This window comes from Rhynchophorus ferrugineus, unplaced genomic scaffold (genome assembly GCF_030347505.1).
Source record: "Rhynchophorus ferrugineus isolate W39M unplaced genomic scaffold, kcgeb_rfMv2 rfM10, whole genome shotgun sequence".
NCBI lineage: Eukaryota > Metazoa > Arthropoda > Insecta > Coleoptera > Curculionidae > Rhynchophorus > Rhynchophorus ferrugineus.
The window spans coordinates 8324032-8468210 of record NW_027472589.1 but is presented as its reverse complement, the minus strand read 5'-3'; the positions used below and the strand labels follow the sequence as shown (position 1 = coordinate 8468210).

Below are 144179 nucleotides of genomic sequence, written 5' to 3'. Positions count from 1 at the left end.
CCTCTTATCAATGTGTATTATAAGCTTTGATGATAAAATGTATCTGAACTTATCTGAACATATTTTTTACTCTTATTTTTACTATTATCCTATAATATTACTTATATTCAATTTCCTAGAAAAACTTGCTGTACAGAAGTCTGCAATTTTGCTGTAAACTATAATACAACGGAATATTATTTAGCATATCTTTCTGCTAATATAATACATCATAATTTAAATAAAGCCGATGTGCCAGTATGTTTCAAATATTCATTATTATTTGTTAATATTAATGTAAGTAATTTTAACAATATTAATTTTTAATCATAATTCTATAGGACACAATACACTATTTTTTTATATTTTTTCTACTTAAATTTTTTATCATAATTTCAGTTAGTACGATTGGCCAATGTTTGTTCAATATATATAAGTTGTTGATATATATTATATCAATTTTATATTATATTCTATATATATATATATATATATATATATATATATATATATATATATATATATATATATATATATATATATATATGTGTGTGTATATACTGGCTAATCTATGGCTAAATAATAAATACTATCAAATCGTCCTCACTGAAATTATGATGATTATGATTCATTTTTATCTATTTCTCTACATATTTCTTTTAATATCTTTATGATAATTTCAGTAAGGACGATTCGCCAGTATTTATTAAATATTCATTTTTTTACATACATTTACATACATTTACATACCATAAATCCTAGAGACAGTATAATTCACATATGCATTATACGTTATATTCCCATTCTTATCTATTTATACATAATATAAGTCAGCCTTTGTTCATAAATAAAGGACTATTTATACTAATAAGATTAAGTAAATTTAAAGTCCTTGATGAACGAATTTACGACATTTTCACGCATATTTTAGACAATCAAGTAATTTGTTAAATTTTTAACAAATTTCCAAAGCTTTGAATATTGCTCAACTTATCTAATAATATGTTTATCAATCGGCATTAGCAATCCAAAATTGTTTTTTTAAAGAAATGTGAAATATTCCCAAGATAGGGCGTTAATTTATCAGAAACAATTATAATATGTAGGCACAAAGTCTCATAAATACAATTATTCATGTGTAAGATCCCTACTTCTTCTATTCTAAGTTCCGTTTTGAATTAAATTAGATAGCATGAGGTCCATAGATATATTTTGCCAATAAAAGCGTTCAATTATTTTAGAAACTCATAATATATTACAGAACTCTCTGATCTCACAAAATATATATAGCCAGTACATGGCCTCAATGAATATTATGCCTTAGCAGCAAGGAATATGCTTCATTGATTTTTTTGCATTCATGTCCCTACATTAACTTTTATTTTTGATCGCTAATATTGTTCGATTTGTTCCGAGTTTATCTTTTACCTTTCGAACATTATTGAGAAACTAACTTTTCGAAGTTTAAATAAATTTAAAGATATTTTAAATGAAAGTAAAGAAAATATATCAATGATTTGTTTGTAACTATAGTAAATAACTTTTTATTTACCTATTACAAGGTAACTATTTACTATTTTGATATTTCCGAATAATTCGATCGTCAATTTGTATCCACCACTTGATCATTTAATTCGCTCCAAACGTATAGAGCCTACAAATTGTTAAGTTAAAATACATACTCAAGATAAATATATTATTAAGTGGATATCAGCAATGACATGAGTAATTCTTCACAGACCAGTCAACTATAAAGACAATTATAATATATATTTAAAATTAAAATACGTATATTCCATCAATTGAATGATAGCTAGAAATTGTATAATAATCCGAATTGAATTCAAATTGCATATCAGTAAAATATTAGATAATCTGCAAATAACAAGTGTAATAAATGAATTAAACAAAATAAATAATCATATAACACAATTATGAACAATTCATAAATTAAATTCATCACATAACAGAAAAATTACATGTAAAATTTCGTGTTTAGACAAAAAGCGAACAAGTAACCAATAATGAATTTACACCAAACATAAATCAAATAAAATGCTGTCGACGCTCTAGCTGTTACTAGAAATGAAGAAAAAATACGTCCGATATGTCAACGTAATTCCATTTTGGCAAGAATGATTGATGTCGTCCAATATTTTCTGATTAATCAATTTAGGTGGTCGCTGAGAGCAGATCTGGATTAGTTTCCTGACGATATTTATGAAAAATTGATGATCGTTTCGTCAAAGTGATTACTGATCATGTTTTTACCGCTTGTTCTTATATTTTTTATGAGATATAATATATAGTAATAAAGTATTGTTGCTTATAATCATATAATCACTTTTCATTTAAAAAAAGGCTAATTTAATATACTCAGTAATTGCACTACTGAATATATGCAGAATATTTACCCAAAATGTCGATTTATATTAACTTAAATACATATATTGAAAGTTATCTATTTTACTGTTTCGAATATTGAAACTTATATATACATATATCAATTTTACGGTTTCGAATATTGTCTACACATTATTTTTTGGTCGGCTTGATGATAGGATAGTGGCTAAGGCACAAAGGCATATTATTGATTCTTAGGGTGAATTTTTCTAGTCTATTAAAACGCTAATTAATAAAAAGAGAATTCTAAAAATAATAATACTTTTATAGTCGATCAATACGGTTCCTTATTCACAATTCTGAGAAAAATAACAATATTTTAACGCTGAATATCATGATCTAACAAAATAATAAAGTTAAACAAGAAACATTACGTAGAAAAAGAAAGAAAATTAATTTTACTAGTGTTTTGGTTTCAAATAAACTTATCATGGATTGATGAATATATACAGGAGTCAGACATGTGACAAAAACACTGTTGGAAATGGATATTCATGTCATTAAAGCTTATATTACGTTATTAGAACAATAATCATTTCTAATCATAATTCTATAGGACACAATACACTATTTTTTTTATATATTTTCTACTTAAATTTTTTATCATAATTTCAGTTAGTACGATTGGCCAGTATTTGTTCAATATTTTTTTTTTCATTTTTATACATTATAATAATTTTATATTATATTCTATATATATATATATATATATATATATATATATATATATATATATATATATATATATATATATATATACTGGCTAATCTATGGCTAAATAATAAATATTAGTAAATCATCACCACTGAATCTATGATGATGATTAGGATTCATTTCTTATCATAATTCCACAGGACGCGATTCTCCATTTCTCTACATATTTCTTTTAATATCTTTTATGAAAATTTCAGTGAGGACGATTCGCCAGTATCTATTAAATATTCATTTTTTCCAGGTACATACCATAAATCCTAGAGACAGTGTAATTCATATATTCGTTATATATTATATTCCCATTCCTATCTATTTATATATAATATAATTCAGCCCTTTCTTCAGAAATAAAGGACTATTTATACTAAGAAGGCAAAAACACTGTTGGAAATGGATATGCATGTCATTAGAACTTATATTGAGTTATTAGAACTCATATGTTGAAAAATTTATAGAAAATTGCTTATATGGAAAGTTCTACCCTCATATGCTTTATACGCCAAACTTTAATCCTTCTGAATGTTACTTCAATCAAGGACGAATATATTGTCTTATATATATACTTATATGTAAAACATAGAATTTGTATCTCAATAATTAAATTATTCTCCCAGTATTATAAATTATCAACGCCACTAACTATAAATGTAATAGCTAAAGCTAAGAATTATAATATGCATTAAAAAGGTGTGCGCTGAAGAATAGAATAAGGCCAGCAAAATAGGAAACACTATATTATAAGCACGCCCCTTAAATTCGATATTTTTTCCTTACAGAAATCCTGAGGGAACCATTATGAATAATACATAACAATGTTTCCTTTTACTCGAAATCTCCATCTCATAAAATATGGGACAATTTATTATACATTCCACTTTAATGAATTTATATTTTGCCTGCCTAACTTCTATATAAATCCTAGTTAAGCGAAATCAAAGCACAATTTAAATACTTTAGGTGGTTTATGGTTTTTAAATATGCAAGAGGTTCTTTTGCTAGTAGTGTTCTTAATATTCAGATTCGGGTTTCGTCTGGTTGTAGATTTGGTTTTTACATATTTATTTGTGTATGTCTAGTAATTAGTTATAAATGATTTATAATGATTAAGTGACTTATAATTTTAAAGTGCTTGAGTTTAAGTGATAATGAATCATTCTGAATTAGAATATAACCAAACAAACCTTTATTGGATAGTTACAGGAGATTACATTTACAGGTTTTTGTACATCAAGTTAATACTCTTCTTATATTTCATGAAGTGTACCTTCTTATTTTTGAATTATATTATATTTTTATTTATATATACATGATGTTATTCGATTCAAAACAACAAAATAACAATTCAATTACAACATGTAATTTTGACAATATTTTAGCATTTTTGCTTCAGACCTGGCACCTGGCAGTGACTGGTCATCAGTGAAAAACCGGATAAAATTCTAAGTAGAGTGACATATTGACTACATGGCTACGTAACTAAACATCGACCTTAGAATGGCATTAAACAAATAACAGGACAGGATACCAAAAGGAACTCCCAGAAAAAGGCTATCATTCAAAACAGCAGATATGTTACTGATTAGTCCATGAAATTTATATGAATAAATTCGCTTTGAACATATCCTACACATTATGTGCCAAAGCAATTGGTTCAGTGTACAGAAAAAATAATTGTAAAAAAAATATATAAAATACTTATTTTTTACCATATTCTAGATAGACATAATATATGATTGATATTTTTATTTGTTAATATTATTTATGGTTATGTGAGTAATAAAATGTTTAACATAGAAAACTCATTGTTTGATGGATATCATAAATTTGAAATAAAATTATATTTACAATAAAACATCTAACTCCACATCAGATTGAAAACAAATGAAAATCTTTTTTTTCTCTTCCCAATCCAACAGCGGCACAAAAAAATGTGATAAAATAAATATATTCTTCATAAAATAGGATTATTTTACCATAAAATCAAACAATATCAATAAAGAAAAGAGGGGCATAAAATTTGCAATAGTCTAATGAACATATTCACTCAAAGAATTTAGGACGTGACAAGGCAATAGCGGCAATACATACCTTCCCGTGGGAAACCGACCGGGAATGACGAAAATTCGATAAAATCTGGAAGTTGTTTATACACACCTGGGGAGATCCGCAACGAGATTCCGTACGCCAGAACGACTCGGGTCCGGATGACGCCCTTCCAGACGGGGTGTACGCAACCACTGTCGCGTATTATAAACCCGACTTGAACACGTGTAACACTGGCGAATTCGCGTTTCTGAAAACGAGCGATTTAGTCTGCAAGAGACGGGAATTCGAACGGGACTGGGACTCGAATGGGGTACTAATGATAAACAAGAGCTGCAAAAAATATAATTAATTTCATACCCCAACAATTTCATTCGAAAAAGAGTTAAATATAATTGAAATTGTATAACATATAATAATAAATATAAATATACATATCAATTGAAAAGTCCCCGTCCTGACACATAGATGGCGCTACAAGAATTAAATGCATATGTGTTTTAGTTAGCCCTAAGCCTCAAATGATGCGTGTATAAATTTGACAGCTGTCAGATCATTAATTTGTGAATTATAGCATTTTGAGTGAAGCAACTTTTGTTATTGTGAAAAAAATTGACAAAAAGAATTTCGCGTGTTGATAAAATATTGCTTTTTGAAGGGAAAAACTACAGTTGAAGTAAAAACTTGGCTTGATGCTGAGTTCCCGGACACTGCCCCAGCAAATCAACTGTCAAGGATTCGTATGTAAATATATAAAGGATTATATGCTGCTAATAAAAGAAAAAATAGATTAGACCATTATACATAAAACACATTATACGTAAAACACTACTAATTACAAAACCATCACATATTTAAACATAAAAAGTAAAATTAGAAATAAACAAATATGAAAATATTGTCATCTAGTTCAACCAAATCAGTAAATATTGTATGAATTTTGAAAAAATAATCACACACAAGCAAAATGTTATATGCAGTAACAATATATTTATACGCTAGTCAATATAGCATTTATTTCATACTAGAAAAACATTTCTTTATTGTTTAGTGTTGATATTCGATAATTAAAACGTGCACGTCAATTCTCGCAACAGTTTAAAATGCAGCTATTATTTATTCGCTTTAGCAAGGTCCACTCGAAATGTTTTATCGAAAAACAAAACCATTTGGCGTGTATTCATTCATTATGATGAAATGTTATTGTTGTATTTTCGAAAAATCATTAATACATTTTTGTCGTTTTCCTGGATCAAATGCATTATATATAAATATATATATAATATATATTTATATATATATATATATATATATATATATATATATATATATATATATATAGGATTTCGTATAATAATAAACCAAAATGTACATACATATATAATAATGGTTCAAGCCTTAGTCCATTAAATTTATTTAAGTTCTAATATTTGCTAATTAATAGTTTTAAAGGACTTTCTATGAAACACAAATGATGAGATATAATATATAGTAATAATGTATCGTTGCTTATAATCACATAATCACTTTTAATTTAAAAAAGGCTAATTTAATGCTCAGTAATTGCACTATTGAATATATGTAGAATATTTACCCAAAATGCCGATTTATATTAACTTAAATATATATATTGAAAGTTATCTATTTTACTGTTTCGAATATTGTCTACACATTATTTTTTGGTCGGCTTGATGATAGGAGAGTGGCTAAGGCACACAGGCATATTATTGAGTCTTAGGGTGAATTTTTCTAGTCCAGTAAAACTCTAATTAATAAAAAGAGAATTTTAAAACAAAAGTAATAAAATATTTTTAGAGTCGATCAATACGGTTCCTTATTCACAATTCTGACAAAAATAACAATCTTTTAACGCTTAATATCATGATCTAACAAAATAATAAAGTTAAATAAGAAACATTACGTAGAAAAAGAAAGAAAATTAATTTTACTAGTGTTTTCGTTTCAAATATACTTATCATGGATCGATGAATATATACAAGAGTCGCACATGTGACAAAAACACTGTTGGAAATGGATTTTCATGTCATTAGAACTTATATTACGTTATTAGAACTACATTAATTTTTAATCATAATTCTATAGGACACAATGCACTATTTTTTTATATTTTTTCTACCTAAATTTTTTATCATAATTTCAGTTAATACGATTAGCCAATATTTGTTCAATATTCTTTTTTTTTCAAGTATGCACACTAAAATCTTGGAACGATATAAGTCGTTTATATATATTATATGAATTTTTTATCATATTCTATATATATATATATATATGACGGTGAGGACGATTCGCCAGTATTTATTAAATATTCATTTTTTCCAGGTACATACAGACATACATACATACATACATACAGACATATATAACAATGGTTCAAGCCCTAGTCCATTAAATTTATTTAAGCTCTAATATTTGCCATTAATGGTTTTAAAATAGTTTCTAGTATATCACAATCAGCCAAACCTCTTATATATTATATATCTTTAATTATAGCAAATGAAATAACGTCATGAACAAATATCAAACAAGGGTCTTTAGGAATATGATATCAAGAAAATTCGGAGACAGGTTACATTTCTTTTCCGGGCAGAAATATCTTTTTAAGAACGCTAAAAGGCCTTTCGTATATCTTAACGGGAAACAGATGCCTTTACCGTGTATCAAGGAGCATACAATGGTGTATATCTTTTTACATCGAACAATGAGGAAGGACGCTTTTGAATACAATTCATTTCTCGAATTCGGTATCCTATCAAATTAAGACATATAGAAAATATGTTATATCATAATATTGTTAACTTAGCTTTTTCCCCGAATTATTTTTATATATTCTTAGATATATATCGACATTTCTTATACAAACGAAAAATAAAGTTCTTTAAAGACAGTTCGTGTATAAACAAAATATTTTTTAATGGAAATGGAAATTTGCTCAGACTATTCTCCAAATTCTATTATCACAATTAATAATATATTAGACGTTTTCACCAAGAATCTGTTACCACTCTTCTGGTAAAAGCATAATTCCATAAATCTATGACCAATTGATTTTCACACACCTTTTTGCAGGCAGCATTACATAATTGAGAGAGTTTTGCCGAGACTACAGCAAAAGATAGACAAGTAGAATACGGTGTATGCTACATGGTTTCTTTATCAAATCACTATCAATCTTAGGTTTGGCCTAGTCGCCAAATAAGTATGTCTAGTGTGGTCGTGATGGAAGATACCGCCTTTCCTATTAATCAATTCCGTCCTTTTGTTAAGTACAGAGTCAAATTAGTGATTCGAAACTATATTCGTGACTCGTATGATGAGCAAATCCTTTCCAATCTCAGAAAATACTTAAAACCAACCTCATTGACATCAGTGGGGGTTTTGCAACTATTTGTGAAGCTCCTCCAGGCTTTGGTCACGATCTCTTTCGCCTATTATTATCATACGTGATCCATTTTTCATTGTCCGTTTGATAATTCACCGCATTGGCTATTTTTGTTGAGACTAACACATATTCAAAATGTATTTCGACAAAAATATATACGATTCGTTCAATTTTTAATCAAATTCAAACGTGCACTCTTTCATAAATAAAATTCGGAAACATTTTTTTCAAAAAACATTGCTTTCCACGAAGAAACCCGATACATCGATGAGCATTCATTATTCATGAAGGACCCTAAGTAATTTGGTAAAAAACTAACCGATTCGAACGAATGGTTTACGTAACGGATTACGTCATATTTCCATTCATATTCCGAAGTGGCTTTTACAAAACTTTTCCATAATCCGCTAGCTGGAAAATGCCCATAATCTTCTCGGTGGTGTTCTTTAACCGGTGTTATGAATAAAGGGCCCAATCTGATTTTAACGAAAATCTCTACGGTTTCGTTTTTATTTGAAACACGAAAAAAAAAACGTATAATAAGATAGTCAAACTTTTAACATTTTAATAATATATACCATAAATTTCGTCTCGACGTTGTAGTTTGTAAGATGGATGAACAACGAGTTTCGAATCGATTTTTTTCGAATTCCAGCCCTACCGTTTAATCAATTTCTATCAGTTATATAATAAATCTTTCCAAAACTACAGATCCAAAGTATACCTTCTATAAAAAAAAGGTTAAAGAAATATTATTGGGCTCTTGGATGTAAAATAGTGAAAATACTGATAATGGTATACTCTAAGCATCAACATATAACATTTTAAATATTTACAAGCAGGAAACAAATTAATTGTAAATTAATATTTCAAACTTTTCAAATCTTTCTATACAGACAATATTGTCTAAATCAATGCTTTACAATAGAATAAATAACTTAAGATGTACCTTTAAAATATCTCATTATAAATTCCTATTTAAAGCTTAACATAAAAGACAAAACTTATAATAATAATATCTACATTAAAGAAACCAAATAGTCAGGATAACCAACAGGACGTTTTAATGAAATCTAACAAAAATTATAATAATAATACAAGAACAGTAATGTGAAATTTATAATAAAATTTGTTTGTTTATTACTAAATTAATTAATAATGATAAATGTTAATTACACTTTCTTTGCATAAATTTATAAATTTACTGTAATAAAAACCAAGAAAAATACTGAAATCTCAAGTGTATCGGTCAAAGTATAGATCAAAATATTTAACTATGTTTTGGCTCTTTCCCATATTCGAGTTAGTAGAATATAAAACATAAATCACCGAAATCCATATAACGAGTATTATGTATGACCAGCACTAAAATAATAGACAAGGATTAATAAAAGAAAACAAAGACAATAACAGCTGACTGGCAATACTGTGGCTACAGATCGAGCAACTTGTCTGGAAAAAGACATTTAAAATTACGTCAAATTCCTTAGGCAAAAGTATTAACTAATGCCAAGAAAATATATTCAATTTTGGTACAATGCTTTATTATATTGCCAATTTACTAAAATGCTATTGTATTATCTAACTATTATATGTTATATATACAAAGGATGCTATTTTATAAATTTAATTGTGCCTCTGAAAATACAAACTCGCAAATTCAATTAACTCCTATATTTATTCAGTGACTCGGGTCTTGACTGAACTATAACAGATGCAGTTAATATAATATTGAAATAATCGATTATTTTTATCATAACCATCCAACAATTACATATACCCAAAACGTATAAAATAAGTGATTTTAATACAGTTAATTGAATTAAATAATAAAATTACCTAACAGGGAAGAATATCAAATAACTTTTAATACAATGTGATTTCATTCATATAGACATTTCGAGAAATACATACTGATGTATTAATATTATTCTCACCTTTCTTGTAGATTGTACTAAGCATATCTAATATAAGATGTAATTAATACATTTTTTTTAATTTAAAAAATTAAATAGACAGGTATTATATGTGTTGTATACCCCAATTTTTAGTAATTCAATATGTTTTTTGTTTTTATATGTTATATATGTTTATATGTTCTTTTCTTATTTATAAATCCGAATTCTGAAACTACTTGTGTCATTTTTAGGATAATACAGAAGCGTGTGTCACTATACCCTTTATATAAACCTGTATATGGTTAACATATATTTCTATTTTCTTTTGGTATATTTCAGTCTCTTTTTACTAATTAGGATTCATTATTTGGACTAAAGCCACTGCTTAACGTGGGCTCCGAACCAAGGTATTCGTCATTAAGCTAGCTGAGCTGGCAAGTCAGCAACTTAGAAAACATGTGGCCAGGCAGGGTAACCTGGTTGCTGCCATGACTGTGATAATTTTCTTTGTTGAATTTATCACTTTTGCCTAATGGTCAATAATAATTATAAACAATGACAAACATAAATTTAAAACCACGCTACCACAGGATTCAAATCCGCGTAGGACACCACTGCGCCAACCTTGCCAGCTAACATATATTTCTGATTTAAACGTTTCTATGTAGCTGCCATACATTTTTCAATATGCCAATAAGTGTCCGAAAAGAGTTTTGTAGCCTTAACACTTGAAGAACAATAATTTATTTCAAAATGCCCGACAAAATGTTCCAGATATTTCGATTCTGAACGCTTCTAAAGAAATTAGCAGTATACCCGGAGGATCTGCACATTAATTTCTCTTAATACCCAATTTATAGGCGCTATTTACAATCAAAATACGTATAATCGTCGAAATTCCCCGATAAGTAACTGTTTCCCGTCTTTTTTTCGCCGTCGGTCTCGTCTCTTTAAGCGACAGCGGCGTTTACAGAGAAAACAACGCTCATCGATCGCGGGAAAATTACGAATACAGGCGACGGCTGAAACTTATTCACGGAATAAATTGAAACATTTGTCAACTGATCGGGGCATTCGTATTCGGTTCGGTAAATCGCGATACAATACGGCGGATTTTGTACGTGCAAACTTTACGAGCCCCAGTACAGATCCCCCAAACGCCTCCGGAATATCTGGCGGCTACCGAACTCGCGAAACCGAGTTCGGTTGATGGATAAAGTCGATATGAAATAAATAAATTCAATTTCATCTACCAACAGATTATTATATTAGCGATTCATGGGGGTGAGTTCTGAGAAATTCGGCACGACTACGTAACTAATGATCTCAATAATAGGTAAAGAAAAAGGTTAAAAATTAAAATAATATAGAAAGTAGTCCAGGACGTCAGGATATTAAGGCTTATGACTTAAGGGTGGATTGCTTTTAAGGAATTTATAAAGAAACTAGCGACCCGCCCCGGCTTCGCACGGGTGCAATGCTGATACTAAATTAAATACACTACAGAAAAAATATGAACGTTGTATATAAAAACATAGCGGCCCGCTCCGACTTTGCACGGGCATAAAATATATATGCCTATGTCACTCAATGAAAACATGATTAAAATCGATCCAGTATTTTTGGTTCATTCATTACTGCCCTTGGCCTGCACGCATTAAATTTGGAGTAAAACAATTCCTCTTCCCCTATACTTACTATGAAGATTTCCTGCTATCTTTGGAATATCTAAATTCATACAATTTTTATTACATTACACATTTTTAAACGCAAATTTGTAATATCTCCGAAAATATTTGTTTAATTTACATGCTGTAAGGAACCATATTGATCTATATTAATTGCACACTGTATTTAAGGTACTTAATTCGATAAGGATTAATGCCGTATTGCTTAAAATAGCTTCGTAAATAAGCCATTTTCTCACGTAAAATGTAAACAATAAAAATGGTTAATGTGGGTTATCCCTAAAATCCTAATCCCTAAAAGATAAACATATACCATCGCGGACTTTTTTGTAGACCTTTTTATGGTGTATAATACTGTAGTACATTAATTTGATCTAACTCGTAGGGTTAGACAGCGTTTTTGCTAATTGCAAAATAAGCCTAAAAAATAGGTCAATTTACGACATCACGTTAGAAACCTCTAAAATTAGCAATGTTGCCTTAGTATATTATGCATGTATTATACATATGAACCTTCCTCTTGAATCACTCTATCTATTGAAAAAAACCGCATCAAAATCCGTTGCGTAGTTTTAAAGATTTAAGCGCACATAGGGATATAGGGACAGAAAAGGCGACTTTGTTTTATACTATGTAGTGATTTATAGGCGATCATAAAGATTCGAACTATAAACAAATCATCAAAAGAATGTTAAAATTATGTCAACGTCTTATCGAGAAATAAATGTTGTGTATATATCACGGGTTCACATTATTTAGTCCATCCTGTATGTTAAGTGTTCATGATATATTGCTCCTGGTACTCCATGAAAAGCATCATAATCAAAATCGCAAACAATTAATAAAACAAAGATTTGAACAATACTCAGAGCAATCATTATCAAATATTATCACAATAGACATGACGATATCTCACCAAGACCTGTGTCGTTAACTATTTCCTCAGCGATATAAATAGAGCCACGGAATACGTGCCGTTCAAGCATCACTCTTAAGGCAGGAATGTGGGCAAAGAGTGGAATAAACTAACGGAATGCCGTTCGCTCTTCCAATTGGCGGATTAAGGAGCCGGTAAGCGAACCTGCACGGTCCTCCTGAGCCGAGAGCGGTCAAGGGTGAAGAAACTGTGATTTATTGGATGGGAAACGGGTCAGCCCTAGAAGGATTATTTTCCGACTATATATAGATAAGTTCATACGACTAAAAATAATGAGGGTGGTCGAGATGGCGCAGGAAAAAATATTTTTTCGGCTGTTAAAGGAGGACCAGCTTCTTTCCTGCGTACAACTGAGTTATAACCTTATCGAATTTCTATCATTAAGCGGTATTGGTTCACTACTACAACTTTTTGTTTCATTTCTCTTTCTCGCATTTACTACTGATATTCTTTCTAAATAGTTGTTTCAGTTTTTGTTTAAGGTTTTTATTTTTTATGTAACTTACTCCTACCAACGACCTCTTGCTTTTATCAACTCCACTGCCAATAATCGTATGTCCATTACTAATTTTATCTATTAATTTTATTTCAGTTATCGTTAGTACATATAACTTAATTTGTTCTAATTATTCGATCAATTCCTCTTCCTCAATCGTCAGTACTCATATGTTCCATACTGCCATATTCCGTACCCGCGTATATGTCCCATATCCACGTATTTATCAATTATCCGTTTACGATTTCCCAACTCTACAGTTTTGCCCTGCCCTTCTACCTCTCTTCATTCGCTTTATTTTCTATTATTGTTACATTATTTGCCACTGATCTTACCTCTCCTCCGTCATCTGCATGCTTTCTTTCATTTTAACTCATTTATTTTTATAGATAATAATCAGTTGTTTAGTTTTGGTATTATATGTATGCTATTATTTAATTCGTCCTCATTTTACGTTTTCACAGCCAATCTTTGAACAAACACTTTACATCTCATTTTCTCACCATCCAAATACTTCTCAATCAATTATGATCCTCTTTTGCATCATATCTATCTTATTTACCATATTTTCAGATCTCAGTCTCTCATTTTCCTTCCTGAGCTTGTCGTTACTCAAGTATGTTATCTATAATCCTCCCCTACTTCCACAAAGTATAATTGAATCTTCGCCTTCAAGGACTTCAATCATTAATAATAAATTTTATATAACCAGGATACAAGAGCCTTAAATTTCAATATCAAACTTTACTGCCACTATTGTGCAAACATGCGTTTCATGGTAAACAAATATTTAAAAATTATCTCATGACAATGTCTTATTGAATGAATTACACCCAAAAGTAGATTTTACTTATGCCCAAGTCCCAATCTTATATAGATCGGTGAAAATAAAAGAGCTGAACAAATGACAATATGAATGAGAGTATATCAATTGGACAAACCGACTACCGTAGATGTAGTAGCGAATATAATGTTTGATGTCACAGTTGGGATTGAAGTATAAGAGACCGATTTCTGTACAGTAATTTGACTTTATTTAAATAAAAATGTCTAATGAGTACGTCTGCTTTACAAAGTTAACTCTCACACATCTACTGCCGTTCTTACTTCTGTACATCTTCCTCTGAAACTACATAATATACGAGCAAAATTGCTTAATAGTAAGCCACTGATACAAAACTAATAGTTGTGCACGTCCATTTTGTCATCTGGCGTACTAGATTAAATTATGTGGTCCAAATGAAGTTGAATTTGATCGAGAACAGACCGTGGATCATCAATCGAAACTTATTTACCCCAATCTTAGGTGTTTATGTATATGTAGTGTAAACTCAACAGTTAAATTCGAAGATTCTGACATTTTTGTACTTAAAATATCAATTTTTAATTTAGTTTTGCTACGCGTATAAACTCTAATCAAAGAATCTTTAAAATTTTACTTCGACATTTATAACTTTTCTGCTCGTGAAGTCCATGAAACACTTTTAGAATCTTTTGGAAATGCTAATCCATCATTTTTCTATTGTTGACTTTGGTTTCAACGATTTAAAAGAGGACCAAAAATTAAATAAAGTTTATGAATTGCAAAACTTATTAGACGAATCTAATTCTTCAAGGATTTTCAGATCGTTTGGCCATTGATAAATCAAGTATTTCCAGAGGTTTACGGAGGATGAGAAAGATCCACAAGGAGAGAAAATGGATACCACATGACTTGAGTGAAAGTGTCATGATGCACGAATAATGGAAAGTATTATTTATATTAAAATAAATCGTACGAATTTTTCTAAATAATTTCTTTTTATAAATTATTTATCTCCAGTTTTAATATTTATTTATTTTATATATTCATTCCTTTTACTAGTATGTATTAACTTTTTTTTTCTATGCATTCCTTTTTTCATTTCTTTTGTCATTTGATCCACATTTATACACATATACACCGTTACCGTTATACACACTTTTAACTACCCTTTCTTTTGTTGAATTATTTCGTTTATACTCCGTTTTACTAATTAATAAAAAATTATGTTATTTAATGTTCAAGTTACTGAACAACACAACTGTGTTGTGACAACAAAGAAACTTTTAACGCAACTAATTATTATTTCAGAGAATTTCGTAAACATAACTTTGTTGTCTTTTTAAAATTATATCAACTAATGTAATATCACTACTAGGATTAAAGTTCTTTTTTAACTCAAAGTAGATTCAAATTGCGTAACCTCGTGTCATATTGAACTTTTTATCAGTTGATAAATCACAAAAGTTCTTTCAACGCTGGCGATACAGTGGCGCTCTCGTCAACAGAAAATCCACCGCGGAAAATCTCTCTCCCCTATTCGGTTCGCTTTCAATTTGTCAGTATCTCATCGAGTTGACGACCATAAAAAACTGGCGGCCCGGGAAAATATGAAGTAATAAAGTCGCAAAAAGCATCGCTCCACGTTGAAGTGGAGTAATAGGGACGATATGTAGATATATGCGTGTAGTCGGTAAATTTTTATTTTTCCCCGAAAACCGTTATTTGTATAAATTGATAGCAATTTGTTTCCCTTGCCTTTCATATGCTTATATGGCGGTTCTTTGTTATCCTAAAAAAATATTTTAAGATTTCAATTTGAACAAGGGCGTTAATATATTATATGAAGTAGTAGGTTTCTGCGAATGTTAATGTTCAGTGGATTGAGTAGCGTTTTGTGCCTAGATCTTTACTGTCCAGATTTAGATTCATTAGATATACTAATTGGTAGGTGTGGTAAGTATAGTGTTTGTTCTTTATTACTCCATGTACAAATTCCGTCCTAATTTTCTGTCTCTGCTCGTTCTTTTTACCTCCCTCCTGCAACATCTCCCTAATACATTTATCCCAGGTCGCTCTCTCCTTTCTTTCGTTGTTTATCAGACTCTCTTTACCTGTCTTGTGTCCTCCATGAACAGTTGTACCACTAAGTTAATTAATCCCAACTGATATACTCCTCCACTAATTCCATCCTGTCCATACACTTTTACATCTTCAATTTGAATATTTTAATATTTTTATTATAAAACTACATTATCTTAGGGTCGTACTCTATCTGTTTAACTCTTTTTTCACAGGTTTCTCTTGTGCTTTATATATTAATAGTTCAGCTTATCCAAGCCGGAATAAGCGGGGATTTTCTTACATCATCAAAGTCTACAAACTATGAACTATGCTATAAAGTTTTCACGTTTTGTGTGAATAAATAAAGGAAGGTTGTATCTCCATTAGAGCGTTTTTTCTTGTCCCAGATAAATTAAACCCCTAATTTGTCTACATCAACAAAAAATATATTTTCACAACTACATAAACACTATAGAACAAGTAGAATTAAAAGGTATAATTGAAATATTATAGTTTTGCCATATTACTAACTGGTAGTTCTTTGGTTTCAAATTTCCTCTATTTTTTCCAAAAATTCTGCTTATCTTGTCCGTGGTTTCTTTTCTTCACCATAAGCAGGTATTTCCTAATAGTTTCTCTCCTTTAGGTTGTTTTTGTCTACGTAATCATGGCGCTTTTTTAATGTTTAGTTTGGATAAACCACTCTGAGCTTATACAGATACAAGAAATAACAGTAGTAAGAAACACTTTATTTTAAAACTTTCTAGATTTGATAGTAACTCTATACACCGATACTATACTACATTGCAATTTATAGATCCCATAATTAAAATGCTTTTGATGGAGAGCCTGCTACAAAAGCTTCTATGGCCGCTATTAATTCTTCATGAGATAAAAATTGATTTTCACTTACTCATATTTTTAGTTGTTTTTAAATTACTGTAAATGATGGTTTTGATTTGTAAACTACATATTCTTGCATCCAATTGGTCTAAAACCTTAGAAGATTTAATTGTTTTACCAATACGGAGGTAATTCAAACCAAAATTCATTTTGCATTCCAAAAAAACTAAATTTTTCTACACCAATTTGTAAACACGAAAATTCTTTGGACCCAAAGAGCCACTCCAGCCTTTTGTTTTGATTAAAGAACACGATGGTATACGAACGTCTTTTTCACAGTGATGAGCCTAGACTAAACGACATTGTAAAATATTTTTGATGAAAGCTTTCATATAAAATTTGATTTTAACACGATATTTTATAGGTTTACAAATTAAACCAACATTACTTTTAGAGGCGCTAAATTGAAGTTTGTTGTTAAAAAGCGACCTTTCCATTCCGTGTTAATTAGTTCATACGACATCCGTATAATTTTATTTCTAAGCCTGATATCGTCCTAATTTTACGTTCGGGGATTGTCTAATGAAATCGCTTTGTGGTAGAAGTAAGCCGCGCTGTTTCGGGGTAGGAAAATAGAGCTTAAAACTTTAATTGCCTTCGACTTTCACTTGCTCGCTTGACAGTCAGGACTAATGTTATAAGTAATTATGTTATATAAATATTTTTGTAAATATATAGATACTCTATCAAGCTGGCAAATTGAGTTAAGGTAATTAAATTTATGTTTATATGCTCTTCATAATATACCTATATCATATATATATATATATATATATATATATATATATATATACATATATATATATATATATATATATATATATATACATATATATATATATATATATGTATATGTATATATATATGATATATGTCTTAGCTTTAAAAAAAAAGTTTTTTAGTGTATTGTTTAGTCAGATAAATGTGAAGAAGATGTTGATTACCATCGCGTTCTAGAGCCAAAACAAATGGCTCTTTGAGTCAAAGAATTTTTGTGTTTAGAATTTGGCCAAGGAGTACTTAATTTCTTTGGTATGTAAAATTAATTTGTCTATGGATTATTCCCGTACAAGTAAAACAGTCAAATCTTCCAAGATTTTAACACATTGGCTTTTTGTTTGAATGCAATTCTATAGTGCATTGGGAAGGTTCTAAATACTAATACGAAAATTATGTATATAAAGGTACTACTTCTTTTATTCCGTTCATCCGTTTGTCTGAGAAAAGCTATAGTTGGTCATATTTCACTTTTTATTTCAGAAAAAAGATAAACGCTGTATAGAATCGGTATGCGGTTTGAAAAACACCAAAATAACATTTTCGCCTTTTAATATATACAAATTCAGTAAATTGATTTGAAAATCGTCATCAAATGATGATATTTTTAACTATCCACTTTAACATTTATATTAATAATCTAGAAGTTGATATATTGATATAATGATATATTTTGATCTCACGTGAATGAGTAATCTACAACATAAATAAACCATTGTTAATAAAATTACGAATTGTAATCGAGAGAAATTCATACATAATAATTGCAGAGTTTGAGTAATAGTCCATTAATACAACGCCTACATACATCTCAAAAATTAAAGAAATATTACAAGTGACAGTCAAGTGAAAAGCGTGCATCAAAATATCAAACCGACTAGTAATCAAACACTGTCAAAACATAAAAATCTAAATGAACCTAATTTGTTTTGATAAAATTTAGTGTTCCATAAATAAAAAAACACCATTATTTCAACTAGAATTGCGACAAATTGAATTCAACGAATTTAACTTTGTCGATATTCAAATCCAAAAAAGAGTTGTTTTGAACCCTCCGAGGAAATACTCTTATATCCATAACAAGGAAAACGCTCGTCTTTTATTGTCGCTTTTCCCCATATTTCAGTCTCACCGCTACGCTTTTTTATTTTCGAGGTACTCGACGATGGAATATCGACAAATAGAAAACGCAAAAACAATGGACGAACGGAACGACGCCGCCTTCTCTATATTTTATACGACGCGTCGCACATACCGACGCCCGAGTATTCGAAACAGTCCTCGTGTCTCCACGTGGCAAAGGTGGAATGTCCGATTTGGACGGGAAGGTGGCGGGATTTTCTTCTTTGTCGGCAAAAGGGGGGACACGGGCGGCGAGGGGGTGGATTTTCGCGCTCCATCAACCGGGTCATTCGATAAATGACAGCTGGAGCGGCAGCGTCGATGACTGAACACTGAAATGTGTATTGGACATGCATGAATGGGTTTCTACTCGTGGCCATTCGAGGTAACTGGTCATATTATGACCCGGTAAAGTACCCTTTGCTTCTTCGACGACGGCGTTTATTGCGAAAGGGGTCGCTGGAAAAGATTGTAATTAATTTACGAGGCCGTTCGGAATGTCTTTTGGCGTGAAATTGGTTTTTGTTTCGTTATTTGCGAGACGGATGTTCCTATATTTTTATTTGGCCGTTAAGTCAATAGGAATTTTCCTTTAATATACGAGGTGGAAAATATTTGATGTAATTGATTGAAATGAAATTTTTATTGATCATAAATCTAGGAAATATATATATATATATATATATATATATATATATATATATATATATATATATATATATATATATATATATATATATATCCAATATGCAATCCTTGTGCAACAATCAGATATAGCCCAACTAGCTAAAATATGTTTCTGTCAATTTCACCAACAAAAGGTTGAAAAATCGGCCAATTTTAAATCTAAACGGTATTACTTTACCATACACAACACAGTGATAAATATTTAGAAAAGACATTTAATGTCAAAGTATCAATACGAATAAGTTAACTTCACTAGGAGAGCATGTTAACAAGAAGCGAGATTATAAATGAAATATAGAGAAATATATTGACTATATTGAAAATATAACTTAACAATACACAAAACTTTTAATCTGCAATCCAATTAACGTACCAAACACTAGAAACCCTACGACAATAATTTAAAATATATTCAAAACTATTAGGATGATGCAAGACGATTAGATAAGGCTATATGTTCCTAGTGTCAACTCGGAATTATCGAACGATAATGACCAGTTAGACGTTTATAAAAAAATTATCCTTTATCGACCATTTTAAGACAAAATAATTAGATGTTCATAAAATAGCCAGCTAGAATATGGAAATGCTGAAGAAGTGCATCCATGATTGGATCTCTGTCAAACAAACAACGTTCTTTTTTAAGTCAAATCAATAGGAATTTTCCTTTATTATACGGGGCGGAAAATATTTGATATATTTGATTGAAATGAAATATATATATATATATATATATATATATATATATATATATATATATATATATATCCAATATGCAATCCTTGTGCAACAATCAGATACTAAGTTAGCATAAATGAGCGATGTCAACACCACAGAATGGTTCCATAACAGTCTCCCTTGGATATATCGAAACAGCTGCATACGCATGAAGATGACAATATACAACAAAGGAGATATAGCCCAACTAGCTAAAATATGTTTCTGTCAATTTCGCTAACAAAAGGTTCAAAAATCGACCAATTTTAAATCTAAACGGTATTACTTTACCATACACAACACAGTGCTAAATATTTAGAAAAGACATTTAATGTCAAAGTATCAATACGAATAAGTTAACTTCACTAGGAGAACATGCTAACAAGAAGCTAGATTATAAATGAAATATAGAGAAATATATTGACTATATTGAAAATATAACTTAACAATACACAAAACTTTTAATCTACAATCCAATTAACGTATCAAACACTAGAAACCCTGCGACAATAATTTAAAATATATTCAAAACTATTAGGATGATGCAAGACGATTAGATAAGGCTATATGTTCCTAGTGTAAACTCGGAATTATAGAACGATAATGACCAGTCAGACGTTTATAAAAAAATTATCCTTTATCGAACTTTTTAAGACAAAATAATTAGATGTTCATAAAATAACCAGCTGGAATATCGAAATGCTGAAGAAGTGGATCCATGATTGGATCTTTGTCAAACAAACAACGTTCTTTTTACACAGTAATGCCACGTTATCAGAAATAAGCGAAAAAGTTGAAGAAAAATGATGAAACGTATATTAATTAATGTATATTGTACCATTTTCTCTCAATAAATGCCCTTTTAACATTGAAATAATGATCAGAACACATACAAGCACCTACTACATCACGAACTATCAATTATTAAGATATTGCGCTAACTAAAAGGGATGAAACACGTAAAATTTAAGAACTGGACAGAATAATTTTAAGTATAAACGAAACTTATCGGATATTTGTATGCGTTAAAACTATAGCCCAAAATTGCTGTTATTGTTATACATCATTATATATTCCAATATTAACCGAGTATTTTAATAAGCGTCAATATCATAAACGATCTCTTATAAAATGATTTACCTTTTGAGATAAAAAAGACGAAAAATTCCACGAAGAGTGGACTATACAAAAGAAAATTATTATTAAATCAGCGATATAGAAAGGAGCACAACCACGAAAAACCGAGTTTTTCGTATAGATAATAAAAACATCCGCAAAAATAAAATATATTCGCCATCCGTCATAATTCCTCGTAAAAAGTAGGAAGGAAACGTTACTTTTTTATTCCCACAATTGTTCGACGTTTTCCACCTCGCTAAATTTTATTGACGCCCCGCAAAGTGAAAACGAAGCACAAATGAGGAAAAAACGCTTTTTATTCTCTTCCTTGGTGGTGCGAACGTCTGGGCTATGAATACCGTATCGGTCGCTAACTTTAGTTCGGAAGAACAATGGCTCGAACCAAGTCACGTCTTTCACTATCTGGCGTTGTTTTACTTCTGTCTCTGTTCGACCTAAATTACTGGACCCTATAAATAATTATCGATAAATAATTGTTCGAAACAGGACTGCTGACGCGGCAAATTAAGACTGATAAATTATTGTTGGGGTTTATGAAGCGACGTATTCTGTTCATGACCTTTAGTCAAGTTTATACCAAAGTTCCGAAATAATCTTCAGTGGTACAATATTATACATAAGAAATTATTTTAATTCATTTTAAATGCAATGAAATATATCTAGCTGTTCTCTGAGTCTCCTATTTTTAAGATAATTGTAGATGATGTCAATCCATAACAGATCAATTGAAAAGTCCCCAGCCTACCATAGTAAAAGACATGTTTTTGGCAAAATTCGTTTTTTTTTTATTCAATATAATTCCCTTCAAGGGTGATACACTGATTATATCGACCCTCCAACTTTTCGATATCATTTTTGTAGTACGATTTGCCCTTTGCTTCAAAATAGGCCTCAGTTTCGGCGATCACCTCTTTATTCGACGGAAATGTCTTCCCAGCGAGCATTCTCTTGAGATCTGAGAACAAGAAATAGTCGCTGGCGGCAGATCTGAAGATTACGGTGGATGAGGAAACAATTCAAAGCCCAATTCATGGATTTTTGCTATCGTTTCCACTGACTTGTGAAGCGGTGCATTGTCTTGGTGAAGCACCACTTTCTTTTTCATCAAAGGCGGCTGTTTTTCAGCGATTTCGTCCTTCAAACAGTCCAATAACGCTATGTAATAGTCGCTGTTGATGGTCCTTCCTTTTTCAAGGTAGTCAATAAAAATTATTCCATACGCATCCCAAAATACAGACACCATAACCTTGCCAGCCGACTGTTACGTTTTTCCACGTTTTAGAGCGGGTTCATCGTGTGCAGTCCGCTCGGATGACTGTCGATTGGACTTCGGAGTGAAATATCGACGCATAAACTCGGATTTACTACGCTTGATCATCTTCAAACACTGCTCCGAATCATCAACTCGTCGTTATTTTTGGTCAAAAGTGAGCTTGCGCGGCACCCACTTTGCACAGAGCTTTCTAATACCCAAATATTCTGTACACGTTCAGTTGATATCTTTAGAGTGTCTGTTTTCGTCGGTAACAACCTCTTTTGGTCGTCCAATGCGTTCACCGTCGTCGGTGCTCATTTCACCACGCATAACTTAGCATACCAATCTTTGATAATACCAAACTAATGAAACTAATGATCCGACAGCTATAAAATTTATACACATCTTTTGAGGGTTAAGGCTAACGAAAAAACATAGGGATTTAATTCTAGTAGCGCCATCTATGTGTCAGGCCGGGACTTTTCAATTGAACTGTTATCTTTTTTTGGAACTGCGCACTGCGTCTTGCATCAAAAATGTTTATTTCACCACAAGAGTCCGAATTCCTTCACGTTTCATTCGAAAAACATATCTAAACCATTTTTATCTGCGTCTCTGAATTTGTTCCTCAACGATGCACTAATTGTAACATCTTAAACTTCAAAATAGAACTTTTTGTTAATCGCATTTGAAAGGCCTCAAGCTTGAACGTTCGAAAGAGGCGGATTTTAGTATATCTACTGTAGACTTGGTACTGCAGAAATTGGTCAGCTACAAATAATTATAATGGAATATGTGGTCCGGTAAAAATTCAAATTAAAATTAACAGTAGAAGTTTTATGATAGTTAACCAGATTTGTGAATCGGTTTAATTTCAACTGATTTTAGACTAGAAGCTCTTAGCGAATTACTCGAGGTACTTAATATACAGTAGTAGTACGAGTACGAGACTACATATGTTAGAAATTTAAAATAAAATGCAAACATGAATTATTTTTATGCAGTATGATGACAAGTTTTTCGAGATGGAGATATGTTTATGCGTTTTAATTGACAACCTATAGATTAAAGAAAAATAAGAAACTAATTGATTACCAGACAAAGGGACTTGCGATTGTTGAGTCTTTTATATTTAACGACGCTGTAATAATTTGTGTGTAGTTCAGATGCCCTCGATATAATTAGTCGTAACGTTTAACGGGTACAAAAAGAAGTTAGATTAAAATAGAGTACTAAGAAATATGTTAAAAGAATCTAGTGTGTGTACAGAATATAAGTCATAATATGTAAAATTAAAATTATTCAATAAGATCCATAAACAGTTAAGAATATTGTTTATTATTTGATGAATTGAAATCGCGGTTTTAAAGCCCCAACAACTATGAAGGCGCTAGTAATATATGGTAAGTATCTTTGAAATTATCTAAATATTTGTCAATAAACTTCGCAAAATATGTATAAACATATAACTACTCATTATTTATCGCATTATTAATTCTCCACTTCCAAAGAGAATGTTGAATCTACCGAGAATTTTGCCTCATTAACGGAAGTATAAACGGTCCAAAATAATACCATAAATCTTCCAGCAAGATACATAAAATAAAATGGTCTCACTATAGAATCGTAACAACTATAGAAGCTACAGCACCTTTCAATCATATTAAAGTACCATTAATCCATTATTTTAGCAAACAAAGTAGTTTATATGTCGACTTTGTATATTTTCTGGTATATATATATATATATATATATATATATATATATATATATATATATATATATATATATATATGCATATCTATTTTATCCACTGGGACTATATATATTTTATGATTGCTTGCTTCCTCAGAGATTTATTGCATTCTGATCAATACCATACTAAAATATTTCCTTTCCGTCCGATTTTAATTTCATTCACATTCACAATTCATTCACAGGACGGTCCTCCTGTTGTTGCGATAATGGGCATGGTCGTAAATTTATGTTTGTGATTGTTTAACATTTGTGATTGTCCTTAGGCAAGATGAGAAAATGCAATTGCAAAAAGATGCGAATGATCGAAGGAAAATGATCATTTATCAAAATATTGGTGTACGAACAAACCCTGAAACTTATCAGAAGGACTATACGAACTCCATTTACTAATAGTTGTCTAGCTGCTAGGTGCAATGAAAGAAGGTTCTAAAACCACTTAAATTTTGTCTTAATATTTAGACACATAAGTCTACAACATAAAACAAAAGTCAAAAGTTACGATACAGGACAGTAATAGTGATCATTGATCGAGTATGTAGTCGTTTGAAATATTAATGTGATTACCTTTCAATGAACCTATGGAAAAATTAAGAAATTGCTCTTATATAAACAAACATATATTATTCATAATAGGTATTCTGATTTAATAAGTAGCTGATGAATTTATATTCGTCACATGGTTTAATATTAATACCACTTCATTTTTACCAAGAAGCATTTGTTTATTTAAAAATATGGACTCATACACCCAAGTTTATGGCATAATTCCTTCAATGATAGTTTCTTTAATATATCAACAAAATAAAATATATATTTACCACATTGGACGATACGAGGGCAATATTCGACTTCAATTCTACATCTATAGCTACAAAAACTTAGTATAATACCTAAACTGATCAAATTGATTGTTTAAATTTTAAAAAAAGGCCGAAGGAAAAGTTTCTTCCACCCCTATAACAACAAAAGAACGAAAAAAAACTAACCTTTCCAAAGTCCCCGCCGTTCGAGAACCATTATTTATTAAAAAGTAAAACGATTACTTACCCCTATATCATCATATATTCTTGCCTCGCCTCGCTTTTTATGTACCGCAACCGGGAAAAAGACCAACACAAATTGGAAACCGAACGGGAAGAAGGGACTTCTCTATTATTTTCGTCGATGAAAATGCCGGAGGAGCTGATCGGTCCGGCGTTCGGGAATTCGGGATGTTCGTTAGTTTTCCTGGTCGCTCTCGGAATTCTCGATTAAGGAGATTTTTTGACCAGCACCGGTTGCATAGTCCGATGTGATGCTATAACAAAAACGAGTTTTAGGAGCGCCCGAAGCAGGCTTTGTAAACTAATACTATTTTTCGGTGTCGGAATTTGATCAGAAACTATCAGGTTCTTACTACAATGTATCATATATTTAGTATAGCATGGCTTAAGACACTTAGATGTAATTATTTGATAAAAATAGTATTTTAATATGCATGTGAACATCCATCTTGTATCAGAACAATTAGCGATAACAACAACCTGAAATGGTCTTTGTAAATAGTATGGTATTCCCCAAGAAACAAAAGGATTTTACAGAATTATGAGATTCCCAACACTAAAAGAGAAAACACCCAAGTCCCCCCCTCAATCAATGACCCAGTGATGGAGCTGGACCTATAAAAACCTCGACACAGATACTCTTCTTCTTCGGGCTCTCTCGAGTAGCTGTGTCGTCAACTGTAAATTGTCAATCATTCGAATAAACCATAAATAATCTCGTTAGTTTCTATCACATCACCATGTGCACATCCTTCAATTCTCACATACATATATGTGCAATATACTGCAACGTTATGGCACTGACTATCGCGGTCTTGCTTAAGTAAGATTGGATTGATCTGTTTTCTAATAGATAAAAATTCAATATGTCGCTCTTCTTTCCTTGAAAAAAAGAAAACAGGTTGAAGTTGATTGGCAGTTATTCAAAGCATTCCTTGATGTAGTTAGGTGCAGTTCGGGTAAAAGTACCGCAGCTGAAGCTGTAATGCCAGAAAAGGGGGATTGAAGGTGTCCAAAGACACCTAACCACAAACTATTCCAAGCAAAAATATTCAAGCTTTGAAAAACATAGTCAGTTGATTCCCGGCGCATGTATCACAGTTCAAAGTATAATGCCATCAAAGACGGACTGAAATAGCTGCAAATCAACATGGTCTACTGGACAGAAGCTTGCAAATCAGGATAAATAGCCACTTAAGGCTGATTACAGTGGCTCAGTTTCTTAGCCGTAGGCTATTGGAAACTGGAGTCACCAAAACTTGGCAAAACATTCTTGGAAAGTTGGGTAGAAATTGACAGTCGATATTCCAAACCACTTTTACAACTATAAGTTGTCGCGACATAATAACGACCACGTGTGGCCATTTCTTTAGAAGAGAACTGTTATATAATGCAGCGTTACGGCGTCCTGATTATCGAGACCATGTACAAGGGCTATCTGTTTTAAAACTACTTAATTGTGAACGATTGAGATGGGTTTAGATCTGCTTTCTAACTAGTTTTTTTACAAAACTTTTTCACATTTTCTAACATATGTACATATATACACAAAGAAATAGAGAGAGAAAAAGAAAAAGAAAGAGAGAGAGAGAGAGCAAATCGATGAATATGCATTAGAAGTACAATAAATCAGCACATTTTCGGCCAGGCACATTATACATTATCAATAGTATCAATGAAAGCATAAAAAGAAATTTTCATTGGATAGATAACAGAGTGAGTACTGGATTATAGACCCGTTTAAAAAAAAAAGAAAGCAACAAAACTAATGAGAAGTAAAAAATCAAAAAAATACGTGTTAATCATCTAGAGATAAGATAAATAAGAGATAGTTCTGGTTAGTATTTTTGGGGGTGGTTCTAATTTGTGCAAATACAATACCAACTGGGCTACCAAACATTAAATTTTTTACCAAAATACTTTAATTTAAGTATTGTTTCACGCTTTTAATACACTTTAAAATTCCGATGACGAAATTAATTTGAAATTAGAAACGGTGAAAAAGGAAAACTTCTTGCTCCAAATAAATTTTAGGTATAAATAAATATTTTATGTATCGCGTTATGTCAGATTCATCATTTTAGCAGTACAGATGCGATTTAGTATTTTTTAACAATAATAATACAAAATAATCAATACAATAATCCATTTCAAAAGGCTATGTAATTTTGTGGAAAGTATTTTAGTTGTAGGAGACTTTTTGGGACATGCCCATATCTCCCTACACGCATTTTCCCATAGGTCAGACCATGTGAAAAAAAAGCTTAGTATAGCGCTCCAGTATGGCAAAGCTGTAGGTGATCTATTTAATTATAAGCTTCCTATGACTAAAGAGCCTTTCAAAGAAACAAAGCCCATTCACGAAGAACTTGGAACAGGCTTGTGCTATTCAATCTAACTTACCAAGTGTATTTGTATATGTGTTCATAAAACGGAGATAAGCTCCTTAATGAAAATTCTAATATTTGAAATATTTATATTAAATAACTAATGCGAGTCAAATATGTTATAACTAAGTTTAACTATGAGAATATAATACAAAAATGTATCTCAAACCTGTATCATTTAATTAAAACTTAAACGCGTACCTCAAAGCTACAGTCAGCCTTGGCTCAGGTGTTTCAAAACGACGATATGAAATTCATCCCCTATTATACTTACAATTTTCCACAACTTTGTCAATTAGTAACCCACCATTATGGATATTTTCCTTTCATATATAAAGCTTATCCAGTTTATTATATATTTACGTTTTTCGCTATTAGAGTCTACATAAATACCCTTATTACTTTATACTATACCCTTATAGTAGTATATTAGTATTATAAATATATAGTATTACATAGTATTATATATATATATATATATATATATATATATATATATATATATATATACTACGGGCTCCATCCAAAACGTTATTATTGAGAAAAGAAAATGATGAGAATCAAATGTACATCAAAACAGAAAATTTAAATGTATTCAAAATGGAAAGAAGAAAAATGCCAAAGGAATGTAAAGAAATACATATAACAAAGGAAAACCTACTTGCAAAATGTGTTTAGAAAACAAATCTGAAGACTTAAGGTATCTTATTATTTGCACAACCTTACCTTATTCTTTATTTAGATTATTAAAATGGACAATTTTTTTATTATTTAATAGAGACAGCAGGTTTAGCAGCAGATAATCTAAAATTATGTTAAAGATATGAATTACTTGCATATTATACTTTGGTTATACTGGTTTGTGGTTTACCAGCAAATATGTTAGCCTTTATGTTAGAGAACATGAAAAAACATCTTGTTTAAAAATGAAGTATATCTATGATCTAGCATATTTTGTTAACCAACTAAGCAGAGATCAGCAAAAATAGGTCTATTAACTTCAATGTTAAAAAAATGTAATGGTAAAACACAGTGAGCGAATAATTTTGCAGCTGTAAGATACAAAAGGTTTTTAAAACTGTAACACATACTTTTCAGATTATGAAAATGGTTGTCAACAGATAAAAAATGCTAAACACACATCATGTTTATTGTTGTTACTTATTGTTGTTATGTTTTCGTTTTATGATGTGTTACTTGTTGATTTGTTGGTGTAATTTTCACTCTGAAAAGCTTAAGAATCCATCAGTAAACCTTTAATTTCCTTCGTTTTTTTTTAATGATAATACTCTGAAAATAATAACATATACAATTGTTCACAATAGAAATTTAAATTTGCGAAAATCTCCGTCAAAAATAGTTCATATTCGTTAGATATACAAAAATCAGCTTAATTTTGATATAGCTTCAACTGAAAAGCTTCAGATAAATTAAGTTTAATTAAAAATTTTACGTATGTATAATTATTGTTAATAATTAGAAATAATTCGTAACATTAAACTGAAAAATATAAAATTTCTGAAAGAATTTGACTATCACGATAATGTAAATTTTTAGAGAATCTATTCATGCCAACATCATTTATAATGGATATTTACTGAAGCGCGACCATTAAACTGACATGGGATGCAACGAGAAGGAAATGACGATGCCGTCACAGCTAGTTATCCGTAAATAAAAAGCCACAATACTTTTCCCTAGCCTTATTAATACCCAAGCTGTTGCTGGAAAGCCAGAAAATTGCATTATAGAAAAATAGGCCCTTAATGTGAAAATATATTCCTTTATCATCTGATTGAAAGCCGAGGCGTTATTCTTTTTCAATTCCACGAACGAAAATGGATACAATGGGGAAAAATCCGAAAATTATCGAGCATTGAAAGTGCCCTCGATGAGCTTAAATTAGAGCCAATTTTTCGGGGATAAATATTTATCCGTTATGACGACACCGCCTCTGGGGAACGATACAAATACATTATTGAACGGACAGGGCGCGATGAAGACAAGGGTCGTGAACCGTGAGGTCGAGGAGGGAGAGGGTGAGACGGTGAACCGAAAAGTCTCGTCCTCGCTCGTGTAAGTCGTATTCACATTTCCGTTGTCGGTTTCAAGTATCCGTTGACGCCTCAACGGTCAAACTAAAACGATACTGTTTACGGGGAAGCGATACTGAAAGGAGGAAGCCCTCAGAGTGGAATAAATCCGATCTTTGGGAGCGTTTGTGCGAATTTCTCGGATATATGAAGGTATGGATGAACAGGTTCGGCTGTTTTGTGTCTAAGGTTCCTTATTAAGGTGATAATAATTTTCTGGGACATTTAAATCAACTTTGTTATGCTAGTTGGAGAGATGGCTCAGTGGTCAAGGGGATCACTTTGGTTTCAATACCACTAAATAAAATGGTATTTTAGTTTATAATAATATGAAAAGGCTGGCCCTCTTGCAAGTTGGCAGGCTCAGTGGCAGAGACAGTGATCCGGAGCACACGTTAAACAGTAACTCAATTAAATATAGTTGGCAAAAGTTCAAAAATATAATTTAGAAAAAAACATGTTGTCATTATTATTGTTTATATATATTAAGGAAAGAACATGACACCAAAAAATTCTACAACTATTATCTATTATACTTTATAACATGTTTCATTAGATAGCGTAAATTAAGTTTTATTACCTTTTTTGTTAAATATATAATTTAGCCGAAGTGTAAACAATATATTTTTTCTCTGAAGATGTCAAATAAAATCACAACAAAACATTATTCGCGGTAATACTTTCTTTGAAAAAAAAACTGAAAAAACAGGTACATGATCATCGTGTAATATTTAAAACGTATAGTAAAGATACCCATTGATAAAAAGATGGTCTACGTTTTTGGAATTGGCAAAGTATATAAATATCTCTGCTCAGTTCCTATTTTATGTTTTTTCACTTTCTTTCGTATTGACCATTACTTTTTCCATCATTATTTAATTCGTTATTACTTTATTAGCCAACATCTTCTTCATGTTATTCTTATTTGTTTGGTAACAGTGTATTCTGTAATTTCTGTGTATTCTGTATTTTCGTTATTTTTCTCTGAAGTTTTATGTTCTCTTATATCCTTCTCGTCTTGTATGCCTTTGCACTTTGCCTCGTTCTTTTAGTTTCTTATCCACAATTATTTCGTTCAACTCCTCCTTCCTTTTTCCTTCTGCTATACTCATTCTTACTATCACTTGATTCTCTTGCAGTACCGGATTTAATATAAACATATAATGGACAAGGGATCAGTCCACATCAGAAATGATAAGAGTAGAGAGATTAGCAGAGAAGGCAACAAGAAGGACGATAGTAGACATGGATAACTAGAGATTGATAAGTAAGGCACAGATCAAATGCGAGAAAAAAATCAAAACAACCGAGAGATGGCAGCTAGCATGGAACAACACAAGCGATGGTAGAACTCTCCAAGACTTCTGCGAGAGGGTGGGATGCCATAGATTGAGCTTAAGCAGAAAAGCGGTACAACTAACAACAGGACACAGGGAGAGTGAAAGGTCTGTGTAAATGCGGTAATGGTGTGGAGGACACCAAGCACATAATGATTGAATGTTCTCTGAACGAAAGAACAACGACCAGAAACCTATACGACAAGGTGGTGGTGATCAATTAAGATACCTCGGGGATAGAAAAATCGAAAAAGCTCGAATCGAAAGAAACTATAATTGAAAATATATCATAAAATTCGACCACACATTGAAAGACACACTAAAACGCTTATATTGAAAGTAATGGTACGTAATCCACCTTATTCACCGGGTCTCCAATCGTTGTTGATATTATTCAATAAATGCAAATAAAACATTTATTTTTATGAAAATCAGTTATTTAGAGAGTCTCAAAAAGTGGATAATTTTTTCCATAATGAATTTAAATTATGAACAGTTCTTTAGGAAATAAAAGTATAGCCAACTTTCACAGTAAAACCTTAGATATAAAAATAACACCTCATAATTAATTCACTAAATGATAAAAATAATTAACTAAACATTTAATAAAACAAAAATTAAAAAACAATAAAAAACAGAAGTTTCGTAGAAAAATTGTCCTAAATGTAAAATATTTGAATCGATTTCCAAAATTGTTTAACATATGACATATCCCAAAAAAGCAATTAGACAAACTATTTTAAAATAATAAAAATCAAACACAAACTCAGAAATTGGAAGAAATAAATAAACTAAACAGATGTACATAAATATGTTAGTTCAACTGACGAGATATGAGCGAGTAAACAAGCAGTGTCCCATTAGTCTCCTTAGTTTCCTAATAGATCAAGGCTTGTTATCAACTTCAAACAAAACACTCAAGCTGTATTTAAACATTAATCATTCTAACCATGACCCAGAATAATTAATCAGTAGTTATATTTACTACAAGAGGTTATTATATATAAATATGCAAACGTAACAATGTAAATATTCAATGCCAACTAATATTATAACTGAAATTTTCTTTTCAAATCCACTCATTCATCTATTTTCGCACTTTTTCAGCATATTGAGACCATCGATCTGAACAAGTGGTAATCAGATGTCGGGTCTAGTGGGTACATTGACTTATGCATAATTGACTTATGCATAACTATAACAGTTTATCCTTCATAACTTTTGCAACGTGTAAAAAAAACATTGTCATGGATGTCATAGTTTCTGTTACTCGCTGATGCTGGTTTTATTTGTAACATCATGTCGGGCGATTTGTTCAACTGACGTCAGTAGGCATCTGCAGTAACAATTTAATTCGGCAGATCCTACCATATACAGAATAAGACCTTAGGCAATGAATATCCGGCCTCGGTGTTGATATGAATGGCTCTCCCCGACTAATCGATGACTTTTTGAACTCGGGATTGTCATAATGAATCCACTTTTCTTCAGCATATCAGTTACAATACGCCATAGAAAACTTGTCTTTTGCCTGCCAAACAATGAAGCTACAAGGTTAAAACGTATAATAGATTGATTCTTTTTGATTTTTATTGACCCCATTTGATTCTTTTCCATCAAATGTAAACATCTCGCAATAATTGATTCATCGACTGCTACAGTGTCTGAAATTTCGTTCAGACTTTGAGCTTGGTTTTCGTGAAACAAGTCTTGCAATTGGTTGTCTTCGAACTTCTTTGGTGCTCTAGGACGTTTTTTGTCAATTATATCCAAATCAAAGAAAAGAAGATCGAAAATTCAATCACATCGATATTTCACATCTTACCAAAAATTAACCAAAACTTCAGTGGTCTTGAATATATCTGTCCCAGAATATCAATTACTTAGTCAGTGTCAAAGTCAGTCTTAACCTACGTTGCAGAAACGATATTCTAACAGGATTATGTAGGCCTACGAACTGATCAGTGACCATGATCATGTTAAATGGCAATTGGTCTTACACAGTCAAGCTGATTATTAAACTATTCCTTATGAAATTTGACATTCTGGCTTATGGACAGGCACAAACACAAGTTTGGGTCCATGCGACGACTGGCTTCAAACCAACGACTATCACAACAATAAAAGCAGCACCTTCTCACAGCACTGCAATCCGACTATACTTTTTACCGAACTTTTGTGGACACACCCTTTCAACACAGACTTTTTCAAATATTATTACAAAGTTAAATATCTCCAACAAATTTCATTACAACAAAAGAACAAACAATCGCCGATGTTTGACCAGCAAAGCACACACTGACAACAATTAACCTTTAAAATTCGCGGGTAACGCAAACATTTTCATTCGTTCCCGGGCATCTTTAATTGGCGAGAAATTAATTCCGACCTTTTTCCATATCCGCATCCGCCCGTACGCGGATCCCTTTCCCGGCGGGGGGTGCCGGGGGCATCGTCGTGGCTGCGGCGTAATCTACGACCTAATTAAAACACCGCGGGACCGTCAGATTCGACCGTTCAAAGTGACCGCGCCCATATAGGGTCCTTTACTACAAAGCCCACACACAACATATTGCACTGCTATAGTGCTACGGCAATTACAGGCGTACGATATTAAATCTGCATGGTAATTTTAGCGTTTCAAGGATAATCGAGGATTGTTGGGCCTTTGTGGCGTATCGATCTATTTCTATCTATCAAATTAATATATTGGTCGGTAATCATGTATCCGAAATCAATTTGTAGTAATTGCTAATTGTATCTGGTCACGTGTTCGTGTGGATTCGATAAGCTAAAAAAGATTCGGAAAAGTCGGAATCAGGTTTGTAGGCTTTGTAAACTAATACTATTGTTCGGTCTCGAGATTGGATCAGAAACTATCAGCTCCTTCATAGAAGAATTGTTCTTATTCTTCATTATATAATAATAGAATCAAAATAATGTAAATAGTTTTTGTTCTGTTATTGTCAGATTCTAAATTAATAATTTGTTTCATTAAAAAAATTATTTTATATGTAACCGTGATTTTCTCTTCCCAGACAATTAATCCCTAAAATGAATTTACTAATTATATGTAACATGTTTACACATCGGTTTATATACTGAATTATTTGTTTTGGTTTTTGTTTTAACTTTCAGTTTCCATTTAACATATCATAAAAAATTTTACATTCGGAAATTATAACTATGGAAATTACTATTATTAATTATTATTAGCTGGCAATTTTGGTGACAGGCATGTAAATTATTTCTATTTTATGTACCACTTAATTTCAATGATAACTATTAATAAGATATAATTTTATATAATCACACTATAGTTCAAATAGTTTTTAAAAAAATAAAAGAAAATTCTACCTAATTAATTATATTGAGAGTTAATTAAGTACAGAACGAAAATAATCATCAAAATCAATATAATACAAACAATCCAGTAGGTGTCTTATGACGTTCTCATATTATTTTATGAAGCTATAGTCTATTCATAGTTTTTTTAGTAATACGTCATGGATAATTGTGACGTCGAAACATTGCAATGTTGCAGCATCAGCCCTGAGTTTTAGTTCAGTTTGGATTTGACATGCAAGAAAATTATAATCTTAACAAAATAATTGAACAAAAATGTTATCAAATATAATTTATTTTAATATTATTGTATATATAAAAACTACAGATAATTATACAGCCACAATAATTTATAGGTAACAGTTAAATCCTCTTGACACTATTGTATTAAAGAATTTTGCACAATGCAAAATTATTCAAAATATTAGTTGTTATTACTGCAGATTAAAAACCCACAAATGTCATTTTAGGGCTTTGATTATTTTCATAAATTTTAAATCGCTCCTTCATATATCATATCATTTCGTTTGAAAATGCCGAAAACAATAGATAGTCAAGGTCACAAATTGATTGCGGCTTTAATAAAATATTTCCGTTAGAAGTAAATTCCGTTAGAGAGGTAATTATTGAGGATATTAAATAACATAATATAAGTCCCTACAATTTTATATAAAATGTTTTTAGCGGGTTGCTGCGGCGCTAAATGTTAGTATGGGTACTGTGAACATCATCAAATGAAGAACAATACGTTAGATTCACCCAAGAAGACCTGTCTAAATACGAAGTGGGTGACGAATCTTGACCATCTTGATATTGGCTCTATTCGAGACGAAATATACAAAATTTTATTAATATAAACATAATTTAATAAAATTATTATTTTAGAGAAAATTGTCTGTCTGGAAAGTATACATAAAATAGTTAGGGACATGCAGATTTTTGAGGGAGGTAACCATCGGAGAGGTTTAATGGAACTTCCAGACATTGCATTAAAAAGAATTCAATTTTTGAAGGCTTACAATAACATCAAGAAAGATAAATTATTTGAATTTGTGTACCTTGATGAAACTTGGATATTTCAAAATGAGGACATTCATTGGGACACTATTGGCAAGGCAGTAACAAAAAAGTGTAAAGACAACAAAAACTGATGGAAAAAGGTAAAATCTACAATAGCATTCGATTAGGTTTTGTTGGTCATTATATTTATTAATAAATAATTGCAGATATATTGCTGGTCGAGAAGGATTTTCCATCAAAAACTGTTTGGGTATGTAAAAGGAAGCATTGTCAACCATAACACCTTCGGGTTGGATGAACTCGATAAGACATACAGAGAAAGTAATTGATATATGGTTGAATCGTGAACATGTTTTAGACAGATTAGAAATTAAAAGTTTAGTGAAAAACTTTGAATAGACTATACGTACAATTTCCCTAAAGCATCGCATATTTGAATTTTGCAGATGCCAGGCTGTAATAGTATTCTGTAAATAGAGTAGAATACCACATAATACTAAAAATAATTTTAAAGTCAAATTTTTTTTACATCCACAAATAAAGAGATAATTTTACAGACAAAATGTTCCACATAATCTCTTACAATTTCTATGATATTCTATAGATAAAATAATGTCTTTGAGTATTCAAAGAACTAAATGTAAAGTTTTTATGAAAGAAAACGAGACGTGGTCCCCTTTAAAGCGTCCTAATTATTTCGAATTCCTGCGAGAACAGAGGACGAGATATAAAAGGATTATATGTAATATACGTAAGAAACGCGATCATTAATTTTAAGGATATTAACGTTCCGAGAGGTGATTATTATTTGAAACCGAGCCGACACAACTTCACAAAACATTCTGACTTATGACCGGCATTAAGTTTGACAAGGAGCGTGTCGGATAAATGAGCTTTCCGGTGTCTTACCGGATAATTTCCATTTAAGACGATTTCGCGTGTTTTATTCAATAATGATCATGTTAGAATCACTTTAAACACATGACAATCTTGTAAACAATTTCAAGATACTATACATATTTTAATAGAATTTATTATTTATATATTAGAATCATATTTGAATATAATAACAAGAATCGTCTCTCCTCTGTTTACAATGTATTTAAAATTTTCAGATTTATAATATAAACATATTGAATCAATCTATCTTATATCTTAAGAGTTCCAATTAGTTCAAGAACACGATTCCCCTGTGACACACCTGCTTGTATTTTCTTGTTTGACTCTGAAGCATCGATGAACCTTTTGATCTCAGTCTTTGTTTAGAAAGCTTGAATAACATCTAAAAATGTTGCAGAACATAGTTTATTTAACTATCTTCTAGTGATTTTTCTAAGATATTGGTGATTCCGTGAACCTGATCAATCATGGAGTGCTGTTTCCTAAAACCAAATCGATAATCTGGAATAAGGTTATTCAAATAATTTGGACCTTGTCGACTATAGTGATATTGGCCGGTATGAAGCAGTTTCGTGAGGTGGCTTTCTGGTTAAGAACTCATAATTACTTCAGCCTCCTCCATCAGTTGTAGTAGATATTATAGTCTGAATAGAACTTTTATAATTATAGGTCATATGATGCAAAACTTATTTAATCACGTATCCCATTTATTGTATTTGTTGCGTTACTTTATCCATTGTTAATTCCATTTATTGTGTTCTATATATTTAAATCTAGTTTGTATCTTTCATGTATCAGTTCTTTATACTTTATTGCCTATATTTCATATATCGTTTATATATTGTTTATTTCAAGTTTATACTTGAATTTTAGTTTTAGTTATTTATATGTCTTTTTAGCTTCTTTTGGTATTTTAATTAACATTATCTAATCTAGAGTTACATTAATTTTATTCTATACATAATTTATTTTTATTATACCCTCTATATTTATAGTAAAATGCACTTGTTATCAGTAATTAAATAATACAGTAGTATTGGAGTGACTAAAATTATAATAAATTATATTGCTAGATTTCCAGGTTAGGAAATTGCTAGGTTCCAGGTTTTCCATTTTAAACAAACTTATTGTTAACTTTCTCTTTTTACTTTGTATTTTTCTTTATTTTATCTCTGAACCGTTATTACGAGATACCTCAATTATTCCTATTCTATTTCTCTCAACGCACAAGACTTTTATTCCAACATATTTCTTTATCAGCTTGTTTAAGTTGTTCTGGTATATCAGGATATGTCCAGTCTATATAACAGCACACTTGTCTATACGTATACACACTTGTACATTTCTACCACTATGTCAGCTGTCCAGATGGTGAATTTTGTATATTATATTATTTAAGAAAGTATTGCATATAAGACATTATACCCAAAATTGAATTAATGAAATAACATTATTAAGATGCACTATTATTTTAGAAAGCCCCTTCATTAGCAGCTTAATTTCCATAATACATTTGCTTTGTTCCATTCTTAAAAACGTTTTGGTAATAACATTAATTTAAGTAATTTTATGAAATACAGGCGATCACATTTAGTTGTGGATATGATTACAAGGAAGTATATGACTTAATGGGATAAATGAGATCAAACGTAGATCAATATTTGAAAATAAAAATTACTTAAAATGTACAATGCATACGCAATGTATGTATAAACAAATATAAAAGTTTTTGATATAAAAACATGTATAAAATACAAATTGAAATCGTAAACAAGAAAAATAGTAAATAATAAAAAATATATTAATTTACTGAGACAAAAACGAACAAGGCAGAACGATAAAAGAAAATAATTAAATTTAGATGATTTTGGCCTAAATAGAACAAGCCACAATGGCCACAAGAGTGACCTCGTCAGCCATAAGGTAGGAATGTGAGAACTGACAATGTCCGATTACAAATCCAGGACTTCTTTATATCTATAAAACAGGATTAAAGATGCAAATAGTCGTCTTCCGTCAAGCTTCATTCCTGTTGAACATAATATAAGTTCTCATAATATAAGACGCTAGGAATATATCTGCCATGTGAGTTCCTTTCTAGGCTGCAGAGTCTACTCATTCTCATCCTACTCATCATTATTCATATGCCTGAGGATCCAGATAATTAACATTCTTCTCTTGTACCCAATGAGATCTTAGGAAACATATATGAGGAAACAATCACCGGATTTAGCTTCCAATTACCTGTTAATTCTGACCAATTATATATGAATTATCATGATGTTTATAAGTAGTTTTAGTTTTAATTTTTAGAAGTTTAGAGATTTTTAAGTTTTAGAGACAGCTACGAAGATACTAGGACCAAAATATTTCTTAATATGAGCTGTGAAAGATTTATTTGTAGGCTAGGATGGAATGTTTTTGGGATGAAGTAAAGATAGTGGACCGTGGGATACCAAAAATCATAGAGAGGGCTAGATTTATATGCTTCAAGTAAGAGATGTTTAAATAGACTAGAATTGAAAATAATTTCCGAAATATTATCGTGTTGAAATTCGTACAATTTGTGTATGAGAATTCATTTCAATGTCAAAATGTAACTCATTCATATTTTAACACAAATTCATGTCAGAAAAAAATTAGGGAACCATTTCCCACTACATACTACTTTCCTAAAACGCTTCTTCTCGCGAAACTTCCTTCTCTAAGACGGCCTCTCCTATATTTTAGGCAATTTATATTTTTATCACGTTTTTTTCGTTTATTGAAACCAGAGTCGATAACTTGATTGTTTCTTTTCCATATTCTTTCAGGACGCGATCTCCGCTTTGTTTTCCCCGGATATTTCTGGAATCGAACAACATTCACTGGTTCGATGATAATGCAAACTATGCAGATAGAAATTTGGCATTCCCTTATCTATCTGTTCGATTCCATTGTCTCGCTTTTATTCTACACCCGATTGTTTATTTATTTGAAACCCGGCACCTATATTTACAATTCGGCCGGCACTTGATACAAAAAAAACACCGATTATTGATTTTCCAGAAACAATACGACGTAATGTTCGCCTGAATAAATACGGTAAATGAATTTTGTCAATTATTAGGAAAGACAGAATTAATAAACGTTGAAAATTAGTATGAAATTGATTTTAAACGGGTTTTAATATAAATGGAATGTTGTTTCGGTAAAATACGTATTGATTTAATCAAATTCACTTTATTTTTAATTGGTGGATATGTTTTCAGGTAAATAATACATTTTGTTCAGTCCGTTTTCATAAAAATAATTACTGTACTTGTAGAGGAACAATAATTATATTATTTATCAAAATATAATACTACTATTTAAGAAAAAGTTTCTTTATATTTTTTATAACAATCACGCAAACAAATCATAACTGCTGGGGCTGTACTATTTGTATTATATATAAATATTCAATTCAATAACTGAACGAATTCAAGACGAGGAATTCCTTCGCTTTTCATTCGCAGGCATGCCCAAACCACTGTATTCTGAGTTTCTGGACGTGTCTCTCAACAAATAGCTTCATTTCTAACACGATCTCCGATAGCGCACAAATCGAAAGCCTTAACCATCGCATTTGAAAGACCTCAAGTTTAAAGATATCAAGCTGTTAGATGTGTCCAAGCGTCGCAGCCATGCGGAAGGATTGGTAAGATCAGCATTCGAAAGAAGCTAATAGTGAACTCACGTCTTCAACATGTTTAATGTACTGCCTGTCGTAATTTGTAAATTCGTGTAAGAATCAGATAATATTGTCCTTTATATTTAATTCTAATTAAAAAAATACATATAAACTTATAACTGTCGTCAGATTGTCAAACGTCTACAAAATTCTGCAAAATATTAGTTATAAACAATTATGTTATAGGTTATAAACTAAACTAAATTAAACTAAACGCTATTTATTGTTACTTTGATTAAAAATGATATCAGTCACTTCGAACAGAAACGAGATAATGGAGGTCCTCTATTTCCAGTAAAATGAGTTAGAGTTAAGCATTTTTACTGTTACTGTTTAATATTAACTTGCTGCAGTATTTACTGAAAACATATTTAGTGTTTTGCAGCTGAACTGAATATTAGCATGGGCGCAGTCACTAAAATATCTATTAAAATAAAAAAACAATATAATCTTAGATTCATCTAAAAGAAACCGTACTCTTACGAAGCGGATGACTTTATCAATCATCAAGAATCAAGACCACCTTGATGTTAGCTAAAAATAGTAAATAGTTTTTTCAATACAAATATAATTCAATACGATTATTTCAGAGAAATTTGTATGGCATTAGCGAAAATGTAGTGATTAAATTTAGTTTTATCAAGGCAGATGTATACAAGTAGTAACAGAGCAAACTAAGGAGAAATACAGTTGTATTAAAATTATTTTACAAGGAAACACTGCACCGAAGGAAAAAAGAACTAAACATAAACGGCAAATATATTCTCTAATGAAAATAAGGTGCATTACTTGGATATATAATTGATAATTAAATAGAGAGGGCCTCCAAAGGTTACCACTACATATAAAACATCATAGGTTATATGGAAAAAGAGTTCAATGTAAATATAATAAAAGAAAACCCTAACCTACAAACTATTATGGCTGTATAACTTTGCAGTTTAATTTATTCGATAATTTATGCATTAAATATACCATAATGTTAAAATAATTATATTTGATAAAATTTTTGTTTCATTATTTAATTTAGATTAGAATTTTGTTATGTCAGAACAGAAACTAAATCTCAGAGTTAATGAGGCAACATTGTGACATTTTGACATCATTCATTTAGATATCGTGAATTTACTGTATTATTTAATGTACTATAAGATATTAAAGTAATATATTAAGTAATATATATATATATATATATATATATTACTTGAAACAGACATACAACCAAGCTTTGTGAAAGAACAATAACTAAACGGCAATGCATAAGAAATGTCGAGGCAAGCTGTATCGCTGATCTTGTTATGAAAGCTAGAGCTCTCGAGACAGTGAAAGATGGGATATTCGCCATTTTCCTTTTGCAGATTCGTTCATTCTTCTGTCAGGGCAGTCAGCTGTTTCGCCGTTTAATTACTTGCCAGCGATACGATAGGGAAAGAGCCTTTGTATAACCGTCATGTATAGTTTGAAATTAGCTCGTGTCGTCGAATAAAATACAATTAGTATCAAGCATTATGCACCAGATAACACCAGATAAAATTAGAACGGGAGGAATATGAGAGAAACCTGTAACAAGATTCGTTACATATAAACGCGTTACGTTGAAATATTTTATGTCAGACCATAGCAACTGCATAGTTAGATCTATTAATGTTAAATATGAAGAAATTATTGAAAAATATTACAATTTTATGCTATGTATAAAATACTTTTCTAGCATGGTTATTTGATGGCCTCGAGTTTCTACTTCTACCAAGCAAATACTCAAGATAAGGAAGGGGCACATGTCAATACCCGGACGAAGTAAATGAAGATTGTAACCCGATGGAAGATCCCCGATTTTATTAACAAACAAACAAATATTGAGAACTGTATTGACCTTAAAGACTTGGTGACGTAAATCTTTAGGAATTTTCAATCATACGTCCTTTATCGAGACAAGAAGATCACTATTGGATAGGTCTTCTCCTCTCTAGTAATGTTAACAAATCAGACTGAAAAAAGACTGCAATTTATCAACTTTCTGTACCACCACGATGAATCTGAGGCAGAAGTATCAGAGATAAAATGCGATGTGGCCATCAAATCAATAGAGTTTCCGTTCTAGTCGTGTATATCAAGCACAGATTCTTCTTGCCATGAAACAGAATAGAACAAAGCACGTCCATACTAACCGCATTAAAAGATTCTTGTTATCAACCCTTATAGTTGTAATAAAACAGAATATCTGTTCAAGTCGAAATTACAAAATCAATCTCATCATATTTCTCGTATATTTATCATAGATTCTCGTCAGTTAGTAATCAATATTAAACACAGAGCCACCATTTTTCGTACGATTTTCATCGTTATTTAACATTCTTAATAAACATCTTCAATTACACAGGTATACATAAGTTTTGGACCTGAACAACTAAAAGCTCTTTATAATTGAAGTTGGTGAGGCTCAATTCAAATGATTTTAGTTCTACTTTATTATTTTTGATCAATAACGATAATTTGTTGAATCAGAAATGAGTAGAGATTGAAATAAGTATTTCACCAAATTTGCAATAAATTACCGCCCGTATGTGGAACTGGCTTCGACACTGATGATACAGGTCAGGATATGATTGTGCTATTTTTAAATTTATACCAACAATTGATTTTGATTTTTCTATTCTCTCCATAACGTTGACACAAAAACGGAAAGTATACATTCATCAAGTGACCACTTGTACTAATTTGTTCCAAACGCGTGAGTGCGTTACATAACAATTTCGGTATTGCAAATACGCTTCTTTGAGTGCATTTAACATGATTTTTCCACATTTATCGAGCATATAATACACACAAAGGTAACAAAAACACTTTGAATCAACTTTGCAATCTTATTTCTGCATTTCACACTTTCTGAAGCACAAGCACAAGTTTCAAATGATGTCTAATGCAACGTCGTCAAATGAATCGATTTCAAAGTTTATCAAGTTGATGATAAATAAACTATAATTGACGAAAAGGTGAATGTAAAGTTCATCAAATACTTATTGCCCATATGCATATGCATGTGCAGATGCTAGAGAAATTTTTTTAAAAAATGTATTCCTCTCCTACACTTCACAAAATGATGACAAATAGTTGATGAAAAGGTGATTATAAAATAGAGCCAACAAGCAAGAAAATTACAATCATTAAATCAAGGGAAAAAAAGACGATAAAAAATAAACCGAAAATTGTTAAAACGCTAAGCTATATCCGGCCATCAACCCCAAGAGAGTCCATAAATAAGCCGTAACAGAGTACGAAAAACTGCCTAGATAGGTACCCGCCTCGGGGGTGTTAAATATTAAAGAACGCCAACTAAACAAAAATGATCTACGAGCGCGACGATAACCATTATTATTTATTGGCAAGGGCCCCGCAACAGCAGAGAAAAGGAGCTTTTTAATAAAATTTCGGCGGATCGTCCCCGACGCCGGCACGCGTTTTATAGACCATTACACAATTTAAAAAGCACTCGTCCTCCTCCACCTCCTCCTCACCGACCGCTTGTTTATAAATTAGGAAAATCCCCGGTGTAATTTTTCAATCTGTCCCGCGCGCCTGTCGCCCGGCAAGGTTTAAATTGAATTGTGGCGGGTCCCGTGACGTAGCTCCTCCTCCCCATAAGCCCGAGGGCACGTTAGAAATAAATCCAATCGGGTTATTAGGATAGCGGCGGGACGGGGCGGTTTACTGCATGGGACTCGGGTAAAACTTCACTTTATAATCTTCTTCTTAGTCTGTTTGTTCGGTGAATAATTAATAGTCGACGAAAACGTTTCATTTCCTTTCGAACGTCGCATTTATTCGGGAATATATTGCCTTTTAATGGAAAATGGAAGCAGTGCTTTTTTTGCAGAAAATGTGTAATTAGGCGGGAAAATCGAATCTATATTCAAATAAGAAATACGTGGAGCAGTTGCTAACATGCAAAATCATGCCGTTCACTGTAGCCAATGTCCGTGGCTTGGGATATGGGTGATCCTGATTCCTGATCTGCAGATGCTAAGATTAGCCATCTGCGTAAAAACTACCTGAATTGTGAACGAGTGAGACGGAGGTGTCTGTTTCCTAATAGATAAGAACCCTTAGTGTCGCTTTGTATGGCCGTTCAACAAGGCGCCTCTTCTTTCCGTTAAATGAAATTATATTTTCATGTGAATTAATAGTTTTTGTTTTCTAAAGCCTTTCACATTATTTTTTATATTATATCTATTACAATCTAACTCTGGCGAAAATATCCCATCTTGATGTGTTGTTGACTATTTGACCTGTACTCAGACTCTAGACTTGATGATTTTGGTGGTGTCGGAGAAGATTGCTACAATAAAGCCCATTATTTTGCAGCCCGATTTATTCAGATTTTCATTGTGTGAAATACTGTTCTATCTATGATTTCCTCAGTGGGATGGGACACTTGAGTTAGAAATTATTAGAGTGCTAGGATATTCAATAGCAGCGTACCCTCTTGAAATGTTATGGCTAGAGCCGCCATGGATATTCATCAGGTGCTACATGCTGTTACTAAACTGTTACAAGCTTCATTTAGCGCCTGGCGCTCCGTTATCTGAAGCACACAACAGCGAGCCTATGCGTACCTGCTTTTCTTCAGTCAGGTGTTTTTTATTTCGCTTTTTACAGAGGCCTTTCCTATTATGGCCTTACTTCATCGAACATTCGATACCAGACGATATATTATATTGTCTCAAGTCATAATTCATTTCACATATCACAGTTACACTAATAACTTTTAAAAGGCATAATAAATTAGACCCCTAGACCTATCTAAACTAACATATACATGCAAGAAAAAAGTTACATTTTCCTTGTATACCCCTTATAAACACATCGTTATATCAACTATGTAACAGAGAATGTTTTCCTTATCTTCTTCAGTCCAAGTTCGGTGAACTTATCTGCTCTTATCCTGGTCGCAAGCACATATATACTGATAACTCCCAATCTGGCAGTGAACTTGATAGAGCATTTGTGGTGGACAACCTGGCATTCCGTTTCAAGCTACCTGAACAGGGTTCAACATTGACTGCAATACTGAAAACTTTATCCTACTTTGCAGTAAAATATTTCAAAAAATAGCTCATCCTTGCGGATTCCTGAAATTCAAACGAACGTTTCCTGGAACAGAAATTAAACCACCTCCTGGTCACCGCCTCACTGTCAATCATCATTACCGTCTATCTGAATGGCTACAAGATAACTTTAGTGTGGATTCCTTCTCATGTTGGAATATCAAGAAATAAGCGAGCGGGTGTGTCGCTGACCAAATCACAATTACCACTTCAATTTGGGTGTGGCTAGTCTGTGCGTTGTAGATGAAATCTCTACTTTGGCAAAGCTGTATTTGTTCATTTTAATTTGTATCCACTTTTTATAATGTTTGTGTTACTAATTTTATTTTATTTATTAATTTAATATTATATATATATATGTACAGTTTATGTCGGTTTCCATCTACCTTAACTGGTCAATTGAAAAGTCCCCATCCTACCATAGTAAAACACTTTTTTTTAGCAAAATTAGTTTTTTTTATTCAACATAATTCCCTTCAAGGGTGATACACTGATCATAGCGACCCTCTAGCTTTTCGATACCATTTTTGTAATACGATTTGTCCTTCGCTTCAAAATAGGCCTCAGTTTCGGGGATCGAGGTGATTCATCCGACGAAAATTTCTTCCTAGCGAGCATTCCTTTGAGATCTGAGAACAGGATATATTCGCTGGGGGCCAGATCTGGAAAATACGGTGGAAAAGGAAGCAATTCGAGGTCCAATTCATCGATTTTTGCCATCGTTTTCACTGACTTGTGACACGGTACATTGTCTTAGTGAAGCAACCTTTCCTTTTCTTCAAATGCGGCCGTTTTTCGGCGATTTCGTCCTTCAAACGGCCCAATAACGCTATAAAATAGTCGCTGTTGATGGTCCTTCCTTTTCCAAGTCAATGAAAATTATTCCATGCGCATCCCAAAATACAGACGCCATAACCCAGTCAACTGTTGCGGTTTCCCACGCCTTGGAGCGGATTCGTCGAGTACAGTCCGCTCGGATGACTGTCGATTGGACTTCGGAGTGAAACGATGCAGCCATGTTTCATCCATTGTCACATATCGATGCAAAAACTCCGGTTTATTACGCTTGATCATCTTCAAAAACTGTTCCGAATCATCAACTCGTCGTTGTTTTTTGTCAAAAGTGAGCTCGCGCGGCACCCACTTTACACAGGGCTTTCTCATACCCAAATATTCGTGAATGATATCATGTACACGTTCAGTTGATATCTTTAAAGTGTCTGCTATTTCACTCAATTTAAATTTACGGTCGTTCAAAATCATTTTGTGGATTTATTTAATGTTTTCGTCGGTAAAAACCTCTTTTGGGCGCCCACTGCGCTCACCGTCTTCGGTGCTCATTCCACCACGTCTAAACTTAGCATACCAATCCTTGATGCTTGATTTTCCTGGGCAGTATCCGGAAATTCGACATCAAGCCAAGTTTTTGCTTCAACTGTATTTTTCCCTTCAGAAGCCAATATCTTATCAACATGTAAAATTCCTTTTTATCCATTTTTTTTTCCACAATAAGAAAAGTTGCTTCACTAAAAATGTTATAATTCACAAACTAATGATCCGACAGCTATCAAATTTATACACGCATCTTTTGAGAGTTAGGGCTAACTAAAAATACATGAATTTAATTCTAGTAGTCATGTGTCATCTACTGTACATGTACCATCTATGTGTCAGGCAGGGGATTTTTCAATTGACCTGTTATATCAACACCGTACGTTTTATAGTCGCGAGATGACGGTATTGGACAAAGCGACAAAAAAAAAGAAATCGTGATACATGAGGGATTAAAAATGTGTAATAGGAAGCCAAGAAGCGAAGCGTGTGTAAAGCAAAGAACTCTTTAAAGCGAGAGCAAGTAAAGTATTACATTATATTGTAGAAGATGAAGTGTTTGCGTTGATATATCCATATAAATCGTCTATTTTCTTGTTATTTTACGTTACGCGAAATAAAGAGAGATTTATAAGCATTAAATAATATAAAACCATTAAATAGAATTAAACCCTTAAATATATATGTGGTAGTAATCAAAATTCCTCAATCAGCCCAAAAAATGTCAGGTCCCCCTCCAGATTCGAACGCCTAACCGAGACCCGAAGAATTCTCGCCATACAACTTGCACCTCATCACCAGATTCCATACGAGAAATAGGTAACTGTGGGTCGAGGCAGACCGTTAAAAGGGCGACGGCAGAACCGCCGATGGGGAACGCCGGGATACATCCCTCCCCCACCGCCGGGAACGAATCTTAAAATTTCGCGAACAAACTTAAAGTACGAGGGAGGGAGACGACGACGTGGAAATTAGCGAGAATTGCCGTAATCATCGGCCTTGGAGTGTCGTTCGCCCGTTATTTCGGATCAATCGAGAAGTTTCGGGGCGAAAACAAAGAAAGCGGAGGAGCGGGAAGATTTAATTGAACCGTTCTGGTTACGGGTCGCGCCGAAAAGTGGCCGCCTCGAGTGATCTAATCTAGACGATTATTTAACCGACTATCATACAATTTAATTTCGAAGATAAAGAGATCGTTATTACTGTTAAGGAATCTATTAACGGGAAGTTTGAAATACGCGAACAATCTCCGAAGCCGTCGGTTAAGGTTCATTTCGCGCGGTAATTTCCCCAAGACACTGAGCAGTCTCGGTTTAGTTTAGTCGAACGAAAATAAGCCCCCAGTCAATTTGAGCCTTTTTAACGTTCGTCTCGTCGGGTTTTAAGAAGACGCCGGAGGGGGAAATTAATTTTTCAATATAATTAACAAAGTCTTTCGAAATCTACAGGATATTATGTAACTATAGACTTCAAGATCAATTCATGTTAAAAGAAGTGTTCACTAATGGAATTTGTTCGAACGGGGCATATAACTAACAACTTATACAACATTTCGAACCCGATCATATGAATAGTGTAGTGCCGAAATTAGTTAAACAAATATTAGTTAAGTCATCATCGAGTTGTTACAAACAAACAGTCATCTGCTATTAGGATTCTTCCGTAAATAAACCTAAACCTGCTAATAAATATAGAAACAGATCTTCCTGCTCATCTTGCGCCATTTTCCTCCATCGCCAAAGGGATTTTCTAGCTACATCAGCTTTAAATCTCTTAGATTTCCACTTTGACAGAAGTTGTCACACAACAATCACATTGTACAACATGCCAAAAGAAAATACCACCTTAAATTTTCTCTCCTGAGCGGAAGAAGCTCACTTCCAATATTCAGATCAGTTCTTCCATATGGAACCTAACTTTAGTTCAAGTATGTTAACAATATTAGTCCGAGTGTCCCTCCTAAGTATCCCTACATATATTAAGTGCTCACTTCTTTTTTACTTTCAGCAATTTCTAAAATATGTTAGAAATCATAATCTAGTTAATATTATTAAATACTTCCATTATGTGTCAACGACTAAATTAGTGTTTTACACAAGAAAAAACATCTTCAGTTATTTTCACTGTCAATCAATCAATGAATCCCTTCATCCTTCACAACCTACTGTAGCACTTAACGTACATGAATTCATAAAAAAATGTCGGTAAATCTGCTGGAATGTCATATAATAATTAATGTTATAAGAGACCCTCTACAACAACGACAACTTAAAATATTTTCGAATGTTCTTGTTGCTTAGTTTAGTTCAGTTGACAAACTTCGATGGGTGATATATGAAATATGAAGATGTATTTAGCTATGTTTCATCTAAGTAATGAGATAAATCATGGCTATCATGGAAGAATAACTTGAAATGTAAACGTGGAAAAATCTTGAATCTATTGTTATTAATACGCAAATATTAAAATATTATAAATAAAAATAAATTAACTAAAAATTAATTTCCAATAAGCAAAACACAAGTACTGGCTCAACATACATAAAACATACAGAAAAGCTAACCAAGAACAGACATACGAATATAAGAGACAAACCAACTCATATGTGTGTTCTTAGGTTACTATAATTAATTAGTACTCTAGTTTCTACGAATAACTAAATATATATGATTCGATCAACAAAATACATCTCTGTAGTAAATTGCCCAAGGAATTAGCAGTTCAAACTGCAGCTTGACAACGAGTTTTCACTAATAGAGATTGTACTGCAAAATCCATATTCGATAGACCACGAACAGTAACTATTATGATATGATTTCAACAATATGGCTGTATGATTTCACGATTGCAGCCGTTGTTGATGTGATTACTATAAACTTCCAATAAAATCACACGAACCTATAATAGATAAATACAAGAAACTTCGAACTCTAATATACAATTATTGAAAATACAGTAATAATGTCTGTAATATTTTATATTCTTCCTTTTTTTTTTTTGAGGAATATTTTTAGAGGCTTAAGCAAATTCATATAAACAAAAAAATAAATCCATCGTCGAAAATAATTGGCGATCGATATATTTCCTTATCATTAGGGGATGCTTAACTAGCCGACTTGTTTTCTTTTGCTTTTTCATTGGAGATTTAATCAACGTCTTGATATTATTCCATTGGTAAAGAAAAATACAACTAATGAGAAAAAGGATATATATATATATATATATATATATATATATATATATATATATATATATATATATAAGAAGAACAATAGTAATTATAAACAACACTCCTGTGAATTATTTAATGAAATTCTGTGTCCCAGCGTCTAAAACCCACCAAATATGGCTTTAGCACTAAATACAATATCAAAATAACAAAAATTAAAATGTTAAAACAAATTATGTTGATACAATAAACTATTAACATTTAACACATTGTTAAAATAATAAGAAGACCTATAATAATTATAAACAACACTTCTGTGAATTATTTAATGAAATTCTGTGTCCCAGCGTCTAAAATCAACAAAATTAGGCTTTAGCAAAAAATATAATTCTTAAGAAGATGTTTATGATGGATGGATGTTTATGAAGTACTCTGACGACTGATATTTGTAAACTGATTCTACGTGAACATATACAACATGCCAAAAATCGTTTTATTAACAGCTTGAAAATTCTTATCAACTTCGTAAATAACATCAGAGAGATGAAAACCTATAAAGAGCCCACTGGAACTTAATGCTTTTGATATTTGTAATATTTGAGATAAGTCAATGTTTTCCATCGAGGAAAATAGAGTGACTTTTGACTAAACCTATAAAATAATATCGTAACATTAAAAGTTTAGAGCCTTGCTTAGACATTACGCAAGCATGCACTCTGCTTCGTAGATTGCCCTTTATCACAAAATGGGAAACAAGTTGTCAGTCATGAAAATAGAGAACACAGAAAAAAGCAGTGGAAACTCATCAAGAACCCACCACGGCAGGATTGATAAAGCAGCTAAAGCAGGCAGTGTCAATGAATGAAACTACAATGCGCATTATAATTTTGGAAATTTGGGAATACCTCGATCTTTATTGTCGCGGTACATCCTTATAATTTAATTCCGCAGGTTCATATAGGTTTTACTTCTTGCTTATATAATGGTAATTTATTACGTACTGATAATTCTGATTTTCTTCCAATTAACCAATTATTTCCTCTCTTTTTTAACACTTTGCTAGCAAAACAAATTAATTTCAATGCCAGAGCAATTTCGTGCCGAGAGACATTCTTATAAGATATCAGATATGTCTATATCTATACAGCTGAAGAAGTGTTGAATGTTTATTAATACACCAAAACATGTGCGTTAGTATTACGTCTTTCTCTCTATAATACGTAATAAATGATTTCACAATCCTATTACAAATGATTGTTGTTTTTAATGACATATTTACTTTGGGTCTCGAGTATAGTTCTAGGTGTTAACGAACAGCTTTGAAATGAAAATCGACTGCATTTTACGGCATAAAACGAGCACTGATTAGAGCCAGCGTCAAAACACAAATTAATTTTGTTCTCGACTTGATGGCGGAGACAATACGAAACCCGTAGCCGCCTTCGACCTGTGACATTTAATTAAACGGTAAGAACGGAACGACGAATATGATTAATCGCCCGCCATTTTTATTCTTCCCGTCTGGTCCCATCAATTTGGCACTGGAGCGCATACCGGAACCTCATAAATAATAAAAGAGTGAAACATCTAGAAGAAAAAACGTATATCATATGCAATCCAGAAAAAAATAACAGAAAAATGGAAGCTACGAAAGAATTGGTAAAAGTATGAACTGCAGAAAATAAAGGAAAATTCAATAACGCACAATAAAAAGCTGAAAGAGTTCATCCAAAATTAACAAATCCAATGAATTCAAGATTACTCAATCTGCTAAATTGATGATATAATCTCAAAACATTTAAAAAACTGTATTTAAGCCTTTCCAGTCTGAGATAGCTAAAGATGACGAAAATAAATTTACCAGCTTCATAAGTTCGTTATTTCAAACGAACCTGCCGCATGAAAAAAATACAGTCAGGGAAGTTCAACAAACAATAATGAATGAAATAAGTGGTAAAAAAGCTGCCGGATCAGACTAAACTATCAGAGAACGGTGTAAAATTACTAATATTTATATTTAATTAAATACTGGTAATAAATTATTTTCCTAGCATTTGGAAGATAGCAAAAATAATAATGATTATCAAACCAGGAAAAATACCAGAAGATGTCACCTCCTACCGGCCTATAAGTTTACTACCAATAATCTCGTTAATTTTTTGATTAATTCTACACAATGAGACTTAACAACATAACAGAAAAAAGAATGATTATTCCAGAACAGTAATTTAAATTTCGGAATAAGTACATTACTATAGAACAAATTTTATTATCACAAATAGACTTTGAAAAAAATAAATATGGACATAAATACCAAAAAAATGTTGTTCGGCTGCATTCTTGAATATATATCAAGCTTTTGATAAAGTATGGCATACAAGGTTTCAGGTTAAATGAAAGAAGCTTCTCCTTCATCTACATTTTCAGTTACTAAATTCTCACGTCACATATAAATGTTTTACTATAAAACAAGATGATGAACTCATCGAATGACATCCAATATATTCAGAAGTTCCGCTAGATAGTGAATTGGGCACGATATGTCTATATACAACCGATCTAATGGCCATAAAAATAACTACAACATATGAAGACGACAGAGCAATACTAGCATCTAACGAAGATCCAGTAACAGCATCTTGATAAACACATCTTGATAAAAAAACAACTGTGGTCAAAAATAAAGCGTATTAAATAACCAAATCTGTCCATGTAACAGTGAACATCAATAACTGTGAACTTCTTGAAACTAAGAATGCTAAATATCTTGGTATGTATCTAGATCGACGTCTAACCTGAAAGAAGCAGATATTTCATATTTCTAAACAAAAACTACTTAGACTTCTGAGACTAAGATATTGCTATATGAGTCTATACTCAAGCCCATTTGGTGATATGGAATCCAACTATGGGGTACCACTAGCAAGTCTAATATAGCCATCATACAACTGGTCCAAAGCAAAGTGTTGCCTACCATTGTTGATGTCCCATACTATGTCTCTATTGAGGTGATATCTCTCAAAAACCCACAATGAGTGTAATTCGGAAAGTTATGTTAAGTACTTTAAAAGAGTGTTAGTGTTTAAAGTAAAACGTTTAACGCCATCCGATTATAGGGATACTTATAGAATAATATTTAGAATAAGACGAACTAATTAAGATAATATTTTCCTCTAAGGAATATTCACTGAATGAAGTGATTTTTACATGTCAAGTGTATAACATAATCATAGGAAATGCTTATTGCTCACTGGGCAGATTGTTGGACGATTAAGAGTAATAATAATAAAAAGAATAATACATTAAATGACGGAAAAGAAAACAAAACCATCTCCGGTACTCTAAAACGTCGAAAAATATCAACCAACCAGATCGTAGCGGTAATATCTGAGACGGGAAAGCAAGATGGTGGAATCAAAATTATTAGTATTATGGCGAAGGCGGCGTGCTTTGTCGACCGCAAACGGCACAGGGTACCTAGAGACTTAATGGCATTTTAAGAGACTGAAAGCGTCTCGATTTGCGTCTGCTCTCCGCAACCGTCTTTGTTATTATCATAGTGTTGAATATTTGATAACTTTGGCGGAATATAAAAAAGATTTACGTATCTTAAAGATACAATATACATACAGTAATTTAATTAATGAGGTATGTTAACATAATTACAAAATATATTCAACATTAATATAGTAGGTTAGCGGAATAATCAGGTCACAATCAAGTCAAATGTAATAAATTGTGTTTGCCTACCGATATTGGGGAACCTCTTCGGTAGCTTCCGTAGTGTAACTTTGAGCCTTTGAGCCCTTTTACTAAAACAATCACTATACTATTTTTTTAAATATTATAAATTATCCGCTTTCCCAACAAGGGCTTATCTGGACTGGACCTACAGTTTAAGGTGGACTCCGAACTACGGTCCTCCATATTAAACCTACCGACTGGCCAGTGACCAACTTAGAGACCATCTCAGAAGGAGTCCGGTCTTACCCAGCCTGGTTGCTGGCGTGACTGGGACGGTTATTCCTTAAAATCACATTACAATCACAAACATAAAGTACATCCATGCCCCAGAGGGATTCGAAACCGCAACTATCGCAACAGCAGGAGGACCGTATTGTCACCTTGACCACTGCGCCAACTACTAAGCCGAGCTCGCACTCTACTATTTTACTACGTATTTATTATAATTAGAACATTACAATGAAGTGAGTCAATAAATTCGGGATAAGACGGTGGTGGTAAAAAGGGTACGCTATGGGCTAACTATAAATGTACAAACGTGGCTAACAATGACCATTGGTTAAAATTAAAAAGCTTTCTGACAATCAGTTCGTCCTGATATGTATCATAAAAATCAGGCTCATCTCTCTCTAACTTACCCCTTGCTATAGTTTCTCAAACCCCTATACCTAGTATCCAACAAATATTTATAGCTATAATGAAAAAACTCAAAAAATAGGAATCGCCACTACATAAGAAATAGTATTAACATTTATTATTTATCAAAGAAACATTTCAGTCTACTCCCCCCTCCGTAACATTTATTTTACGGTAAAGGTACCTGCATTGACAAAAGTGTTGATATTACAGTGAAATCCGTTTCTGATGTTCATCATCAATCCGCAGGTAGCACAAAACTTAAGAATAAAATATAGGATAATGTAATGTGTAAAGACAATTTTTAGTAAAAGGGACGATGTTCTCCATCAATTGCTATAATCCATGTTGATTTTGTGTGGCTTAAACTACCCCATGTTTGAAGGACAAAAGGTGTTACAAACAGACTACCATAAATTAGCACGAAATATTTTTAAAGTATGTATTTTAAAGTCTCCTTTTTACCAACAAGGGTTTATCTGGACTGGACCTACTGTTTAACGTAGGCTCCGAACCATGGTCCTCGACATTAAGCCTACCGACTGATGACTGACCAACTTAGAGACCATCCCAGAAGAAGCCCGGTCTTTCCGAGCCTGGTTACTGGCGTGACTGGGATGATTTTCCTTGTCGGATTTTGCACTCTTACCTAAGGACAATTACAAATGTTAAACAATCACATACAGAAATTTACGGCAATGTCCCAGCAGGATTCAAACCCGCGACTATCGCAAAAGTAGTAGGGCTCTCCTGTGGCCTTTACAACTGCGCAAACCAACTCGACATTAATGTAATTTAAAATTAAAAGTTTGGAATCAAATCCTAATATGAAGAAATATTTTTATTTATAATTACATCATACATTAGATGTGCTTAGTACAATTTTAGTTTACAAATTGTTAAAGTAGTAGTGATGACTCTTTGATAGAGGATTTTATGTAGGCACAGTCTGTGAGCAATTTTTTGTCAGTCTGGAGATATTTGTAAAGAACTATTAGATAGTAACTGCTTAAACAAATATAATTAGCTATAACTTTTTGACGGTTTCGTAATAATAACATAATTGTTTATGAAATGGTATTTTTTCGGGTAATATAATCAAATTAAGTAAATTTGTGAGAAGTGTTATTATTGACGGAGGTTATAAAAACTTTCAGACCGTCTTGTCGTCGTAGTAAAGCGACGATGTAAAGTGAGAATATCAACACAGTGAGCGCCGTACGCGGGTTTACGACCGGTTTTTATATTGCCGTAAAATAAATGGATATATTTTGGTTGACTTTTAGTATTTTGTCACGTATGCTTTTATGTATTAGCACATTTAAAGCATTTCACAATTCATTTATACCGCCATAAGTTTGGAACTTTGATAAGTTCATCTTTGTATCAACTTTTGTTTTTATTATCGTTATATTTTTATTAATTATTGGGGGACGTTTAGTTTATATGTTAGTTCAAAATTATTTAATTTTTATTCCACTGTCATTTTTAAACCATTATAATCTATTGAGGTATAATCAACTTTGAATCTGTTCTTCAACTATATCAGTTGCATGAGTTTTATGGTCGAATAATATTTTTGAAAGAAATAAATAGAAGTTGCTATAATCTGAAATGGCATCCATATCGATAGTAGGTTAAATTAGAAACATCATGCTAGAAAAAATGCAGAGCAAATAACACTCAAAATTAAACTGTACTGGTTACCCGGAAGATAGTTACTCTAAATTTGACCTAAAATCAAAGAGATTGGTTTATCAGCCAATCATAAAGCCAACTTCGAGCTATGGGGTGCAAATATGGTATTGCACTAAAACATCAAACCAACTAGTAATCCAACGCTGCCAAAACAAAGTTGTACGACTCATTACCAATGTGTATCGCTATGTAAATAACAAAGAGCTGCACGATGACCTCGAAACCAAATAGACTTACGAAGTGATCTAAGATTTTTCCCTTAAAAGGTGGAATGAGGTTGCTGAATCACAGCAACGTATTGGATATTTTTTCTCCGATATATCAATATTTTTTGTTTAATTTCTCGATATTTTTCTCGGTGACCAACGCCTGTGTACTGATGTATTAATACCGTACTCGCATTGCTTGTATATCAATGCAAGTACAGCAAAACCATAGTAATAAACTAATTTTTAAATTAAGTTTGTACTAAGCATATCTAGCGTATGATAACGTAATTTAACAAATTTAGATAAATCTAAATATTTCTCATTTTTCAGTTCAGTCTATTATTTTATGGTAAAACTTAAAAAACTAAAATATTCCAGTAAGTGTATAAAATTTACACGAAACTAAATCTGTAACTTCAAATCCAAAAAAAAAGTGTTATTATCAAGGTCAAAGCGCAACTGTTAGTGTGTAGGAGAGTAATCATGTCGTACTTATTTTAACTGTTCCCAAAAGAGCCAACAAATTTTAATTTCCTTTTTGTTCGTGTCTTTTAATTAATCCATCTAGTTCGTAGTCTCGCCTCTACTACCAGAACTAATTGGAGATAAATTATTTGACGTCCCCATTGTGAGAAAAATTAAAGAGTAATTGTTCCTTTCATATAATTTAAGCTTTTAATTCTTAATATACCTCCAATGTTTGAATATAAAAAATGAAATCGGTAATACAAGATTGTTCAAGATGAATTATGTTCAGCAAATGTTAATATTTATTTCCATGAATACTGTTTTTACAAAATCCGCATTTTTATAGATTTATGATAGGATGTTTGGGACTTTCTGATAGATTGACGTTCATTATTTGATCACCATTGATTGATTGATTGATTGCCATCTGGCCTCTAGTTCAACAAAGATGAAAAATATTATATGATGTAAATCTGACTATAAGAAAATTCACACAACAAAAGAGAAAATGTCATCCATAGAATCAGAAATACAAACAATGCGCTGATATATTAAAAAAAGGGAAACAAATCTACTTATGTTCTTGCCACCCATTACTATTATTTGAAAATATATACTTTTCGTATTATTCAAGTTTTTAAGTTAATCAAGTGAGTTACGCACAGTGTCATCTTTTTCAGTGATAATTATGGCTTCCTAAGCACTGGTGGTAGCTCACATCTCTTGTCCATAGTCTTTGACACTTCTTTGTCGTGCTAAGTGTGATCAGTATTATAAAGTTTTTGATCGATATTCGCGACATCTCACGACTATCTCAATAAACACATCATGAATATGTTTTTGAAACGCCTGGTATAACGTTAAACGCCACACCTCATCAGCCTCGGAGCTTATTCAATTTACACTGCGCGTTGCAAATCAAATTTCATTAAATTTTCACTAAAATATCCGCGAACACATTTCGCCCAAAATAAACTCAATTACAATCGTGTTGTTAATAACTAAAAATAAACACTATAATCATTATATATATGTATATATATATATATATATATATATATATATATATATATATATATATATATCCATTATATATTATGTGTTAAAATACCTGGATTTTCTCATTTACTAAATTATCATGTCATATTAATTATATTAACGAAAGTAAATATGCGTATGTGAAGTTCGCGTATAATCAGACCGCACAAGCAGCAATAATATATATCATTATTATATTAGTGTAATATCATTCCATGTAGCAATAAAGCAAAATATCTTGGAATGTATCTTGATAGAAAACTTTGCTGGAAGAAACATGTAAGAAAAGAGCTGGGGTTAAAATATAAGATAATGTAATTAAACTTATATGGATATACGGAATTCAATTACGGGGATATTCCGTGAAAATTAATATAAATACTGTACAATTTTTCCAGAGCAAAGTTCTGGGTATTTTAAAGTATTGTAAGTGCACCCAAATACTACAGGACTTATTACTTACACCGAACCCTTCGGATACCGACCGTCACTCAGGAAATTAAGAGAATTGCAAGGAGACTCATGTCAATATCGAAGTAACACAACTCTTCGATAATATCAGAACAGGACACGGACTCAAAATAATCAAACTATTTGATCTTTTGTAGTGCAGTGTAGTGAGGTTAATAATTTAATATAAAAAGAGCAGTGCTAATACACAAACATTATTAGACTAGAGTATCCTCTAAGATGATGTATTTGGTTGGTTTCTTTCATGATTTTTTAAAATTTCCTCCTAAATTACATAATACATGAAGAATAATATAATCAGTGATAAAATAAAACTGTTTTCAATCATTTTAAAATAATGTTGAAGCCGTTTGGTCCAAATTATTAATTATTATTAATTTCATCACTGATGTTTATTTGTTTGTTAATAACTAACTATTATCATTACAGACTTAGTCACAACGCTTTTTGACTCGTTATAAGGAAACACTAACTTATTAAAATCGGGTGTTTATTCACCAGCTACTCGTTGTTCTTAAATTAAAATGATTGATGGTTCTTGATGTGACCACTGTGCAGCATCATCACCAGATGCAAAGCTTGAACTTACTTGGCTCCTTAATGGACTTGACTCTGCTGGCTGTAATTATTTGAGCGAAAATGAATTTGCTTCATAAACATCCTGCTGCTGCTTTTTTTCTATTTTCTATATTCATGAGTGATAGGATTTTGTACAAGACAAATTCTAGGTTAGTCAGCAACGACAATGTAACCAAACCAGGCGGTAGAATACCTGGTCGCGGAGACTTGCCCTGGAGTGACAAGTTCTACTGCTACTGCATTAAATTTGGGGATATGGCACCCGCTGATCGGGCAGCCGTTATTGGCCACGATTACCCGGCGATTCTATTGATCCGCAAACTTGAGAAACTGGCAAAAGTTATGACTGCAGCAATGGATGAGGTCGTTTCAGTCTGGAAAAGGGGGAGGTTAGCGGTGACGCGATGCTAAGCTCCCAGCATGTCGACCAGCTCGCGAACAAAGGCGTTTTCAGAAAAGCTTGAGCGGAGTTGTTGTTTATGGAATGATTGAGATATAAAGAGCTTGATTTTTAGAGTTTCCCTATGAATTTGATTATTTCTGACAAACCATGGAGCGTTTAAGATCCTCCTGAGGAGTTTACTTTGGAAAATTTGAAGCCATTTCACCTGGTTGGGTGTAACAAACTTGAAGTAGCCAATAGATTCGTAGAGGTGTACGAACCGAATTAACATCTTGTAAAATAAGCATATAATGGAGATGGGAAGTCTGCTAGAAGGGCAGATCAGAGAAGATAGCAGATTTGCTATCCCCGAAACTTTCTGGACTGCATTCTGGATTTGGTAATGCCAATCGAACCGTCGGTCGAAGTGGAGACCTAGGTACGTGACGTTATCCAGCCATGAAATTATTGCGGTGTCGATCTTAAGTTGCGAGTGGCGCAGTGCGAGAAGTTATTACCAAGAAGTGGTAGTTTACACAACCCGTTTTTATAGTCAGAACAACAAACTCATCGACAAAGTCTAAAGCAATCCTTGAGAAAAGACTTAAAAGATGAACCAGATATTTTGAATCGTTTTGTTGAAAATCACATAGTAGCCAATACTCAATTGAAGATAAAGTTCGCCTTAATTTAATTAATAAATTGTATTTTTGTTTATTCCATGTTAACAATCAATCTTACCAAGCACTTATGTATAATTTAACAAATTATAAAACCTCTGTAATATAAATGTTTATACCAGTAATAAAAATCTAGAAACACCGCATTAACCGTCAATGTTTGAGCCAAAAAAACCCGAACACCGACCATATACGAACAAAACGTCGATATATTAGAGTTCTGCATGCAACGTTATAAATAAATAATCAATATCGATAAGTGTAGTAGCGTAAATCTAACACGGGAATGCAAAAGTAACGTTAGAAAAGCAACGAACCGAATGTATATTTTAAATAATTCTCAGAATTTATCTTATTATAAAATAGAAGCATACATTTTTTCATAAGCAATCATTTTTAAACCTTCCAAAACATTTTTGTTACTTTCTTATGTAAATAATTATTATAAAAATAATAATTTATTAAATGGTGATATAAAACAGGGTCGCCACACTCAGAAAAATAGTAGTCCACACCAAAGCAATACTTATAGAATACAAATATTCTCGTTAGTCATAAAAAATCTATTACTGTAAATTAATTTCAAAGGACTCAAAATCATTTTTAAAGCTTGCTAAGAATCGAATGAAATGCCTATTATACTTGTTTTTCTCTCGGCCAATGCCGAGGAAATTGGGCGAAGATCTTCATTTCCAGAAATTACTCGGCGATTTATTGGCCCTTTACAACAAATCACGACGAGTGATTTCATCAGAAACCAACTGGCAAAAGCAGAGTCTCCGTTCAAAGAAATATTCACAGAACAAGCTCAAATCAATTAGTCGATTTGTATAATCAATAGATAAACGATTTTGTAAGTCATTTTCAACTTATTTCATAATTCTCTTCGCGCCGACTTGGTGACGCAGTAGTTAAGGCGACAGGATGGTCCTCCTACTGTTGCGATTGTTCAACTTTACCATACGTATCGAGTTTATACAATTTCTATCTCCCTTCTTTTACTTTATGTATGTGTTATATTATTCGTTTACATAACTTACTAATAACTTAACTTGTATTTTGCCCAGCTCTGCTTATTGTAAAAGCCGATAATTCAGATTTCCTTCCAGCTATCCAATACATTTCTCTAATATATTTCATTTCCAGATAGTTTTTCTTTCTTTTTAAAGCGAGATAATGAAGTCGAACAATCACAAAAAGAACATCCATGCTGAAATCTCGCGTTACCTCTGATTGCAGAACTATTCGAGACAAAACAGTCCGCAAACACTGCCCAAGATTCCCACGGAAAGGTAAGATTGCCTCTGACGGAAGCACATTCGCGAAATTAAAAAGAACGAAAACCCTCGAGTTTTATTAAAGTTAAACGAACCGGAACTCTATAAAATCTTAATAATTCTCAGCCCGGAATCGATGGGTGTCCGCGCGCCCTCAACCCCCCTGCCTCCCGACCCGCCGCGAAGTAAAAATATTTCGCCGAAGTTAAATAAGAAAAAAGCTAGCTAATACCCGTCGTAAAATCATTTTTAAAGCTTGCTAAGAGTCGAATGAAATGCCTATTATACTTTTTTTTCTCTCGGCCGATCCCAGAGAGCGGGGAACTTGGGCGGAGACCTTCATTTGCAGAATTTAGTCGGCGGTTTATTGGCCCTTTGTGCGGATGTTAATAGACTGAAAAATCGTCTGTTTGGAGAGGGAAAAATTACGTTTCGGAAACTGTGGAACATGCGATTTTACGATTGTAAGAGGGAACGGTCGGCGTTTAAGTAATTTGCATAGAACGCTGCATAATTTCCTACACGCTTTGTAGATAAAGTTTTTTGGGCTGGCTTTGAAAACAGTTCCTTTTCTAGAGGTTCGTGTGTTTTCGAAGTAATTTTCGACGGATTTGAAATTGAAATTTCGACGTGGTTAAAACTCCGAACTGTTTTTACCAATGTTATTCGGCAAATATGGTTTTATTTGCCAGTATATTTGATGGCGTAAACATTTCTTCAACTATTATTGAATAAGCAAGAAAACGAATACTTTTCAATACATTTTTCATTGTCTCAATACTTTTTTTTTTTAAATTAGGGCATGCCTTTTCCGCTTATAAACTATATACGCAGACACTTTCAATATATTTTTAGCAGTGTTATTCGGCAAATATTGTTTTATTTGCTAATATGTTTGATGGCGTAAACATTTCTTCAACAATTATTGAATAAGCAAGAAAACGAATACTTTTCAATACTTTTTTCATTGTCTCAATACTTGTTTTAAAAATTAGGGGATGCCTTTTCCGCTCATAAACTACATACGAACATACTTTCAATATATTTTTGGCAGTGTTATTCGACAAATATTGTTTTATTTGCCAATATGTTTGATGGCGTAAACATTTCTTTAACTATTATTAAATAAGCAAGAAAACGAATAATTTTCAATACTTTTTTAATTGTCTCAATACTTTTTTTAAAAATTAGGGCATGCCTTTTCCGCTTATAAACTACATACGCACACACTTTCAATATATTTTTGGCAGTGTTATTCGGCAAATATTGTTTTATTTGCCAATATGTTTGATGGCGTAAACATTTCTTCAACAATTATTGAATAAGCAAGAAAACGAATACTTTTCAATACATTTTTCATTGTCTCAATACTTTTTTTTTTAAATTAGGGCATGCATTTTCCGCTTATAAACTACATACGCACACACTTTCAATATATTTTTGGCAGTGTTATTCGGCAAATATTGTTTTATTTGCCAATATGTTTGATGGCGTAAACATTTCTTCAACAATTATTGAATAAGCAAGAAAACGAATACTTTTCAATACTTTTTTCATTGTCTCAATACTTTTTTTAAAAATTAGGGCATGCATTTTCCGCTTATAAACTACATACGCAGACACTTTCAATATATTTTTGGGAGTGTTATTCGGCAAATATTGTTTTATTTGCTAATATGTTTGATGGCGTAAACATTTCTTCAACAATTATTGAATAAGCAAGAAAACGAATACTTTTCAATACTTTGTTCATTGTCTCAATACTTTTTTTAAAAAGTTAGGGCATGCATTTTCCGCTTATAAACTACATACGCACACACTTTCAATATATTTTTAGCAGTGTTATTCGGCAAATATTGTTTTATTTGCTAATATGTTTGATGGCGTAAACATTTCTTCAACAATTATTGAATAAGCAAGAAAACGAATACTTTTCAATACTTTTTTCATTGTCTCAATACTTTTTTTAAAAATTAGGGCATGCATTTTCCGCTTATAAACTACATACGCAGACACTTTCAATATATTTTTGGGAGTGTTATTCGGCAAATATTGTTTTATTTGCTAATATGTTTGATGGCGTAAACATTTCTTCAACAATTATTGAATAAGCAAGAAAACGAATACTTTTCAATACTTTGTTCATTGTCTCAATACTTTTTTTAAAAAGTTAGGGCATGCATTTTCCGCTTATAAACTACATAGGAACACACTTTCAATATATTTTTAGCAGTGTTATTCGGCAAATATTGTTTTATTTGCCAATATGTTTGATGGCGTAAACATTTCTTCAACAAATATTGAATAAACAAGAAAACGAATACATTTCAATACTTTTTCCATTGTCTCAATACTTTTTTTTACATTAGGTCATGCCTTTTCCGCTCATCAAATTCATACGCACACACTTTCAATATATTTTGACAGTGTTGTGTTACTAATTAGTTTGAAGTTATAGCATAATCCCATATTTGAACCCCATAAGCTTCTTAATTGACTATTAGAATTAAACAATTAATCTCTTTTATCTTTTTTTTTTTCATTTGTTATCATTTTTTTTATTCTGACAATATTTTCACTATAAAAGAGCATTTATTGAGGAAAGTATTAATTGCTTCAAATATTTTCCACTGTTTTTAACAATATTTTCTCTTATTTCCGACAATATGATGATAGTGCGTGAAAAGAATGTTATTGGTTTATCAGCAATACCATATGCAGCATCGATCTGGACAAACTAGAACTACTAAAAACAAAATAGTAGCGATAATCGAAACGAACAAAACAAGAGAGCGTCGGCAGAAGTAAACTGTTTTTGTTTCAAATTTTTCTCTTGCTAAGACATATTTGGTTTTAAAACATGAATTATAATTATCATTATCAACTAACTGTATAAATATATATAGATAAAACTTTATAAAATAGACATAGATACAATATGATGAAGAACTGTGAATATGAATGGTCCCACTTATGAAAGATGTGGTAAGATAACTTTTGATGAGTATCTACCACTGCGAGGATATTGATTATGATATATATATATATATATATATATATATATATATATATATATATATATATATATATATATGATCTTCTGCTTATTGTTATATTAATTCTATATCTTCTCTGCAATATTTTGACTTTTCTTATCTCTTGTAATTGTTTTGAATATGAACATCTAATGAAAAATTGTGTAAAAACATTTATACTCGTATGTACATGAAAACATTCATATAACTTCGATAAAGATACGTTGCAAAATATGGTATCATCCAAACAAAATAAAATATAAAGTTCTCATTACAAAACTAAATCACTTACGAATAAGTAAAATAGAGCAAAATATTGCAATATCACCTGCAATAATAAATCACAAAGGCATCCGACAAGTACTTCGGAACACGCAATGTAACAAAGGAGCAACCATGGCAAGAATAATACGCTGCTAAGATGGTGCGTGAGATTGAAGGAAAATTTTTCAATCCAAACTAAAATCAAACAGTTTGCACCACAACTCTCACCATAAAGCATACCCTGCTTGAATGCAGGAAATACACTCGGTAAAGGCAGCGATTTAACATTGGGGACGGACTAGAAAACCTGAATAATATGAAGTCCTTCCTGAAAAACGGGTAATCTCTTCCCGTAATAGTGTGTTAAGTTTTCCTTAATATATGCTAACTTGTTCTATATTTATTATTCTGCATTGTTTTATTAGTATTTATATTATTGAATTTGAATTTATAATATTACGTTTTTATATTGTTCTAATACATTTTACTAATCTATGATACATTTATTTTACTTTCGATCCTGTCTGTATTATATTTATCACTGTTACTTTATTGTGTCCATATTTATATTACTATTTAGCGATTAGTTAACTCATAAGAATCAGTCAATCTTCTCCAAGCTTATTTTACCATAGATTTTACCATGATTCAATACCGTGGCTTCCAGAGTTGTGCTACAGTATTGGCTCGAAACTTTCTCGATGGATTGTGTCTCTGGATTCAAGACACAACAATCAACTTTAAGAAAGATGATTAAAATCAAAGAGAACGATGTAAAGAATAGAAGACAATCGTCACATTTCATATATAGAAATTATTTCTGAAATTGGCTGGTATATTGATCTCAAAATCGCCTTGTTGTAAAATCTTCTTTTCCGTTGTCTTATCATTTACATAAAAAGGTGACTCTCAAACTAACAAGATCTTTGTTAAAGGATTCACAACTTCGAAAGTCTAGCATCCATCGATATAGCTCCAACATTCTATCTAATAACAATATTATAATACGGCCCTGACTCACTACCCATCGCGTAACATCAAGAAACACAGTCCGTTATTATGAAAGTTTCCTGTATATGTCTAAATATCCAGTTTCTAACAAGTTGTAGCCGATAAATTTTCAATGCAGTACCCACATCGCTGGTTTCATGGTATTCATTACGACTGAGAAATTTACTACTTTCGTGGATTTCAAATAATCATTCAAATAATTGTCCATAGAGTGTAGAGAAATAATAATAAAAAATAGCGAAGAAGAAAGTATTCTTGTAATTTGAAAGGTCTTTTTTTCAGAAAAATAGATATAATAAAAGTATTTACCACTGTTCACTGCAATTTCTTTCATAAATTCCTTGCCCTTTAGAGTTATCCATTAATTAACTAAATTGTTGGCTTCTTAGTTAGTACTATTCGATTAGTATGAATCGTAAACCGTCACAGATTTCTTAAAGTTAACGAAGTACAAAAATATCTTTTCAAACGCTTAAAACCCTGATAACCTGATAAATGAAAAAATTTAATGTTAATCACCATTACTAATTGCATTAAGTATAGCAATATAGCAAGTCAGCGGCTATATATAATAATCACAGTAAAATAAGTGTTCTGAGACCTTTTACATAGTTAGTTATATTGAAAGCTTACAGATGTCAAATTATAAGTGTCCAAGTTACAGAACCATACGGATTGAAGAATAAAAGAATCAAAGGACCTCTCTTCCACAAGCATCATCCTATAGAAAACAAAATTTTATAGTTTGGCCCCCATTCGCCATATCGCTTCAGCCACTTTCTTCTCCTATATCACCGATCCCAAGCTTTTCATTAACTTTAACCGGACCTCATTGAACTTTCAATAATATGCAATCAGGCTTTAATTGTCAATATTTTGGTTTTTTCTTCATTAATTATCATGCCGTGGATAGCTCTGAAGTGCGAACTATATAATGAAGAATGCTAGAAACCTCAATATAGCGTTAGTATCAGGGAACATCAGATCGATCAAAATCTCTATAGCATAATATGAAAATAATGTCTCATTTTAAAGACTGTTCACATGATCGCATCCACTAATATGTCGAAAGCAGTGGAGAGGCGGTAGGCCATTCGCTACACCTGACGAAGTAGAATATGTTCAGTTTACTAAAATGAAAGCCCGTGGGAATGAGGCCAAACCTAATACAAAATAGCCAAAACTTTGAAAATTATGCTTTTCAAAGGGTTTTATTACTAATCCTGTCACCAGTTGCTGTCCTCTAAAATGACGATCGTTTTGATTCCGAAATGAAGTGATGGATCCATGTTTCATCCATTGCCACATATCAACATAAATTTTCCGGTTTGTTAAGTTTAAACATGGCTAAAGACTGCTCAGAATCATCAACACGTTCTTGTTTTTGGTCAAGAGTGGGCAAACACGCTACCTACTTTGAACAGAGCTTTCTCATAGTCAAATCCTCATGCAATATAAAACCAACAACTTCTTTTGATGTCTTTACGATGTTAGCTAACTCACGCTACTTCATTTTTCGATCATTCAAAACGATTTTGTCTCTACTACCACGTTTGAAGTCAGCAAAAAAAGTTTTGTTGTCTTTTCTAAATAAAACAGACAAGACAGGTAGCCAAATAATATTTTGTATAAAAAGAGCGAAAATGCTTTAAGCAAAACATATAATTTTAATACACCCTCCAAATAAATTGACGTAAAGGTATAAAACTGTTTGTGTCATCAACTAATTAAAAAGTCAATAAACGTTTATTACTGATAAAACGGAATCTTCCTTAATAAAAAAGAATTAAGATTATTAAATTTCCTCGATTTATGAATTAATACTTTTAATTATTTTATAATTAATATTTTATATAATATATTATTACTAATTTTAATTAGAATATTAATAAGAACTTATAATAAACATAAATTGGAAGCTTTGAATTTAAATCAATGAATGAATTTCTATTCATTACGCCAGCTATTCTTTATCCGAAAATTAATATGAATACTGTGATTAAACCTTCATGCTAATTAAATCGTCAATATTTGCTCAAAGCCAAAGTTATTACTCAAAAAGTGGGTAGTTATTACCCATTAGTCTGTATGATTAGATTTCCAGTCATTATACAAATACGAGGCCTAAATAAGGCCATCAATCAGTGATATCAAGCTCGAAAGACCGCTAGAATAAATGTGGACTGGAATCATTAATAAAGGATCAGTTTTCCATTTCCATTCCGAACAAAAAGCAGAAAAAAACAACAGTTGCTAATAAACCACCAATTACGTGTTTCTATTTTATTGTTTATGTTTTGGTTAATGTTTGGTATAATATAAAATTGAAAGTAATAGAGGAGAATGGAAATATATGAAGATTTATCAAAAGGTATATAATGATGTCAAGTTTTAAACTCGAGATCAAAACTGTCTCAATAAATGTAAGTAATCTTATTTAAAATAAACTATAAATGGTTAAAAAAATGCATTTATAGACTGATGATAGTAATAGGTAATGTTATATTAAAAATTAACTACTGTTTCCTACTAACGGAAAGATATTTTTGTTAAAATTTAATTCAGTGAAAAAAAAAATTATTAAGTATTTAGGCGCTCTTTTCAATATCTCAAAAGATTAGCAGAACATATACATTTTTCTAGTAAATATTAAATTCTTCCAAATGAAAGCTTTGGGCTAAACAGCAAAGGAGATAGAAATCCCCATATACCATTGTCTATTCAGTTTTCAATTGATTGCCCAATATGAGTTTTAGATGGAGCATATTTCCAAAAATATTGTATGAAATATTGAGCATTAATAAATATCAATTAGTAAGAGAACTCATTACCTGTGCTAAAAAACTACTAAGAATTCGGAATCCATGTAGTACAAGTATAAAGAAAAACGTTATACGAGTTAATAAACGGTAAATTACTGTGACGTTGCCAAAAAGTTATTAATGCGTAGCTTATTTTCTAGCAGATAAAATAATTATGAAACTAAAGAAGTAACAATATATGTTAATAGATATTATAAAAGTAAAGATTCCGTAAATTTTAGATTATAGTTAAAAACAAAAGAAAAAAACGTTTAAAAGCACAAAACAAAAATGTATGAACAAATAATCAAACAAAAACAAAGTGAATGGTCATATTATAACCTAAAAGCAAGGGTAATATCTTAGTGATTCACAAATTCCGGAATTTCGAACTGCGAAACATTGCTAATTTACTTTATTATGTCAGAACCACTGACTTCAATCAACATTTTCAAATGATGATTTTCGCCACATGGAATTTGATAATGTTACTTTTTAAAATTGAGATAAACACAACACAGCTAAAACAATGCAATAAAAAGAAAATGAACTAGAAGAATTAACATACTTAGGAATGACCAAGACCGATTTTGTCTAAATATTTTGTTGATCTGAGAACCTATTTTAATAACCTCCAAGTAGACTATTTCGCTAAACAGTAAACCAGTGAAAGAGGACAACTTAAAAAATAACGAATATAGAGGAATGAAAGGAAATCTTGATAAAAACTGTAAAATGGCAATGAAAGGAAAAACAGTAACTCAAGATCATGAAAATAACGATTTGAAATTAATAAGCAAAACCTTATGTTTTAACATTTAAATATAGGTAAATTTGGTTTGAATAAGCTTTAAATAATTTACACAATTGTTCAAATCAATTAGTATAATATATTTTAGTCAAAGTATTTTTGAAATTGGCTCAATTTTTGGCTTTTTAATAAAAAATGATGCTCAACTAGTATGATCATAAATTTCTGCAAGTTAAAAAAGTAAAACAGAAATTCCATTCAATAAATAAAAATTCTAATAGAAGAAAAACGTAATGCTAATACAAAAATGCCGATAAAATGTATAAATATATAAAACATTCTTGAATGAAAATACTTAAAATTGCCAGAGAAAAGAGGAAAATATTATCAATTAGTAGTAGGAATTTAAAATTATGTCGGGTTTATTTGAAAAAATACGTAAATTTTGTAACGATTTTCTCGAAGTATTGTGCTCGACTGACTCGAATGAAAATAGCATACTCGTTTGTCCTTATTTGCTAAATTAAAAAAAGTTTTTCGAGCGTTAAAAGTAAAAAAGTTTTTAACGAGGAAAATGAACCGATGGCGGAAATTGTTACCAACCTAACGGAGTAAGTTTTCTCCTTATAGATTCCGAGAGTTAATAAGCAAGTGTAGCGTTTTGTTCTTATTTTCTCAGTACGGCCCTATTCGCTCCGTTTTCGAAATCCATTATAAAAATGCTTTTAACTTGCTATTATCATTACTACTCGTATTATTAAATCAAAATATACAATATAAAGAAAGATATACAGTAACCAATTCAAAATCGATTTAAATTGAAAATAATTTCTAAACTTTGAAGCTGAGAAATGAACATACTCGAAAAGTGAAAAAAAAATTAAAAGACAGGACCAAAATAATAAAACAAATAATAGAAGCCCATCTCAAGAAACAATAGTCTAGAGTACTAAAACTTATCATAATAGAAATTATTAATTCTGGATATAAGGAAAGAAAAAAAAGAAGAGCAAGTACGCGCTTAACGAACAATCGGCTTTTTTATGATATACTAACTAATTATCCAAGCTAATGTGACAAATAAGGAGACTTAAGTTGTGTTAATTATAATTAGTTAATTTAATTCAAATACTAATAAGCTATTCAACGTCACGTTAGACAAAAAGCAAAACACATTAGAACCAAAATAAAACAACTATACTGGTTAGACGGAAGATACTCTCAACTTGATCTAAAATCAAAGAGGTTGATCTATAATACAATTGTAAATCCAATTTGGTCCCATGGGGTGCAAATATGCGGTTGCACTAAAAATTCAAATCAACTAGTCATACAACGCTGTCAAAACAAGATTCTTCGATTGTTTACCAATGCCTATCGCTATGTAACCAACGAAGAACTGCATGATGACCTGGAAATCAAATGTATTTGCGAAGTTATCCAATATTTCGCCTTGAAGCACGAAAGAAGATAACTAAATCATACTAACGTGGAAGCAATACAACTACTAGACAGCACGCAGGATATCAGGAGATTGAAGTGAACAAAACCATATGAACTTATATAAAGTGTATACATTTAATGTAAACTATAGCTATAAGTTATAATTTTATAATTGAGGAATACATATTGATGTATTTTCTCGCACTCGTCTTGCGTTAATTAATCCAAGTACATAGGAAAAGTAGTAATAAATTAATTATAAATTAAGATTGTAATAAGCATAACTAATAAAGATGTTATACTAAAAAAAATATTAAAATTTTACTATTTAACTTTAATAGACATATAAATAAAAATTGTAGAAAAACATAAATAAAAGAAACAATTGAAAATTATTAAACAATTACTGATTTTATTGCCCAATGCGTAAAATGAAACAAACCTAGAAAGAAATAAACAAAATAAAAAAATAAATATATGTTAATACAATCCATCATAAAATAGTAATTACGAATAAATATTGATTAATACATTTTATAACCTTTGGATGGAGCATTAAAAATCCAATATCCCCATATTATTATGCCGATATTATCACAGTATAAGTAATGTATAAGATATTCTCAATACTAACCTATAATGATACTCAACAAACTAACTTTCCTGATAATATTAAATACCTCCATCCAAACTAAATATTTATGAAAAAAAAAACACAAAAAACATAATAAAGATATATAAAACTATATATAAAGCATATAAAAAACATCCATGATGTAGTGGTTAGAGAAAGACAAATTACAACATTTTAAATTGTCTCACACGAAAAATCTGGTAAATATTTGTAGAAAACAGACGTAGATGTAGAGAACATAGTAATATAAAGAACTAGAAAAATTGTTAATAAAGTTATGTAAAACCATATTTAAAAAAATATCAATGTTATCTTTGAAATAATGGTGATATTTCGGTAAATTTTATAGAAAGAAACGAAATAAGAAATCTGATTAATTGCCGAATTTGTTACAAAGCAAATAATTGTGGAAAAAAATATTATACAGAATATAGTAACTTAAAGAACTAGTTAAAATTGCTAATAAAGATATGAAAAAATATATTCAAAAAATTTAATATCTATCAAGTAGTTGCGACAATTTAGAAACTAACAAAGAAAAGTGTATCACAAGCTATTAAATTGTGACTGAGGTGAAAGGTCTAATAAATTACCGAATTTATTCCAAAGTAAATAATAATTGAAGTAAAATAATATGCAGAACATAGCAATCTTAAGAATTATTAAAAAATTATTAATAAATATATGTAAAACTATATTTAAATATCTATGTAGTAGTGGTGATATTTTAGAAATCGGGAAAGAAAGACAAATCATAAACTCATAAATTGAGAGTGCCATGAAAAGTTTTGTAAAATACCGAACTTATTGCAAACCGAATATTTATGAAAAACAAATATAGTAACCTAAAAAATTAATAAAAAATTGTTAGTACAGGTATCTAAACCTATATTTAAAAAATATAGATAATATCTATGAAGTAGTGGAAGTATTTTAAAGATTTGCAAAGAAAAGCAAATCATAAACTCATTAATTGTGACTAGCAAAATACCTAATAAATTTCTGAATTTATATCAAAGCAAATATTTATGGAGAAATAGTCATATAGAGAATAGTAACTAAAACTATTGAAAAATTGTTAGTAATGATACATAAAGCTATATTTAAAAACATAAATAAAATCTACAATATAGTGACGATATTTTACAAATCTGCAAAGAAAGGCGAATCATAAATTCTTAAATTGTGACCCACAAAAAATCTAATAGACAATCGAATTTATACCAAAGCAAATAATTATGAAAGACAAATTAATAATATACAAAACATTGCTCCCTCAAGAGGGTATATAAAACTGTATTAAAAAATATAAATAATTTCTATGTAGTGGTGATATATCAAAAATTTGTAATGAAATGTAAATAATAATCTCTTAAATTGTGACACCTGAAAAATTTTATAAATTACCGAATTTATTCTAAATTGAATATTTTTCGAAAAAAAAATATACATAACATAAATAATTATTAAAAATTGCTAATAAATATATTTATATATAATAATATTATGTATTATGAAAAAATAAATAATATCTTTAAAGTAGTGGTGATTTTAGAGACCTACAAAAAATGCGAATCATAAACTCTTAAATTGTGACTCACGCGAAATAAACGATAAATTACAGGAGAACCAGAGAGAATTGGCTTCGTGTCTTACAGCGATTTTCCCGTGTAATTTCACACGTAAAGCGTAATTTATCGAATACAATTATAATAACGAAAAAGTCGTAAATAAACTTACCTGATAAAGCGTGCGTGTCGGCCTAAGCGCGTAACGGCGGCGTGTTTGCAGGAAAGCTGCCGCACTCGAACGACGTGAACGATCCCAAGAGGCGAATGAGCGCGAAGAAATTGACCGACCGCCTGCAGAACGTCCGGACCTAACGAAACAACCGCCACAACTGACACAAAGTTCTGCGATGGTGGTCGCTCCGCCACGGCAGAGTCCGCTCTTGCGCTTGCAGGTTGCTATGGAGCCAGGTTTCGATGGCCAAAGACACGCGGTGTGACCTCAGGAGGACGGTAAGTGGATGGTTAAGTGCGATGGTGTCCAAAAGAACCTGAAAATAAGGCATTTAACACATTAGTAGTTCTTCATAAAGACTGTTAAGTTTGGAGAATTTATTACAGATGGTCTTGAAGTCCCTATCATTAGAAGCACAAATTCTATATTGCTTTACATTAAATATCATATTTAAATATATACACAGCAACAAGGATTTATTTGGCTGACATCAGAAATAAGCGGTTTGTTGACTGATTGTAGAATCTTGTTGCATGTTGGCAACACTATTTCCATGTAAATAATGCAAGGCAAATTCATATGTATTGCTCAGTTTACATGCCAAGTCTTGTAGGATATATTTGAGTGTCCTATACGTTTTGTTTTGAGGCAGTTAAAATATGCGATATGCTAAATTAATGATCTCTCAGATGTTTAACGTCTTGCAAGTAACACTATCCACGATAATAGCAGCATTTATAAGACATTGTAAAATAGAATTGGCGAAGAGGAATGGCGAGCGAAACCTACCCTTTGTGTTAAGTCATTTAAAAGAATCTCGCTAATCAGATAACTTTTAAATTGGGACTAACTATTTAAGATAATATTTTAAACACGAGATTTTATAGGCAGATTATTGAACTAACAGTAAGATTAATAATTTGATTGTTACGTAAAGTTCCTGTAGTACAAGTAGTGTAACAGTTTTCATACAGTACTCACATAACGGCTATGAGAATTAACTCACAGTCTTTTTAAATAAATCATCATTCTTTGCGAGTAAATTTCCACAAGCAAATAGAAGAAATAAAACTAAGAAAACCAATAAATCGACATAGAGTAGCTCTCGCGCGCCCACGCAAAGAACAAATCGCTTAGAGCATACCTCGAAAGGGGTTGCGCCAATAAAAACCGAAAAAGGTTAATTACTCCGCATCGGGCAACCTTTACAGAAGCCCCCAGCCGACTACCGATTAATTCTCACACGTTCTCATACGAACCGTTTCTCGACAGCGTAACGCTCTTATTTAAAAACTAATTTCGACAACCAATAACTCCGTCACTTTGACGCTTAATTGGAAAGGCGTAATTTGCAAAATTTTCTCATTAATTTGATAATTATTTTCGGGTGGGTAGTTGACGGGGAGTGCGGAGGTCCACCGCGCCGCGCCACCTTCCATTGTCTTCACCTCCCGTCCCCCTATCCCTCCCTCTACGTTCGATAACTTAATATAATTTTTTTGGAAGGAAGTTCGCGAGAAGGAGTAGACTCCGCGGCCGTTGGGGACGAGTTTAACGGTGTTCCATTTCTTTTTATGACCCTGACGAGGGTTTCTTTCGAGGAGCAACGACTTTCTTTAAATGACGTTAGGAATTATAAGGGGACGTGTATTCGGTAAAACGAGGCGCTTTAACTAATATGGAATATCGATAAGCTCGATTTTTTACAACGTCTTTTTGTATAAAACGAAATAAAATAGAACTGTTTACTATATGTGTCAGCAGTCATCTCTTATTCAATTCAGACAGGCTAAGAAAAACTTAATAATACATGAACTTATAATAAAAAACCGAAAGGAAGTTAATTTGTAATGTATTGTTGTTATCTGCTATGACCTCTCTTTCTAAAATATATCTCAATGTTTTGAAAAGTTTCTATACATGTAGTTAGGTAGCACCAATTTTAGTGAATACACCAAAATCAAATAATAGTGAATTTTAATATAATTTACTCTCCAGAGAGTCCAAATCCAGACATGCCAAGGGAAGTCGCCAAAGTAATAAAAACTAAAGATTTATTGTTAAGATTTCAAAAAGACCAAAAAAACTGTGAGTATTCTTAGCTAATGCAGCTGTATTATCCATTCTCGTTACTCAATATTGCAAATGAATATTTTTCCACCATTTCCCAATCGTTAGGATAATAATGATCAACTCAACAGATCTCTATCACAAAAAAATCCAAAAAAGTCTAACTGCGAACGATTAGGTAAAGATTCGGGAACAATTTGTAACGATATAAACTGTCAGACGAGAAGCTATAGATAAACGACCAAGATCTATGATAATGATCTGATAAAGAGAAATAGATACCACGAAATTTAACAAAAAGAAGTTTAGCGGATCGGAATCTGAATGATTCGTATTTTTTAAGTACTCTGCAGTTTTGTTGAGGAATATCGAGAAATTACATTTAAGATATCATGTAAATATTCTGTAAATAAATAAATTATGTGCATTAATATGTCTATTGTTTTGGTAAACTTTTTTGAAGCAATACAACCCAATTTAGCGAAGAAAAAAGTGTTTTTCCGTCATAACAATGCACATTTTTGCCAGTATATACTACTCCATCCAGCATATTCTCCAGATTTAGCCCCCAGCGACTATTTGCTGTTTCCAAACCTGGAGAAATGGCTGGATGACAAAAGATTTGGGTCGAATGAACAGATCATCAGAAACAAATGCCTATTTTGAGGATCTTGTGAAAACCTACTGTTAAGAAACTTACTGAAAAGAATTTAAAAAATAATTGAGTTACTCCAGTTATAAAACTCTCATTTCATTTGTTTGAAAGTTGACTGAAAAAGCGAGACTTATAAAGCTGCTCTCGTATATCGACCAAGAAAACCCGAGTGGTATACATCAATAATATTAAATGAAAATATTATTCGGCATATATATTGGAAAATGCAGCTGATGCCTGAGGTTGTCACGAACGTATTGCGGCGAAACTGTCGAACCGAAACTTTTTACCTTAAATAAAACAAGATATTTCGCTCTTATCTTTGTGCATTCATCCGTCATTAGAGAAAATATCGATAATTTAAGAAAGTTTTCAAAAATTATATGATTTGTTTGAAAAATTTCAAAGGTAAACGGTTTATGATAAGCTAAAAATGGCATAGGGTAAATTATATCAGGTCCGTCAATTAATTTTGAGGTTTTGAGGTTGATGTTCTGTTGCATCTTAAATAACAAAAAATGCCTAAAAATTAATTCGCAGTCGCTATAGTGGATAAAACATAGTTAATGTATTCCCATGTGTCCCAATATAATATACTGACTGAAAAGTCCATGGTTTGACCTCAAGATTTTATACACAACGACGCTACTGTTGTTGTTTCTAAAACAAAATGAAATGATTTTGTGGGAAAAAAGGACGATACGTTGCTTTACAACAGGAAAAGGTGCACGAACAAAGGAATACTTTGATAAGCGTTATAGCAGCCCACAACATCATTAACTGGAGTGCTGAGACCGATGATGTGTGTTACGTCAGAAAACATTTTGAAATTCCGCAAAAATAGTTTTGAATGGACGTAACTGAAAGTGGCACAACACAGCTGACATTCTAAATACATTGTTGGGTTTAAGCCAGCGGCGGAGTATGTCTTTATTTAAATCAAACTAACAGTGTGATATAGTGTCATGAAAGTGTTAGTATTGTTTTTTTTAGGATAGAAGAGCTATTTGGTAGTAGATCCTAACAAAGTTGCTCGCCTGACAAAGTAACTAGGCTGAGTAAGTCTGATGTATTCTGGGATGTTCTCAAAGTTCACTAGTAATAACAGGCCAATTCAAAAGTCCACGGCCTACCATAGTAAAACACATTTTTTTGGCAAAATTAGTTTCTTTTATTCAGCATAATTTCGTTCAATATACACTGATTATAGTGACACTCCAACTTTTCGATACCATTTTTGTAGTACGATTTGTCCTTTGCTTCCAAATAGGCCTCAGTTTCGCCGATCACCCCTTTATTCGCCGAAAATTTCTTTCAAGTGAGCATTCTTTTAAGATCTGAGAACAGGAAATAGTCGCTGGGGGCCAGATCTGGAGAATGCGGTGAATGAGGAAGCAATTCGAAGACCACTTCATGGATTTTTGATACGGTGCATTGTTTTAGTGAAGCACAACTTTCTTTTTCTTCAAATACGGCCATTTTTCGGCGATTTCGTCCTTCAAACGGTCCAATAATGCTATGTAATGGTCGCTGTTGATGGTCCTTCCTTTCTCAAGATAGTCACTAAAATTATTCCATGCACATCCCAAAATACAGACGCCATAACCTTGCCAGTTGACTGTTGCGTTTTCCCACGCTTTGGAGCGAGTTCATCGTGTACAGTCCACTCGGATAACTGTCGATTGGACTTCGGAGTGAAATGTTAGAGCCATGTTTCACCCATTGTCACATATCGACGCTTATTACACACATTATGTCACTTATCGAGGTTTATTACGCTTGATCATCTTCAAACACTGTACCGAATCATCAATTTGTCATTGTTTTGGTTAAAAGTGACCTCGCGCGGCACCCACTGTGCACAGAGTTTTCTCATATCAAAATATTCGTGAATGATATGATGTACACATTCAGTTGATATCTTTATACTGTCTACTATTTCACTCAGTTTTAATTCACGGTCATTCAAAATCATTTTGTTGATTTTTTAAATGTTTTCGTCGGTAACAACCTCTTTTGGGCATCGACTGCGTTCACCTTCTTCGGTACTTATTTCACCACGTCTAAACTTAGCACAACAATCCTTAATGGTTGATTTTACAGGATCCGGAAACTCGGCATCAGCCAATCAAGCCAAGTTTTTGCTTTTACTGTATTTTTTCCTTTCAAAAAGCAATATTTTAGCAAGAGGCAAAATTCTTTTTTTTTTCACAATAACAAAAGTTGCTTCACTCAAAATGCTACATTTCACAAACTAATGATCCGACAACTGTCAAATTTATACACGCATCTTTTGAGGGTTAGGAGTAACTAAAAAGAATATGGATTTAATTCTAGTAGCGCCATCTATGTGTCAGACCGGGGACTTTTCAATTGACCCATTATAAGTCCAGTCCAGATAAAACATAATTGGTAAAAATATTACAAAAAAACTCAGATTATCATTATAACATTTTGAGTCAACTAGATATACAAACTGAGCAAAAAAGATCTGATTTTCTTCTTGATCATATAATAAATCGTCACCGCGAAAGTCAGCGACTTAACGTAAGAATTTTTGTAATTTTTTTACTTTTCCATCATAGAAACATCTCTTGATAGCCAAGTTTCAGGGATTATTTTTAGTGAAATTTTATTGAAAAATAAAGTAATTAAAATATATTTGAAATTATAGACTCATCAAAATCAAACATGAAAGGGAATATTAATTCGCCTCTGTACACCAAAATCAAAAAAGCAAAAAAGTGAAGAAACACAAAAAAAGATCATCCACAACTTAACCAAATCAAAGACAACACCACAATAGTCGACCAGAAAGGTTGCTGAAGAACACATTTTTATTAATAATTAACAAGAAATTTTAGTAACTTTATTAAATACATTAAATACGTTCTAAATATACAAATATGGATATGTGGAAGGAAGCATTGTCAACCATAACACCTTCGGTTTGGATGAACTCGATAAGATATACAAAGGAAGTAATTGATAAATGGTAGAATCGTTAACATGTTTTAGGCAGACTAGAAATTCACAAGAAACTTTCAGGATATGTGATAATGCTGGAAATTCCTGACACAGAGTGATGAGAGTGGAAACAACTAAAGGTATGCACATAATTAATTAAATATAACTGTAGAAAATGGTATTGTAGGGAGTGAAAGATTTGTGTGCACAGATATGTTTGTAGTTGTTCAAAATTAAGCATAAGCATTAGGTTAGAAAGTATGAGGAGAGAACTAATACTGTTTTGTAGATATGGTAAATGCATTAGACAGAATTCAGTGATTAGTTTTATCATGAATGGTGTACACAGGTAGTAGCAGAAGAAATAAAAGTACAGTGATACCAAGATGACTTGCCAAGTAAACACACCATCGAAGGAAACAAGAACTAAACGTAAATAAAATACGTTTCTGAGGTATACAATTGTTAATTAGGTGGATTAGGCCTCCAGGTGGATAGCACTACATAAAAACACGCCTAGAAACTCTACTTCATGGATAGTGTGGAAAAGAGTTCAATGTAAACAAATCAAATTTAACCTACAAACTATTATACCTGTGTTCTTAATTGTAGTTTTAAGTCCTTCGATAATATATGTATTAAATGTACTACAATGTTAAAATAAATTATATTTGATAACATTTTTGTTCAATTATTTTATTTAGATTAGAATTTTCTTGTATGTCAAAGCCAAACTGAACTAAAACTCAGAGTTGATGCGACAACATTGTAATGTTTCGACGTCACAAATATCCACGACGCATAACTAAAAAAACTTTGAATAGACTAGATGTAATTATATTAAAATAAATTATATTTTATAACATTTTCATTTCAGTATTTACGTTATAACTAAAGTTCAGGGTTAATGCAAGATTGTGATCAATTTAGAAGACGTGATGTCACTGTATTCTTGAACGGACTGTACACGTAAACAAAACGCATACTTCAGAAAATTCGCTTCCGTTCTTATCGACGACGCCATAAAAGAAGAGTACGGGCCCGCCACCTGGATTGTTTGGAGTCGGAGTCATTTCGAAACAGAAAGCCGGAAGCAAAAAAAAGACGGTCGTCCCTCCAGGTCCTCGACGGGCGGTTGGGAGGTGGAGGGCGTGGATCGGCCGAACTCAAAGGCGGCGACAACTTTGCCGAACGGGGATTAGTTCGAATTTCGGCCGAGCGGGCGCTTTGACTCCGTCGTTTTAAAGTTTAATTAGTTATTTCTGGAGTTAATGGGAACGAGCCGGGCCCGGACATGTGGAATTGTTCGCGGAAATTGACGTGTAAGGCGTCGTGCGACGGGACGTCTCGTTGCCAATCTCGTGGATTCAGTGGTACGTGGTCGAGCTCCGAGTCTGGATTAGCATCGGGGAGATTGTTTAAGACTGTGCTTCCAACATCGTACCAGAGTGCTTTTAGTGACAATACGAAGATGTTACTGCTAATATGTAGATCATGTAATAAACAAGAACAGCAAACCCGATAATTTCACTTACTGATTCATAAAAATAGACTGCAACATCAGATATAGCATTAGTGGTACTAAATAAGCTATTAGTACATATAGCCTGTCGTATATATGAGTTTTTTCCTTCTAATTTTATCCAAGTTGAAAAGAGATAGGATAATATATCATGTGTCGGAACATGCAACCAAATCAGCCTGCAAAATCCTTCAAAACAGGGGACAATAGGTAGAGGTTACAAACCGACAAACGTAAACCAAAAATTAGATTTGGCAACATTGCAACATGTTGACGTCATATATTTTGACTGTTTGTTCGACTGTTTTATTGGACGGGCTATATACTCTAAATAAATGTACAAATCGCAGAGACAGGAAAAAAGACTTACAAAGAAATCTACAGGCGTAGAACGAAAGGCTGTCACAGTATAAAGTGAAAAGGGATAAGAACAAAACAAAAGTACTAGAGGAAAACAGTAGAAGGAAACAAATAGAGAAATTGATAATATGATAATTAATAGTTTTCAGTATCCAGTGGATCTTACTACTAACAATAGTAGATTAGTAGCTTCGTAGTTAAGAAAAAGGAGATCTAGGCGAGAAGAAAGAAAGGGGGAGGGTACAAACAAACATCCCAAAAACTCCAGGTTATGAGCAAATAAACACCCAAGATTTGGATTCGAAGAATTATTAATTTTCAAAATAAAGGCGTTGGTACGCACATTGTAAAATGATTGAAATAAAAATTATCTCTAAATTTAAAAGTTACCAAATTTTACGATATCTACACCACCATAGTGAAAAGCTGCTTCTATATATATTTAAACCATTAAAAATAATCATGCGATAAAATCAAGGAATCCTACTTCTCTTATTTAAGTTCCATAACTTACAACATATGTCACACAATTTAACCTGGAATCACATCTAAAGCAATTCAATTAAGAGAATAGCAAAAGGGACATATTACATAATATCATAGCATAAAATTGTATTGTGGAATATACTACTAAGGATCGTCCGCAAGATACTCCTTAAAGAATTAGATTAGTCATCCAAAGCATGTGCTTTCTCAGAACAGGTACAACTGAAATATAAATATAAACAAGAAGATATATCCAATGAGCAGTAAGATTCTATGCTCACAATCCTATGATTTTATACCACAGAAACTCTTGATTCTTAAGGAAACAAGTGAGCGCATTAACTGGATATTAAATAAATATATTAAACATACCCTAACCCCAAAGCTAAAGAGATTCACTAAAGGTAACAGGTGGGTATAAGGTTCCTTGCGAGCGTGGAAAAGTATACGTAGGAGAAACTGGGAGAATGATAAGTAAAAAAAACATCGACGTTGTATGAGATCTCCATATGATCCAGTCAGCATTAGCTGAACACTGTATTTTATCCAAGAACAGCAACAAGAATATGATGCTATTGCATTGTCTTCTTGATAATAATACCTAAGAAATTCAAACAATAGATATCACGTTGTAATAAAAGCACAAATCTCAGAAATGGATACCAAATCAAATGTTAAAGGAGTTCCCTGTATTAATGAAGAAAAAAGGTATTAAAGTATTATCCCTATATAATTAACAAAATAAAAATATTATTGTTACCACAAAACGAATTGTCAAAAACAAACGGACAAAAGACAAAGAACACTGCTTTTTGATTGAATAAAAATCCTTACAAAATACACCAAAAAATTAGAATTATTGAAAAGTAAGCGTAAAATATTTTTAAAAAAGTCAATATATCCCTAGTTAAAGTAAGGTAAGTCTGTCAACACGAAAAAATATATGAAGCGGTTATATCATTTTAACACTTACCATAAAAATGCACAATCATTTACAAAATAAAAATATTATTGTTACCACAAAACGAATTGTCAAAAACAGACAAAAGACAATGTCGACATCTGACGATCGCAACGTACATATCCCAACGATACATACAATGAAAAAGGAGAAGCCAACCATACCATGACTTTATGGATTTTTACTATTTACGTTTTCAGGAATGTTTTTATTTCAAGTTTTAATGCATAAGATTTACGAATTCTTTACGTTTTGTAATTATCAACACAAATAGAAATGATGAATATTAAAAATACATTTAATGTAATTATAGGATTTTACTTTTAAGCACTTACCATCAAATCTACACAACAAATATATTAATTTTAACAGAACACCGATTATCTACAAGAAACTGACAGAAGATGTTACCGACGCCAACACATGACAATCACAGCCTGCTTCCTAAATCAACATATGCGTTAAGGAATCGTACTATACCTCTATGGCTTTTTCCTATTTACATTTCCCTAAATGTTTTTTATTTAGTTTTAATGACTGAAGTTCGTGAATACATTTACGGTACATCAACAAAACAGTGTTATAAATGAAATAGTAACAACTTATACCTCTTATGATATCGTTCTAAATGAACTAAACACAATTATATTATAATTATAAATATTGAAACGCTTTAGATTCTGTCATTACTGATATAGATTTAAAAAATTTACTTTACAATTGTATTAATTTAATTTAACACTTACCATTAAATCACACAATTAATTACAAATTACATTAATTATTACAATAATTAATTACTAATATAATAATACGTCGTTCGTAAAGCGCGAATTGTCTAAAAGTGACTGACATCACAGCGTACTTCTGAAATTGGCCTATACTTTCAATAAAATACAAGACAATCATGCCACGACATACGTACTTATAAATTTTCCTTATTTAATATTCCAGGAAATTGTTTCTTTAAAAAATTAATAAATGAACTTTATCAATACTTCATATCATGCATTACGAGCGAAAAAACAATACATTGTAGCAATAATGATACTACTTTAAAACAACAAAATCCATAAATATTGTAAGCCCTAAAATCCAAGAAATGACCAATAAAGAAAAGTGTTATGGTGCAGCAATACAGCGATAAATGCAGGTCTACTTTATATCAGGAGATTATTAACAAAGTGTCTTGTTATATTTATCGGTCACTTGCTCGTTAGAAAAATAAAAATATATTTCATCAATGAGTTACTAAACATGATAATTAAGAATAAATATAATTTAATTTAATAGAGCAATAATTTTATCATTTTGATTTTAAAACTTACCCCCAAATCACACAATTCACCAAAAAAGAAACTGTCATTAGTAATACGCGAATTACCTAAAACAGACTGACAGAAAATGCAACTGACGCCAACACGTGATTATCACAGCCTACTACTAAAGTTTACTAAGGCTTTAAATAAAGTAGAATAAATGGATATTTCTTATTTATGACTGACCTTTATCAATGCATATATAAATGATACAGTTTTAAAACAACAAAATTCATAAACGCTGTAGACTCTAAAAGTCAAGAAATGACCAATAAAGGAAAGTGTTACGGTACTACAGTATAACAATAAATGCGGGTCTCTTTTATACCACAAAGTTATTAACAAACTAAATATATTTGATCGATTGGTTACTAAACTGTGATAATTAACAATAAATATAGTTTAAATGAGGAATAACTTTATCATTTTGATTTTAAAACTTACCCCCAAATCACACAATTCACCAAAAAAGAAACTGTCGTTAGTAATACGCGAATTACCTAAAACAGACTGACAGAAGTTGCAACTGACGCCAACACGTGATTATCACAGCCTACTACTCAACTTGATTTACACTTTAAATAAAATTTTAAACAATAAAGTGTAAGTGTGTAAGTGTAACAGTACTACAATATAACAATAAACGCAAGTCTTATATACCACAAAGTTATTAACAAATTAGACATTATAACATATATTAACAGATTAAATATTTTGATTCGAGAGACAAAAATATTATATACTGAGTAATATTGCTACAGGATATACTTGAATCCAAAAGGTTTGTAAAGAAATACAAAATAAAATTAGATAATTTATTTAATAACTATACAAAAACATCTTAATACAACAATATGTAACAATCAGCAAGAAAGTAAATGACAGTTAAATGCAGAAGGTGGAGATTCTGAAAAAAAGATCCTAGCTGGATAAAACCCTCGCCGTTCACGTCGCATATTACACGCCGCTATAGTTGCAGCAGCGGATCAATTTTATAACTACTATAAAACTACAATCTAGCAGCACAAGGGCGTTTTTATTACCGCCCGGTACCCCCCTGCCCCTCCAAAACCGGACCGGCTTTCTATTTAATGCGGTAAAGCGCAAAATAGGAGCTTCCCCGGGGGTAATGCCTCCATACCCTCGGTCCGAAGAAAAACGCCCCGTGCTGCGTTACATACGGGGAGAATCCAGATTAAAACCGACCTCCATAATTACGTTTCCGGGCTGACAGTGAAGCTCACTTACCCAACATGTTAATATCGACGGGATCTTTTGATATATTAGTGAAAATAACTATGGATCGACTCAGTTTCATTCGGGATTCGTCCACCGTTCTTCCGATGACAGGTTCTCCGATATATTTAACAGTATTCGCGGGAATTCGAACTCGAGGAGGAAAATTGGAATGATGCGTTCTCGAGCCGAACACCCGACATAAATTGTTGACCAGAATGGAAACAGTAACGAGTATAAAGCGAAAATCTACATATGGCAGTGAATTTCTTTAAAACTTGCTGATCAAACGTTGTTTCACGCGACTGCGGATGTGTTGTCGTATTGCGTTTAAAATCCCCAACAAATGAGCTCGCGTTCATTATACACATATAACACACGCCGTAATTTTTTTTAGAATTTAGCCTAGGTCTTTGGTTTTCTCCCATTAACAATAAAAAAGATAACAAGTATACATTTCTCGGGTATTTCAAGCACATTACCTCGTAGTTTGCGTTAGTTCGAAAATGATTTCGTCGTATCAGTATTACGAGTCTCTAATACTGTAGAATTATTTTTGTCCGTGCTTGTACCTAGTTTTCAGATATTTTTCGAAAAACAAAACGGAAAAAAAACAGAAATAAATGTAATATATAATAAGTCTTTCTCGATAAAAGGCCTTCATGTAAATGCTTAACAACTAAAAGTATAAATATCTATATAAATAAATAAGTAAATAAGTAATGCATGACTTCCTTGCAAAAATCCTCTATACCCTAATAGATAAAATCCTCTAAGTACCCTTCCGTTAATAACACCACGTCCCTTTAAAAAAATATTCTGAATTCTAGGTCCATGAACTGATATCAATAGAATAAAAGTTATTCAATAAATAAAGCTGTAAATTTTAATATATTGTCCTAGTTAATAATTTTCTCTATGTATTGTATAGTTTAACTTGGGTCTTCTATTAGTCACAGGGTTTCATTAATACTTTTCGAATTATATCAGGAGGCAACGAAATTTCTAGTAAGATTGTCTATAAAAAACGTTATTCGCCCTAAGAATCTAAAAAAAATCGTTAAAATACCTTTAATACCAAGTTGCCACATATATTTTATTGAAAGAGACCTAGATCTCACTTAGAATATTCTTTATTTATCTTCTCTAAATAAAATTTGTATTTTTATCATGTGAAAAATATGTAGCAACGTAAGGCTTATATACAGTAATACTCCATATAAGCTATATGCCGGAGACAAATCGGGAAGGAGCAGATTCGTTAAAAATATGAGTCTACACCTAACATGATTCACAATACTGAATGACCAAGACTTCGTACAAAGATTATCATAGGATATTAACACCCATATTGTAAAATAGTCAATAGAAAAAATAACGACCCTCTCCTCCCTGAAATGCCTCGAAATCAAGAACGAAAAACCTTAACAGCCACCGCCTCTTTATTGGACCCAAGAAGCCGGAACCCAGAGAGGTTCAGTTTCAACTCGATTCACGGCCGTCAACAACTTGGTGAAGGCCGTTACTAAATCATCATTTATGATGGTCTCATCGAAGAAGTGCTCATACAGGAACTCGATCCTCTCTGTGTGCTTTATCATGTCTTTAAATTCGTCCTCCTTTCAAATAAAAAAAGCATACGATAAATATGCAAGCAATTACTAGGAAAATGATTCATCTTACCGTAAAACCTCTAGAATTATTAACATCGAAAGTGCTCCTAGCATGGTTGGCCATACGAGTATCCTTCAGAACGTCAAGACTTGGTGGTTTAATATAAATAATGTAAGGCTTCAGCTGTGGTGTTCTTAAGATTTTCAGGGCTTGATAATGCGGATTCAAAACGCACACGTGACCAGAGCTCACGATGTCTTTTACATTCTCTGCGCTGGTACCTAAATATACGCATATATTCGGTATTCTAAATGTTACCTTAAACTATAAAGAAAAAACATCCACACTTGAGCAACAACCCCAACATGATACAACTTATTTCAACTTATACAACAATTTCCAATGGTAAATTTAACCTTTAAATAGAATCAAAAGAATTGTCAAATTTTAATCAGCAATTATAAAAAACTACCATTTATCTGGTATCACTAAAATATGAATTATAAATGTAGTTCACCCCCGAGGGGGATTTAGAAAAGAAAAATATTTGAGGAATCAGATCTTTACACTGAAAATAATCCAGACTCGAAGTTCGAAAAAGGCTCGAAAACCTAGGTCTTTACGTTTGTTGGTTGGCTTTCTGTTGGCTCATGAACCAACGAAAAAGAAAAAACTGTACAGAGCAAAGGAAGAACTGGGAAGATGATTAATCCATCAAAAAGGGATTTGGGAAATAATACAAATCCAGATCCGCCAAAGTAAAGTCCAACAATTTCAGTGGTAAGCAACACACAAATAAGTTTACACACAAAAAAGACAAAGAATTTCCGATTACGCTTCAACAAAGAGTGGAATACCTAGGAGTAACAATGAAAAGAGTAATGAAATAGAAACAAGAATTCAACAAAGACAGAGTATACAGAACAATAACATAAGATCAATAGTAATGTATATACAGTAGCCAAGAGAAGAGTCCAACAATTTCAGATGTGAACTCTGACTAAATAGAGAAAAAGTAAAAGCATGATATAAGAACAGTAATAAAACCAGTAGCAGCGAATAATTACGAATCGTGGATATTTGTGGCGGTACATCCCTACATCAAAGTAATATCTCCACATAAGAAGTAGTAATATCTCCACATAAGTTAGTAGGTGTTAATACAAGAATATAGATAAATGCAAGATATGGCTCTGTGCAATAACCAGATACTAAGTGAGCATAAATGATCGAAGCCAATACCACGGAATGGTTCCAGAACAGTCTCCTTTGGTTAATTGATTGAAACACATTGCCCTGTCTTGCCTGTCGTGCCAATAAACCAGTATTTTTGTCGAATAAAGGCTTTTACTTAAACAAATATGGCCTTTTTACTTTAATTTTTAACTTAATGTAAGGAACGACACCTGATCCACCCAACTGAACCGCGTGGCCCTCTCGATGCAATTATGGTTCACTGTTTTCAGGACCAGGTTATAAGAATAGTTATAGGCCTAATTTATAATGTGTTTTAATGCTTTGAGTGTCACCGCCACGGGTGGAATACATTCGGGCGGTGTACTACTTTGTATTAGTTTAGAATAAATGGTTGACCAGTTTAGAACTTTTATTTTAATTAATGATCTTTTGCTGAAGTTATTGACAATCAAGAATTTACCGTTTACATGATATACTTGTATCTATTAATATGAACCCTATTGCTCGTTTGTACCTAAAGACATTCATGAACAACAAACATCCAACAACTTGTATTATATTTAACGAACGTTATGGAATGTTGCCTCAATGTGGATATACATTAAAACTCACCATATAAATTGCCTTTGTATTCCCCAAACTCAATGAATTTTCCTTTATCGATATCATCCTCCATCTGCTCCCTTGTAACAAAGAAGTACTCCTTCCCGTCCACTTCTCCCGGCTTCATCGGCCTACTAGTATCTAAACCAAACCATAACTCGGTAACTATTAAAACATCCAGATAGTCTCGATACTTACAAGGCGTTGGCGTTCTGTACTTCTCCGGGTCGGTGTCAATCAAACGACGCTTTAACTCGTTCCGACCCACCCCGGGCGGGCCGATGAGCACCACCGGCCTGTATACCCTCGGACGGGGGTACAACTTGGCGACCTCCTCGTAGGTGGCGATCAGCTCGCGGTCGAAGTCGTCATTCTCCGCTGTATCGTAAATGATTTTTTTAGTTTTGTTTTTGTTGTCGGCGACAAGCAGGCAACGGGAGGGTTTCGGACTACACGTTAAGCCATCCTCAGGCACTACTGAAACAGGACAAAGCCCTACGCAGGCCGGGATAATGGTTTGATTAGTTATGAAGGGCGAGATGTTACGTACGGAGCATGCGATGATAAGCATTTGACGGCCAGGGTATAAGCAAACAAACCTTAATAATTTAATAAAATAACTTAAATATCACTGGTTAAATATTAACTAATTAATTATTTGTCTTTTTTGTTATTTTTCAAAGTTATTATAACGGACTGACGGTATATTAGCCCGTTCTTGGGATGGGGCAATTCTTTCATAATACTTTTATGCAAGTGTTCTGCATTCTTACAGTACTGGCCACATAGAAAAAAGAATTGGCATCAGACTAGTAAAATAAGAAAAGACAGAAAATTTGACAGGAAAAGAAATGTTGACCGATAAAATTAACAAAAATGTTACAGTTTATCTATTTAGAGAAACAAATAACTGAAAATATATAAAAAAAAATTCTGGCTACCTTTTATCAAATTTTTTTGACACAAGATCAAAATTAATTTCAGATTAACACAAAAAGTTTCGTTGTCATTCCAAATACACTGGACTAGATATTTAACAAAACCGACATTTTGTTAAAAAAAATGCTTTATACTCTCTATTCAATTGTTTTATCATATTTAAAAAATATTATTAAAATTGCCCGTTTGGGTACCCAAAGGATTTCCACTCTTAAAATGACTTTTTCTGCAAGACATAACTAGATTTTGATACCGTTTATCTAAAGGTAATAATGAAAACTAAGGGGATAAGCCATAAATTATGCATTTTATAGTACAGCCAAATAAGAATAATTTTTTGGTGCTTTCAAAACTTGGTCTCGCATTAAGCTATTAAAACAATCTGTATTAAAAAAAAACGAATAATTTATTATTATAAAGAAAAGAACTGAATGTCTATTGAATTAAAATGGTGAATTCTTTTACTAGTGGCATCAAATAAAGCAACATGTTCGTGGAAGTTGTAGACCCATTGAAAAATTTTATTTGTTATAACTTTAGATTACGGATAATGAAGCTATAGCAACTAATTCATTTTCTCTAAACACATCCACCTTTCCACACACTTAATATATTCAATACATGTTGATTCTCAAAACTATATGCTTTGTTATGAAATGCAAAAAAAACTAAATCTAACATATGACAAATCCTAAATATACTAGAATTACCATTTTCTTCGTCCTCATTGGCCACCAAAGATCTCTCATGAACAATACGTTTTTCCTGCAATGCTCTGCTCGGAATAAGACCAGCTCGCATATGCCTATCACCTTCTTTCCTGGCTTGCCACCTGTACAACAGTATTTGCGTTATCGATACTGCCAAACTATAGACTTTAACGTACCAGTACTGATCATCCTGACATACCACGTGCAACACGTCGCCCTTCTTGAAATCAAGCCCGGCTTCTTTGCACGGTATGTAGGGATCGTTGGAACTGCTATAATCAAAGTGAGCCCTCACACGCACCTTGCTCTCCCTAACGTTGCCCTTACTTTCAGCCGGTATCAGTTTAAACGTGATAGTACCTTCGGAATTTTGCTAAAACATAGGGAAAATGCGAAGCTCGACAATAGGTCGCCGAAAACCCATAAGAAAACCATCACCCACCAATATAGTAAGGACGTCATTCGGCGTCTTACCCTCCACACTGATAGCGTTGACCTCCACCACCTCGTCCCCGACGTGGATCAGACCCGATCTGTCAGCGGCGCCACCGTGCATCACCCTGGCGATGACTATCTTGCCTGTTTGCTCGTCCGTTTTGATCGTAGCACCCTGTATACGCGAAATAAAGTTACCGTAATAGGAAAATCGTGGTACTACTTGGAGTATTCGGTACTTGCATGTTCTAATACGCTCAAGAGGTATAAAAAGCAAATAAAAGTAGTTCAAATATTTATTACATCTATTGCAACTCAGATTCCAGACAGAAAAATACTTTTTTGATAAAACAAGTCATATGAAATAATTATACAGGGTGTCTCAAAAGGGTTCGACTATTTCAACAGTGAATATGAAGCAAGCATGGAAAGTAAAACCGCACCTTACCAGAGAGCTCATACGTGCTCTAAAAATCTAATATATCTAGCCCTAATCCAATGTTATCATCCCAGATTTCTAAATAAATACTGATTGACAGAGACTTTTTTCATATATTTTAAAATATCCTTTTTACCAACGAAGGGTTTATCTGGATTGGACCTACTGTTTAACGTGGACTCCGAACCACGGTCCTCGGCTTTAAGCCTACCTACTGGCCAGTGACCAACTTAGAGACAATCACAAAAGATATCCGGTTGTAGCCTGGTTACTGGCGTGACTGGGATGGTTATTCCTTGTAGGATTTTTCATTGTTGCCTATAAAGACATTTACAATCACAAACATAAAGGACCGTCATGCCGCCTTCACCACTGCACCAACAAGTCGGCCACTTTTTCCATTAAATCAAATTATAATTATCTCGAGATCAAGAACTACGATAAAGATTTTTTATATATTTATTAAACCATTTTGTATCTTCTGAGAAGAAAAACAAAAACATATTAAAATAAGCAGTTGCTCATTCGAGTTCACTTTTGAAAACACTATGGGCGATAAACGGACTCATTAAAAAAGAGACATGGATCCTAGGAAACATAATGTTGCGAATTATATAGCCTCAACTGTGATTGTTTAAATCGACTATCCACAGTGGCTTCGTGGTGTAGTCAGAGTTGCACGGAAATTGTGTTATTACGGACTGACGAAAGTTTTGAACGAAAATAATTACGATAAAATAATTTCGACATATTCTTTAGAGGCGATGGAAATTTTCAATTACAGGGAAAGAAACTCAAAAAACATGTAATGTTCAAACTATGATTATTTACATAAATATGTTTTAAAGAAATGAAATTATCTGGGATAAGATAAAACGAATGTAGGCAAAAAGTACATTTAAGTACATCAAAATTGAACAACTGCATTGGACCAAAACCCGAGAAATTTACAAACGTACATTTTCTATCGGAATGAGAAAGTTACTATTAGCTGGGTATTTCTTTCCCTAGAATTTTCAGTGAATCAGACTACAGAAAGGGATATCTTAAGGATACCTAAAAGATAAAATGTATCCGTCTAATGAAATTCGTTCCAAGACATATGGTCTTCCACCACTCACAGTCTTCCATGCGCACAGAGTTGTGCACTAGCAAAGTATAAACTTGTGTTATAGCTAACTTTAATAAATTGCGTAATTTATGTAAAACGAAAGAAAATGAGCTTGCATTTTTTTTAACGCAGCAGATATCCTCTCGTAAGACACTTCATCAGTAATTTTTAGGCGCTATATTGATATCGTACACTCTCCTTTTTTTACAAATTCCCGTGGACAGCTGCACTAATGTGAATATTATAAGCAGCTAACACAGTTTCAGCAAAACGAGCGCTTTAGCAACATCGCTGGAGTTATTTTCCTGATTTGGTTAAGAGGATACTCTGTAACCTGTGATTTTTTATGGAATTATCTTAACGTGATATAGAGAGTAAACCAAAAAATGTGTCTCAATTAACATTCTTTTATTTTCAACCGAAGCAATTGGATAATTTTAAAACACTCTGCATATTCTAATAAGTAAAACACTATTGAATATAACATTATCTAATCAATGAATGTAAAAATCAATTTGATCTAGAAATCCAAGTTATTTTTATTCATATTTGAACTACTGTTTAAAAGATCTCGACCCAAGTATTTCGTCATTGTATCTGTGCATAAACCAAAAACAAAACTGGAAAGAGTGTAGTAATACAGAGAGATATTTTGATAGGGGCAAAGCTGGTTTAAATAGATGCTATCGTAAGCACAATCAAATCAATATTTGAAGCAATGTGAGGAACAAAAGAAACAAAACAAACGACATTCTCTATTAGAGGATCGAATGAGAAATATTGCATATTTACAATGGGAAAAAATCGAACTTCATAGATTAAAAGTACTTCAAATCTATGGCGACAATTTACAATTTTTTCCACGCACTTTCTCACCGCCTCAAAAAGAAAAATCAAATTATATTTGCGTCATAAACTGAAAGAAAAAAATGATATGATCTGATGTTCTGTTAGTGGCGAATACTTACAACAATGGGTTCAGCGCTTTGAGTACCAGTCTTTGCAAAACAGAAAAATCGCAATTTAAGCAAAAACACTGACCTTATATTGCTTCAAAAAAAATTGTTATGGTGTGTAAGTTGTTTTTTCTGATTAAATGATTTGAATATTGTTACATTTATTTTCGTTATAAGAGAAGCTGCCTGTGGGACAAAATAAAATAAGATACTTACCAGAGGTTCATTGCTTTTAACTAGCTGCACTATCTTAACAGTTTCTTCACTGTCATCTTCTTCCACCGGTATATCTGGTAAGTGAGGATAATAATCCTTTTGTGCCACAGAATCATGAGCACACAGTAATCCCTAAAAAGTGTTAATAACAATAATTTCAGAATAAAAAATAAAAAATTATATTAGTTTATATAATACACACCTGTAAATGGGGCCTTTGCAACATTTGAAACAACTCTCTACAATCAGGGCTCATAGTAGATTGGTTAATAAGTTCTTCCAGCACATCTGATAAAACCTGCATACTGTCAGACAACACTGGAATAGGAAAAAACCTGCAATAAATTACTAACAATAAAATATTTTCAATACTCATAAAACCAAAAGACAAACCTTTTACGTTCCACATTGGTTAAAATTTTATTATGAATATTTACTAAGGCATTTAATTCTTTCGATTGCAGAAGATCGTTGAGGAAACCTAGTTCTTCATCAGTTGTAGGCAAATTAGAGGCTCTTTGTAGGTTTGTAAAAAGATCTGTAAGGGCTATCAATAAAAAATGAATACAAGATAAACTACATCATTCCAAGTGGACCTTCATTCAATTGTATACCTGTATCAACTTTTTTCTTGCCATTAGCCATCACCTCCGATGTCATTCTGGAAGGACTATTAAGCAAAATTTAATTAAAACCAAAAGGAAAACTCAACCTAACATTAAAAGAGCGCACCCTTTAAAAAAACATAAAATCGAGTTAAATATAATCTGAAGGTTACCATCAAATAACTATTTGGCACACTTACAACGAATTTATAAAATTAATGTAACCAATTTTTAGTTATAAAATACTAGTTCAAAAGGTGAATAACCTTGGGAAAAAAATGCAGATGCTACATTTTCCGCTGCAAGCCGGAAAAATCAGATTAAAAACATGAAACTTAATATGGGTATAAACACAAAATGTAGATACCTTTTCTTGCGCAATTTCCTCTACTTTTCATGCCGTTTTATGTGAGAATAGGTCAACAATTTTTCACTGGAAATGAGGTAAACATGGCGTTCCGTGGAAATTGATAGTGACAGCTGTTTTCCAATTTTCCGCATTCCCATTTTATGATATAAGCAACCAGATATACAAGATAATTAATTAAATTCGTTTGATCTACTGTCATCTTAAATAACCTCACTTGAGATCTAACCAATAATTTTTGTAATTTATAACAAGTATAATACCTAATAAGTATGTTAAGAATCAATCAGACTATTATTAAAATTAGCAAAACCTTATATTGCACTAAAGCAGCATCTAAATCTAGTCTTTATAGCCATACAGTTTTACTACCAAAAACAAAAGTTCCCCTTCGACTTGAGCCACAGAAGTTAGTGCAAAGAGATAAAGATATATATAAGGTATTAAGTTAATTTAATGAATTAGATATAAATTATTTCTAAAAATACATTATATAATATTTTAGACAGCAGCTTTTGATAGTTTATATTATTGGCAAAAAGAACAGCTAAAAGGTCCAACATTTATTTTGCATGATGGACCTCCATATGCTAACGGAAAACCCCATATGGGTCATGCTATTAATAAAGTAAGCTAAAAATAAAAAAATTAAACATATACCATGTAAATATCTGTTACAGATTCTCAAAGATGTTATATTGAGATATAAAATTTTAAATAAAACAAAAGTAGATTTTGTACCTGGATGGGATTGTCATGGTCTACCAATTGAACTAAAAGCTTTAAGTAATAGTAACAATATAAATGCACTAGATATAAGATCTAAAGGTATTAACATAGATCTCAGTAAATTTGAAATTATAATTTAATTTTTTTAGCCAGAGAATTTGCTGACAAGACTGTAAAACAACAAAAAGGTACATTTATGTCTTGGGGAGTTATAGGAGATTGGAAAAATCACTATGAAACAAAAAATATAAACTATATAACTAATCAGCTCCAACAGTTTTTTAATTTATATGAAAAGGGATTTATATACAGAGATATAAAACCAATATATTGGAGCCCTACATCTAGGTAATTTATGCAACAATCAATTAAAAAACTACAGCTTGTATTATTTTAGAACAGCTCTAGCTGAAGCTGAGTTAGAATACAATGAACAACATGTAAGCCCCAGTGTTTATATCCGAATCAAAATTAAGGATATTCCCAATGTTCCAAATTTTCATGATAAAAGGTAGAATTTATATCATTATGTAAAAGTAAAACTGATTGAATAATTTAGGGTATATGCTGTTATATGGACTACTACTCCATGGACATTACCGAGTAATCAAGCTATTTGCTATAATAATAAACTGTCATATTGTGTGATAAAAAAACCAGATCCAAATGATAAGGATCTCTATATTATTGCTACAGATCTTCTGGAAAGCTTCTGTAAGGAAACAAATTGTGAATATCAATTATTGGGTGTTCATTCAGGTAGTTTTGTTTCTTCAGCTATTTTTGTGAACTGTTATTTATATATTTTAAAGGAGATATGCTGGATAAGGCGACTTATTATCATCCTATATATAATGATAATATTAGTAATTTCTTACACTCTGATCATGCTACAAGTAGTAAAGGGACTGGATTAGTTCACACAGCTCCTGCTCATGGCCCGGATGACTTTCTTGTTGGTCATAAATATAAAATGCCCATTGTTAGTAAAGTATGCATTTTTAATAACATTCCATTACTACCAAATTCCTTTATTATTTAGGTTGACTTAGTTAATGATGAGGGGTGCTATTTGTTAGATGCTGGTGAATATTTGGCAAATAAATTTGTTTTAACTGAAGGAAATGATACAGTCTTAAAATTATTATCTGAAGATGTTTTGCATTTAGGTAAAATTGAGCATAGTTATCCATACGACTGGAGAACAAAACAACCTGTTATTATTAAAGCTAGCAAACAATGGTTCATTGATACAGAACAGATTAAAAACAAAGCAGTGGTAGGTCATCTTTAGTCAATCCATAAGGTTTAAACCAATTAACTGCAGTCCTTCTAGGAATTATTGGATAATATCAAAATTATACCTGAAGAAAGAAGTGACATTTACAAGAAAACTTTAGTTAATCAAATTTTAAAGAGGCCTTATTGGTGTATATCAAGACAAAGGAAATGGGGTGTGCCCATTCCTGTTTTTTATAATGTGGAATCAGGAGAAACATTACTGAATAAGTATTACGACTAATATTCATATATAATTTTTACTGATTTTGGTGATTGTAGAAATGTTATTGATCATTTATGTGATAAATTACAAAAGAATGGTACAGATTTTTGGTGGAAATTGTCTACAAAAGACCTTCTACCAAAACAATATGCAGCAACTCATGAACTATTTAATAAAAGCCAGGTAATTGTTGATGTTAGCTCTTAAATTAAATTCTATCCAACCTTAGTGTTGTAGGATATTTTTGATATATGGTTCGATAGTGGTATATCATGGTCTAACGTTCTACCGGATTGTCAGGTAGCAGATTTGTACTTGGAGGGAGTTGATCAGTTTACGGGGTGGTTTCAAGCTAGCTTAATGACATCCGTAGCTATCAGAAATCAAGCCCCTTATAAAGCAATATATGTACATGGGTTTGCAGTTGATAAAGATGGTATTAAAATGTCGAAATCGTTGGGTAATGTCGTTGATCCAATAGATGTTGTGGAAGGAAAAAAAGGACAAAAGCCATATGGAGTAGATACTTTAAGGTAAGTTATTATTTGTAGCATTTAAAATTCTAGGTTTTCTTTAAAAATAAAAAGTTAAATTATTTGTTACTTTCTAAGAAGTCAGGTCATTCAGTACTTTGTATTTTCGCATTTATTATTTTTTATTTCATATACAACTATGTATTATTCGGCTGCTGGTTGCGTCTTCCAGTGATTATCTTTCACACATTATCTTGAGTATGTATTATGATGTACTCATTAAAAACAAGTGTTTGCATGTTTTTTGCATATTGCGGATTTGGTAATCTTTACAAGAGTCGCTTTACAATTCAACAAATTATTCCTGCAAATACAATCTCAGAGAGCAAAAAGAAGGATTTGGCTTAAGTATTGTGTCTAATTATTCTTATTGTTTTAGATGGTGGGTTGCATGTCATGCGAATCATGTTACATCAGCTCCTGTAAGTAGTAACATGTTGAATCAAGCGAAGGATGAAGTACAAAAAATTCGCAGTTCTATGCGATTTTGTTTAGGGGCTTTGAATAATTATGAGTATAATGAGAATGATTCTGAAAATCTTCTGCTTATTGATAAATATATGTTGCATTGTATCTGGGATTATTTTAACAAGGTATGAATAATTTTGTATTATTTTCTATATAAAGATGTTAACTATATTTCTTTATTACTAGACGAAAATGCACATTGAGTCTTACAATTTTCAAAGAATTAACACAACACTATTACCGTTTTTAACTAATCAAGTATCAGCACTGTACTTTACTGCTATCAAGGACAGATTATACTGTGAGCCAGAACAAAGCTCATCAAGAAGATCAGCCCAATATGTTCTTCTACAATTGTTCAATATAGTTACAAGATCCGTTGGAGGTATCCTACCTCATTTAGTTGAGGAGCTATATGCCAGTTTTCAACAAAAAACATCGGACACTTTTTTCACTGGCCCCAAGATTGATGCGAATCCACAGTGGAATGATAGTAATGTTGAGAAAATAATGGAGTTGGTTCTTCAGATAAGATCAGATATTTATAAATGTGATGATTTGACCAATAGTCCTCTGTTTGATTTAACTTTGGAAATGGATAAAACAAATTACCAGTTATTAATGGTAAGCTAATTTATGAAACTCTCCTAACTCAACATCTCTCATCCATTATATATTTTTAAAACAAGTGTTTTTCTTTTCTAGAGTGTAGGGAACGAAGATGAGATAGAAGATCAATTGAAAGATATATTTCAAGTAGCCAAAGTGTGTGTTAAAGACAGTATTGTTGAATCCGGGTTTCAAATTAAGCTCTCAAAGAGTACAAAAAAGAGTTGCCCTAGGTGCAGATTGATGCAATCAGAAATTGAGGACACATTATGTTTGAAGTGTAAAAATGTGTTAAATGAAATGGAACACAATAAAAAAATCATTGCTGCTTAGATTCTTATTGTATGTTCTTTTTTGTATCTAAAAATGTGATATATTGCCAAATTTTTATAATATACAGCAAAGATAAATTACATTAAAAATGTTTATGATGCATTAGATCTAAATTGAGTAATAATTTAGATTATAAAGATTAATAATTAATCAGACATGGAATAAATGATTTCAGTGCGTGGAATAGAGAGATGTTAAGCAGAAGGTAAGTATAGTGGGAACTGAGTATACAAGGAGATGGAATTGAATTGAAAATGTTGAAAGAGCGTTTGGGCGAGTAAGTTGCAGTCTGACATAGGTATTAATATTCAATAAATACTCTAGACGTCGCCTTAATAAGATGAGTATTTTCATGCGATTTTTAAAACCATTTCTTTTATGGTTAAAAAGATGGTGAATAAATATGGTTGATGAAAAAAATTTTTTTTCACACTGACACTCTACTTTAGTCAGTTCCTCAATAGAGTTGAAAGATGTAGCAGTGGATGGATATATTGTTTTAGGTCTGTTATGGTGCAAATTATAGGCCTATTCCTTTCATGGTAGAGAGATGGCGAAGGAAGGTGCTGAATTAGAAAAGATTTTTTCCACAATAACGTTCCGTGCAAACTTTCAGTAGTTCTTACTAGAATTGAAGGATTTAATAGCCCCGGATGAGTACATTGCGAGTATAATTGTTATGATACAAGTTATAGGTCATTTTCTTTCACAGTAGAAAAATTATGAAGTTGGTGTATTATTCCATGGATAGTCTGGAGAGTTCAAACTAACAGCGAACAGAATAATTGCTTGGTAAGAGCTTTGTTAGGAACGGGGATACAGGATACCAGAGGTATGTTAACCTGAAATAAGTAAACTAAAGATCATGAGGGAGCCTAGAAAGGGCTTGCAAGTAAAACTTTGATACAAATCAAGTGATGAAGATGATATTTATTTATATAATTACGAGGAAACCTGCATTTTTTAAAACATGAGTCGTCGTATTTTATTATTAACAAGCCCGATTAAAAGCGCCGGGCTTATGCGATGACGTATTGTTATCAAGTGCATGTTATTGTACGTATCTTGGTAGTCGAACGACACACGTAAAGATGTAAACAATAATCCATCAGCATCTGATAAGAAACTCTATTTCTGACACACATCCTTAAATCCTCATGCTTAGAGTCGCTCGCAGTTGAATTTGCTTTAGTACCATGACGATATGAAATGATGGAGTACAAATATTAAATGTTTTCCTTAATATCAAGCCATGATCCGAATATGATTTACAACATTTTATCGAGATTAAATAACAGACAGGTATTAGCTGTTTATTGGCATATATTAGTTTGAAGCGTGGTTTAACGGTGATAACTGATCGAAAGATGAGAACTATCGCGCTTGTGATATTTTGCTTCTTGGCGTTCGCCTCGGGGCAGATAGAGGAGATCGACGAAGACAGATTCGTGGAAATCGTGATACAGGTGCCTCCGTCTGGTAAGTTCGTTCTTTTTTCTATCGAATAACCTGAATGATGAGGAAACTATATCTCCTTTTAGAAAGATACGAATTCCTGAAGACCCATATATTACGTGGGCATGAATTATTTAACCAAACCGTAGATTTACAGGAAGTAAATACGAATTAAATAAAATTTTGTGATGACATTGCTTATAATTAATAACTTTCAGGAACTGGACGATGATTCTAAATTATCTTTGATGATATATATATTTTTGTACAATCACCATCACGACGTCGAGGATGCTAAGCTAAAAATGCAACTCAATGATACGGTGTGTCTTCCCTCGATCGGGTGTATAGATCCTGGCGATTCGGGTGTTCGGCCATCATTTAAAAAATAAATGAATACTTTATTACCTTCGTCGAAGTTAACAGCAATAGAATAGTGGATAAAATTATTATTTAATATTCCAAGGATAAATATAAATGTGAATAATGTTAAGCATCAGATCTTTTTTTAATTCTTATTAATAAATATCACTTTAAATAATATATTATTTTGAAATCATAAAAAAGAACACCAAAAAGATTCGAGTGAAGATGGTAAATAATAACCCGGGAAGTAAAATTAAACCTTATATATTTGCTTTTATATAGCACATATTCTTACTCTAGTAACTTTTCACATATTCACCAGAATTAGTAGCATTATATTGGAATTGCATTTAAATTATTTGACTTAATTTTGTTAGCGCTCATATTTCAGAATTTGGCAGCAATTTTAATTATTGATTAATAATTTCGGGTTTTGTGAGGACGATCAGGTTTCTTTCGTGATGGCACTGATAACATTAAAAAGAAAGTCAGTGCTGTAGTTGCTCTACTGATTTTAGTGTATACTTTCGTTATTGGTGACATTTTCAGATAATGACACTAGAACTAACAAAATATATGAATACTTTGATTATTTTCGTTAAAGTTAACAACAATAGAATAGTGAATAAAATTATTATTTAATATTCCAACCATAAATATAAATGTGAATAATATTAAGCATTATATCTTTTTCTAATTTTTATTAATAAATATTGCTTTAAATAATATTTTATTTCGAAAACATAAAAAATCACTATAAAATCAACTGGAGATCACAGATAATCTTCCACCCTCTAAATCTTCTGTCTTTCTTCTGGAAATAAAATTAAACCTTATATATTTGTTTTTATGTCACATATATTCTTACTCCAGGAACTTTTTTACCAGAGTTAGTAATATTTAACTGGAGTTGCATATAAATGAATTGAACTTAATTTTATTAAAGTTTCTATTACTTACTTTACTACAACTTTAATTGTTAATAAATAATTTCGGTTTTTATGAGGTTTTTACGTTTTTTTGCATTCAAGTCAGTGATATGGTTGCCCTACTGATTTTAGTGGGTACTTTCGTTGTTGCGGATAGTTTCAGGTACTAGCACTAGATTAATGAACACATTTCCCGAAATTAAGTCGAAATTTTTGGCATCGGAAATGTAAAAACCTCAAGCTCTCCCAAAATATAATAGTTTATTTTGATTACAGAAATGTATTATGTCCAACAGCACAAAATACTATAGATCATCTTCTATATCAACATCAACAAGTTTTTCTCGCTGTTTTTCCTTCTCTGTTTTTGTCCTTTTTTATTTCCTCTCCATTCAGTTGTCCTCGTAGATAAAATATTGGACAGATCTACATTAAAAAGACCTTTGGCGGCTGGAATACATAAAACAAGAGTTATAAATTTAAACGAAAATACATTAACTACACATTTAGTAACAATTTTTAATAATTAATTATTATAAAAACTATTAGAATAATATACAGACATAATATTTTAAAATTATATTTTATTCTAGACGTTGTCGAGGAATCTAGTATTTCAATAATTTACTCCAAACTGGGTATCAATCAATTTTTCATTTTTTAATATATCAGTATGAAGACGAAGTTTAAAACGTGTATTATTAAAATACTTTTGTTTTTTAATCTCATCTGAACCTACGAAAATCTTAAATTAACCACATTTCATGATTTACTTTCGATATTTAATGCCCCCATGTTCTTTAGTTAACGCAAAGGATTTAAAATGTGTCTATGTTTTGTTTGCGATTGGAGTAACAAAGATAAAACAAAACAAATTTGCATAAAACTTTAATAGATCCCAAAAAGATGATTGTTCGACTCTTACAAATGTCTTGATTTTTTTTTAAATATGGGTAATGTACTTGAATAGCAAGACTAACTAGATCATTAGAACATAATAGAGATGGTGAAACATTACCAGAAATCATGAAATATCAACATGAACAACATTACTGTGACTCAGTTCACAGATAATAACAAAATTCCTCATATAGGTGGAAATTCTATGAATGAAACTTATAGAGAAAAATAAACGACTATTTCCAGAACATAACACAATATTTTCTAACATAAAATAATATTAAAAAACAATATTCGCGCTTTAGTACTTTAATATAATTGTAAGTAGAAAAGTTATGTTATATTGTGTGAGTTCCGGAGTCAATACAAAATATTGACAACAAAAAAACTTAAAAGCAGGTGTGCCTCAGGGAAGTGGGCCCAGTCCTTTATCTGTTGTACAGTTGGGGCTTATCTATATTCAATAAAAATGTTGCTGTTACATTTGCAGATGACGCTAGAATACTAGCCGTTTGAGATGACAACACTGAATCAAACGAATTAAAAAATTTAGATAAAAACAAATAGTGTTATTTTGCTAGATTACTATAATAAATAATAATACTAAGAAGAAAAAAACTGATGTCAGATGCGTTTCTAGCTTCCAAAAATATGTAAGATTTAGACTGGTTGGTTTGGAAAACTTTTGCAGAGGTTCTTTTGTTGGCCATTGGTATATTTACTACTGTGACAAATTGTGATGTTATTGCAAATAATATTAGTATTTGATATTTTGTTTCAACAACTGTTTCGAGTAGTTCAAAGGGTAAATAATGCCAAATGCCTTTTATTTCAAAACTCTTACTTTTTTTTGGTCATAATCGTGCAACAAAGCGAGGATATTTATATAAAATCGATGTTGGGGTTCACATAACTGACGTAGGATCAACAACTGATAACTTATCAGAATATTATTAATATTATTATTATTATTATCAGTATAATATATTTTCTTATTAACTCGTTAGTCCAAAAAATCCACCTCCCTTTAATTATTTTTGATTATTATAGAACACCTTTTTATATGAAACATATTTATTTTTCGTAATTTACCCAAGAAACGCTTCACCAATAAATAAAACAAGTCAATACTATGAAATATAAATATTTTTTTTGAATGATGCAATTTCTTAAGGTCAATTTGGAGCAAATGGTCGAAATCGGAATGTTTATTAAATATTATTGTTGAGGCATAGCAAACAAGATACGTCTCAAGATAAAGTATGTCTCGAAAATAACTTTTTAAATTGTACAAATATATTGTACAAATAAAACTTTATATTTTTAATTATAACAAATTTTATACCAAATTATAAAGTGAAAATTAATTTGAATGAGTGTCATTAACTTCATATACCCAATCAATCTTACTAGAGAGTCTAATTTGAATTTACGATGTTCCCAGTTCTTGCAAATTATACGTCAGAGGTTAATTGAAAAGTCCTACCGTAGTAAAACACATTTTTTGGCAAAATTATTTTTTTTATTCAACATAATTCCCTTCAAGGGTGATACACTGATTACAGCGACCCTCCCACTTTTCGATGCCATTTTTGTAGTACGATTTGTCCTTTGATTCAAAATAGGCCTCAGTTTCGGCGATCACCTCTTCATTCGACGAAAATTTCTTCCCAGCGAGTATTCTTTTGATATCTGAGAACAGGAAATAGTCGCTGGAGGCCAGATCTGGAGAATACGGTGGATGAGGAAGCAATTCGAAGCCCAATTCATGGATTTTTGCCATAATTTTTACTGACTTGGTGAAGCAGCACTTTCTTTTTCTTCAAATGCGGCCGTTTTTAGGCGAATTCGTCCTTCAAACGGTCTAATAACGCTATGTAATAGTCGCTGTTGATGGTCCTTCCTTTTTCAAGGTAGTCAATGCAAATTATTCCATGTGTCATCAAAATTATTCCAAATCATTCCGTCGTTGTTTTTGGTCAAAAGTGAGCTCGCGCGGCAACCACTTTGCACAGTGCTTTCTCATACCCCAATTATACGTGAATTATATGATGTACACGTTCAGTTGATATCTTTAGAGTGCCTGCTATTCCATTCAATTTCAATTTACGGTCAATCAAAATCATTTTGTGGACTTTTTTAGTGTTTTCGTCGGTAACAATCTCTTTTGGGCGCCCACAGCGTTCACCGTCTTCGGTGCTCATTTCACCACGTCTCAACTTAGCATACCAATAATTGATGGTTGATTTTGCTGGGGCAGTGTCCGGAAACTCGGCATCAAGCCAAGTTTTTGCTTCAATTGTATTTTTTCTCTTCAAAAAGGAATATTTTATCAACACGCGAAATTTATCTTTTTATCCATTTTCTTCACAATAACAAAAGTTGCTTCACTCAAAATGCTATAATTCACAAACTAATGATCCGACAGTTCTGGTAGCACCGTCTATCTGTCAGGCCGGAGGCTTTTCAATTGACCTGTTATATTACTGAAGCTAACTTAATGTAAAATTATATAATATATAAATATAATATGATACTAAATATAATTTAATAATAAATACAATGTAGTAGTTTCGGATATTTAATAAAAACAATTAAGTGATACTAAAGCTCTTGTCAGTGCCAGAATAAAACGGTCAGAGTCAGAGTCAGTTCTCGTCAGGGAAGGAATCAAACACGATCTCCGACCTTTCCCAGTAGCTTCTAATTTGAGATCAACTTCTATCAAATTTGAAACTCAAAACCATCTCTTCATGATTACCTTCTCTGTATAGGAAATTTTCCACATACAATTTCATAAAGTTTGAAACATTTATCGAAGGACAGGTCCAAAGTGCAGCAAAAAGCAGGAATCCTCGATTTTTTAAATTCTTGTATGGTTCTTCCTGCTCTCGGAGGCTGTACCACCATTCAAGTACCATTGACATGAATTGCCACATTCTTCTCTTGAAATTTGACCCAATTCCAAAAATTCACTGTCCAAGTCGTCTCGAGGAATTTCATGCCTATCAATTTGCGACAACCGAAATTTAATTTCAACCTAAACCATGTGGAAACAATCTTCCACTCCAAATCAAATACGAAATTCGTATTAAAGTCCAGTAACAAGAAGTAGAATAAAATAAAACAATACCTGAAGATGGTAGGTGAGATTCTGGCGAAACGTCGTCAAAATGTTAAGGGTTATTTTCAGAACCATACGTGGATAGAAGCCTGGAGTACTACGCTATAATATATAACTATAATATCTCATTCCATAGGCATCTGTTTTACGCCTGGCTGAATGGCGAACGAGCTCGATTGGTTTGGTCTGTCGCCTTCCTTTCTTGGCAGTTGTTAAAGTATATTAATCGGTTTTCTGTTCTAAACCCTTTCCCATTTTATATTAACCGGAATAAAAATTATTATCAATAAAAGAAAACAGGTTAACGTTGGATTGGCAATCGATCCGCAGTTATCCGAAGCATTCCTTGGTTTAATTAAGTGCAGTTCGTGCAAAAATATCGCAGCTCAAGCTGTAACGTCAAAATATGTGGATTGAAGGTACTCAAAGACTACTAGCTATAAAAATAAGAAATATTCAAGCATTGAAAAATATCCCTAGTCCATGGATTCACGGCACATACATCACAGTTCAAAGTGTAAGGCCACCAAAGGCCGGCTGAAGTTGTTGGGAATCAACATAGTTCACAGGAATTCGAGCAGGAGTTCGCAGTTCAGTGTGCGAACTTTAAGACTGGAACAGTGAACACCAAATATTTGAAATTTAGAAGAGGATCTTATATGGGCGCATGTGAAACAGTGTTTTAGTTTGTTCGTTCAGCTTTCAGAAGACTGTTCTAGAAGATGAGAAGACGTAATTATATACTTCCTATAGAAACAATTTGATTTATATAGAAAGAATTGGATGCATTTTTCAACAAGGCTGACAAAGCAAACTTAAAAAACGTATAAGCAGGTATTAAATATTCTTGTTTTGTTTAATGTGTTTTTATGGCTCTTTTTTAGTTAAAATGATTTGTTTAAATCTAAAGACATCTCATAGGTGTTGCGTCCCAAGATGTAGTACCGTTTCAAATAGAATGTACAGCTTGCCTAGGGATCCTGTTCTATGCCAGAGATGGCTTTTAGCAATAAATAATGAAAAACTAATGGGAATCTCTTGTGAGGTCTTAAATAAGAATAAAATGATTTGTAGTGTACGTTTTACACAGGCTGATTACAAACCGAAATGTGGAAGAGCATTACTTATATTGTACTGTACTCTATATTTGGCTCAGCCATATTTAAGATAATAAAAAATGCTCCATATTCAATATTTTATTAAACTTTGTATATTTAAAAGTATAAATGGTTTTTTGTCAATTTTACTTACAATTATATACTTACAATAAATATTTGTCAGAAAAAGAGATTACAAAATAAATAGTCTTCAGCATATATATTTTACTGTACTTTATATTTGGCTCAGCCATATTTAAGATAATAAAAAATGCTCCATATTCAATATTTTATTAAACTTTGTATATTTAAAAGTATAAATCGTTTTTTGTCAATTTTACTTACAATTATATACTTACAATAAATATTTGTCAGAAAAAGAGATTACAAAATAAATAGTCTTCAGCATATATATTTTACTGTACTCTATATTTGGCTCAGCCATATATAAGATAATAAAAAATGTTCCATATTCAATATTTTATTAAACTTTGTATATTTAAAAGTATAAATCGTTTTTTGTCAATTTTACTTACAATTATATACTTACAATAAATATTTGTCAGAAAAAGAGATTACAAAATAAATAGTCTTCAGCATATATATTTTACTGTACTTTATATTTGGCTCAGCCATATTTAAGATAATAAAAAATGCTCCATATTCAATATTTTATTAAACTTTGTATATTTAAAAGTATAAATCGTTTTTTGTCAATTTTACTTACAATTATATACTTACAATAAATATTTGTCAGAAAAAGAGATTACAAAATAAATAGTCTTCAGCATATATATTTTACTGTACTTTATATTTGGCTCAGCCATATTTAAGATAATAAAAAATGCTCCATATTCAATATTTTATTAAACTTTGTATATTTAAAAGTATAAATCGTTTTTTGTCAATTTTACTTACAATTATATACTTACAATAAATATTTGTCAGAAAAAGAGATTACAAAATAAATAGTCTTCAGCATATATATTTTACTGTACTTTATATTTGGCTCAGCCATATTTAAGATAATAAAAAATGCTCCATATTCAATATTTTATTAAACTTTGTATATTTAAAAGTATAAATGGTTTTTTGTCAATTTTACTTACAATTATATACTTACAATAAATATTTGTCAGAAAAAGAGATTACAAAATAAATAGTCTTCAGCATATATATTTTACTGTACTTTATATTTGGCTCAGCCATATTTAAGATAATAAAAAATGCTCCATATTCAATATTTTATTAAACTTTGTATATTTAAAAGTATAAATCGTTTTTTGTCAATTTTACTTACAATTATATACTTACAATAAATATTTGTCAGAAAAAGAGATTACAAAATAAATAGTCTTCAGCATATATATTTTACTGTACTCTACATTTGGCTCAGCCATATTTAAGATAATAAAAAATGCTCCATATTCAATATTTTATTAAACCTTGTATATTTAAAAGTATAAATGGTTTTTTGTCAATTTTACTTACAATTATATACTTACCATAAATATTTGTCAGAAAAAGAGATTACAAAATAAATAGTCTTCAGCATATATATTTTACTGTACTCTACATTTGGCTCAGCCATATTTAAGATAATAAAAAATGCTCCATATTCAATATTTTATTAAACTTTGTATATTTAAAAGTATAAATCGTTTTTTGTCAATTTTACTTACAATAAATATTTGTCAGAAAAAGAGATTACAAAATAAATAGTCTTCAGCATATATATTTTACTGTACTCTACATTTGGCTCAGCCATATTTAAGATAATAAAAAATGCTCCATATTCAATATTTTATTAAACTTTGTATATTTAAAAGTATAAATCGTTTTTTGTCAATTTTACTTACAATTATATACTTACAATAAATATTTGTCAGAAAAAGAGATTACAAAATAAATAGTCTTCAGCATATATATTTTACTGTACTTTATATTTGGCTCAGCCATATTTAAGATAATAAAAAATGCTCCATATTCAATATTTTATTAAACTTTGTATATTTAAAAGTATAAATGGTTTTTTGTCAATTTTACTTACAATTATATACTTACAATAAATATTTGTCAGAAAAAGAGATTACAAAATAAATAGTCTTCAGCATATATATTTTACTGTACTTTATATTTGGCTCAGCCATATTTAAGATAATAAAAAATGCTCCATATTCAATATTTTATTAAACTTTGTATATTTAAAAGTATAAATCGTTTTTTGTCAATTTTACTTACAATTATATACTTACAATAAATATTTGTCAGAAAAAGAGATTACAAAATAAATAGTCTTCAGCATATATATTTTACTGTACTCTACATTTGGCTCAGCCATATTTAAGATAATAAAAAATGCTCCATATTCAATATTTTATTAAACCTTGTATATTTAAAAGTATAAATGGTTTTTTGTCAATTTTACTTACAATTATATACTTACCATAAATATTTGTCAGAAAAAGAGATTACAAAATAAATAGTCTTCAGCATATATATTTTACTGTACTCTACATTTGGCTCAGCCATATTTAAGATAATAAAAAATGCTCCATATTCAATATTTTATTAAACTTTGTATATTTAAAAGTATAAATCGTTTTTTGTCAATTTTACTTACAATTATATACTTACAATAAATATTTGTCAGAAAAAGAGATTACAAAATAAATAGTCTTCAGCATATATATTTTACTGTACTCTACATTTGGCTCAGCCATATTTAAGATAATAAAAAATGCTCCATATTCAATATTTTATTAAACTTTGTATATTTAAAAGTATAAATGGTTTTTTGTCAATTTTACTTACAATTATATACTTACAATAAATATTTGTCAGAAAAAGAGATTACAAAATAAATAGTCTTCAGCATATATATTTTACTGTACTTTATATTTGGCTCAGCCATATTTAAGATAATAAAAAATGCTCCATATTCAATATTTTATTAAACTTTGTATATTTAAAAGTATAAATCGTTTTTTGTCAATTTTACTTACAATTATATACTTACAATAAATATTTGTCAGAAAAAGAGATTACAAAATAAATAGTCTTCAGCATATATATTTTACTGTACTCTACATTTGGCTCAGCCATATTTAAGATAATAAAAAATGCTCCATATTCAATATTTTATTAAACTTTGTATATTTAAAAGTATAAATGGTTTTTTGTCAATTTTACTTACAATTATATACTTACAATAAATATTTGTCAGAAAAAGAGATTACAAAATAAATAGTCTTCAGCATATATATTTTACTGTACTCTATATTTGGCTCAGCCATATTTAAGATAATAAAAAATGTTCCATATTCAATATTTTATTAAACTTTGTATATTTAAAAGTATAAATCGTTTTTTGGCATTTTTTTTATATTACGTTTTCATATCTTTTTATATATTATCATTATATTATCATTAAACATAGAAAATTCTATGAATTCTATGAATGTTAATTTTACATATGCTTAAATAAAATGTATTTTAAGACTTTTATTGCATTTTTATTTTTACTATTAACTATTATTATTATTACTGTTATTAAAATATTTTAAATATCCCGCAACTCATATTGTTAGCTGCACCCTCTGGTTGGAAATGAACGCTAAACTTGAATGAGAGATTCGCCTTCTCTATATTTTGTTATGGTGAACGAGTGAGATGGGTTTGGTGTGTCTAATAATAGATAAAAACTAGTGTTGGGAACTATCGACTATTTAGTAATTTACTACTTTTTACTATCGATAATTTTCGATGTACTTACAGTTGCTATTTTCACTCTGACTGATTTTACTTAACTTTTTTATATTTACGTTTTCGGTACGACTAGTTTCATTCGACTGGTTTTTAACGTTCTGGCTTTGCCGTCTTTGCTGCAATCTCGAAGAAATAATGTGTCGAATTTATGCTAATAGATTTATACGTAATATGTATGGTTTTATGTTTTGTTGTGCATTAATGCAACAGCATTTTGGGATTTGGATTTTTCAAGATTATTTATTAATGTAATAGGACAAAAAAATAAAATTATGAATGATTGTTGTAAAATACTGTTTTTATCATAATAACAAGTCTGGTCTGGTCAGTCTGGTAATATGGTCTTTTTGGTTGACCTTTCGATTCGATGTTTGTTCAAGCCTTTTGAATGTTAAAACTTCTTTCATTCAAGTTTCGACGAATAATAATATCCCTAATAATAAAATATTCCTTATTGACGATAAATAAAATTATTATTGAATTTAACAATGGTTAAATAGTTGAGAAAGATTGATTGAAAAAATACGATATAAATATTTAGTGGTCATTATTCCATTCCTCATTTCAATCAAGTCAAATATCTAACATATAAAAATAATTTTACATCATTCAAAATTACAATTTTGATTATAACGTAATAGGGTCCTGCAATTATCTCTTTCCTTTTCTTTTCCTCAAAGAAAGTCCGAGAAGGAATGTATACATATCCGTCTCATTTATGACAGGGATGAAAAACTTATTCGTACGCACATGTTGAAATGAAATAGAGATAAACCAATTAATGTTATTAAGTTATGTCATCGTTACTTTCCGAATATTGAAATACGATGAAACAGATTTAGTGTCATTATTCCATTCTTTTTTTAACACTGCCACTTGCCAATTTAAAATAAATTTACATGAACTGATCTATTCATAATATAACACAGAATGTCAAAGAGTTATCTCCGTCCTTTCCCCTCTCAAACTAAAAACGGGAAGGAATTCGCACATCTCCGTCTGTTACCACGAAGTTAAAAATAGTTGAAGCATTTATTTGACCGCTGACGACACAGTTATGATGACAAAGGATGTATCTCTGTCCAAGGCTGTTGAAAAAGTACAAGTAGCGGTCAACAAGGTCTATAAATGGACTAGACACTGGAAAATACAGCTTGAGCTATTAGGTCTGTCAAATCTGTCCATGTTAATTATACGTTTCGGCGAAATGACAAAAGCCTAATTACATTACTGGACGCATGCCCGATTTTTCAAGCAGAATCAGCTAAATACCTCGGAATATATCTCGATGATAGTTTCAATTGGAAACATCATGTTAGACAAAAAGCAGAGCAGATTAGACTCAAAGTCAGTACTGGTTAGTCGAAAGATTCTCTCTACTTGACCTAAAACGAAAGGGATTGGTTTATCAGTCAATAATAAATACTATTTGGACCTATGGGATGCAAATATGGGGTAACCAACGAAGAGTCGCATGATGACAAATGAATAGACGAAGTTCGATTTCAATTGGCCCTGAAACATGTACCAAACCACACGAGCTTGTTTAGTGTATAAGTGTTGTGTGTATAAGTTATTAATTGTAGCTTAAGTAGATTAGTTATTAATTGTAGCTTAAGTAGATTAGTTTTACTATCGACTAGTTTTGCGACTATCGACTGACAACTACTTACAGGCGGTAGTTCTCAACTCTAATAAAAACTTTATGTATGTATTCTAAGGTAGATGTACGAGTGCGTCAAAATCGAAATATTTTCTGTTCTTTTTAAAATAAATGGAGCCCCCCTAGTCCGAAATGATTTCCTAAATAACATATCTTGGCTCTATCGCTACTAAAACAAAATGAAAGTACGCGAAATAAAAACGAATTTATATCTGGGACACACTTTATAATAACTACAGATAATATGGATGCGATTTGTTTTTGTTGTACTGCTAAAAGTTTTTTTTCTCTGCAGAATAATATTTATGCAGTGTATATACACTAAGCATATTCATTCAACATTTGCATGTATTACATTTACTACGAGTTGCTCAAAAAGACAGAGGGTGAAAGAGAGAGGAAGATACGAACGAAACAATAAAACGAAAACGACTCGCGCGAAAACGACATCTATTGCCCAAAATGAGAAGTTAAGAGAATAATCTAATTATTTCGTATATTTTACGTATATCAGCGATATGTTTCATAACATAACGCAAGTAAATGAAACAAGCACGTTATTGATTGGCTTTGTACCGTATTCTCAAATTGGACGTTGGGGAATCACATACTTCAGTCGTTTGCGTCTACCCCCTGGCGTAACAATGGCGCGGTTAGTTTATAAGGTAACTTTTCATTGGTTTAACTCATTACCTGCGCGAGGTAAGCGTTGGTGTGCGTTGTGTATCCTGCTCGTCATGATAGCCAAGTTTACGGCGACAGAGCCCAGCAGAGACGAGCTGTTGAACGCGGAAAAGGAACTGTTTCTAGGCAGTACGTCTCTCAGTGACGACGAGCTAACGGTGAACGAGTATTTGTTGAGACTCAAGAAGGAAGAACTGAACAGGTCTTACGAGAATTCCTCGTCGTTCTTGCCCAGTCAAAACTTCCTGACCTCTAAAAATAACATCGACGAATCAAAGGTTAGTATTTTTGACAAGAAAACGGGTTCGTTAGCGAAACGATTTTTTCGTAGGTTTTTCAGTTTATAAAGAAGATACCCAAGGGTGCCTCGTTACACACACATTTTTTGGCGGCTGTCAGCATAGATTGGCTGATAACGAACTTTACGTATAACGAAAACGTATACGGATGCTACTTGAACGACATTTTCAAGCTCAAAATACTGCAAAATGCGAAACAGGACCGGAACTGTACGTGGAAAAGTCTCAGCATCTACAGGAAGGAGTTCGCGGAAGAAGGCAAGAGTTTCGATCGGTTTTTAAAGGACGTCATGACTCTGAGCCCGGAGGCTTCGAATCAGAGCCGAGAACAAGTTTGGGCGAAGTTCAAGGCCACGTTCACCACCATATATGACCTGGTGTGCTATAAACCGTTTTTCAAGAAATACGTTTATCGACTCCTAGAGGAGTTGTACGAGGATAACGTTTTCTATACGGAACTAAGAGGTAAGTGACTTTGAATTAATTATAGTGGATTTTTTCAATTATTTTCGAGTGGTACTGATTGGAATAATCAATAATGTGTTTTGCATAGAGTTTTAAAATTGGTATTATTTTAAAAGCAATGTCTGTAGGTTTTATTAAACCCCTCTGTGGTTTATCTTTACATCACTTAAAACCTATATTACTCAACATTATATGAATGGATGTTCTACATCCCTCAAATAGTTACATATCTTTCGGCTTCTAATGGATACTTTCCAGACTAACAATTTTCTCTGAAATAATTGGAATAAATTATGTTTTGATTGAAAAAACTACTTACTGTTTTTATACATTTCGTATATTTGATCTCTGATACAGGTAATATCAAGCTGATCTTGATTCGTCACCCGTTTCGCATAAAGACGGTTTCTTTTTTCTGAATTTAAGGTTATATTGTTTTTTATTTTTTGAGATATTTTAGTGACCGTATTCAGATCAGCTAATTTGAAATTTATTACAACAAAACGTTTACACGTTTATAACCCATAATTATAATTAACAAACGGACGATTTTTGCCGGCTCATTCGGTTACATGATCGAATTTGTCAAACAGCGTTCTATATCTTTTTAAATAGAATAAAATGAGAAATAAAATATTGTCTGACTGTAAAACAAATTTACAACTTTCGACAGGCACATATTGATGACGTGCGTCACAACTGTTTGGAATAGACTATATGTATATATATATATATATATATATATATATATATATATATATATATATATATATATATATATATATATATATATATATATATATTATATAAATTTATAATTTAGGTACCTTCATGCCTTTATACGAATTAAATGGCACGACGTACGATTCGAAGGACTTCTTGGACACTTTCATACAGACCGCCGATGAATTCAAACGGACCCATCCCGGTTTCATCGGCGTGAAGTTCATCAATAACGTGTACCGGGGTGTCGACAAGGAGACGTTGAAGACAGACCTGGAGAGATTGCTGTATTTTAAGTTGATGTATCCCGATTTCATAGCAGGTATTAAAATACGCAACTATAACGATTCCCGGAGTAGTAGCGAATAATGCGTCTTATCAGGGTTCGATTTTGTGGGACTGGAAGAGGACGGAAAAGATCTGGCATATTTTTACGACGAGCTGTTGGGAATCTCGAAAGACGTCAAGTTCTTCTTTCACGCGGGAGAGACCTATCAGTTCGGCCGTACGGATCTGAATCTGGCGGACGCCATCCTACTGAACAGTTCGAGGATAGGACACGGGTACGCCCTGGCTAAGCATCCCGTCCTGTTAAGGGAAGCCAGGAAACGAAATATCGCCGTAGAATTAAGTCCCATTTCCAATCAATTATTAAAGGTAATTCACTCAGGAACACCGAATTTCGAATGTGTTAATCGGATCGGCCTGTTTTCAGTTGAACGACGATCCAAGGAACCATCCAGCAGCAGTATTATTGTCGAACGGTCATCCAGTGGTGGTGTGCAATGATGACCCGTCAGTGTGGTTAGCTACTGGACTCAGTTATGACTGGTTAGTAGTCAATTTTCATCGATATATGCTAATGATTTTATTAAAAGGTACGTGGTATTCATGGCTATGACCTGGGAAGATTTCGGTTTGGAAATATTGAAGAAATTGGCCAGAGATTCGATCGAGTACAGCGCCATGGGTGACAATGAGAAAAGTACGGCTTTACGGGAGTGGAATTTGCAATGGGACGAATTTATACGTGACATGAAGAGAAAAGCAAAAAGTGTTGTATAAATTATGAATAATAAATAATTTAACTTAATAAATCATACAGCAAAAAAAATAAGTATCGTTTTCTTAACATATTTCGACACCGCCTTCAAACTCGTTAAAATTTTCCACTATTAAGCAAGTTAAGTGAGTATATCCTTAACCTTATTATGCATATACGATAAAAACTATCGTCCTCAATTAGTTATATCGTTTCTCTAACATATTCTCAGCTTATATGTTGAACTTGAATTATTTCTCTTATCGTATGTAACATCCATTAGATATGATCCGGATCTTTTATATTTAATTTGGCCGAATTGATTTACATATTACGTAATAACAGTTTCATGTATTGTTATTTACTGATAAAAAATAATCTTTTCAATAGCACCTGATATCTGTACACTGGGTGATCCAAAATTCACTTAAAAAAACGATAATTTCAATGATAAGAAAAAATAGTTTTCATCAAACTAGCTGACTTGCTTACACATCTTTGCTGGATAAAATTAGTTAATTAAAGTACTAATTGTTGCTAGGGGCAGTTTATTAAAATATATTATTATACTGGGAAAAACTGTTTACTAAATGAAGAGGATGATCCATAACCAAGATAATCGTTAAGATAAGTAGGTTGATTGTATATTGTTTTCTTTCCCTCCCTAAGTGTATTTGATTCTAGCTAATTAGGAATTATTTTATAATGAATTAAATTAAAGGTTAAGACATCCTCTTATAACGTTAGCTTTAATCAAGCAATCTTAGCATTCAATACTTCTTGGACAGAGAATAAACATATTCGAAAAGGTTCAAACAAAAATCATACCAGGACAAATATCATTCTCGCCACATTGGGTCCAAACCTGTTAACACTCGTTTTTTCTTCTTCTTATCTTTCTGCACTAAGACTTAACTTTCTCTCCTCTCTTGGAGATGTCTCTTGTTAAAATGCAGGGATTTTTTCCTTGAAAAGTTCATTAATCTAATAAATGTTCAGTTGATGTGGCATCTGGCACCATCTTGCTGATTTCATTTTAACGACTTACAACTTACGCATAATGAACTTTTGCTTATTCACCAGTGTGTTGATGCTATTTGTGTAAACAATGTTTATTGTTGGCAGAAATGCCCTTGTCAATTATGATATCGTAAATATATCCGTAATTTATTCATCTTCTTAGAACATATTATAAAAGGAAAAAATATTTATTTTAATATCATAAGCAGAAATATGGTGCACTAATATTATGTAGTCAAATGGTTTCTGATTTTTTTCGAGTATTTCATATAAACGGATATATCGGATAACGAGATATGTAACCGACAGGTGATATGGAGGATTTACAATGTATTATCCACTAAAATCTTGTTGGAAATGCTATGCCATGTCTTCTGGATTTACAAGTTATTATTCCTTGTTCCATTTGATAATCATCAAGTATTATAATTCTTGCAGGAGAGTGAAACGAAAGTTAACGATGAACAGTATTTTGAATAAAGTATCAATGTTCAATATATATAAAAGTAAATAGTTATTGATAACATAACAATTTATAGAGGCATGGTCGTAAATTTATGTTTGTGATTGTTTAATATTTGTGAATGTTCTAGATAAGAGTGTAAAATCCGACAAGGAAAATAATCCCAGTCACGCCAGTAACCAGGCTGGGTAAGACCGGATGTTTTCTGGGATGATTTCTAAAGTTGGTCACTCGCCAATCGGTAGGCTTAATGCTAAGGACCGTGGTTCGGAGCCCACGTTAAACTTTAGGCCCAGTCCAGATAAACCCATAGTTGGTAAAAGGAGACTTTAAAATATATTTTTAAAAAAATGTTAATTAAAAAAAAAATTGTAATTAATTTTATATAAATTTCTTGATCGTTTCTTATCAAATTTTATCCTATTTATATATACTCTTTTCATTTGTTAATGGAATGTTAAATCATGGGACACATGAACTTAGGTTAAACATTGTGGCAATGAAATATCAAATCTTTAGTTGTTTTTGTTTCACCACACCATTTGCAACTAACTTTATAATTTTGACATACATTTAACCTTCACATACAAAAATAAAACTAGGGGAATCACACAGAATGATTGCCAAAGGTGTTACGATATTAAAAAAGCAAAAATGAAAGAAATCTGTTAATGAATCAATGTTATTTTCGAAACAATAGAGGGCACTTGACCGATTTTTTCCTGTTCACTTTCTACAAGTTCAGAAATAGTTTATTTCATTTCTGATAGATGGAGAATGTTGAAATCGTCATATATAAATCAAAAAAATCAAAAACACGAAAAAATTCTAAACATAAAATAGAAATAATCAATTTTGTTACAAGTTTTTAATGATTCATTATCGATGATATGATTGTGACGTATTGGTTTTCCATCTCTCTGTTATATGCCAGTAATTAACTCTATAATTCGTATGAAAAACATCATTGTCCTATTTTTGATTGACTCATCATTTATTTCGTATGAACATTTTGTTTCAATACATTTCTCAACAGGTATAATGAGGCGTAATTAACTATACAAATAACAAGTGGTAACCTGGAGAATTGTTTAGTATCAGTGAACAATATGTTTTCAGAAATGTATCTATCAACGCGAGGTAAAATATTTATTCACGCCCACTGTCCATATTGTTGATTTAAATATCACATAATAACATTACATTACAAAAAATGCAAGAATTCTGTAGCGTTATGCCTGTATAGTTTTAGTTTAATTTGAAAACAATAGAGGGCACTGGGTATGATTCTATTGTTGTCATTGTTCTACGAGTTAAGAAATAGTTTATATTTTATAGGTGGTTAATATAAGCAACTAAAACTGCAACACGCAAGTAATAATATAATTAAGTGGTGCCGGATATGGAGAATAAGGTTCAACAAGAGTAAATCTGTGAATATTTAATTTATCTATAACAAAACTATCAATAAATTTGTATAATCTTATTATCCCATACAGTAACAATGCTAACTAAATACTTTGGGATGTACTTTGGTGTAAAATTACTTTGGGAGGTGGGGGAGTTATGGGGATGTTTGAGAAGACCAGTCTAAAATGTAAAGGTCAACTTAATATGGCAGAAGCTACTTGGATAAAAGGTCTGAAATAGGAGACAGTAAAAACACTGAACAGTGCCACTAACTTTTATTTTATTAGAGGTAAATATAATTAATAATATAAGTACCTAACTCACTGTAGAGATATATCGTAAGTTAGTCAGCAACGTCTCGTAATAATATATTAATAAATATATATAAAAACATGCTTAATATTGATAATGTTAATGTTTACAAAAAAATTAAAAGTGACATCACACATTGTTATTGTAATATAAAAATAATCACATTAATGCAAGTTTTGACTTGTTAATTATGGGTCACTGATATTGGCGCCACTTGAACCTAGCCACTCTATTGTTATAAACATATTTGTAATTCGTTATTGACTGATAAAAAGTCGTAAAAATAAAACTATTAAATTATGTTATAAATGACTATGATATTCAGTTATGATTCATCATTTAATTATGAAAACTTAATAGATTTCTGTGTGTTAATTTGTTTAGAATAGTCTAATAAGACTGTTTGATATTTTGTGTTCTATAACATTAAGTAAAACGGCTTTTTTGTCAAATTGTATCTGCTGTATACAAAAACTAGTAGACAATAAATGAAAATAGCTCAGGTTTAAGCGGTCAATGGAAAAAAAATGGGCCATATATTCTGAAAGAATATTACGAAATTTTAACTTTTCCACTTCTGAATAGTAGAATCCTCTTTCATTACAAACCAGCAGTAATCTGCTCACATTTTAGCATTCCTTGATGACGCTTTTCTATCTGTTTCATATCCTGCTCGTCACTCACCATTCTAAGATTAAGGAGAAAAAATCGAAAAGCAAATGCAAGAAATGTATTTTTTTGAATACTAACTCGGAATTTTCAGCTTTTAGATAGATTTAGATTTCAAGATTGCTTAAAAATCCATGAATTACTTTCTTTAGAGATAATCAAGCCGCTAACTCTTTCGCGGTAAGATTTTCGAATCGAATTCATTGTTTATTTTATAAGTGTTCTTATTTGTAGGCCAACAAAAATGCCGTTTTTTAATTTAGTGTCACTTAATTTAGAGAAAACAGTTTTCTCAAGATCCTTTACCAAGCTTTGTATGTTAGGGTGGAAGAATCACATTTTCTTGCGGAATAAGAGGTTCATATTTAGCGTTTGATTTACCACAAAGTCAGTTCTCTTTGACCAATCTTTAACTTCATGGTGGTTTTTGGTGTCTCTGCTGTCCCACAAACACAGAAAACAACAATATTTCGTGAAACCCACCTGTATAGCAAGCAATATAGCAACAACTTTTAAATCGGTATAAATTTTCCCAATTGTATTCTTTGTGTTAGATTAAGTATAAATTTACTTTCATGTTGTCATACGTTTTTTTTAATCACTGAATATGCAATAGGTATGGAAGGATATACCACTGTCATTGTGGTGTAATACAGCTTTTGAGCTTATAATAATAGTCACACTATTACTAAGGAACGTGACGTGCTCGATAACCATATTAACAGATAATGGAATAAGGAAATTAAGACACGTATTCTTGTTTATGTTAGAACATTTATTGTTGAACATTTGAATTGTGTCACACAGTGTAATTTATTTATCAACGTATGACAAATAAATAATACAACATAACATAACATTCGAATCTTAGTGATTTCATATCAGTATCACAACATAAAAATGTTTTGCTTTTTGAACAGTCATAATTTGGCAAAAAATATTGTTGGTTGTTTCTTTTATGTGTCCTTTAAACATTAATAAATACTTAGTATAAAAACAGATAGTAAAAATCACTCGAAAAAATACCTAAAATTCATGCCTCTAGACTAGAATATCTCCTTAATTTTTTTTTTAATTAATTACATCTTACATTCGATATGCTTAGTTATACTAATATAGTATGTATTTCCTAAATTAAACTAAAAGTAAACTACTTGAGATAAAGTTAAGAATATAAGTATATTACTTCCTAAGAAGACTCACATTTTCTTGTGGAATAAGAGGTTCATATTTAGCGTTTGATTTACCACAAAGTCAGTTCTCTTTGACCAATCTTTAACTTCATGGTGGCTTTTGGTGCCTCTGCTGTCCCACAAACACAGAAAACAACAATATTTCGTGAAACCCACGTGTAATCCAAACAATATAGCAACAACTTTAAATCGGTATAAATTTTCCAATTGTATTCTTTGTGTTAGATTAAGTATAAATTTACTTTCATGTTGTCATACGTTTTTTTTTAATCACTGAATATGCAATAGGTATGGAAGGATATACCACTGTCATTGTGGAGTAATACAGCTTTTGAGCTTATAATAATAGTCACACTATTACTAAGGAACGTGACGTGCTCGATAACCATATTAACAGATAATGGAATAAGGAAATTAAGACACGTATTCTTGTTTATGTTAGAACATTTATTGTTGAACATTTGAATTGTGTCACACAGTGTAATTTATTTATCAACGTATGACAAATAAATAATACAACATAACATAACATTCGAATCTTAGTGATTTCATATCAGTATCACAACATAAAAATGTTTTGCTTTTTGAACAGTCATAATTTGGCAAAAAATATTGTTGGTTGTTTCTTTTATGTGTCCTTTAAACATTAATAAATACTTAGTATAAAAACAGATAGTAAAAATCACTCGAAAAAATACCTAAAATTCATGCCTCTAGACTAGAATATCTCCTTAATTTTCTTTTTAATTAATTACATCTTACATTCGATATGCTTAGTTATACTAATATAGTATGTATTTCCTAAATTAAACTAAAAGTAAACTACTTGAGATAAAGTTAAGAATATAAGTATATTACTTCCTAAGAAGACTCACATTTTCTTGTGGAATAAGAGGTTCATATTTAGCGTTTGATTTACCACAAAGTCAGTTCTCTTTGACCAATCTTTAACCTCATGGTGGTTTTGGGTGTCTCTGCTGTCCCACAAATACAGAAAACAACAATATTTCGTGAAACCCACGTGTAATCCAAACAATATAGCAACAACTTTAAATCGGTATAAATTTTCCAATTGTATTCTTTGTGTTAGATTAAGTATAAATTTACTTTCATGTTGTTATACGTTTTTTTTTAATCACTGAATATGCAATAGGTATGGAAGGATATACCACTGTCATTGTGGAGTAATACAGCCTTTAAGCTTATAATAATAGTCACACTATTACTAAGGAACGTGACGTGTTCGATAACCATATTAACAGATAATGGAATAAGGAAATTAAGACACGTATTCTTGTTTATGTTAGAACATTTATTATTGAACATTTGAATTGTGTAACACAGTGTAATTTATTTATCAATGTATGACAAATAAATAATACAACATAACATAACATTCGAATATTAGTGATTTCATATCAGTATCACAACATAAAAATGTTTTGCTTTTTGAACAGTCATAATTTGGCAGAAAATATTGTTGGTTGTTTCTTTTATGTGTCCTTTAAACATTAATAAATACTTAGTATAAAAAATAGATAGTAAAAATCACTCGAAAAAATACCTAAAATTCATGCCTCTAGACTAGAATATCTCCTTAATTTTTTTAAATTAATTACATCTTATATTCGATATGCTTAGTTATACTAATATAGTATGTAATTCCCAAATTAAACTAAAAGTAAACTACTTGAGATAAAGTTAAGAATATAAGTGTATTACTTACTAAGAAGACTCACATTTTCTTGTGGACTAAGAGGTTCATATTTAGCGTTTGATTTACCACAAAGTCAGTTCTCTTTGACCAATCTTTAACTTCATGGTGGTTTTGGTGCCTCTGCTATCCCACAAACAAAGAAAACAACAATATTTCGTGAAACCCACCTGTATAGCAAGCAATATAGCAACAACTTTTAAATCGGTATAAATTTTCCAATTGTATTCTTTGTGTTAGATTAAGTATAAATTTACTTTCATGTTGTCATACGTTTTTTTTTAATCACTGAATATGCAATAGGTATGGAAGGATATACCACTGTCATTGTGGAGTAATACAGCCTTTAAGCTTATAATAATAGTCACACTATTACTAAGGAACGTGACGTACTGGATAACCATATTAACAGATAATGTTTTTAACAATGGAATAAGGAAATTAAGACACGTATTCTTGTTTATGTTAGAACATTTATTATTGAACATTTGAATTGTGTCACGCAGTGTAATTTATTTATCAACGTATGACAAATAAATAATACAACATAACATAACATTCGAATATTAGTGATTTCATATCAGTATCACTACATAAAAATGTTTTGCTTTTTGAACAGTCATAATTTGGCAGAGAATATTGTTGGTTGTTTCTTTTATGTATCCTTTAAACATTAATAAATACTTAGTATAAGAATAGATAGTAAAAATCACTCGAAAAAATACCTAAAATTCATGGCTTTAGACTAGAATACTTCCTTAATTTTTTTTTAATTAATTACATCTTATATTCGATATGCTTAGTTATACTAATATAGTATGTATTTCCTAAATTAAACTAAAAGTAAACTACTTGAGATAAAGTTAAGAACATTATTACTTCCTAAGAAGAATCACATTTTCTTGTGGAATAAGAGGTTCATATTTAGCGTTTGATTTACCACAAAGTGAGTTCTCTTTGACCAATCTTTAACTTCATGGTGGTTTTTGGTGTCTCTGCTGTCCCACAAACACAGAAAACAACAATATTTCGTGAAACCCACGTGTAATCCAAACAATATAGCAACAACTTTAAATCGGTATAAATTTTCCAATTGTATTCTTTGTGTTAGATTAAGTATAAATTTACTTTCATGTTGTCATACGTTTTTTTTAATCACTGAATATGCAATAGGTATGGAAGGATATACCACTGTCATTGTGGAGTAATACAGCCTTTAAGCTTATAATAATAGTCACACTATTACTAAGGAACGTGACGTGCTCGATAACCATATTAACAAATAATGTTTTTAACAATGGAATAAGGAAATTAAGACACGTATTCTTGTTTATGTTAGAACATTTATTATTGAACATTTGAATTGTGTCACACAGTGTAATTTATTTATCAACGTATGACAAATAAATAATACAACATAACATAACATTCGAATATTAGTGATTTCATATCAGTATCACTACATTAAAATGTTTTGCTTTTTGAACAGTCATAATTTGGCAGAAAATATTGTTGTTTGTTTCTTTTATGTGTCCTTTAAACATTAATAAACACTTAGTATAAAAATAGATAGTAAAAATCACTCGAAAAAATACCTAAAATTCATGCCTCTAGACTAGAATATCTCCTTAATTTTTTTTAATTAATTACATCTTATATTCGATATGCTTAGTTATACTAATATAGTATGTATTTCCCAAATTAAACTAAAAGTAAACTACTTGAGATAAAGTTAAGAATATAAGTGTATTACTTACTAAGAAGACTCACATTTTCTTGTGGAATAAGAGGTTCATATTTAGCGTTTGATTTACCACAAAGTGAGTTCTCTTTGACCAATCTTTAACTTCATGGTGGTTTTTGGTGTCTCTGCTGTCCCACAAACACAGAAAACAACAATATTTCGTGAAACCCACGTGTAATCCAAACAATATAGCAACAACTTTTAAATCGGTATAAATTTTCCAATTGTATTCTTTGTGTTAGATTAAGTATAAATTTACTTTCATGTTGTCATACGTTTTTTTTTTAATCACTGAATATGCAATAGGTATGGAAGGATATACCACTGTCATTGTGGAGTAATACAGCCTTTGAGCTTATAATAATAGTCACACTATTACTAAGGAACGTGACGTGCTCGATAACCATATTAACAGATAATGGAATAAGGAAATTAAGACACGTATTCTTGTTTATGTTAGAACATTTATTATTGAACATTTGAATTGTGTCACACAGTGTAATTTATTTATCAACGTATGACAAATAAATAATACAACATAACATAACATTCGAATATTAGTGATTTCATATCAGTATCACAACATAAAAATGTTTTGCTTTTTGAACAGTCATAATTTGGCAGAAAATATTGTTGTTTGTTTCTTTTATGTGTCCTTTAAACATTAATAAACACTTAGTATAAAAATAGATAGTAAAAATCACTCGAAAAAATACCTAAAATTCATGGCTTTAGACTAGAATACTTCCTTAATTTTTTTTAATTAATTACATCTTATATTCGATATGCTTAGTTATACTAATATAGTATGTATTTCCTAAATTAAACTAAAAGTAAACTACTTGAGATAAAGTTAAGAATACACTTATACACTAAACAAGTTCGTGTGGTTTGGTTCGCTTCAATCTTCTGATTTCCTGCGTGTTATTCAGTAGTTGTATTGCTTCCACGTTGCTGTGATTTAGCAAGTTTCCCAAATTGGCTTTTGATTTTAGGCCAAGTTGAGAGTATCTTCCGACTAACCAGAACAGTTTATTGACTTTGAGTCTAATTTATTCTGTTTTTTGTCTGACATGATGTTCCCACTTTAACCTACCATCAATTTATAATCCGAGGTCTTTGGCTGAATCTGCTTGAAGTTGAAGTTTTTGTCATTTCGCCGCAACGTAAAATTAACATGGACAGATTTAGAGCTATTAAGTTGTATTTTCCCCTCTCTAGTCCATTTCTAGATCTTTTTGACTTGTGCTTTATCTACAGCCTTAGACCTAGATACATCTTTTACCATGATAACTGTTGTTGGAATATCAGCGGTATAAAGTGGTCCCAAGACACTATCTTGTGGAACTTCAGCCGAAAGAGGTTTGAATGTTGTGTTGTGAATGCTCCTTCATGAGAAACTCTAAATTTTCTTTCGAAAAGATATGATTCCAACAGTAGACAGTAATTATGCGGTAACAATTTGCTCAATCAATTTGAAGAAATCTGTCGATATCCATTGTTACGATGGAACAGCCGATATAATTCCTTCTTAAAGAATTATATTTAATTACCAGTAAGGTGGAGCAAGTTGTGACATTTTGTTGACACTATTACTGCCTCCAGTCCTAATTTCGGATAAAGAACCATCGGTCATTAGTCTGATTCTGAATATTTCTCTCTTAAAATGACTTAATTGTCTTGAGTCATACTTACTTAAAATTCTATGGCATCAAATAAGAAAAGGCGTACCTCTTCAGCTCGCAATATATTATAATTAAAGCAGATTCTTCCAAAAATTCGAAATAATTTTGAATCAAAATAGTGTGATGGATCATCAATAATCTGATGGATATTGTATCAAAGAAAATCAAATATTTTGTTGCATTAGAAAGGCGTTTGCAGTTAATTTACTATTGATATTATGTAAGATAGACATTTTAGGCTATTTATCATATTATAATTAACATATAATTATATTTATTATTACTTTCAATGCATAAGTATCTGTACAGTCAGATCAAAAAAGTGTTATTGTGCATTGTGTTAATAGTCTTTTAGAATATTTAATAGGCTGCAACTACTGAACTGGCTGTGATATTTCCTGAAAATACGAGGAACTGTTAAACAACTGTTAAATTCCATTATTTTGAGATATCGCTGCATAAACGTTTTCCGTTCAGTATTATTGAGTTATTTAGTTCAACAAGTTCAAAATTGTATTTCCGATTACTCTCCTTGTTCCATTTTAATAATCTGGTCTTTAAACTCATCAAATTCGTTTAGAAACATGGTGGTGTTGCTTCGTAATATCCCAAATGCAGGATTTCATTTCAAGGATTTAAAAGTGGTCATTTTGATGTCAATATCCAAGTTAGGTCCGGCACTATCAAACTCTCAAAGAACGTGGAGCTGGATGAATATGTTTCCAACCATTTACAAGTGAAGGAAAAGATGCAGATGGAGAGAAAATGGTTACCATTAACTCTTTCAACATCATGGTTATTTTGTTTGTCAAGTCAAAAAAGAAGATTTATCTGAGGTATACTGTGATCGACGATTAAGTTCTTTTAGTAACAGCTTGTCCCAGTAGAAGGACTGTGTAATAAACAACATCACCATTCATAGTTCTTACCATTTTTTGATTATATTAATGTTTTTTGGTAGAAAACAAGGGATACAATAAACAAATGAAGTCAAATTCTATTCAGTTTAAATATATTTTTATTATTGGTATTTTAGTCTTAAAAAATAAATAGGCTTTCATCATTGAACTGTTGGTATCAAAAAACTGGCCAGAGCCAAACTAAACAACACGTAACTTAACAACAAAAATACCCATTTATAAACAACAAATCGTTAAGTCGTGGGCATACGAGGAGCTCCATTTCAGACGCTGCACGTAATTTGATCGGAATCTGAAATGGAGACTTCCGTAGTAACATTTTAACATATTCATCTTCCAGTAGGTGAGGGGCGAGATTCGGCGTATTTTTTAGTTATAGCAGATACTCGGTTCGTTGTAGTGCTTCTGTTATCGTTATTGTAGATTTGCGTGTATTCTTCGGGAGATAAAGATGTCGCTGTGTGCGCCTAAGTATTCGATTAATAATAAGAGGCAACTGTAACAATATTCTCATTGACTAAAGTAAACCTATCGGCCAAAAGCTTTAGAAACGCAATTTAACCGTTAGTCCAGTCATATTAAGGGTTTCACCTCGAAATGTGAAATAATAAACTGTATGTAATTAATTATTTTTTAATAATTTGCATTATCTATATTATTTGCATTATGCTGTAAGTAGCTCAAACTGTTGAATGTATAACGAAATGTTTGAAATAAAAATTGTAGAGAATTTTATTACCAATAATACTCGTAATAAATGACCTTTGATATACCTTGATGAGACTTTTAAGACAACTATTAGTACGTGTAAATAAAGGTTTATAAGAACTTACGGCTTATTATCTCTCATTTTGAGGTTGATTCTCTTTTTTTTTGTCTTATATGACCGGACTACATCTAAACAGTGTCTCTGAACATCGTCTAACTTAAATATTTCTCAAAAAATATTCCTAAAGCATTTGATCAGTAATTAAGCTACAATTTACATCGTTCTCTGTACACTAATATCCTTTTGGCCACTTTCTATATTATTTATATGTATATTGCACTTTAAATTATTGGTTTACAAGGCTTTACATAACTCAGTACATAATGCACCGTACGTTTCATGTTCACCAAGCATTACGTACAGAAAACACAGGATTATCTAAACATGTCGTCTTCAGATCCTCCAAATGTCGGAGCAATTAAAAGGTTTCTTTTTACCTGAGTAATAATATATATGTACGTATATATCAGATATGGAGACGACAACAGTACTTCGAAAAAACGTTTACGTCCTTATGTTACAGCCTAAAGCGGTTTGTTCAACGAACAAGAGTAAAATAATATATGTATATATATAGTTTTTCCTTTTGTGATCTTATTCAAGGTGGTTCTCAACTTTAAATGCTTCTCGTCGCCCAATCAGTCCCTCGACAATAAAAAAAATCGCCTCGCGAAAGAAACCAAAACGGAAAGCTTGTCTCTAAAAGCAGTTAAAGTCGAGAACTGGGTCTCAGCTGTTTGGCTGGCTGTGGTATTGGATGTGCGGCTGTCCGTTGTTGAATTCTATCCCCGCGAACGGATGGATCTCCATGTGAGCTTGAGTATTTTCTTGATGTACCTGCAATTTAAGAAAATGTAGATATTTTAGGATTGAGGTTATCAGCAGCTTGCAATGGATAAATCAAATTTAGATCTATATCGGGTTGATAAACAGGAAATGTATCCATGGTAGATTCTATATCATTAGGTCGAAATATGTTAGCTAAGTATTTTGCGAACAATTCAGCTTTTCCATCGTTGCGTCGAACCCATCCATTTCGATCATTTTTAGTTGGCGGTACTCGAATAATTGGTCTTTTAAATCTTCGACTTGCTTTCCATAGCGAATAATCTTTGTCTGCTTCTGGGCTTAATTCCCTTACGTGTTATTGAAAGTAATTCTGTTTATATTCTTTGATCTTTTGATTTGTCTGATTACTGATTCTATTAAAACTAGTTTTGTCTGCAACATTTCTGGTTCTGTGCCATATTCTTCTAGCTTTTCGCCTTTCTTTTATCATTTCTCTAATTTCTAGGGGGTAAATTACTTCATATTCTGATTTCTCTTTTGTAGCTGACCGAATTTGTTCAGTTATATTTTTGGTTTGTTGCTCAAGATCATCTATACTTTTAGTCTTATTTTAGTCTAAAAGTCTTATTTTTAAACTCATTTGTTCCTGCAGTATTAATCTGAGTTTGTCCCAGTCAGTATATTTGTTGGTAAGATTAGGCTTTTTGCTTTTCTTAGGAGTATCAAGAATAAATGAACAAAATCTCAAACAATTGCAGCTTTTGGGGCGCTGTTAGTGCTATCACATAAAATCAACAATCTTACAAATTTATTTCATGGGAACTCCGAATATGGAATTTAAGAACTACAAACGCTATTTCATCAGAACAATGATATAGTTAAAATGTTCAAAATAACATTGGCTCGGATGCCATCTAACAGTCATAATATCGTCACCAGATCTAACCAAGCACCTGGCGAGTACGCGAGGAGATTTAGTTCTATTGTGATTGTCGCAAAAAATTTGCAGGATAGATGTAGACGATTAATAATACACTTTGTTCTATTCTTACCTCTATATTATCTGAGTCGTACTTAATTCCCCTTTTAAATCGTCCATACAGCGACGAATAAGGCAAATTATAGTGGATGGCTGCTTGATTAATAGACATGTGACCTAATCTGATGAGAGAACGATTCCATTATTTATCGGGTTGATGTTCGAGACGACCGAACTCACCTGACTGCCTCCAGGGCTTCGCCCATCGCGTCTTCAGACCAGGGCGTTGGGTTCGATCGAGATAGTTCGATGCCTTCTCTCTTGCATCTACCGTACAGGGTACCGGTGGGTATCCCGAATTCGGTGGAGGCTTTTTGGACGGAAGTCTGACCTGAATAACGAGACGGTGACGATGCGGAGGACAAGCGAGACGACTTGGTCGAGATAACGTACCTGTTCGAATCGATTCTAAAGCTTTTTCCAAGTCTTCGGGGGTCCAGGTTGTTGGTGCGGCATTAAAAGGTGCTGCCAGTCTTATGCCCTCTCTTCTGGCTATTTTATATAAGGTACTGCTTGGGATTCCTAAAAAAATCGAGTGGCAAATTGGTAATTGAATGGAACCTCGTGTGCTGTTCAAACATATAGTCTACCCAAAGAAATTTTGAACGTACGTCATCAAGATGTTTCAGACAATAGTTTCCTTATCATTTTATTCCAATTAAAAAGAGACACAATGATAACTTCGAGCATGCAACCGAGTCAGCATGCCAAAGTCGCTCGGTTGTCAAACGTATGCAAAATTTTTCAAAACAATTGCAATAAGGGATTATAAACCGGCAAATGTTGTTTTAATGCTTTGCTTGTTTTGATAAATTTAAAATCGCTATTTATTATTATACTGATTGAAATTTCCAAAGCCAGACAGAACAGATTGCGTATCTAATCAGTTACATTGAACAGGACCGGTATGACTGAGGCCTCCTCTTGCACATTTATTTCTTTGCCATATACGGTCGTTTCTTTGCAATTTCTTGGTTTTTGCTTTTAAACTCTCCAATAACGCTATATATTATTCACTGTTGATGGTATTTCCCCTCTAAAGATAGTCGATGAATCCCAAAATACCGAGGCCATAACCTTTACAACTGATTGTTCTGCTTTCGGGCGCTTTGGATGAGGTTTACCAGTTGCTGTCCACTGAGATGACTATCTCAGTGGACTCTCTTAATTCTGGAGTGAAGTGATGGATCCATATTTCATCCACTGTTACATATCGACGCAAAACTTCCAGTCTGTTACGTTGAAATATGGCCAAACACTGCTCAGAATCATCAACACGATTTTGCTTTTGGTCAACAGTGAGCAAACGCGGCATCCAATTTCGGATGAATGCAAGAACGGATTTAGTGTGTTACCACCTCATTTGGACGTCCACTGCCTTCTGCATCATCGGCGTCTCTATGACAATGTTTGAAGTCAGCAACAATTTGCTAGTGCTTTAGCGGCTATGTGGGCAGGCTATAGCTATGAAATGTTGAAACTTTTATTGTCAATAATATAATTTTCTAGAAGTTCAAATATTTTGGTCTATATTTTTCATTAAATTAGTAAAATCATTTTGTTGTAATAACTAATAATTGTCTAGAAAAGTGTTTCATTTGAATTGAATCCTATGTTTTATTAAAAATATGACCAAGGATTACTTAGAGATAAATACAGTGCATACCATAAGCTTTGCTTGCTTTATTAGCTGATATGGTACCGGTCCTTAACGCCTCTAGTGCATTGTTCAAATTTTCTTCGGTCCACGATTTTGTGGGGCCTTCTTTTTTGGGTGTGTCGATACCTAATCGATGCGCTCGCTGCCAGAGCGTTGTGGATGGAATCCCATAGGTAGCTGATGCCTGAAAACAGATAAAACGAGTGTGTATTCCACGCTCCTGTCAAATGTGAAGAGATCTCACTTTCGTTAAGCTCATGTTGTGGTTTTTTAAGGCATCAAGCGCCATATCCATGTCCTCTTGCGTCCAAGTCTTGGGTCCGCCACCAGAGTGGGGTCTTTGACTGTTCTGGTGCATATTGTCGCTGTGACCGTTAGATTTAATGCTCGACAAATCGCCATTATCACCAGTATCGTTCATATCTGAAAACAAGGAATTATTTAAAGACATTTTTATGTCTCTAATATTTATTTCAAGGCATTTTCTTGTATTTTCAATATAGAGTTGCTTGAGTAAATTAAATGTGAAATGGAAAATGGGATTCTGTAAATTATTATGTTTGTATTATTGGGTAAGATCTGATCTCGGGGTCGAATCTGATATTGAAATAGATTGCAGAAGCTTCACGATGAGTAGACAAGGCCGTAAGATTGGTATATATTATAAATATAGTTCTACATTCATTGAAAATGCTTGCATCTGTTATTTGAATTGAATTGGTGATGTTGGTGTAAAGCAATTTTATTGTATTAGACCCGATGTCCTTTCGGGAATACTTTATTCATTATATATTCATTTATATATTTTATTATTTCTCTTCATATAATTGAAGGGGGAGTTTTTAAATGAGATATATAAGTGAGTTTGTATATATTTTGTGTTCATTATAGAGGAATCAAGAAATAAATTAAAACCAGACCAGACAAAGGGATCAAATATGAGGACATCACTAATATGTTAGAGTAAATATAATTAAAATTGTCTATACATTTCAAAAAACGAAATTTGTATCTTATATGTTGATTACCCTTGGGAAACTTAAAAAAAAATGAAATAAAGAATAAAATGCATTAAATTAAGGTCTTAGATGCTCTAATTTTAGATTAAGTATGATCTAAATGAATGGGTCCGAAGCAAGGATGAAAGAGCTGAATTATTCACAGAAGATTTAGCTAACGTATTCCTACCGAATGATATAGAATCTACAATAGATATAAATTCTGTTTATTAACCCGATATAGATGTAAATCTGATTTCTGCAATGGAAGTTGTCAAAAGAAATTAACAACAATCTTAACTCTAAAATGGCTTCTGAAATTGATCATATTTCATCTGGATTATTAAAAGAGCTGCTACAAAGAGCAATAATAATGCTGACATATATATTCAATGCCGGTTTGAGACTGAACCATGTCCCGTAATGTCTTATGTTTGCTCCAATAATTATGCTTAAAAAACTTGACAAACCGGCAGAACAAGTGGGATCTTATAGGCCTATTTCGCTGTTACGTTATTAGGCTGCTAAATCACAGGAACGTGGAAGCAATACAACTACAGGACAACACGCAGGAGATCAGAAGATTGAAGTGAACCAAACGACACGAACTTGTTTAGTGTATAAGTTGGGAAAGACATACTGATGTATTAATCCCGCATGTGTATTAATGCAAGTAAACATAAAAGTATTAATAAATTAATTTCTATATTAAGATTGTTCTAAGTAGATCTAATATACGATGTAATTCATTAAAAAACTATTTGTGGTACTTGATTTTGATTTTAAAAGAATATTTCTTCGTGAATTGTTGGTTTATATTGTAGCGATACGACGGTTATGACATCCGAAACGTCGTTTTACTCACCTATTCGGCCGGGAAGCCTCGCCTGCAGCTGAGTAAAATCGGGATTGATCATCGACTGATGCCGCAGGTCGGCGACGTCCTCGTGGGACCCCATCGAGTGTTCCCCGCTCATGTGCGAGTCCATCTCCAGCAGGCTGTCCTGATCGAAGGAGCGCAACGTCTCGAACTTGATCTGGTGGATGGAATTCGCTCGTCCGTTATTCTGCGATAACAAGTGAAAGGGCGAGCTTACGTCAACCTCTTTCTTGATCTCCATCGTGTACTTGGTGGTGGCGTCGGACAGGTCGGTGCGATGGATCGGCGTGTTGGCTAACATGGCGGCCGTGTGGTCCGCCATGTCCACGTGGCGGACGGGCACGGCGGAGGGGGCGGGGGGCTCCGGCGGGAAATCGTCGGAATCGAAGGTCGAGAAGATTGCCTGGAATTAAAAATTAAAAATTACTGCGTTATTTCAAGATGTTCGGAGTTCGAAGCAGTTTGCCTCCGTCTTTGACGAAAACGGGGGCACCTGGAGGCGTGAAATTTGGCGCGGTTAAAGCTTATATGGAGGAAGAATGTCTAGGCCAAATATTTTTCTGTAATGTGCCCTACTAGTAAATATATTCCAATAGGACCAAAAACGCCCAAATCAAGCAACCAGGATTAGTCGTCAGGTGACACAAAATATATAAACAAACCCAGAGAGTAGCCGTGCGAACTAAGGGTTTAGCTCGTCGACAATAACGTACGAGAGTCACTATTTATATTTCGGGAATAGGAAAAAAACAAATAGTTAAGCTGCGAATATATTTTTACTGTTTTTCAAAGTACTCGCCACGATGATCAATATGCTTTTGCATAGGCTTAAACCAATTTTCAAAGCCTTGATTCCATTCCGAATGAGGTATCTTCAAAACATGATTTTTGAACACTTCAATAGCTTCTTCGGGCGATGAAAATCATTGACCATGTAGTTTATTCTTCACGGTTGGGAACAAAAAGAAGTCATTGGGTGCCAAATCAGGGCTGTAGGGCGGATGACTCATCAATTCGATGTTTTCAGTGCTCAAATAGTCTTTTGTTTGAGCCGATGTGTGAGAGCTCGCATTGTCATGATGAAGAACAATCGGGCGTTTCTTGTTTGTTTTCCTTATTTCACCAACGACTTCTGGCAAAAAAATGGTTGTGTATCAATCAGAATTTACTAGTACTACCATCTTCTAGAGGCACTGTTGCAATATAACCAGTTTTCCCGAAGAAACAGGACCCCATTTTCTTTGAAGTGCTTCGTGCGCGAACAACTTTTGTTGGATTTGGTTCATCTTGGAACACCCATACAGTCGAATATATCCATGATTCGTCACCTGTCACGATTTTATAAACGTCTTTTGAAGCACCTCGATTGAATTTCTTAAGCATTTGTTTGCGCCAATCGACACGAGCCTTTTTTGAGCGATTTTCAAATTGTGTGGGATCAAATTGAACGCGAACATAATTTTCGCACAACTAAGTGTTCATGTAAAATCGCATATATGATGGTGGAACTAATGCTTAGGGATGCCTCAATCTCACAGCAGGTGATATGATGATCTTGCTTAATCATTTCGCACACAGCACCGATGGTTTCACGGTACAACAGCCGATCTTGGACGACCATCACGAAACTCGTCGGACAGCGACCTACGACCACGATTGAATTCACTAAACCAGAGATAATCGATGGTGTTTGATGGAGTTTCATCGCCAAAAGTAAAATTAAGTTGATTGATGCACTCTTGTTGTGATAATCCACGTTGAAAATCGTCAAAATTCATCGCACGAAAATGTTCACGATTCAGTTCTATTTTTTGAGCCTACGCACTTTACGGTCATCGTATGCACCGTATGTATCGTAATATCGACGATGGTTCGCAACACTTCATTCTGGTACCTCTGAAGGATAGCTAGGTTTTATTTGTTAGTAGTACCTCACAGTTCAATACTATAGGGCTAAATGTGCCTAAGCATTGGCTTATACAGAAAAACCTTGTTATCTACGGATAATTTAGATTTACGCCTTATCATCCAATAAATTTGGTTTAGTTTAAGCCCAAGCTATTTGCGTTTTGTCACTATATGTTTTTTCCATGTGAAGCGTCGATGCATTCCCAGATATTTAACATTGTCTGCTTGCGGCAGTTCATAATTATACATTTTTACTAGCAGACTAGTCGTTCCACAAAGGGTGAATGCCACATGGGTAAATTTTGTCTCATTTGCTATGATACGCCATGTTTTCAACCACAATTCGACTTGTGTGATAATAAGACCGCTCTATCATTAGCATATGTTGCAACAGTAGTGTTTCTTGAGATCGGTATATCAGCTGTATACAAAAGATATAACAACGGACCAAGGATACTGTCCTGTAGAACACCCGAGTATATTGGATGTAGATTAGTAATTCGTCATACTGTTTCAAAATAAAATACCTGTCTGTGAGATGATTTGCAAAAGCTTTTCCAATTTAACCTTCAGTCCAGTGTGCCACACCTTGTCGAAAGCTTGAGATATACCAAGAAATGCAGGGTATCAATATTTTTTATAATTTAATTTCTTTTCTTAATTTGGCTGACTAATGTGTGTAACATGGTTGTTCGGTTGTTCTGTGTTTATTACGGAAGTCAAATTGATGGCCTGGAATAATATTTCTCCCTTCTGTGATTATTTTTTGACTCCAATAAAGTAGAGTATTTGAAAAGCTTTGGAGATCACAGGTAAGAGGCTTATAGGATGATAGGAGGAGACGTCTTCTGATTATTTCAGTGTTTTAAAAATCATAATGATTTAAGCCACTTTCCAAGTGACAAGAAAGTAATTAAGTCTTAACAAGATTCTTTCAGTAGTTAGTCAAAACCAGGAGCTTTTAAGCATTGATTTATATAATTGTTATTTGTTTTACTTCCTTCACAGTAAATTTCTCATGTGACAGATCCAAAATTGAACTCTAAATAAAATGTGGTAAGCAGAAAAAACCTTCGACAACAAAATAGAGCTAATGGACGACGCGAAAGAGAACGGAAAGAAGACGAAAAAGGAAAAATGCAGAGGAAAACCGCAAGGAATTCCTGCAACTTTTCCTTTCCGTCCTTCCCGTCGTTTTTCGCGTCCTCTTGGCGGTTTTCGGTCTCTCGTCAAAACTTCGTGGAAGTTTCGTCGTAAAAATTTTTATTGCGCTTTCTTCGGCTTCGCCCCTCACGTCCCCCATCTTCGCTGCTCGCGTGTTACACTCTAAAACGGACCAGAAAAAGACGAAATGGATGGGTGAAGGTCAGTTTTATGGTGACGGTAATGAGCAACATGTGGGTAATGAGTTTTATCTGGCAGACGACGGCGGAGGAAATATTTAAATCTTACCAGGGTCGCGTTACAAAGACATAAAACGACGGGGAAAAAGCCAGAGGCGTAGTTACCGTTCGGTAGGAGAAATTTTGGTCGAAAATTACTCGGAAATTGAAATGCGAACCTCATTCAGTGATCTTTTTCGAATTCACAGATCCGAAAAATTAAATTTTTGTTTCCAACTGTTTTAATAAACTAAAGCAGCTGTTGTTAATTAAAAATTTTATGCTATTTTACTGTAGCTTTCAATCGGGGATAAACAAAATAATATGGACAATATACAATATATAGTCTACTCATAATAACAGTGAACTCATTTCATCAAAATGTTTTATATTTTGCCTACCGCAATTTGTAAATTCGTTTTAGAATCAGAAAATATTTTCAATGTATTAGATAGACAGAATCAGAAACAGATGGCGTCTCTAATAAGTTACTTTGAACAGGAAAAAGATCATGGAAGCCCGTCTTTATCAGAAAAATGCTCTAGAGAGGTACTTTTACTGTTAAATATCAAGGTAGTGCGGTTTGAATTGAAAATATTTTTAGTGTGTTGCAGCTGTACTGAATATTATTATGCACGCAGTCACTGAAATATCTTTAAAAAATAAAAATAGTATAATCTTGGATTCACCGAAAAGATACCGTCCTCCTAAGAACCGAGTGATAAAGCGAGATCAGAGTGATGATAGCTCTATTAAAGATCCAATAAAATGTATAGAGACAGTGAGAAGCTTTTTCAATATGAACATAATTTAATACAATTATTGCAGACGAAACAGTTAGTCTGAAGAGAACTCATGAAGAGGTCTAATGGAACTTTCAAAATTTTAAAAGCATATAATAAACTAAAGGAAGACTTGTTATTTCAACTTATGTATTTAGATGATACATGGATATTTTAGAATGAAATATTGGGTCATTCAAGTTTTGTTATCCATAATAAATATTAACAATTTATTGCAGATATATTGTTCTTCATGCAGGAAACAGGAATGGTTTTATTCCTGGCGCAGAGTTATTGCTTTCTTACAAGTCCAGGAGCGACTGTAAAAAGTACTAGGAAGAAATAGTTTTTTTTGTTCTGGCCTAAAAACCAGGCGGTGGAATGCATGACGCATACCTGGTCGCGGAGACTTGCCCTGGAGTGACAAGTCGGACCGGGTTATGTGGGGCTGCCTCTGGGCTTACCAATACACTAAACCGAAACCGCCTCACAGTTGACCCCTGTGGATCACTACTGCTACTGCATTAAATTTGGGGATATGGCACCCGCTGATCGGGCAGCCGTTATTGGGCACAAGGGCCCGGCGATTTTATTGATTCGCGAACCTGAGTTAACACACAGCTGGGTACTGTTGTATGCGGGCAAAAGTTATGACTGTAGCGACGGATGAGGTCGTTTCAGTCTGGAAAAGGGGAGGAGCTTGGCGGTGACGCGGTGCTAAGCTCCCAGCATGTCGACCAGCGAACAAGCGCGTTTTCAGAAGAACTTGAGCTGAATTGTTGTTTGTGGAATGATTGAGATATGAAGTGCTTGATTTCTGGAGTATCAGTTTCCCTATGAATTTGATTATTTCTGACAAACCATGGAGCGTTTAATCCTGAAGTCCTGAGGAGCTTATTTTGGAAAACTTGAAGCCGTTTGACCTGATTGGATGTAACAAACTTGAAGTAGACATTAGATCCGTAGAGGAGTACGGACCGAATTAACATATTGTAAGATAAGCATTTGATGGAGATGGGAAGTCTGCTAGAAGGGCAGATCAAAGAGAAATAGTGCTAACTGCTCTGCAGATATGACAAATGTATTAGGGAGAAAGCAGTCAGTAAATCTAGTTTTATCAAGAATCATATATACGTAGTAACAGAAGAAACTAAGAAGAAATAGCGTTATCAAAATGACTTTACAAGGAAACAAAAATTAAACGTAATTTATGCATTGAGATAGTTCAGATAAGAATAAAACGAAATCTATGAGACAATGAGGGCCAACATCATTTGTTCGCCAATAGTTCTGATCAAGGTGTCATTTAATCTAGTTAATTGGTATTTAGGAGTGAAGTTGTTCAATGTACCTGTGAAGCCGTCAACTAATTGAGTTTCAGAATACTGAAATTTGGATAACCATATTATATATGTGTGTTCCATGTTTACAACATTACTGGAAGATTTTTCGTAATTGTGCAGGGTTTAGTCCCACGAGAGATAAACACAGGAGACTATATCATATGTTTCAGGCACTTATCCTCCTTGTTTCCTGTCATTGCCTCCCAGAATTCAGTACAAACATAAACCTGTACTGTTGGATCTAACCTACAATAAGATATGATATGTTCATGAGAGGGATCAAAAAGAAACACACAGAAAAACATCCCAGTCCCATTTGCAAATATCATGGAATAATGTTATCTTAATAATCTATTTATCTATAGAGATGACCTAAGAAAAAATCATCAGCATCATCAATCCATAGCTAGTGTTCGGGAAGTGTGTCTGTTTGTCAACCAATACGCTGCTGTTGATGATAAGGGCTAGAGACGGAAAAGCAGATCAGCTTGGTCGAGTAATAAGCCGTTAGTACTTCAGAGGTAGATGTCACTTTCTTCTCTTACATCACTGATCCCAAGAATTGGAACGGTTGAAGATTTTTCGTAATTGTGCAGGATTTAGCCCTACGAGAGATAAACACAGGAGACTATATCATATGTTTCAGGCAGTTATCCTCCTTCCTTCCCGTAATTGCCTCCCAGAATTCAGTACAAACCTAAAACTGTACTGCTACATCTAAACTACAATAAGATATGATATGTTCATGAGAGGGATCAAAAAGAAACACACAGAAAATGAAAACATCCGAGCTCCATTTGCAAATATCATGGAATAAAGTTATCTTAATAATCATTTATCTATGAAGATGGCCTAAGAAAAGATCATCAGCATCATCATTCCATAGCTAGTTTTCGGGAAGTGTGTCTGTTTGTCAACCAATACGCTGCTGTTGATGAAAAGGGCCAGAGATGGAAAAGCAGATCAGCTTGTCGAGTAATAAGCCGTTATTACTTCAGAGGTAGATGTCACTTTCTCCTCTTACATCACTGATCTCAAGAATTGGACCGGTTGTATTTCCACTATCTTAATTCCATTGGGACTAACAGTAGTAGACAATTCAATTTTATTCAATATATTTTTAAATTCAAGTCTTCAATACTCTAGGGTCATTTTGCAAGCCATACGCAGCAGCTCTGTCATGCTAAAAGCGACTTCGTCTCTGTTGAAATCATCTTCCACAAAAACATTTTGTCTGCATCAGACTTCTTGAGCTCCCTACTACAGATTTCAAGAAAATCAATACTTATAATACAGATACCGTTACCGAGTTGGAATCTTTTGGACCAATATAAACTAAGAAGGTCAAAAGAATGTTCTGTCAGGGGCTAAATCTAACAAATATTATTTATAATTTTATATTATACTATGTTTTCTTCTTCTATATATGTTAATGTTTATAGACTTGTATTTGTAATGCTATGTTTTGTCTTTCTTTGTCTATGGTTTTTATTTTTTATTATTTCATATAGTACTAAATTCTAAAAGCATCTAATGTATAACTTGAGCTCTATTCGTTTTATAAATGTTATCTTCTGAAGGATTATGGATCTTCTTGTATGCATGTATCTTCATACAATATTTTCGATCTAAACATGTTTGGTCAACAATTAGTAACAAATAAATAAATTAGTTAATGTGATCAGATCTGTTTACTACACTTTGATAAACTTCTTCGTTACGTATATTGATCTTCTTTAAGTCACCGATTATTCGAAGCTAGTCGAAGTATTTACGTTTTAAAATTTTGTTTGATTTAGAATAAGACTGCAACAGCTAAAATTTAGTGTGTTTATATTGCATACCTATATCCAAACTTGTTTTAATGCTCATTGTGCTTTTTTAAATTTCAAATATATAACTAATAAAATATAATATTTTAAAATAATGTGGATACTGACCTGCCCCGCCATGAGACCATTACTGCTCATGTTGAGTGAAGAGACGTGTCGCGTCTCAAATCCGTCCTGCCGTTGCTGCTTACGATTCTTGTGTTCATCAAGAGCTAAAACCGATACATGGCAATGTTGTTGTTTGGGAGGGATTCGAACGTCGACTACCTATAGGCATTTCATTTTCAGTCGTTCTGGAATAGTTCCGCGCTGTCCTTGTAAATTCGAGTCTTTTGTTTTTTGATTCTTTGTTTGTGTAGTTTTGATTTTGTAAGCGTCTGAAATAATAACTGATAATTAGTTAAATATATCAATATTAATATATTAAAAGCCTAATCGGATGACAATTCGTATTTCTACAAACATTCCACGATATTTCCATCATTATCCATTACTTATAGTGACGAGACCTCTTGACATTCCAGCATTGTACAATAAAAATTACGTAAATAGTTGATTTGGCTAATATTAACTAAACTAAAATAACTATAAAACTATAAAATAACTATTTTAGCAACATAATAGTAATGTTGAAATGAATAGACCGATAAATTTAAATAAATAGTAAATTGAATTCACTATATCAGGTTTTAGGACTGATTAATCTATGGTAGGGTATTTAAAATTCTGTAAAATTCGAAACAAGCCACATACAGTTATCAAATTAGGTGAATGCTTTATGTTTTATTTTTTGAGTTTATTAGCAAAGTTTTAATATCTTTAAATTATTAAATTAAGAATAATAGAGTGAAAATGGATAATATGAATTTTCAGAAGGTGAATGGCACTTATAGACTTCGATTAACGTTTCATAAAACAGAATCAGAGCCTTTTTGATTCTTATATACTATATAAAAACGATAACGATTCCAACACATATTACCTGTGTTTGTACTGCCTGTTATTATTGTCTTCCGAGTTAAGTTTCCTACTTTCCGTATCCTGTTTCGACGATGGAGAGGAGTGTCTTGAGGCGATGTATCTGAGGTAGATGTTCCGGATGCTGTTAATTCCGTTGTTGTTATCGTAGAGGCCTTTGATTTCTTAGTGATTCGGTAGCATTAAAGTCACTGTAACAAAAATATGTTAGAAGTTTTGAGAGTTATAAAGGATTATAACTTTGAAAAACTGGAAAGTTCTCAGGAGTTTATTCAGGAAGTGGATACGTTATTTAGTTTAGTTTAGTATTAAATAAGTTAAAAAATAACAATTGCAATCGACGAATAAAATGATTTTATTGTAATTACAATTTATTTAGCATTACTAATTTAATAGGACCTTAAAATATTGATAAATTCAGGGACCTGATGTTTAAACAACCTCGGCTCAGAGGTTGGACATCCTTAAGTTTCTTCTGCGCGTCGCAATGTTGCCGCATCAATTTTTGCCGTCGATTATACTGCCAAATTTGCTCCAAGCCCGGAGTCTTTTTTCTAATTAGCATTACCCTAGTTAAAAAGATATGGAACGCTGCCTGATGACCCGGAACATGTAACCGAGTCAGTCTATAAAATGTATGTTGGTAGTGGTCCACACAATTGTCAAGCCTATGTAAAATTCTTCCAAAACAATGGTGATAAGAAGTTATAAACTGGTAAAAGTTATTTTCACACTTGTTTTGATACATTTCTAACTATCTGGTTAAAAATGCCAAAACTATTAAATAGTAAAAAAAGTCAAAAACTAATTTCGTCTCTAATTAGTTACATGGAACAAGAATGAGATAATAGGAGCCCCCTATTACCAGTAAAATGCGTTAGGGGGCTAAGTTGTTGCAGTTTTTTTGGAAATATTTATAGAGTGTTGCAGCTACACTTAACGTTAATATAAGCACTGAGACCGGGTACAGAATACAAGGCGGATGACGAATCAAGATCATCTTGATGTTATGACTATTCGATATCAAATGAAAGCTTATATGGAGCTCTTTGGGGGATCTAGATCATCGTTTCGTAAACCGTCAGAAAACATAGATTTTAATGGTGTAAAGGTAACTTACGAAAAAGAATACCATTTTTAAAAGTATATAATAAAATTAAGGCAGTTAGATTATTTCAGTTTATATATCTAGACGAGACGTGAATATTTTAAAAAGGAACGTTGGGCTACTTTTGGCAAAACACTAATAAAAAGTGTAAAGACATTATAATAACATTTTATTGCCAAGAACTGTAGATATATTATTGTTCAGGCTTGAAATATTTGTGTTTAATGTAAATTAATTTTTGAAAACTATGCCTAAAAAGATACACTGTAGAAAGAAGCATTGTCTGTAATGATACCTTTAGTTTGAATAAACTACATCAGATAAACAGAAGAAGAAATTGACAAATGATGGAATTGCGAACAAGGGTTCGATAGATTAAAAATTAAAAATTTGGTAATTGATTTGTACAGTGATTCTGATAGTGAAAGTGACTGAATGATTTTTTATATGTGCTGATGGCCTAATGTTGATAATTACCAAAACAAAAACCACTGAGTATATAATTAATATAGGAAAATTGTAGAAAATCGTATTGCAGTGCGTGAAAGATTTGTGTGCATAGATATATGTGTAGTTGTTCAGAATATACATGAGGATTAAGTTAGAATGTATACTTTTTTTTGTAGATATGGCAAATGTATTAGACAGAATTATGAAGAAAATGTATACAGACTGTAGCAGAAGAAACTAAGGGGAAATAGAGTAGAATAAAAATGACTTGACTATGGAATACAAGAACGAAAAACTTAAATTTGATGTGTTTGATGGCATGCATTGGCTGTTTCAATGATGGCTCATTGAAAGGACTATGTGTGCCATTTCAAAACGTAATACCAGTTTGGGTTGACCAGGTCCACAGATAACAGATGTTATTGAAAAAGCTTACGAAAATAAAAAGTATACTCAGCCATGTTCTTAGATGTAGCACAAAACCTTCGATAAGGCTTGGCATGAAGGCCTGGTTCATAAACTACAGAAAATGTTACCAAAACAAGACACCGAACTTCTAAAATCGTACATTACAGCCAGAATGTTTAATGTTAAGTAAGAAGAAGCTTACTCTACAATAAAAGAAGGTGTACCACAAGGAAGTGTACTGGAGCCAATGCTTTATCTATTCTACACTTGTGATATACCACAAATGGAGAATTTTGCGATGGATACATTTGCTGATTATACTGCGATTATAGCTGTCGGAGACAATAGTGAAGAAGCTACACGAAAATTACAACAGTCCAGTGACAGTATAAATAATTGGACACAAACTTGGAAAATGAAAATTAACGAAAGTAAATCTGTGGATGTGCAGTTAACATTAAATAATGCTGTCATTCCATATAGCAACAACGCTAAATATCTCGGAATGAATCTTGATGCAAACTGGAATTGAAATATAGGAAAATGTATTGGCTAAATGGAAGAAAATCATAATTATCAGTACATAATAAATTGCTGTTGTATAAGCAAATACTGAAACCTATATGGACATACGGAGTTCAATTATGGGGATGTTCTGCAAAGAGTAACATAAAAAAAATACAAAATTTTCAGAACAAAGTCCTGAGAAGTATTGTGGCCGGACCTAAATACTACTGACTACCTACATCGAGACCTTCAGATACCCACAGTCAGTCAAGAAATGAAGAGAATTGCAAGGGGGCATTCACATGAGAATATTAAAATTTTGCAATTTTGGGTACCACCAGAACAGGACACAGACTCAAAAGAATCAAACCATCTGACCATCTGTAGTATTGTGTAGTTAGGTGTATACATTATTTCACCAGAGACTGAGATAGAGCCGATGGGTCCTCCTAGTTATATATTTAGATTTAAGTCATCATAAAGACAAAGTCGGAAACGACTAGTAACAATGTAATAATTAAATAATAAATAAAAATAAATTCAAATTTTCAAACTAATATTTCAGCGATATCCTTCGAAAATATCGCGATTCTCCATCCCGAATCAATCGGGCTCGACGATCAGACGAGAAAACAAAACGCTTAACATCAGAGACATCATGTTCCGTAAACTCCCCACGCCACGTTCCGTTTTAATCGAATCATCCGTCGAGTATCGGGAATCCACGTCATCGCCGACTTCCTCTCGCCGTCCGCCGCCGCCCCCCTTTCGATAGCCGCCGCCCCTCTCCCCCCGCCATCCAGAGACGTCGACTGCCAGCACGTCTTATGTCCTTGAACCCGGTATTGATTGGTCCAGCTCGCACAGCTTCACTTTCCCCACGGAATGGCCCGATTGCGTACGCTCCCCCCTCTCTCTCTCGGTCCCCTGCTACATATTTCCACCCCGGGGGGCGAGGGAGAGGCGGCGGCGTCGGCGAATACCTTCCGTCTCTGTTCTCTTTTTCTCTGTGTCTTTCTCCGGCTCTCATTTGCTCCGATCCCTCGGGGCGAGGGGGGGGGGAGGGGTTCGTTCCGATGGGTCGGTAGCAATTGGAGGATTGCGGTGATGAGGGAGCATCGGGATGAGGAGGAGGGGGAGGACGCTGGATGCAATTCCGGCGAGGGCCGGGAGGGGGCCGCGGGCGGGGGAGAAAGCCGGATTTTTAATACTAAAGGTATAATGGAGTTTATTTTGGTCTGGTATGTTTCTAAATCTTGGTGGGATCTTTTCGTTTGAGGAAAGGGGATTAGTGTCACTGTTTCCAAGCGGGAGAATGGGAGAATGGTCCCGGATCGTCCTCCGACAAGAGTTACAGAGCAATATCGGGCGTTTTTTTCGAATACTATACAACGCAGCGCTGCTCCTGGTTATAGGGAACATTATTGAACCAAACTGTCCCACGGTAGGTTAATTATATTAAAATAAATTTTATTAATTTGTCGAAGTTAACTAATTAAATTATTTTGTGTTCATATAAATACGCAAACATTTTTAACATTAAATTTTCACACATAATACGAATAGTGTTTTTTATGTCTTAATAAAGGATGCTTTTCTCAACACAGTAGAACATACCATATTCACATTCAATCATTTTCACATTCAATACCTACACAGCTTGT

General features: G+C 32.3%; 5 protein-coding genes and 1 long non-coding RNA gene across 12 annotated transcripts; 3 read left to right on the top strand and 3 right to left on the bottom strand.

Annotated features, from left to right (window-relative positions):
* Positions 1-84234: 84234 nt before the first annotated feature.
* On the bottom strand, positions 84235-94001 carry metro (membrane palmitoylated protein 7-like protein metro). 6 transcript variants are annotated; one of them, XM_076416071.1, is made up of 14 exons: positions 93862-93878; positions 93761-93793; positions 93504-93559; positions 93283-93436; positions 93092-93224; positions 92890-93021; positions 92686-92715; positions 90175-90342; positions 89909-90105; positions 89733-89854; positions 88282-88578; positions 88093-88224; positions 86353-86564; positions 84235-86288 (listed from the first exon to the last, which is right to left on the bottom strand). In XM_076416071.1, the coding sequence occupies exons 3-14, from the start codon at positions 93547-93549 to the stop codon at positions 86112-86114; spliced, it is 1800 nt and encodes a 599-aa protein (XP_076272186.1). In that variant the 5' UTR covers positions 93550-93559; positions 93761-93793; positions 93862-93878; the 3' UTR covers positions 84235-86111. The 6 variants fall into 6 exon arrangements, with proteins under 6 accessions (XP_076272186.1, XP_076272181.1, XP_076272184.1 ...); XM_076416066.1 differs by lacking the exon at positions 93761-93793 and having other exon boundaries at positions 93862-93999; XM_076416069.1 differs by lacking the exon at positions 93761-93793 and having other exon boundaries at positions 88282-88461; positions 93862-93999.
* Positions 94002-94056: 55 nt separating this feature from the next.
* Positions 94057-98141, top strand: IleRS-m (Isoleucyl-tRNA synthetase, mitochondrial). Its single transcript, XM_076416064.1, has 14 exons — positions 94057-94301; positions 94367-94489; positions 94542-94689; positions 94740-94938; positions 94988-95101; positions 95150-95349; positions 95403-95572; positions 95633-95869; positions 95927-96099; positions 96151-96277; positions 96332-96627; positions 97007-97220; positions 97282-97719; positions 97801-98141. The coding sequence occupies exons 1-14, from the start codon at positions 94134-94136 to the stop codon at positions 98035-98037; spliced, it is 2844 nt and encodes a 947-aa protein (XP_076272179.1). The 5' UTR covers positions 94057-94133; the 3' UTR covers positions 98038-98141.
* A 1127-nt stretch (positions 98142-99268) lies between these two features.
* LOC143203790 (uncharacterized) lies at positions 99269-99991 on the top strand. The gene is made up of 3 exons (XM_076416072.1): positions 99269-99516; positions 99579-99652; positions 99711-99991. Exons 1-3 carry the CDS (start codon positions 99405-99407, stop codon positions 99882-99884), a joined length of 360 nt encoding a protein of 119 aa, XP_076272187.1. The 5' UTR covers positions 99269-99404; the 3' UTR covers positions 99885-99991.
* Positions 99992-110905: 10914 nt separating this feature from the next.
* LOC143203786 (adenosine deaminase 2) lies at positions 110906-114627 on the top strand. Of its 2 annotated transcripts, XM_076416062.1 has the most exons (8): positions 110906-110970; positions 111029-111248; positions 111304-112301; positions 112355-112787; positions 113611-113832; positions 113893-114167; positions 114226-114341; positions 114389-114627. In XM_076416062.1, exons 3-8 carry the CDS (start codon positions 111858-111860, stop codon positions 114573-114575), a joined length of 1677 nt encoding a protein of 558 aa, XP_076272177.1. In that variant the 5' UTR covers positions 110906-110970; positions 111029-111248; positions 111304-111857; the 3' UTR covers positions 114576-114627. The 2 variants fall into 2 exon arrangements, with proteins under 2 accessions (XP_076272177.1, XP_076272178.1); XM_076416063.1 differs by lacking the exon at positions 110906-110970 and having other exon boundaries at positions 111022-111248.
* On the bottom strand, positions 112172-113379 carry LOC143203787 (uncharacterized). Its single transcript, XR_013007435.1, has 2 exons — positions 113143-113379; positions 112172-113098 (listed from the first exon to the last, which is right to left on the bottom strand). It is a non-coding gene; the product is annotated as an uncharacterized LOC143203787 (long non-coding RNA).
* Positions 114628-125762: 11135 nt separating the features above from the next.
* On the bottom strand, positions 125763-140541 carry LOC143203401 (uncharacterized). Its single transcript, XM_076415519.1, has 12 exons — positions 140484-140541; positions 140047-140206; positions 139332-139441; positions 139173-139276; positions 132035-132220; positions 131803-131974; positions 130184-130362; positions 129946-130123; positions 128673-128801; positions 128460-128610; positions 128293-128401; positions 125763-127288 (listed from the first exon to the last, which is right to left on the bottom strand). The coding sequence occupies exons 1-12, from the start codon at positions 140539-140541 to the stop codon at positions 127181-127183; spliced, it is 1644 nt and encodes a 547-aa protein (XP_076271634.1). The 3' UTR covers positions 125763-127180.
* Between the last annotated feature and the right edge of the window lie 3638 nt (positions 140542-144179).

Excerpts from the sequence above, each read along its gene's own strand:
- metro (XM_076416066.1), bottom strand. The coding sequence starts at position 93,549 with ATGACATCGGAGGTGATGGCTAATGGCAAGAAAAAAGTTGATACAG. Across the intron at positions 93,022-93,091 it reads TGCAAAGGCCCCATTTACAG|GGATTACTGTGTGCTCATGA; the intron begins GTGTGTATTATA and ends AACACTTTTTAG. Across the intron at positions 86,289-86,352 it reads ATAATTCTAGAGGTTTTACG|GAGGACGAATTTAAAGACAT; the intron begins GTAAGATGAATC and ends TTTATTTGAAAG.
- IleRS-m (XM_076416064.1), top strand. The coding sequence starts at position 94,134 with ATGTTAAGAATCAATCAGACTATTATTAAAATTAGCAAAACCTTATAT. Across the intron at positions 94,690-94,739 it reads ACTAGATATAAGATCTAAAG|CCAGAGAATTTGCTGACAAG; the intron begins GTATTAACATAG and ends TAATTTTTTTAG. Across the intron at positions 97,720-97,800 it reads CAAATTACCAGTTATTAATG|AGTGTAGGGAACGAAGATGA; the intron begins GTAAGCTAATTT and ends TTTCTTTTCTAG.
- LOC143203790 (XM_076416072.1), top strand. The coding sequence starts at position 99,405 with ATGAGAACTATCGCGCTTGTGATATTTTGCTTCTTGGCGTTCGCCTCG. Across the intron at positions 99,517-99,578 it reads GATACAGGTGCCTCCGTCTG|AAAGATACGAATTCCTGAAG; the intron begins GTAAGTTCGTTC and ends ATCTCCTTTTAG. Across the intron at positions 99,653-99,710 it reads AAACCGTAGATTTACAGGAA|GAACTGGACGATGATTCTAA; the intron begins GTAAATACGAAT and ends AATAACTTTCAG.
- LOC143203786 (XM_076416062.1), top strand. The coding sequence starts at position 111,858 with ATGTTTCATAACATAACGCAAGTAAATGAAACAAGCACGTTATTGATT. Across the intron at positions 114,168-114,225 it reads TTTCCAATCAATTATTAAAG|TTGAACGACGATCCAAGGAA; the intron begins GTAATTCACTCA and ends GCCTGTTTTCAG. Across the intron at positions 114,342-114,388 it reads ACTGGACTCAGTTATGACTG|GTACGTGGTATTCATGGCTA; the intron begins GTTAGTAGTCAA and ends TTTTATTAAAAG.
- LOC143203401 (XM_076415519.1), bottom strand. The coding sequence starts at position 140,541 with ATGCGGCAACATTGCGACGCGCAGAAGAAACTTAAGGATGTCCAACCT. Across the intron at positions 131,975-132,034 it reads AGATCAAGAAAGAGGTTGAC|ATCAAGTTCGAGACGTTGCG; the intron begins GTAAGCTCGCCC and ends TCCATCCACCAG. Across the intron at positions 128,611-128,672 it reads TTTAGAATCGATTCGAACAG|GTCAGACTTCCGTCCAAAAA; the intron begins GTACGTTATCTC and ends CTCGTTATTCAG.